This window comes from Triturus cristatus, chromosome 7 (genome assembly GCF_964204655.1).
Source record: "Triturus cristatus chromosome 7, aTriCri1.1, whole genome shotgun sequence".
Lineage (NCBI taxonomy): Eukaryota > Metazoa > Chordata > Amphibia > Caudata > Salamandridae > Triturus > Triturus cristatus.
The window spans coordinates 787519187-787641082 of NC_140590.1; the positions used below are offsets into that span (position 1 = coordinate 787519187).

Consider the following 121896-nt stretch of genomic DNA (forward strand, 5'->3'; position numbering starts at 1 on the left):
TGGAGTCACAACTGCAGCTCTCACCGTACATCACAGTGCCACATATCTCAATCTGCACTCGCAGTCACACTTCTCACCCTGCACTCACAGTCACATCTCTCCGAGCGCCCATGTGCGCACGCATACCTCCACAGACGCTCTTCGGCCAGGTGGAAAAAAGGGTTTGGATCGTTGGCGGAGGTTTGACTTTCCATGTGGAGCCTAGGCTCGGAGCAGCTGGGTTTGGTGGAAGGGAAGTATCCCTTAACAGGATTCATAGCCTGGGATTTCTTCGGGCAGCGCCGCCTTTGAGACAGCTGCTTCCCAGATGTAATGACTGCGGTCTAGTTGTTGTAACGACATCGAACACACACCCCTACATCCGCAGGCCAGGCGTGGCCTGCGGGGAGCCAATAAAGGGAGGCAGCCCGCTCGGGGGCAGGGCTTCCGACTACAGTACTGAGTGTGGGTGGTCATTGTGCTCTCCCCAGTCCCTGACCTCCCGTTACCCTGACTCTCCTATACCCACAGCCCGTGCTGCTAGGGAGAACAGGACACTGGCGACGAGGGTGGGATACGGTCCCACGCGCACCCACCCGACGACGACAAGCTGAAAGAAAGTCGGGGTGACACCGGGGACTCCCACAACCCTACAACACAATCGAGAGGTGAGCGGGCCCCAAGACCACGCGGCCCAACCCCGGTGAGCAGTGAAGGATCCAGGAGGGTGGGCGAGGCACGAGCATGCCGTGACGAAGCGGAAGGAGCGGAATCGCCGCGCGGAGCGCGGCCCACACAACAAGGAGCCCTGCGCGCATGCGCAGTGATAAATGGCCTACCGGTACACACGTGGGCGGCGCGAACAGGAGGCCCAGACGCACGTGGCGAGGAAGGCGCGAAGGAAAGGAGGGAGACACGCGCGACGTCGAAGACAGCCCCACAGCTGAAAAGGGGCAGCAAGAGACCAAGAAGGCCCGGAGGAAGGGAAAATAATAACGACGAACACTGGCAAACACAAACGGGTCACTAACAAACAGGGGCCAAAGCGAGTCGTCGCCATCACTCCTTGATCTTGCCAAGTCGACCCACGCCAGAAGGGCCGAGCCATGGCTGATGACGAACCGGCGACTCCTGCCCATGTCCTATACCAGCACGCCGCATCCGGAGTCCTGCCAACGTTCAGCGAGGTGGAGGATCCCTCCACCGCTTCCCCCAGATGGAAGCTATGGCTGGAGCGCCTAGAGAATTACTTCATGGCATCTAGGGAGACGGATGGAGCGATCAAAAGGTCGCTTTTACTCCACTATACAGGGGAGGAAATTTTCAAACTCTTCAAGCACTTACCTAACACGGGCACGGTGAACGACTATGATGCGGCTGTCCAGGCCATTAATGGCTACTTTGACCCTCAGTTGAATCTGGATTTTGAAGTATTTAAGCTGGGGCAGGCACGGCAGCGGGAAGGTGAATCTATGGACCGTTTCTACGCGCGAGTGAGGGAACTCGCAAGCACGTGCACCAATGAAGACCAACCCAGAGCTATACGAAGACAGATCATTCAAGGCTGCAGGGATAAGACGTTAAGGGGTTTAATCCTAAGAAAACCAGGCATCTCGCTTGAGGACATACTAATATTAGCCCGGTCGCACGACCTGTCAGCGGTAAGGGCAACGGCCATGGACCAAGCCCTGAACAAACAAGCGGGAAAGTGCGACAACATCAAGACGGAAAAGGTGGATGCAGTAAAGACGACAGCCAGGAATAAGAATCACAGGGGCACCCGGAAGGAAGGCTCACGAGCAAAATGTGGATACTGCGGATACGAACCACATGCAGCCAAAGAATGCCCCGCACAGGGAAAAACATGCACGAATTGTGGGGTCCCGAACCACTTCGCATCTGTCTGCCGACGGCGAAACCCCACCAAAGGACAGTGGAAACCCAAGTCATTACCGAAAGCGGTGCGGCAACTATCCCTAGACGACCCGATGCCCTTGGAAGGAGCCAGGGTTGCCCAAGAAAGATACCTGCCTACGGTGGACGACTACTCCGACTCAGAGGACGAAGAGGTGCACATCATATCCTTCGCACAGGAGCTGAAGCGCAGGAGGAGGCCACAACCGACGTGCACTGTTCAGTTGGGAGGGAATGAGATAAAGGCCATAATCGACACTGGGGCCACAGTGAATGTGATGGGACTGCAACAATTCAATCAACTACGACCTAGGCCACAGATAATACCATCCAGGACAAGGATTTTTGCGTATGGGGCCCATACCCCTCTCCCACTAAAAGGGAAGATGATTGTACCCATCAAGGCGGATGAAGTCGAAGTAACAGCAACAGTCCACATCATTGACAGGGAGGCAGAAACACTGCTGAGTAGCCACACGGCGGAGGATCTAAAGCTAATAGCCTTCGCACACCGAGTCCGAACACATCAGGTGGATGAGCTACTGGCTCAATTTCCAGAACTCTTCAAGGGCCTGGGATGCATCAAGTGTGACCCGATACGACTGCACATCGACAAAACGATCAAGCCGACGGCGTTGAGGCATCGCCGAATCCCGTTCCATTTGAGGCCGGTGGTGGAAAAGGAACTGGAGAACCTGGAAAACCTGGGAGTCATTGAAAAGGTCTCGGGGCCCACCCCGTGGGTGTCACCCATGGTGATCGTAGAGAAACCGCGACAGCCGGGAGCCATTAGGCTGTGCATAGACATGAGACTGCCCAATCGTGCCATCAAGAGGGAACGTCACCTGACCCCAACAATGGACGATATCGTTGCCGATGTAAACGGATCAAGGTGGTTTTCGAAGATTGACCTGAACGCCGGCTACCACCAGCTGCCCCTGGCTGAAGACAGCAGGTTCATAACTACGTTTAGCACTCACATAGGACTCTGGCGGTACAAAAGACTTAACTTCGGGATATCCTCGGCGGCCGAGGTATTTCAGAATACCATCCGGGAGCTGCTGTCGGGGTTGCCGGGAGTCATCAACGTCAGCGATGACATCCTCATCCACTCGGCGACGGCGGCCGAACATCACAAACACCTGCGAGACACCCTGGGGAGACTGAGTGCTCATGGTGCGACGTTACACAAAGACAAGTGCCAATTCTTTCAACCCAAGATCGAATTCTTCGGCTACGTGTTTAGTCAGGAAGGGATTCAGGTGGATCCTCGGAAGTCAAAAGCCATCAAGGACGCCCCAGCCCCAACGTCACCCACGGAAGTCAGGAGTTTCCTTGGCATGGCAACTTACTGCGGACGGTTCATCCCGGGATTGGCAACGTGGAGCGAACCGCTTCGCGCCTTGACGAGAACAGACACCCCGTGGAGGTGGGGACTGAAGGAAGAGGAAGCTTTCCAGGGGATCAAGACGGCACTCCTGGAAAAAGCCACGCTGGCCTACTTCGACCCCAAGAAGCGGACAGAAGTACTGGTTGATGCGAGCCCCGTAGGGCTAGGTGCGGTACTCACCCAAGAACAAGGGCCGGGCCAGTGGACGGCACTGAGTTTTGCCAGCAAAGCCCTCACCACAACCGAAGCGAGGTACGCCCAAATCGAATGTGAGGCACTTGCCATAAAATGGGCTTGCAACCACTTCCATCTGTACCTACGAGGGCACCCGTTTGTTATGGTCACCGACCACCAGCCGCTAGTGCCACTATTCAAAGGTACCTCACCCCATCCGCCCCCGCGGATAGAGAGATGGGCGGTCCAACTGCAACCGTACGAGATGGAAGTAGTGTATCGCCCCGGGGCCAAAAACCCGGCGGACTTTCTATCCCGTCACCCACCTGCCCCGGACCAGACGGGGACAGATGAAGCATGCGATGAATTTGCCCAGTGGGTTGCCCTCACAGCATGCCCCCAGAACATGACGCTGGACGACATCAAAGAGGGGGCTGAGCTGGATTCAGTATACCGGCAGACTTTGAAAGCAGTCCAGGAAGGGTCATGGACGGGATACCTACACCAAGCAAATGCATGGGCGCAAGAAGACAGAGAATCACTCACCCAGATGTGGCGCATCCGGCATGAACTTAGCGCTACAGAAGATGGCATACTGCTACGTGGGCCCCGGCTAATCATACCGTCGACCCTGAGGCAGCGGGCGATCCAACTTGCCCACGGGGGGCATCAAGGGACCACCAAAATGAAAGCCAGAATCCGAGAGAAAATGTGGTTCCCGGGGCTGGATCAGATGGTCGAAGAACATGTCCGGAGCTGCCTGGCCTGCCAGCTCACAGGCGAGCCGGACCGACCCCAACCAATCATCACGGAGGACGCCAGCCTAGTACCCTGGGAAAGTGTTAGTGTGGATTTTGGGAGTTTCCCCGGTGAGGGACACACTCTGGTGGTGGTAGATGCATACTCCAAATACCCCGTGGCAGAGAAGGTGAGTTCCACGGCGTTTGGACAGGTGGGGCCAGCCCTCGAAAAGATATTCTCCATGTTCGGCTATCCCAAAGAACTCCGCAGTGACAACGGGCCACCGTTTCAGGGAGCGGAATTTGCCACCTACCTCAGTCAAAGGGGGATCCGGCACAGGCGTATCACACCCCAATGGCCTCAAGCCAACGGAGAAGTGGAACGTTTTATGCGCACCCTAAACAAGACATTTCGCATAGCCATGGTGGAACAGGCTGACCCAGAACAACGACTTCATGAATTCCTGAGGGAATATAGGAGCACGCCCCATTGCACCACCCAAAGGAGCCCGTGGAGCCTCATGTTCCAAGGGGCCAGGAGGGACCTCCTCCCCAGTAGCCGGGAGTGGACGCCGGTGCCCGTCGACCAGGAGGGGACCCAGGAGAGACGCGAACAAAGCAATAGACGAGCCAATCACCGCCGGAGGGCCGCATCCAAGATACCCTCGCTGGGGACACAGGTGATCATTAAAAACAGGCGGCCCGGGGGCAAATTTCAAACCCGGTTCGAACCCGGCCTCTGGACTGTCGAGGCCGTAAAAGGGACCATGGTCACCGCCAGGAAAGGAGGCGAGACAGTGACAAGAAACGCTTCCTGGTTCAGAGCGATGCCACCGGCGGACGGAGGAAGGGGCACTGATGACGGGTTGCCCCTAGAGAACACCGTGCTGGAAGAGGAAGAGCAGGCCACCGTAGAACGTACACCAGCCATACCAGGGGGGACTGAGGCAGTTCCCCTACCCGTGGCAGCCACCGGTAGCCCTCGGGCCATGACGCCGAACGAGGGGCCCCGATCGGGGAGATATGGGTTGAGGCCAAACCCCCAGCCCAGCCAAAGACTGAGAGACTTTGCCTGCCGGCTGAGACCGAACACCCGACATCAGGGGAAACCGCAAGTATCACAACAAAAACGTGGAAAGTGACTATCATACACAGTTCAGAGCAATGTTGGGGGGGGGGGGTGAGAAAGAGGAGAAAAAGAGGAAAAGACCCCGGAGTTTGGTAGGGATGTAATGACTGCGGTCTAGTTGTTGTAACGACATCGAACACACACCCCTACATCCGCAGGCCAGGCGTGGCCTGCGGGGAGCCAATAAAGGGAGGCAGCCCGCTCGGGGGCAGGGCTTCCGACTACAGTACTGAGTGTGGGTGGTCATTGTGCTCTCCCCAGTCCCTGACCTCCCGTTACCCTGACTCTCCTATACCCACAGCCCGTGCTGCTAGGGAGAACAGGACACCAGATAGCTGCTCAGATGAAAGCATTCTTGGTACTGGCACTTTCATTCTCTATCACTCTCTGCACATTCAGCACATACGAAACAAAGGGCACGCCACGTCTGCAAAGAGGGTGAACAGTTTACTTGGGCGGTGACATTACAATGTTTAAGAAACACTGGAGCAAATTAGCGCTTGTGCAGGGAAAGTAGAAAACACCCAAGTGCTAGTCATGCAAACGAACCAAACTGACGCAGTTAATTGGTCACAGCTAAGCTTGCATTTACATTACTTCGACATAACAAGGGAGTCTACCTTATTAGAGGCACCATGCTCATGTTCTGCCATGAAATTGAATTTCTCATCTAAGTGACGAAGCAGGCGTGCAGAGGTAATCTTTAAACCAAGCCTTGTGAGGGCTGTCGAGTCCTGGTGGTAGGACAACTTTAAAATACTCAGGCCCCAGCCGCTGCCAGTGGCCTCACAAAACGTGAGAGGGCCCCCTGCAAGATGTGCCGAAGGGGGCCCTCACACTCACATCTGTAGGGGATGAGGAGGCCCCCTCTACTATGGGTAAGCCTGGGGGCTGCGGGGGCCTTTGTTACACCCCTGCAACTATGTATTAGGTGGGGTCCTGCAGGGCTACTAAAACCTGTCTCTCAAAATCAAGCTTTGGTGCATTGATCTAAGTTCACTCCTGTCACCTGTGGGTATGAAAACATAATTTGTAGAGCTGAACCACAGACTCAAGTTCATGCAATACTAGACAGTATGATGTAGTAAGTAACACACAGTACTCAAAGCACACAATATTAATCTGCACAATGCACTACATAGAACTCTTCACTATATGGTATCTAAAAGGTACAGGGCCCCAGAACGCACAGCCCACTATATAGAACACTATATTGTTGTGAAAAATTTCAGACTGTGGGGTACCTTCAGCATTGCTGAAACTGATAATTGAATTACACACTGGGTCTTGGACCAGAGCACAGAAAAGTGAAAATGGGTCTGTAACTAAGAGGATTGAGACACCAAACGGTCTTAGACAAGGCTGTGTTCTGGCCCTTCTGTGTTCTCTCTTTATGTCTTGGATGCACCTAAAGCTTTACAAGGACCACAGACGTTGCCTCCTCGATAAGATTCATCTGTAATCAAAAGCATATTTTATGCAGATTACTCAATCATTTTGGATCTCACGCCTATAGGCTTACAGCGGTTACTGGATACTTTCTCCATTGATTGCAAAGAAAATCATTTAAGAATAAACATAGCCAAACTAATATCATGGTATTGCAGAAAAAAAAATACTATGAAAACCAAACTCCTATGATTTGGAAAGAGTGACTACTTATGTTTACTTGGGAGTGACCTGTTCTTGAATGCTGATTGCAGAATAGTGTATGCTAATTCAATGGCACATGCCCTGGGAGACGTAGGAAGTTGTTTCACAAATAGACAATAGACTTATTAAAAGAATCACTCACGATGAAAGCTGTCAGCTTGCTATTGTCTGAGAGTGAAATACGGAATGCAAAGATGTCAAATGAGTTCAAGCTGCTGAGATGTCCATCTGGAAGAAATGAGATGATCTACCACATCGGTCCCCAAGATGTGTTAAACTGGACCTGGGGCTGGTTAGTATCACTCATAATAGCTACAACAAATGTGACACTACTGGTGGAGCTTTCAAACTGTAGAAATACATTCCTTCCAAGATTCACCAAAATGTTCTGTGGACAATTCAAGTGAGATACAATCATCTAAAAATATATTTAAATGAAACCTTTGTTTGGATGTTCTGCACATTCATCTGGTTGGTTATCTGCGGATTGGGAGGCCTTCTGTAAAGCTTGATTAGTCACCTTTCTATTACTTATTGCTATATTAGAATGTTAAACTGGAACGAATGAGGTGGACTAATGCCCGGACAGTAGTAACAAGTGTGGAAATGACAAAATAATTACGTAATACTATCATAAAATGTTCCTCGTTGCGCCGCATAAGTTGCCTTTACTTGCCACATAATTTAGCTCAACCCTGCCGGATAGTTCGGCCATTCCCTGCCGCATAACTCCAGTGTCCCTGGTTATCTGGCAAGCCTCCACCACTTCTGAAACACAGGGTTCATTTCTCAAGGGAGTATTATTGTATTATATTTCATTATCTCGCTGCTGTTTCGTAATTCATGAACATTGGCACCGTCAACATATAAACTATCAAAAATAGGAGGGTATGTATGGAGCTCTCATCTGAGCCACCCCAAAGGGACTACATGAAAGAAACAAAAACCAGGTAATTGTCATTAACGTGCTGCAGTTCGAGGAGCTGTCACGTGAGCGAGGTATGCGGCCACGCATTTTACTCAAAAACAACCAGTTTCCTGCTGTATAACTAAGTACAACGTGTTTTATTGAGGGTCATCATCATCACAACTATGACATATTGGGAACTACAACCGTAGGAAAGGACTTGCGCTGGAGTTTGGAGATGGAGTTTACTCACTGAATAAATACCCCTGTCATGTGGAGGCACACAGACAACCTCTCCCCAGGCCTTATCCACAGTTACATCACATATATGTCATTTGGGGGAAGGGGAAGGTCTAGCATGGCCGTCCTTTGACCTTCACGCTGTCAGTCTGCAGTACTCGGATGTATACTGGCCTTTCGTTTTGGCACACAACCTGGAGCTGCCTGGACACCCAGACACATACCTCATAAGATAGGCCCTGAAGTCCTTGCTCTTCATGTAGTCAATACCTTTGCAAGCCAGTACTCTCGGCAGCAGTTAGGTGTTCACAGCGGTAACAACCAAGGCCAACGCAATCAGCCGTAGAGGGACTAGCTAAGACACTGCGCCCGCCCCGCAGACTCAGCTCAACAAGTCATGCCCCCACCTCTGTGTCATCACTTTATGGCACCTTTGCAAAGGGCCCCTAGGGCTACGTCACCATTACTTGCAACACGGCAAAACATTAAATTATGCCTGGCGGCCACACGGTGGAAGGTGCCCCTTGGCGTTGCTGGGTCCTGGGATGCCTCTCACCTCACTGGTCACGCGCACTTTTAATTGCATTGCGCATGACAATGGCATTGGTCACCAGCCCCACCCTTTATGCCCCACCCTGAAGACTGCACGCACCCAACCCAACATTTAACTAAATGAAGGGCCCAGGGGCCCTGCCGGCCCGAGGCGGGGAGGCCCGGGCCGGCCGGTCGCCCGGCGCAACAATGATTAATTAAGAGGCCGGAGGCATGGCCCGGGCGTGTGCACCTTAATTAATGAGGAAGATGCCGTGGCGTGCGCGCACCATTTATGTAATGAGGAGGCAGCGTGCGCACCATCTACGCTTGCTTGCTCTGCTGAGGGTGAGGGGGCCCCTAGAGCGCGGTGCCCCCCCCCCACAACGCGGGGGCTGCGGGGGGTCTGTGTTTCCCCCCTGTAGATATATATATATATATATATATATATATACAACACCATACAACAGACAGGCTGGAGGCCTACCAGTCCTCCTCCTTCGGTTTCAAAACTCTTGAAAGGATACACGTTCTGCCATAAAAAGACCTTTAACTATGCATTGACAAGGACGGAAATATTTAAGGGGATATGCAAATTGAAACTTAAAGAATTCCACATGCTAAAGCAAACAACAAGTCGGGCAATACAAAGTAGTGTGGTAATAGAAGACTCACAAACTTCACCTCCTTTTAACCTGACAGCCTCAGATTTACCAGTATTAACAGATCTAGAGGCATTGGTAAAAGAAAATTCAGCGCCACATTCTACGCCAACAACATCGGCCGAAGAAACTGTTATCACGGAGGAAGTAGAGCCATTGACAAAGGCTAAATTTAAACCAAAATGGACATTTACCCCGATCATGACCAGAGATTCGATAGACATTTTTCATGAGCAAGTCATTGGTGGAATCAAACAGTTAAACTACAAAATAAGATCAGAGAAAAAAATCAAACATAACAAACAAAACGCTCTATACCATCAACTAATGGAAAAATTGAAGAAAGATCCACAGTTAATAATAAAAAATGACGATAAAGGAGGCAATTTAGTTATCTGGGGGAAAAAAAGAATATGTGGAAGAAGCAAACAGGCAACTGTCAGATCGCAAATGTTATCGCAGAACTGACACACTGTCCCTAAAAGCAACATACAATATGTTCCACAGCAAGCTTTTAGCATGGAAGAGTGCCGGTTTACTGACAATGGATGAATATAAATGTTTAAAAAATGAAACTCCGACAACCCCAGTAATTTATTTCATCCCTTAACTACACAAGAACCCCATCAAGTCAACAATGATGGCATAAGAGCAGTCCAACACTATTTAAGGAAGAGACCATCAATGCATGAACAACATAACAAAATGCTAATCAACATGATTGAATTCTGCTTAAATAACAATATATTTTTATTTCAGAGTGCATTGTTCCAACAACTTCGTGGAGTAGCTATGGGGGCCAGCTTCTCCCCCAGCTATGCCTGCCTCCACATGGGCTGGTGGGAGAAGCTGGTCTTGCAGAAAGAGCATGAATCAGTTTTGAAATGTAATGTCATAACATGGTTGAGGTTTATTGATGATTTGTTTTTAATCTGGCACGGGACTGTGTCGAATGCAGAGAATTTCATTAGTAGTTTAAACAACAATGACTTGAACTTGGAATTTACTGCAACTATTAGCCCCAGTACAGTGTTTTTTTTAGATGTAGAGACATACATACTGTTAGACCTGTCAGCCCTTTGGGTGGTCCCTCCTCATCATTATTTATTTTGTCCCACTTTTGCCTCAAACCCTGTTTGAATTTTTTCCTTTTTTTGGGAACCACCAGACTTTTTCGTGTTGCTGCAGATTCAGGGAGCCATTTTAGCTACCCCTGAAACTTCTGTCTGAGGGCCTGGAGCACAAGATGGTGGCCACCTGTGACATCACCAGCATCCACTGGAACCTACCAGCACCTTCCAGAACATTCCAGGAGATTCCAGAACTCTGTGACAGTTGGAGACCGTTTAGAATGTTGGGAGGATAAGAGAGGCAGTTGGCAGTTGGAGCTGGCAGTTGGCACCTGACTGGTGAAGAGAGAGGAGCACAACAGTGAAGGAGGAAGGAGTGAAGCAGCAGGGGTGGAAACTTGTGCCTGGAGTGGGGTCCATAAACCCACCCTTGATACTTGTCCCTACTGATGGATCCCAGCCTATAGCCCTGTGTGGGAAGAAGACAGAAGAAACTTATCCTAAGGACCTGGACAGCAGGAACAGGCCTTAGAACCAAGAAAACAGCAAGATTCTGACCTGAGAACTGGTTTCCCTGGAGTCCGGCGTCGAGTAGCCTGAAGACCTGGAGCCCGAGGTGGAGAAGCGGCGCTGACTGAAGTAGCAGACGTCGTACCCGGAGCCGCCTGAGGTCGTGAGAGGGCGCCGACGGAGGTCGTGAGGAATACCAGAGGTCGAGGAGGAAGTGAACCGAGGTCGAGCGAGCGGCGTCATCGGAGGAGTGAAGTCCGCCCTCCGGAGTCGTCGGAGACCGAGGTAGAGGAGCACCGGAGGTCGGGAGTGAGGATCGCACTCCGGAGTCGCCCGGAACCTGTGTGGAGGAGCACCGGAGGTCGGGGGTGAGGATCGCACCCCGGAGTCGCCGGAAGTCGACATCGAGGCCAGGCCGGCCGACGTCATCGGAGCCGAGAGCGCCATCGGACCGGAGCCGCCCGAAGTCGACATCGTGAAGAGACTGCCCGACGCCGTCGAATCGGAGGTCGAGATCGAACCGAGGCCACCGACATCGGACCGGAACCGCCTACCGGCGTCGTCAAAGAACTGACATTGTGCCGAGGCCGCCGAGACCGAACCGGAACCGCCTCACGGCGTCGACACGACTCCAGCGGCGTCGGAACATCAGAAAAAGGGCAGTAAGTGGAGTAGAGGGCGCCTAAGGCCCTGTGGAGACCTGAGAGACTACTCTAAGGGGCTAGGGAGGTGCTGAAACCAACCTGACTATGCCTGGGGTGAACTGGGACTAACCTAGAGAGGTTGTGTGGAGAGAGAAAGCCAGGGCACTGGTATTCCCCCCTTTGATCTACCTCAGTTTAGGCCTCAGCCTTGTCCCAGCCAGGGAGTAGCCCCCCTCAAGCCTTCCACAACCCTACAAGCTGTGCCTGGGCCAAATCAGCCCATAAGAATTGAAGTGTCATCTGATTATATGAGGGTTGCTGTATACTTTTAATTATTTATTGGGGATACTGTATTTATTGAGTTTTTACCTATTTATTGCTGCACTATATTTATAGGTCCACAGGACTTGTTGGTGTACAATATTTATTGGTACAGTATTTATTGCCTCAAAGTATTTAATTGTCTGTATATATTGCACTTGTATTTATGCCCTGTTATTTATGATCACCCCTATTTATTTCATCAAACAGCCAATATTTATTTGACCTGCACTAATTGAAACTTGTATATTGTGATTGACCTATTTATTTTTCCAATCAGCAACTAAGAGAAGAAGATAAAGAAAGAATATTTTCATAATTTTTACGGTGTAGAGTCGTTTTTGGAACGGATGCACGCATGGTTATTGTATGGGTATATTGTATGCTTAGCACTGCGCCTGTTTCCTGACCACTCGAGCCAAGCTACCACAGTGTGTCCGGAAGACCACCACCACCCTTTCAGAGTGGGAGTGTGGTTTTCCAACATAAATTGGTGTTCAGTGGTGGGATAGAGCTGTGCCTACATATACTCAACAATAACTGTGGGTAGTCCATAGGCCTACACCGGGAGTTTTCTCACAGCGGCCTTCCTAATTGTGGGTTTTTGTTTTTTCCAAATTTACTCTGGTGGTGGGAGGAGGTATTACTAAAGGTACCACCCTACATTGTTACTGCACAAAACCTGTCCTCTAACCTGAGTGGGCAAGATGGAGTTTGTACTGGAAGATTTAGAAACGTACACTGTGGCCCAACTCAGGGAGTTTTGCCAGCGGGAGGGGGTGTACTGTCCCCCAGGAGCAAAGAAGGGTGCACTCCAAACCAGCTTAAGGGCTTGGGGGGAGGCACGCCGAGAAAGCAAGGCTGAGGAGGAAGACAGGGATGGAGAGCCTGACCCCGAGGGGGCTGAGATGTACCAACCTGAGGTGGGGAACCTGTCAGCAGGGCCCAGGACACTTTCTAGGAAGGGCAGCACTGTCTCTAGTGGGGGCTTATCCGAAGTGGAGTTAGCAGATCGGAGGGAGAAAAGACAGCTCACATGGGACTTAGCAAAGCTGGAGAAGGAGAAGGAGGAACAGAGGATGGCTCATGAGACGGAGAAACAGAAGATGGCTCATGAGATAAGACTGAAAGAGATAGAGCTTCAGATCTTAAGAATTGGGGCACCAACTGTTCCTAATGGTGGCAGCAAAGACCAAGAAATCACCAGGGAATCCAAACCTTACCTGCCAAAGGACATAGTAGCTAGCTATGGGGCGGGTGACGACATCGCCAAGTGGCTAGCAGCCTATGAGGTCTCGTTGAGGGCCCATGGGGTTCCAGTGAAGTATTGGGGAGGAGGATTGTATAGGTACATGCCTCCAGCTGGTAGGGATGCTTTATTGGCCCTCGAAGAGGATGAGCAGACCCACTACCCCACCATGAAACTGGCGCTCATCAGAAAGTTTGGACTAACACCTGAAAAGTACAGACAGAAGTTCAGGGGTAGTCACAAACTGGGCACACAGAATTGGGTGGACTTCCTGGACTATGCAAAGAAGGCACTGGAAGGTTGGATTCAGGGCAGTGAAGTAAGGAACTACGAGGAGCTGTTTGACCTAGTACTGAAGGAACACCTCCTCGAGAAATGTTTCCCTGAACTGCGGCAACACCTGGTGGATAGCAAGCTGACCAGTCCCCGGAAGCTTGCTGAGGAGGCGGACATTTGGGCTAGTACCCGGGTGTCCACAAGGGGGACTGGAGGGGATACTCAAAAGGCCGGACAGGGCGCCCCCCAGAAGAAAGAGGGGGGGGAAAAGAAAAAGGAGTTCTCCAAAGGCCCCCAAAATAACTTCCAAGGGAAGGGAACAGGATTCACCTCTAAGGCTAACCCACCCAGAAACCCTAATCCTGGCCAGAGTCAGCAGCCAAGGGTTGTCCATTGCTACGAGTGCGGTGGCGTTGGACACTATAAAGGAGATCCGAAGTGTCAGAAACGATCACCCCCTCCCACTGGAGGAAAGCCCCCCGGAGTAGCTAGTGTAGTGCTCGGGGAGGAGATGCCCTTAACTAAGGGAAGGGAGTGGGCGGGTGTCACTCTAGTGTCCCTGGGAGAACGGGAGATGGTTCCTAAGATCCAGGTGCCCGCAAATACCGCAAAGTATGGGCAGTGGATCACCATCAACGGCCAAAGAGGGGAGGCTCTGAGAGACACAGGAGCCAGTATGACTATGGTGCGTAGCCAGCTGGTGTCTCCAGAGCAGGTAATTCCCGATGTACTCCACCCAGCCGCGATGGCTGACGGCAGAACAGGTCACTATCCCGTGGCCGAGGTTCCCTTTGAATGGGGGGGGGTTGCAGGTTCACTTCGAGTTGCCGTAAGCCCTGCCGTGCCAGTCGATTGTCTGCTGGGCAATGACATGGAGCACAACGCTTGGAAGGAGGTGGAATACCGGACTCACACCGAGATGCTGGGTACACCTGACTGGGCCTGTGTTAGCACAAGGTCCGCGACTACCCGAAGAGGGAGTTCATTCCGGCTGGAGCCTGGAACAAAGGCCCAGCCAGCTGCCAGTCAAGGGAAGAACCGAGGACAGGAGGAGCCTGCCTCGGCGTCTCCACCCCGTAGGACGGATAGGCCACCGGAGGTGGTGGACCAGGAGTCTGCGGAGGGGGACGTTACCAACCTGGAGGACCTACCCATCCCGGCCGAGTGGCACGTGGAGGGAGGCCCGTCCAGGGAGGAATTCTGCCAGGGCCAGAGGGAGTGCCCTACCCTTGAGGGGCTGAGGCGACAGGCCGAAGCCCAGGCAGCAGGGAACGTTGAAGGGAACTACAGTGTTTACTGGGAGGATGGCCTCCTCTACAGTGAACCCAAGGCACCCCTACATGGATCGTCACGAGCCTTGGTAGTTCCTCAACGTTATCGAGCCTTCCTTTTGGAGTTGGCTCACGAGATACCATTGGCAGGACACCTGGGGCAAGACAAGACCTTCGCCCGTCTTGTCCCACACTTTTATTGGCCTCAGATGAAAGTGACGTCCGATACCTACTGCCGGACATGTGTGTCTTGCCAAGCCAGTGGGAAAACAGGGGTGAAGCTGAAAGCTCCCCTGGAACCACTTCCTGTCGTTAGCACCCCCTTTGAAAGGGTGGGCATCGACATTGTGGGTCCATTAGATCCACCAACTACAGCTGGTCACAGGTTTATCCTGGTTCTGGTGGATCATGCCACACGGTACCCAGAGGCAATACCTCTGAGGACCATAACAGCACCTGTTGTGGCTAGGGCCCTGATGGGAATCTTTACCCGAGTGGGTTTTCCCAAGGAAGTTGTGTCCGACAGGGGGACCAACTTCATGTCAGCATATATGCGGGCAATGTGGAAGGAGTGTGGAGTGACCTACCGGTTCACGACTCCTTACCACCCCCAGACCAATGGTCTGGTGGAGAGGTTTAATAAAACCTTGAAAGGCATGATCAGAAGTCTGCCTGAAAGCCTGCGGAGGAAATGGGACGTCCTCTTACCCTGTTTACTTTTTTCCTACAGGGAAGTGCCACAGAAGGGAGTGGGCTTCAGCCCCTTCGAGCTTCTGTATGGGCACCCTGTACGCGGACCTCTTAACCTGGTGAGAGACGGCTGGGAAAGAACTCCCAGAAAGCTCCCCCAGGATGTGGTGAGCTACATGCTGGCCTTCCGGAGCCAAATGGCTAAGTTGTGGAAGCAAGCTTCTGACAACTTGGAAGCCAGCCAAGCAGTGATGAAGGCGTGGTATGACCACAACGCTCACCCGGTGGAGTTGGAGCCTGGCCAGAAGGTGTGGGTGATCGAACCAGGAGAGCTTAGTGCCCTCCAGGATCGCTGGTCAGGACCCTTTGAGGTGTTGGAGAAGAAGGGTAAGGCTACCTACTTGGTGGACCTGAAGACCCCTCGTCAGCCCCTGCGGGTGCTGCATGCCAACCGCCTCAAACCCCACCACGAGAGGCCCGAAGTCATCTTGATGATGGTGACTGACGGAGGAGAGGACGTGGAAAGCGAGCCTCTCCCTGATCTGTTTGCGTCTCAAGAGAAGGATGGGTCGGTGGAGGGAGTGATTCTCTCCCCATCTCTAACTCCTGAACAGCAGGAGGACTGTCGCCAGGTCCTGGGGCAGTACTCCTCGTTGTTCTCCCTTGTCCCGGGTAGGACTCACCTGTGCGTCCATGACGTGGACACAGGAGACAGCCCACCTGTGAAGTCCAAGATCTACCGGATGTCAGACAAGGTGAAGGCCAGCATTCATAGTGAGGTCACTAAGATGCTGGAGCTAGGAGTGATTGAACCTTCTAGCAGCCCCTGGTCCAGTCCGGTGGTGTTAGTACCAAAAGCTGCACCACCGGGTGCCCAACCAGAACTGAGGTTCTGTGTGGACTATCGGGGACTGAATTCAGTGACCAAAACTGATGCTCATCCGATCCCTAGGGCGGATGAATTGATTGACCGGCTGGGAGCTGCCCAATATTTAAGTACCTTTGACCTTACTTCAGGGTACTGGCAGATCTCTTTGACTGATGGAGCAAGGGAAAGGTCAGCCTTCTCCACGCCCAATGGCCACTACCAGTTCTGTGTGATGCCCTTTGGGCTCAAGAACGCACCTGCCACGTTTCAGCGCCTGGTAAACCAGATCCTCACCGGAATGGAGAGTTTCTCTGCTGCTTATCTGGATGACATAGCCGTCTTCAGTAACAGCTGGGAGGATCACTTGCGTCACCTGCAAGCTGTTCTCCAGGCCCTGAGACAAGCTGGATTGACGATCAAGGCCAGCAAGTGCCAGATCGGGCAGGGGTCGGTAGTGTACCTTGGACACTTGGTGGGTAGGGGAACGGTGCAACCCCTCCAGGCGAAGATCGAGGCCATCATGGCCTGGGAACCCCCCAAGACACAGACTGAGGTCCGAGCATTTTTGGGCCTCACGGGATACTATCGCCGCTTCGTGAAGGGGTACGGTACCATCGTAGCCCCTCTCACGGAGCTCACGTCCAAGAAACAACCTCGACGGGTAGTCTGGACGGAGGCTTGTCAGCAAGCCTTTGAGAAATTGAAGAAAGCCATGTGCGAGGCCCCGGTCTTAAGGGCCCCAGACTTTTCCAAGAAGTTCATTGTCCAGACAGATGCATCAGAACATGGCATTGGGGCAGTGTTATCGCAACTCAACGAAGAGGGTCTGGATCAACCCGTGGTCTTCCTATCCAGGAGACTACTTCCCAGGGAACAGAAGTGGAGTGCAATAGAGCGTGAAGCCTTTGCAGTGGTATGGGCTCTGAAGAAGTTGCGGCCATACCTGTTTGGCTCGCACTTCCTAGTTCAGACCGACCACCGACCCCTTCGTTGGCTGATGCAAATGAAGGGGGAGAATCCCAAGTTGTTGAGGTGGTCTATTTCCCTACAGGGGATGGACTTTCAGGTGGAACATCGGCCTGGAGTGGACCACGCCAATGCAGACGGTCTCTCAAGGTATTTCCGCCTTAGTGATGAGAACTCCCAAGGGGTTGGGTAGCTCTCCCCACTTTCAGCTGGGGGGGACGCGTGTTAGACCTGTCAGCCCTTTGGGTGGTCCCTCCTCATCATTATTTATTTTGTCCCACTTTTGCCTCAAACCCTGTTTGAATTTTTTCCTTTTTTTGGGAACCACCAGACTTTTTCGTGTTGCTGCAGATTCAGGGAGCCATTTTAGCTACCCCTGAAACTTCTGTCTGAGGGCCTGGAGCACAAGATGGTGGCCACCTGTGACATCACCAGCATCCACTGGAACCTACCAGCACCTTCCAGAACATTCCAGGAGATTCCAGAACTCTGTGACAGTTGGAGACCGTTTAGAATGTTGGGAGGATAAGAGAGGCAGTTGGCAGTTGGAGCTGGCAGTTGGCACCTGACTGGTGAAGAGAGAGGAGCACAACAGTGAAGGAGGAAGGAGTGAAGCAGCAGGGGTGGAAACTTGTGCCTGGAGTGGGGTCCATAAACCCACCCTTGATACTTGTCCCTACTGATGGATCCCAGCCTATAGCCCTGTGTGGGAAGAAGACAGAAGAAACTTATCCTAAGGACCTGGACAGCAGGAACAGGCCTTAGAACCAAGAAAACAGCAAGATTCTGACCTGAGAACTGGTTTCCCTGGAGTCCGGCGTCGAGTAGCCTGAAGACCTGGAGCCCGAGGTGGAGAAGCGTCGCTGACTGAAGTAGCAGACGTCGTACCCGGAGCCGCCTGAGGTCGTGAGAGGGCGCCGACGGAGGTCGTGAGGAATACCAGAGGTCGAGGAGGAAGTGAACCGAGGTCGAGCGAGCGGCGTCATCGGAGGAGTGAAGTCCGCCCTCCGGAGTCGTCGGAGACCGAGGTAGAGGAGCACCGGAGGTCGGGAGTGAGGATCGCACTCCGGAGTCGCCCGGAACCTGTGTGGAGGAGCACCGGAGGTCGGGGGTGAGGATCGCACCCCGGAGTCGCCGGAAGTCGACATCGAGGCCAGGCCGGCCGACGTCATCGGAGCCGAGAGCGCCATCGGACCGGAGCCGCCCGAAGTCGACATCGTGAAGAGACTGCCCGACGCCGTCGAATCGGAGGTCGAGATCGAACCGAGGCCACCGACATCGGACCGGAACCGCCTACCGGCGTCGTCAAAGAACTGACATTGTGCCGAGGCTGCCGAGACCGAACCGGAACCGCCTCACGGCGTCGACACGACTCCAGCGGCGTCGGAACATCAGAAAAAGGGCAGTAAGTGGAGTAGAGGGCGCCTAAGGCCCTGTGGAGACCTGAGAGACTACTCTAAGGGGCTAGGGAGGTGCTGAAACCAACCTGACTATGCCTGGGGTGAACTGGGACTAACCTAGAGAGGTTGTGTGGAGAGAGAAAGCCAGGGCACTGGTATTCCCCCCTTTGATCTACCTCAGTTTAGGCCTCAGCCTTGTCCCAGCCAGGGAGTAGCCCCCCTCAAGCCTTCCACAACCCTACAAGCTGTGCCTGGGCCAAATCAGCCCATAAGAATTGAAGTGTCATCTGATTATATGAGGGTTGCTGTATACTTTTAATTATTTATTGGGGATACTGTATTTATTGAGTTTTTACCTATTTATTGCTGCACTATATTTATAGGTCCACAGGACTTGTTGGTGTACAATATTTATTGGTACAGTATTTATTGCCTCAAAGTATTTAATTGTCTGTATATATTGCACTTGTATTTATGCCCTGTTATTTATGATCACCCCTATTTATTTCATCAAACAGCCAATATTTATTTGACCTGCACTAATTGAAACTTGTATATTGTGATTGACCTATTTATTTTTCCAATCAGCAACTAAGAGAAGAAGATAAAGAAAGAATATTTTCATAATTTTTACGGTGTAGAGTCGTTTTTGGAACGGATGCACGCATGGTTATTGTATGGGTATATTGTATGCTTAGCACTGCGCCTGTTTCCTGACCACTCGAGCCAAGCTACCACAGTGTGTCCGGAAGACCACCACCACCCTTTCAGAGTGGGAGTGTGGTTTTCCAACACATACAAAATGGACAGATTGAGACTAGAGCACATAGAAAACCCACGGCGGGCAATTCAGTTTTGCAGGCAACTAGTGCTCACCCTCAACATCTAATTCAGAATATCCCGTACGGGGAAATGATAAGACTGAAACGTATTTGCAGTAATCAAGAAGGTCTGATACTAGCACAACAGGCAAGCATAACTAGATTTTTGGAGAGGGGTATACAAGCAAGTGTATAGATGCAGCTATAGTCAAGAGCCACAAACTATCAAGGATAGATTTACTTAAATCTAAAGACACGCAGAAACCGTCGACAAAACAATTGACAAATACTGGTGAAATGGAAAGGGAGGATAAAGAGTTCAGACTAATAATGAGATTTAATGGACAACACAAGGAAATCTATCAAATCATACGTAGAATTTGGCCAATCGTACTTAATGATCCCATCATAGGCCATATGTTGTCCACCAGACCAGCTATTACATATAGCAAAGCCCCCTCCATGAAGGATGATTTAGTACAGAACAACCCTAATGATAAAACACCATTAACTTGGTTGGCTCAGAGAAAGGGATTTTGGAAATGCAAATCATGTAAGGCATGTCAACAGGGAATTTCAAAATCATCATACACAACCCCTTTCAGCAAAGAGGAGAAACCCATTACAAAAGCTCTAACATGTAAATCCAACCACGTTGTATATGTTCTCGAGTGCCCCTGTGGGTTAAGGTATGTGGGAAGTACCAAACTACAGGGGCACAAAAGAATATTGCAACATTTACGAGCCATAAAAAATAAAGGTCAAATGTATCCAGTGGCTCGACATTTCGGTGATAAACATGATTCCAACCCCAGCCACTTGAAGTACTTTCTAATGGATACAGTGCCCATCAATAAAAGGGGAGGCAATAGAGAAAAGGCTCTACGCAGATTAGAAACAACATACATTCTCGAGTTAGATTCCAAACACCCTGGGGGTCTAAATATGACTGAGGATCTATATACATGCTTATAAAAGATTTCAAAGAGACAACGTCAAAGTAAAGCAATAAGAAAATCTAAAGATATTGATATTAGAATTCTATTGAATAGTAAAGTGATAGGATCTAAAAGACGCATAAAATACATCTATTAAATATTTATAACATTTAGGTTCTTAATTGCACAAATGATAAATTTTATCCTTTTATAATTATTCTTTTAACACTTAGGTGATATTTTAGCACTTGCACTTTTTTAGAATATACACTTTATTTATACTAGTGGCTAATGTTTACATAGAGACAATAACAGAAAGAATTGTGGTAAAAGAAGTACCTTAATGTGAGATCAAATGAGAGGAAATTTGATAAAATTCTTTGCACTGTATTTTGCTCAATTTGCACAAATTGCATTTTGCACTTTATTAAGATTTCATGTGTTTTTTAACTGAATTTCAATATTTGCAATTTATAGAAATTATTTATTGTGAACAATATTAATTCAATGTTAATAATGGGTATTTAAACCAGTATTATAAAGATAAAGCGAATGAAGTAGCAAAATACCAATGGTACAATAATAAAACAAACATGTATGATGTGACAGGCAGTGTAAAATTACATTGTAACATTGCACTTGTCATTTTAAATTCACGAAGAAAATTGGAAAAAAATGGGATAAAATCACGTGCCAACTCACAAGCGCGTCATGTGATCAAGGCCCTCCGGGGCTGAAACGCGTAATGGCTGTTGTTGTTCAGTGGAACTAAATAAAATAATTAATTAGCGCAAATTCCGTGGTCCGTGCTCCATTCTTGCGTCCAGACGGCGGGAGGAGAAAGGAGAGTTGTTGGATGGATATATATATTCCATTAATGAAAATAAATTCAATCTCCAGTTCAGTAGTAGAATTGAAAAAGAAATGATTGAATTTCTCGATCTGAAAATAGTGGTGATAGGACAACGATTAGAAAGCTATTTATTTCGAAAAGAGACTGCTGGTAATAGCCTGCTACATGCAGAGAGCTGCCACTCTATGAACCTCATACGAAGTATCCCGCTAGGAGAACTATTACGGGCTAAGAGAAACTGTAGCAATGAGCAAGGATTTGAAAGTGAAAAGGAAACAATGATTGAACGTTTCCTCGAAAGGGGCTATTCTGTAAAAGACATGCTCAAAGCTTGTGAGAAAGTCAGTAAGAGAACGAGAAATGAACTCCTTCAAGCTAAATCATTAGACCCAGTTACCAATACATCTGAGAGTAAGATTAGATTTATTACCACATATTCTAATCAGGCACATGAGGTCAGAGAATGCCTTTTAAAATTCTGTAAAGTCCTTAAAACTGACAAAGATATTGCGCCAGCAATTGAACATTATCCTCAGGTGACATATCGTAAGGCTAAATCTCTAAAAGATACGCTATGTCAAAGTGTGGTGAGGTCCATCCCAAAAAACTTCAATCCGGTACAGGGATTTTATACCTGTCAAAAATGTACGGCATGTAAATATAGTAAAAATTGCAAAGTGGTCACCTTATCTGCAAATGCAAAACCCAACGTAATAACAAAACATGTTTCATGCAATACTGATCATGCTATTTATGCCTTGAAATGCCCATGCAATAAATACTACATAGGCAGTACAATCCATCCTGCCAAAAAGAGGGTCCTCGAACATCTGAGGGCCATGACAAAAGAAGACAAAAAATATCCAATAGCCAGACATTTTAAAGCAGAACACCATCAAAACACGAGTTTACTCTCATTTTGTGTCTTAGACACTGTGCCTTTGAGAGAGAGAGGTGGCAATAGAGTCCTTGAATTGAGACGATTGGAATCAAGGATGATAATAGAGTATCAGACAGTACAACCTCTGGGACATAATATTGACGAAGAACTCGCTGTACACTTGGTCTAACCCGTATTACTGATGATTCTTCGATTCTTCTCTAATTATAGGTGTCAATTCTATGATCTTTGGGTGGCATAGTTTTTCTCATCCGTTGTTTTTGTTTTTGTGGTTTTTAATATGTACTATCAGAGTCAATTTGGGACATTGTTTTTATTATGTGTATTCTTGCAGATTGTTTTCGTCTTTTGAATAATGACCAATAAGTCGGAAGAACCCAGACATGAGAAAAAAAAGGACCAGCATCGATGTTTGATTTTTTTTGGACACTAATGGTGATCTCTATCAATTATGTTTATTGACATGATTGTGTTGTAAATGACATTTTAAGGATTATCTGCCCACTGGGGCTAGATGTATAATATGATACCGACACCGTTTGTTGCACTTTAATTGGTATCTGCTCACTTGTGCAAAACAAGATTGATTCAGTATTAACTATTTCAGGCTGAGTTGGTACCAATAAATGGTTTTACATAACTGTTAAAATTGGTATGCAACAAAGTATACAGTTTAGGCATCGAGTCCTAAATGATTAGCGATTTATGTTATACATACACACTTGTGTTTATAAGCTGCATGAGTATCACCAATCTAGGCGATGTGAACAATAAAGTTTTCAGGTTCAACATCGCAAAAAAAGAAAAACGCAACAAACGAAAAATTCATACCTGTAGTAGATGTATATGTTTCTAACAATACAGTCTGTCTGACATGAGAGATAATAGTGTTGGTCAATATATTTGTGGTTAACGTATACTTAAATGTTTGATACGTTTAGTGAAGTCTGCTTTCACTGTTTGTTACACGGAAGTCACAGGTCACGTGACTGATATTTAATTGTATGTTTCACTAAGCCTCAGCACTCGTGAGCAAGAAAACAAGTTTTCCGAAACGCGTAGAGTTGAAGATTGCCTGAAATAAAACTCTGCATTAAAGCATTTGGGAGCCGTGAGACATTGTTTTTCCTGATATAAACTACAAGGAATGTTTGGATATATATATTCACTGAAAAAACCATAGGTTTCACACGTTATAGTTAGCTGGACATTTCACTCGTAAAAAACCATTGAAATTCCCCCGTTATAGTTAGTTCAGCTAAATATAACTCGCGCGACCGCAATCCACTGCTGATGACATCACATATTACATCACTGTATTCACTAAGATACTGTTAATAAGTCAGTTATACAATTAATTTTACAAAAAAAACATCCATTTAGACACTTATTTACCCATTTATTCTTCCATTAACCTTTAGATATACATATATAAAAAATATTTATTTTTCAGAAAGACACATATTCACTGGATGATGTCATCAGTGAAGTCATTAGTGATGTCATTTGAGATGTCATCAGTGATGTCATGAGTGATGTAATATGTAACGTCATCAGCAGTGGATTGCGTTCGCGCGAGTTATATTTAGCTGAACTAACTATAACGGGGGAATTTCAATGGGTTTTTACGAGTGAAATGTCCAGCTAACTATAACATGTGTAAAACCTATGGTTTTTTCAGTGAATTTGCAAGGTTTTTTAAATGCTAATTCCTAACTATAACGTGTGTGAAACCTAGGGTTTTTTAAGTGAATTTGCAAGTTTTTTTAAATGCTAATTTCTAACTATAACGTGTGTGAAACCTATGGTTTTTTTAGTGAATTTGTAAGGTTTTTTAAATGCTAATTTATGTATGTATTATTATATTTTTTATATATTTATTTTACAATAAACTACCTATGTATATAGTTATAGATTGACTGTATCCTGTAATATGGAATGGCTCGTTTAAAATGTGTTTTGTTTTTTTAAGGATTTTTCACCGTGCGCGCACAGTGTGCACACCGAACGCGCACCCCGCGATTTTTTGAAAAAAAATAAAATGTTTTTTTCACCCTTCGGGGTCCTTCAGGGACCCCCTGACAAAGGCTAGGGGGTCAGGAACTCTCTACCCTGCCCCCTTTTCACGTTCTCCACCTTTCTTTTTCACTGCCACACACAAAATGGCATCCGACACTTCCTGATTTCGACCGATTCGAATGTTGACTGACATCTAACCACCAATCAGAATTATGCTCGCGCACATTTGGTGCGCGCACGATGCGAGCACCGTGCGCGCACGGTGCGCACATATAGATATTTATGTACTTTTAACTGCAATTTTCTCAGGAACTACTGAACAGATTGACACCATATATGCACCACTGTGTAAACGCACCCTGTGGCCGTACTAAGTTGAGAGATTAAGTCCCCTTGAATCCTAAGGGTCCTTAGGGTCAAACTAGCCCACTAGGTACCTCCAGTAAGCGCCACAGAGCTGCGTTGCTTAGAGGTGTAAAAAGGGGCGTGGCCTCAGAACACCTGTCTGCAACGCAGCTCCCTGGCGCATACTGGAGATACCTGTTGGGCTATTTGGCCCTCAGGGACCCTCAGAATTGAAGGGGAATTAATTCCCCAACTTACAACTGGCCAGGGGGCGCATTTGCAAAGTGCTGCAAGGAGGGGGCGTGGCCTCCGGCGCGATGCCGGTCTTTTATTAATTTTATTTTTTTAAGAACGAGGGCTGTGTGGCCCCCCTTCTTTTTCTAATTTATTGGCCCTGGGGGCCCCATCCCCCAGGGCCTGCACCCTCATTTTTTTTGTTGAAAAAAATAAATTTGGAAGGGGGCCGCGTGGCCCTCCTCCCAAGGCCTTAATCGGCCCCGGGGACCCCAACCCCCAGGTCATGGCCTTTTTTATTTTTTTATTCTTTAGGATGGGGGCTGTGTTGCCCCCCTCCTCAGGCCACTTATGGCCCTGGTGACCCCATCCCCCGGGGCCGGCCTTTGTTTTTTATTATTTAAAAAATATATATATTTATAGAAACACCTAGGACATGCTGGCCAAACTGTATGTACCTATCACCATGACGATTTGCGTGATATTCATTTAAAGGCGACTATGCATACAATGAATCCACGTGGAATGTATTTACACCGCTTGTGAAGCTCTGACGTGTCTGACGCCCTACCGTGCCTAATCCCGGCGCCCCCACCGGTGGGTACTCTCCAAGTAGACACCCTTGTCGTTTATATATACAAACATGGGTAGCTATTGACGGGCACATTTAATACACACGCACACCAAGCCTTTCAAAGGGGATTCGACAACAATTCGACCAAACTATACAAGAAACCCCCCTCACGGTTAATAAAACACACATCCACCGCCGGATGTGTAATACTTTTTATTTTACTCTCTGAAAAGGAGACGAACCTCACTTGAGAGTCACAGCGTGCTCCTGGCTGAGCCCAATGCTGTGTTACACCCACCAGTGCCCGCCGAGTGCCACACACCTCTGTGTTGTATTCCACCAGCTAGAGCGTATGCTATGACACTCTCTAGCCCATGTGCACTGTAACACAACCCCGTGAATATGTCATGCCACACTTGCCTTCGCACGGGTTATATTGCCCCATCTAACGTGCCTTCCTCGGTGCCTATGTTATAACGCACAGCGCTATGCCATACATATTACAATCTGGGATTCATATCTTTGTCACAGTGCATATGCAACGTTACACTCCCCAGCACATATTTTATATTACAGCTTTAGAGACTAGTTAGGTTACACAACACTGCCCTGTGCAAATTACACTCCAAGGCGCATATCGCATAGCACGCGCTAATGCCTGTGCTCGCGCTCTCCAATTAATCTGTCATCGCACACAATGTATTGCATATTATATTTCACGCCCGGTTCACCCTATATCACACTTTTTGGTGCATAGTTTATACCATATACTATATTTAGTTTTCATTTTCAATCGTGCTCTCAGGACTATGTTCTATATAACACTGCGTCCACCTACCCTTTTCACAGGCATTACATTTTGCGATGGGGGGTGGAGGGTCAGGGGGTGTTTCTGCCAAGTGAGCCCGGAGTCACAGTCACAAACGTCCTCTTCTTCCTGAATAAAAGTGAGATTATGCTGCATACTTGTTCATATTTTAAGTAGTTCGCACAGACACACATTTTAAAAACAATAAAGTTCCTAATACCCACCTTCTCTGAACAGTTAGCTTGCTTCCCCATCCACCGCCTCCCTAGGCTCTGTTGTCTGAAACCATGGACTAGCCTCCTCCCGCCTGCCATGCATGGTCTGATGTGCTGCCACTGCCCTCCATTTAGCATGATGTACCAGTCCACTCCTCCTGCCCTCCATTGCCCAATTCCATGCCCCATCATTGACCCCCTGCTTAGCCTCTGTGCTTAGCTTGCTGCCCCTATTCTCCTTCCCCCTGCCCGCCAATGTCTTTGTGCATGCGCCTGCTCCATCCTTATTGCCCACCATGTTCCATGGACCTGCCACTCCTATATACTCTGAGTGTTCTGTTGAGCTGCCACTCCCCTCCCACCTACCTAGCATTGTCAGATGACTGTAACCTGTCCCTGCCACCTCCACCTTGCCTGTCCACATGCCATGCCCCTATCCCCTTCCTCCTGTCCTCCATGGTCCATTTTACTGCCACACCCTTCTGCCCTCCCTGGTCTGTTGTGCTGCCACTGCTCCTCCTGCCTGCTCGCACTGTCTGTTGTGAGGCATCTTCCCCTCAACTCTCTTGTCTGTGCCCAGGTCCTGACCCTCTCTTCTATCCTCCATGGTCCTTTGTGCATGCCCCTGCACCCTGCTTCTTGCCCATCATAGCCATTGTGCTGCCACTAACCCTCCCGCTTGCCATGCATGGCCTTCTGTGCTGCTACAGCTTCTCCCACTTTCCCTGTGTGGTCAGCTAGCTGCCCCTGACCCCCTCCCACCTTCCCTCCATGGTCTGTGTGTATGCCATCATAGTCTTACTGTTGCTCTCAATGGTGTGTCTTGCTTCTAGTGCCCATCCTGCCTGACCTCCATGGTCATCTTGCTGCTCCTACCCTGCCCCCTTGCCCCCAGCCCTCTGTTTCCATGTGCAGACCCCTATTCCCTCCCTCCTGGCTTGTCTGTTCCATTGTGATGCTCCTGATCCGTCCATCCTGCCCTTTATGGTCTGTTATGCTGCAGCTTTCTCTCCTGTCTGTCCATTATGGTCAGCTAGCTACCATTGCCTCTTTCCCCTCTGTTCTCTGTTGTCCATGTGCATGGTCCTGTCCCCTCCCTATTGCTTTCTATGGATTGTTGTGCTGCACTCCCGTCCCGCATGCCCTGTGTGGTGTATTGTGCTGCTGCAAACCCTGATGCCTATCCTGCAGGGTCAGTTTGGTGCACCTCTTCATGTCCCTCCTGTCTTCTGTTATCCAAGTCCATGTCCCTACCCCAATTCCTCCTGCCTTCCATGATCCAATGTACCATACTTGCGAACATTTTGAACTTGGTAAGAGGGAGATTTTGAAAAAAACCTGGGGTATTGATTTTCCCCTTTGAGTTACATTGAAAAAGAGGAGACTGTAAACAGGAGACACATCAAATAAAGCCCATTTGAGCTTAAAAACATTGGACGTTTCCTGGCTGAATCAGGTCTGTTGACATGTATGGTTGTACTACCACTGCCTCTTCCTTCTGCCCACAATGGTCTATTATATTGCCACAGCCTCTCTTGCCAGTCCTGTATTGTTGGTTTGTTGCCCTTGCCCCCCTTTCCACTGCCCTCCATAGTCTGTTGTGCTGCCACGGCCCTTCCTGCCTGCCCAGTGTGGTCAAATTGTTGCCTCTGCACCCTCCTACCTGCCTTCAATTTTCAGAGTCCGTGCCCCTAGCCTCTGCCTTTCAACAGTATCCTAATGAACAAATAGATTGCTAACATTTTATATATTTATTACAAAAGTGTGGAACGCCTGACGTCATCTTGATGTAATCAAAACTGTAATACCTAGAGCATTTTCTTTAGAAATTACATATATGAGAGGGTCTTATTTGCATCAAAATTATGGTTAGTGCTCTAAAAAACTAAAATGAGGACATATTTTCTGAGTTTTCAAATAGCGACAAAGCACTTTTAAATTATTTGTTATCTTTATGTTTTCTTATCCAGTTGACCACTTGATTAAATGATGCACTTAGGGGAGAGGATGTGGTGTTACTTCCAGAGTTGCAGACTTTGCAACTGGGGAACCAGGTTGGAGTTTCTGCTTCAGCTCGACATTCTGTGATTCTGGTCAAATCACTTAATCTCCCCATGTCTACAACCAAAATGAATTTGTTCTTGTGTGATGTAACCAATGCTCATGTAAAGCTTTCCAATACCTGACAAGTCTGCACTATATAAAACTGCAAAAACACAAAAAATAAGTGTTTTGCACACTTCTGTCATTGGGCTATACTCGGGCAACATCTGGGTGATATTTGGGCCACATTTGGGCTCTTTTGTCTCTGGTGGCCATCTTGGGAGATTTATTTGTTATGACGTTTCCTAATTTCTTCATTTACTGCAGTCTCCTCAGTAGGAAATGCTTTCAGTTTTTTACTTTGGTTCCATCAAGAAGGCATTCAGATGTGTCACACATTTGCCATAAATTCAGAATGTTAGCACTCTAGTTGCTCATTAGATCACTGTAGTAAAGCTACTGCTCACCAGGGAAGTTTGCTGCTGGTATTGAAAGTGCATGTTCCAGTCTGCATGTCAGAATTATTTAATGAAATAGAAGAGGATTTGAGAAGTCACTCAAAATGTGCACTCATTTTTCTTTCTGCAGCACTAATCATACTTTCTATGGCAAAGTGAACCCCTTCATTTTGTTCCTTTTTGAATTAAATGTTTTAAGAGTTACCACTTTATTCCAATCAAGATGGCTTCAGGTGTGCAATACGTTTGTCATAAGTAGGACTGTTAGCGCTCTAGTTGTTCTTTAGAACACTCTGGGAAGCTGCAGTAGAACACAAAGGAATCAACTGACAGTCTCTGCCCTTGTTGGATGTACATGTTTTACTGAGAATGTCAGACTTCATTCTCACATGACTGAGAAAGATAATGTGAATTTACAGAAAATATGCTCTCAGTTTAGCTTATAGATCACCTTCCAAACCTCTGTGAGAAAAGCATGAGAAAATAGTTTTCTCTCAAACATGATTCATGATATCACAGCAGAAGGCTTTTTCACATGGTAAAATCACCTTAGAACACACCACAATTCCTAACATGAGCATGGTACCATCAACAAATGATTTATAATGTAACTAAAGTCTTAAAACCTTCTAATAACTGCAATACTTTTTAATGAGGTGCGTTCATGTATATTGGTCCCAAGATGGCTGCCAACACTTCTTGGATGAAGTACTGACATCCAATCAGATCTCACGATGAGATGTGTGGTTAGGCTCCGCCCAGATATATCTATCTTTTTAACTCTAATTTTCTCAGGAACTACTGAACGGATTTACACCATTTAAGCAAAAGGCACGAGTCTGAACTGAGGACTACCTCTTTGCCAAATTTGGTGTAATACAGTTCAGCAGTTCGGGCTGTAGCTGCATCAACAGGTCCTAAGGGAAAATGCATGGGGAAAACGTGTTTTGGGACCCCCCTTTTTTCTCGGCCCCCGCTTGACGAATCACCGTGAAATTTTCAGGATAGGAGCGGACCGGAGCTGGCCAAAAGTTTGGAGAATTTCACGAAGATTCGTCAATCGGCACCAACGTTATTCCAAATAGAATGTTGCGGTTTTCCTATGGAAAATAGGTCCTAACTATAACTACCTACTGGCGACTGCCAGTAGGTAATATATATATATATATATATATATATATATATATATATATCACAAAGCACTCTTCTTTCCCGTGCTTCTTCACAGCCACGACAGAAAGAGCACGGACCACTGGATTCTTTTTAAAATACCCGTTAGTTTATTCAGGATGGCTATCACAGACAAACAGCAGCCATAACGCGTTTCATCCCTTCTTGTGGACTTGATCACATGACGCGATTCTACCAATGGTATTCCATTTTAAAGGTTACACTTTTTTTCTTACAATTTTGTATCATTAATTCTGATTGGACAATTCCCTATCACATGTTTATTGTGCAAATAGTGCTGAGTACTTGTTAAAATATAATATATTTCAACATCCATAAACTACAAATTTAGTAGCTCATTTCATCCTAGGACAATTCCAGCGGCAAATTAGGTACTCGTTACATTTACTAACTCTTAGTGAAAATTACGCTGTATAAATACATTGGGTTGTAGACTAGAAAGGGCAATGCTTTTCATCCAATTATTACTTCATAATTGACATACAATGTGGACATACAACGAATAAATAAATCGATATATAGATATGCTAAAATAAATGTATAAATATGGATATAAACACAGACATAAATAAACATCAGTAAATCCCATATAAATATATTTATAAAATCTCCATAAATATATAAAAATATAAATAAATAGATATTCAAATATATAGTGTTCTATTGGGAAAAATCACATTCAAAATATCTATGTGTACACATCAACATATCATAAAGTACAACACCTCACTGCTTTATTTGAAAATTATAGGAGCTCATTTCAGCCTAGGACAATTCCAGCAGCAAATTAGGTACTCATTACATTTACTAACTCTTAGTGCAAATTACGCTGTATAAATACATTGGGTTGCAGACTAGAAAGGGCAATGCTTTTCATCCAATTATTACTTCATAATTGACATACAATGTGGACATACAACAAAAAAATAAATAGATATATAGATATGCTAAAATAAATGTATAAATATGGATATAAACACAGACATAAATGAACATCAGTATAAATCTCATATAAATATATTCATAAAATCTCCATAAATATATAAAAATATAAATAAATAGATATTCAAATATATAGTGTTGTATTGGGCAAAATCACATTCAAAATATCTATGTGTACACATCAACATATCATAAAGTACAAGACCTCACTGCTTTATTTGAAAATTATAGGATGAATCCCTTTTATTCAATTTGCCATTAATTCTCAGCTGTTTGATCTTCTTGTTTGTACCACTGGGGTTTCTTAATTATCCCTGTTTTATCTTATTTATTGATTGATCATTAATTTGTATCAATTGCTCTTTTATCTCCAGTCCAACCAAATTCGTATCTATGTTGAAATAATTCCTGACCAACATTAGATAACCTCTCTATTGATGGATGTTTTTATGCAGAAAAATGCTAGTGTAAAACCTTAAAACCAACAAATGAAAAAATATATGTGCAAATTGTGCCAAGTTAAAAAATTGGTAGTTAAAAAAAGAGAGACTATAGGGGGAATCTATTATGTACAATACATGTGCTCTTGTGTATATTTCTTTATATTTTCAGGCGGCTCTTAGTTTATCATCATGTTTATATTTTTCTGACTAGTATCTAGCATGTTTTAGCTTTCAAGGAATTATCTAGATAAATCTAGTTGCCAATAGGGGGAGAAAACAGCTAACCTGCTTCAAACCCTAGCACACTCCATAATTTTTCGAGACTTGCATGTAGTTCCTCCGAACTATTCAGTCCATTGGGGTGCTTACTATCTAAATTTAGGATGTAATACATCTCTAATATTCTAAGGGATTTCTCCCGGTCACCTCCTCTTTTGTTTCTCGGAACCGAATCAATGAGGAAATATCTAAGGTCTTTATGGTTGCCTTCATGCTTCTCCTGAAAGTGGCGTGCTACCGGATATGATTGGTCATGATTTTTAATGGCACGTATGTGTTGGAGCACCCGTTTATGCCCCTGTAAAATGGTGCTCCCAATGTATCTTAATTTACACGGGCACTCCAACACATATACCACATGGTCTGTCTTACAGTTCAAGGCCTTGGTAATCTCATTGTTTGGTCCTCCAAAGGGTGTAGAATAATTGATAGTAGAGACCCCATATTGACAGGCTTTACATACCTTACATTTGAAAAATTCATGTCTTTGCGCCAACCAAGATCCCTTGTCTGGCATACCACATGGATCGTTGTCCACCAACATATCCTTCATGGATACTCCTCTCCTGTATGTTATAGCTGGGTGTTTGGGGACTGTTTTTCCTATTATGGGGTCCTGTTTGATGAGATACCAGTTTTTATTAATGATTTTTCTCACTGCTCCCTCCAGCCGATTATAATCACGAACAAATCTAAAATCATCTGAAGTTTTGTCAGGGGCAGTTTGTTTGGGTTTTTTGTCTATTAACATTCCCCTGTCAACCAGATTACATTTAGTTAACGCTTTTTCTAGACATTTGTAGCTGTAACCTCGTTCTTTAAACCTACTAATACATTCCTGCTGTGCTGACTTTAAGGTTTCGCTATTGCTGCAAATTCGTTTTATGTGCAGTAGCTCACCGTAAGGAATGCTTTGTATTAGGTGATTAGGATGGGCACTACTGGCATTTAAAATTGAATTCCCTGCCGTAGGTTTTCTATGTAGTTTAGTCCCCACCTTCCCCTGATCTATATACACCTCAACATCCAAAACCACTACATTGGTACTACTTATACTGGCAGTAAAATTAAGGTTCAAATCATTTTTGTTGAGTGCATCAATGAACTCACTTGCTTCCTTTTCCGTACCATGCCACACCAGAAATAGGTCATCAGTGAACCTCCACCAACATTTAACATTTTTTTCAAATGTTTCCGTGTATTTGGTCATGAGAACCAGCTCCTCCCACCAGCCCATGTGTAAACACGCGTAGCTGGGAGAGAAGCTGGCCCCCATCGCCACCCCACGCAGTTGTTGATACAATACATCTTGAAACATAAATACCCCTGGTTTTCCCACTTGGGTCAGTTTAAATATTCTGTTCATCAATTTATGGCCATATCAGATCGTGAATATGGCCCTTTGTGCACAGGCACCTCACGTTTGTATAGGAGACACTTGCGCGGTAATATGACATTTTACCGCGCATAGGCTGCGATTATTATATTCATTTGACACACTTGCTGAACATACCGCAATGTATATGAATTTTTCGCCCGGAATGAACAAAGATGTTATAAACAACAAATTACTATCAGTCTTATTTACTAAGAGATTCTGAGACATCGTGGATGCAATCTGTTTTCACTTTCTATGAATTTGAGTGTCACATGATTTGTATTTAACTTTATTGTTTACTTTTGCCCATTACCCGTGTACAAGAAGCGGACGCTTCAAAACGCGTTGGGTGATTTCTTTTTCGTGATAATAAACTCACGTTTGAAGCAGATATGGGCTAAGGCGTTGTCTCTGTGATGTGGTAAAGGCAATTTTCGTTTGGATTTATTAAGTGTTGGCGACCCTACCACGGCCCGCCGTTGCAAGTGGCACGGATCCTTCGCCGTTCTCGTGTTGGATATATAAATATATATATTATCTACTGGCGGTCGCCAGTAGATAGTTATTGTTAGGACCCTGTTTCCATAGGAAATCCGCAACATTCTATTTGGAATAACTTTGGCGCCGGTCGACGAATCCTCGTGAAATTTTCAAAATAGGTGGGGCGCTACGCTCCGCTCCTACCCTGAAAGTCTCGGGGGGATTCGTCAAGTGGGGGCTGAGAAAAAAGGGGGGTCCCAAAACGCGTTTTTCCCATGCATTTTTCCATAGGACCTTTAGACACAGCTACAGCCCGAACGGCTGAACAGAGTTACTTGAAATTTGGCTGAGAGGTAGTCCTCAGGTCAAGGAAGTGCCTTTTGTAGGTTTGGTGTAAATCTGTTCAGTAGATCCTGAGAAAATAGCATTTAAATCAATATATATATCTGAGCCAGCTTACGGTGCGCTTACCGTGCGCTTACGGTACGCGTACGGTGGCGTGCGCGAGCGCGATTCCGATTGGCTGTTAGATCTAAGTAAACATTCGAATCGGTCGAAACCAGGAAGCGGCGGCCGCCATTTTCTCTCTCCCACTCTGAGTGGGGCAACAAAAACAAAGGCAAAAAACATCTAAAGGGGCAGTGTATTCAGTTCCTAACCACCTAGCATTGATGTAGGTGTCCCCAAAGAACCACCAAGGCCAAAAATTCAATTTTATTTTTTTTCGAAAAATCGCCGATTACGCTTACCGTACGCGTACGGTAAAAATTAATTGAAAAAAAAAAAAACTATCCACACTATCCACACCCCATGTGCAAATGGTGCCCGAAGGACAGCAATTGTGCATGGCTTATCAGATACAGAAAATATGAAAGATTACCTTTCACAACTAAGCGCATAATATGTCCTCCATGTGCGCACGGTGCGCGAAGCGCATCGTGCGTACATGGCCCATCCTGCGTAACGTGGGCACGCGGTGCGTGCAGCGCACCGCGTGACCACCGTGCGTGCACGGCACTAACTGCGCGATGCACACCGTGCGCGCACGGAACGAACTGCGTTAACTGGGCGCGCACGCCACGAATGGCGTAAAGTAACTTAGCATTTAAAAAACCGTACAAATTCACTGAAAAAACCATAGGTTTCACACACGTTATAGTTAGGAATTAGCATTTAAAAAACCTTGCAAATTCACTGAAAAAACCATAGGTTTCACACATGTTATAGTTAGCTGGACATTTTACTGATAAAAAACCAATGAAATTCCCCCGTTATAGTTAGTGCAGGCAACTATAACTCACGCAACCGCAATCCTCTGCTGATGACATATGTGTCTTTATGAAAAAAAAATATTTGTAATATATGTATAGCTAAAATTTAATGGAAGAAGACATGGGCAAATAAGTGTCTAAATACAGTATTAGCATCAGCAGAGGATTGCGGTTGCGCATAGTGAAAAACCAGAAAATAAATAAATAAATAAATACATAACTTAGCATTTAAAAAACCGTACAAATTCACTGAAAAAACCATAGGTTTCACACACGTTATAGTTAGGAATTAGCATTTAAAAAACCTTGCAAATTCACTGAAAAAACCATAGGTTTCACACATGTTATAGTTAGCGGAAATTTTACTGATAAAAAACCAATGAAATTCCCCCGTTATAGTTAGTGCAGGCAACTATAACTCACGCGACCGCAATCTTCTGCTGATGACATATGTGTCTTTATGAAAAAAAAATATTTGTAATATATGTATAGCTAAAAATGTATGGAAGAAGACATGGGCAAATAAGTGTCTAAATACAGTATTAGCATCAGCAGAAGATTGCGGTCGCGTGAGTTATAGTTGCCTGCACTAACTATAAAGGGGGAATTTCATTGGTTTTTTATCAGTAAAATTTCCGCTAACTATAACATGTGTGAAACCTATGGTTTTTTCAGTGAATAAATATATATATATATATATATATATATATATATATATATATATATATATATATATATATATATATATTATCTACTGGCGGTTGCCAGTAGATAGTTATAGTTAGGATTGTGTTTCCATAGGAAATCCGCAACATTCTGTTTGGAATAACTTTGGCGCCGATTGACGAATCCTCGCAAAATTTTCAAAATAGGTGGGGCGCTCCGCTCCGCTCCTTCCCTGAAAGTCTCGGGGGGATTCGTCAAAAAAAAAAAATACATAACTTAGCATTTAAAAAACCGTACAAATTCACTGAAAAAACCATAGGTTTCACACACGTTATAGTTAGGAATTAGCATTTAAAAAACCTTGCAAATTCACTTAAAAAACCATAGGTTTCACACATGTTATAGTTAGCTGGACATTTCACTCGTGAAAAACCATTGAAATTCCCCCGTTATAGTTAGTACAGGCAACTATAACTCACGCGACCGCAATCCTCTGCTGATGACGTCAGATATTACATCACTGATGACATATGTGTCTTTCTGAAAAAAAAATATTTGTAATATATGTATAGCTAAAAATTAATGGAAGAAGACATGGGTAAATAAGTGTCTAAATACAGTGATGTAATATCTGACGTCATCAGCAGAGGATTGCGGTCGCGTGAGTTATAGTTGCCTGCACTAACTATAACGGGGGAATTTCAATGGTTTTTCACGAGTGAAATGTCCAGCTAACTATAACATGTGTGAAACCTATGTTTTTTTAAGTGAATATATATATATATATATATATATATATATATAGAAATTCACTGATAAATTCATAGGTGACAAGGACGTTATAGTTAAGAAATAGAATTTAAAAAACCTTAGAAATTCACTAACGATCTAAAGGTTACAGGGACATCAGAGTTAGGTTCAGATTTTACATATATAAAACCATGGAAATGCAGCATGTATAGTTATAGCTATCTCAAGTAACTATAACTCGTGCCTTAAGGTAATTATAACTAGCGCCCCGCCATGCACATTTTTCTCATCAATAAGTTTACAGCAAATGTTGCAGTGATACTATCAATGATGTCATAGAAGATGTCATGAGCAATTTGATTTGATTTATTTGTTTATATAGCGCATTGAATCACCCTCGGGAGGGAATCTCAGCGCTCTGGAGTTGCAGTGAAGCGTTGATCGGGGTTTCAGGCTAGAAACAGGGCCGTTTTCAGAGTTTTCCTGAACTTCCAGTGGTCAGGGCATTGTCTTAAGTGGGAGTTGATTCCAGATGCGAGGAGCCTGGCAATAGAAGCTTTTCCTCCTGTTTTTCCTTGTTTTATCTTGGGGACTTTTAGGAGCGATTTGGAGCTGGGGCGCAGAGTCTGGTGTGGAGTGTAGTGGTGGAGTCTCTCCGCCAGGTAGGAGGGGCCATTTCCCCAAATCGCTTTGTGAGTAAGGCAACATATCTTGAATTTCGCGCATTGTTGTATGGGCAGCCAATGTAGTTGATGAAGGAGAGGGAGAGAGGCTGATCTGTAGGGCGCATTTAGGATCAGGCGAGCGGCGGTGTTCTGTATCACCTGCAAGTGGTCTAGTGAGGACTCATTGGCTGCAATCAGAAGGGCATTGCAGTAATCTAGCTTACTCAGTTCTAGGGTCTGGGTCAGGGTCTTTCTAGTGGAGTCGGGAGATAGGGAAAAGCTTTCCTTAGAAGGCCCAGGATGTGGAAGCATGAGCCCACTGTGTGTAAGACGTGTTTTTTCATAGAGAGGGACTGTTCAAGGAACACCCCGAGGTTCTTGACTGTGGTCGCCGGGGTAGGGGGGGGTGCCAAGTTCTGGAGGCCACCACTGAGGGGTCCACAGGAGAGGGGCATCTCCAAAGAGCAAAACTTCCATTTTACCAGCATTCAGATGGAGGAAGTTGCTTTCCATCCAGCGAGATATGGCCAGCATAACGGAGGAGAATGTGGATTGAGCTGTCTGAGAGGTTTTGTTAAAGGAGAATGTGAGTTGTGTATCATCCGCGTAGGATATTGGGACAAATCCATAGTGTCTTAGTAGGGTGGCCAGGGGAGCTATGTATATGTTGAACATAGTCTGGCTTAAGCATGAACCCTGTGGCACCCCCTTGGTGAGGTCTTGAGGTTTAGACTGGAAAGGCCTGAGGTTGATAGTCTGGGAGCGATTGGAGAGGAAGCTGGTCATCCATTTCAGGGCCATCTCCCCGATTCCTGCCTCCCTAATTCTTGTGAGCAAAGTCTGGTGATCGACTGTATCGAACGCTGCCGAGAGGTCTAATAGCACAAGGAGGGTAGGCTGGTTCTGATCTAAGGTGCACCTGATGTTCTCGTTGATGGCCACAAGGGCAGATTCCGTGCTATATTTTGAACGAAAGCCCGATTGGGCCGGGTAAAGGTAGCCAGTTGCTTCGATATGGTTGGATAGGTGTTTATTCACATGTTTTTCCAAGACTTTGCTCAGGTAAGGGAGGAGGGAGATGGGGCGGAGGTTCGAGAGATTTTCTGTGGGGAGGTTAGTTTTTTTCCGGATGGGGATGATCTGAACAGCTTTCCAAGAGAGGGGTAAGTGCACTTCCTCCAGTGATTGGTTTTGTATGGATCAAATTGGTAGGGAAAGTTGTTTTGTTAGAGATGCCATGATCTTGGCAGGTATGATATCTAGAGGGGAGCCGGATTTAGTCATTATGGATTCGGTGTCCTCCTGTGTAAGCGGGGGGAAAATTTGTAGGGTAGTACGGTTGGGTGGACAGTAGCGGGGGGATGTCTGGTGCCTGAAGGGGGGGGGGTGCTTTGAGGCGATGATTTTGTTATAAATGGTGTCAATTTTCTGTATAAAGTGGTTACTTATTTTACCGCATAGTGTTTGGGAGGGAACTTCTGCTGTCTCGCAGGCTATGGGATGGGTGAAGGTTTTTAAAATTTGATACATAGCTTTGGGGTTTTTTTTAGCTGTGCTGAGCTGGAGGGCTATATGATATTTACGAGTACGTTTAATATTTTTGTGATAGAGGGAGAGGGAGGCTTTGTACTTCTCTTTGTTGGCTGCAATGTTGGTGAGGCACCATTTCCTTTCAAGGTTTGTACACCTGTTTTTTTCTTTATGGAGTTCAGGAGAGAACCACATTGCCTTAGTGGATCTGGGTTTGGAGGAGCCCTTTTTTATCGGGGCGATCAGGTCGATGGCAGCCAGGGTGTATTGGTTGAAATGCGCTAGGCTGTCTTCGGTATTGTTGTGAGGAGAATTTATTGGGATAATGAAGGCAGATGCAAAAATGTCAGGATTGATTTTATGCCATTGTCTGTATGGGGATAGTTTTTGCATGGTGGTTCGATGTGTTCCAGTGTGTCCCAGTAATTGAGAATCGATGATGGCATGATCAGACCAATTGACTGGTATCGGGGCGTTGCATGTGAGGAGGGAAGAATTAGAGAAGATAATGTCTAATGTGTGTCCTGCTGAGTGAGTTGGGCCATTGTTTATTTTATTTAGATTTAGTGTGGTGAGGTCATTGAGAAAGGATGCGGTTTCCGCTTTGTCTACATTTTCGCTGTGAATGTTCAAGTCTCCCATTAGCATGAACTTCTTGGAGGAGATCACGTGGGGGGCTATTAATTCCATTAGTGAAAGGGAGAAGTTGGCTAGGGAGTCCGGAGGGCGGTATACCAGTGCTCCTTTCCAGTTTACTTGGGGAGAGAGGTCGAGCCTAAATATCATGATCTCAATTAGGTCATTTGAGCGTTGTTCCAGGATGGAAACTTTTGCCCTGTTGTTGTGTATTATAGCAATCCCTCCTCCGGTTTTGCGATATAATATGTGGGCAATTAGCAGTGCATGGCGAGGGTGCTTTTTTATAATTTTGTCGTGGATATGCGAATCTTCTGTGAAATTGTGACAAAATTGTAAAAAAAATGTTTTGGTCCCCAGAGACGTCCCTGTGGGGTCCCACCACCAGTCCTAGGAGGTCATGGCATTCGTACCCTGTCCCCCTCTATTATTTTTTGTGTTTTTTAGGGACTCGGTCCGAGTCCTGAGTCCCAAGATGACTGCCAACACTTACTGGTTGAAGTGGTGGCAGCCAATCAGACCTCAGCATGAGATCTGACTTATTCACGGACCCTTCAAGTCCCTAAATATACATAATTATGTTTCTTTAACAACTCCAAAACTACTGAATTGATTTACACCAAATCTTTTTGGATCAAGATCTAGTTTTCTACCAAATTTGTAATTCTGTTCAGTGGTTTTGGGCTGTAGTCGTGTCTAAACTCCCTATGGGAAATTGCATGGGGAAAAGGCATTTTGTTGGGACCCCCCTTTCTCTTGGCCCCCGCTTGATGAATCACCCTGAAACTTTCCAGGCAGCAGCTTAAGTGAGTGGCAAACTAGTTTTGAAACTTTTGTGACCATTTATCTAACCGCACTAAAGTTACTAGCAAAACACAAAACACTTTGCCTATGGAATCTAGGTCCTCACTATAACTACCTACTAGAAACTGCCAGTAGGTTATAAATAAAATTAAAAAAATATATATAAATACATATATATATATATATATATATATATATATATATATATATATATATATATATATATATATATATATATATATATATATATATATATATTATCTACTGGCGGTCGCCAGTAGATAGTTATAGTTACAACCTAGTTTCCATAGGAAATCTCAAAATTCTATTTTGAATAACTTTGGCGCCGGTTGGCGAATCCTCGCGAAATTTTCAAAACTAATGGGGCGCTCCGTTCAGCTCCTACCCTGAAAGTCTCGGGGTGATTCGTCAAGCGGGGGCCGAGAAAAAAGGGGGGTCCCAAAACGCATTTTCCCCATACATTTTTCCATAGGACCTTTAGACACAGCTACAGCCAGAACGGCTGAACAGAATTACTTGAAATTTGGCAAAGAGGTAGTCCTCAGGTCAGGCATGTGCCTTTTGCATATATGGTGTAAATCCGTTCAGTAGTTCCTGAGAAAATCAAAAGTAAAATCATATACGCGGAGCCTAACCACACATCTCATTGTGAGATCTGATTGGCTGTCAGCACTTCATCCAAGAAGTGTTGGCAGCCATCTTGGGACCAATATACATGATAGCACCTCATTAAAAAGCATTGCAGTTAATAGAAGGTTTTAAGACTTTAGTTACATTATAAATCATTGGTTGGTGGTACCATACTCATTTGAGGAATTGTAGTATGTTCTAAGGTGATTTTACCATGTGAAAAAGCCTTCTGCTGGGATATCATGAATCATGTTTGAGAGAAATCTATTTTCACATGCTTTTCCCACAGAGGTTTGGAAGGTGATCTATAAGCTAAACTGAGAGCATATTTTCTGTAAATTCACATTATCTTTCTCAGTCATGTGAGAATGAAGTCTGACATTCTCAGTAAAACATGTACATCCAACAAGGACAGAGACTGTCAGTTGATTCCTTTGTGTTCTACTGCAGCTTCCCAGAGTGTTCCAAAGAACAACTAGAGCGCTAACAGTCTTACTTATGACAAAGGTATGGCACACCTGAAGCCATCTTGATTGGAATAAAGTGGTAACATTTAAAACATTTAATTTAAAATTAGAGGGTTCATTTTGCCATAGAATGTATAATTAGTGCTGCAGAAAGAAAAATTAGGGCACATTTTGAGTGACTTCTCAAATCCTCTTCTATTTCATTAAAGAATTCTGACATGCAGACTGAAACATGCACTTTCAATACCAGCAGCAGACTTCCCTGGTGAGCAGTAGCTTTACTACAGTGATCTAATGAGCAACTAGAGTGCTAACATTCTGAATTTATGGCAAATGTGTGACACATCTGAATGCCTTCTTCATTGAATCAAAGTAAAAAAACTGACAGTATGCCTACTGAGGAGACTGCAGTAAATGAGGAAATTAGGAAACTTCATAACAAGTCTCCCAAGATGGCCACCAGAGACAAAAGAGCCCAAATGTAGCACAAATATCACCGAGATGTAGCCCAAGTATAGCCCAATGACAGAAATCCCAGAGTGTTTTAAAGAACAACTAGAGCGCTAACAGTCTTACTTATGACAAAGGTATGGCACACCTGCAGCCATCTTGATTGGAATAAAGTGGTAACATTTAAAACATTTAATTTGCAAAGGAACAAAATGAGGGGGTTCATTTTGCCATAGAAATTATGACTAGTGCTGCAGAAAGAAAACTTAGGGCACATTTTGACTTCTCAAATCCTCTTCTATTTCATTAAAAAGTTCTGACATGCAGACTGAAACATGCAGTTTGAATACCAGCAGCAGACTTCCCTGGTGAGCAGTAGCTTTACTACAGTGATCTAATGAGGAACTAGAGTGCTACCATTCAGAATTTATGGCAAATGTGTCACATCTGAATGCCTTCTTGATGGAACCAAAGTAAACAAGCATTGAAAATGCAATAGGTCTCGCCCTCGTTTAAGTTAAAGCAATTCTGTTTGTAATTAGGTGGCTTTTTAGCTTTGCTTTTATTAGTGTTTTTCAAAATTTCATGTAAATAACATGCATATCTGTATATGTATGCATGCATTTATATTTGTATTTATATAGATATGCAGATTATATATATGTTTATATATGTATGTATATACATATATATACACATACATATATATAAATGCATATATGTGCATATGTGTGCGTGTAGAGAGAGGTAGAGATGTAGAGGTAAAGACGTAGAGGTAGAGAGGTAGAGGTAGAGAGGTAGAGGTAGAGAGGTTGAGGTAGAGAGGTAGAGGTGGAGAGGTAGAGAGTAGTAGAGAGAGGTAGAGAAAGGTAGAGAGGTAGAGAGTAGAAGATGAGTAATAGAGAGTAGAGAGTAGAGAGTAGTAGAGAGAGTAGTAGAGAGTAGTAGAGAGAGTAGCAGAGAGTGAGTAGGAGAGAGTAGTAGTGAGTAGTAGAGAGTGAGTAGTAGAGAGTAGTAGCGAGTGAGAAGTAGAGAGTAGTAGAGAGTAGTAGAGAGTGAGTAGTAGAGGGTGTAGTAGAGAGTAGTAGAGAGTGAGTAGTAGAGGGAGTAGTAGAGAGTGAGTATTAGAGAGTGAGTAGTAGAGAGTAGTAGAGAGTGAGTAGTGGAGACTGAGTAGCAGAGAGAGAGTAGTAGAGAATGAGTAGTAGAGAATGAGTAGTAGAGTGAGTAGTAGAGAGTAGTAGAGAGTGAGTAGTAGAGAGTAGTAGAGAGTGAGTAGTAGAGAGTAGTAGAGAGTGAGTAGTAGAGAATAGTAGAGAGTAGTGAAGAGAGAGTAGTAGAGAGTGAGTAGTAGAGAGTGAGTAGTAGAGAGTGAGTAGTAGAGAGAGAGTAGTAGAGAGAGTGAGTAGTAGAGAGTAGTAGAGAGAGTAGTACAGAGTAGTACAGAGTGAGTAGTAGAGAGTGATTAGTAGAGAGTAGTGGAGAAGTAGAGAGTGAGTAGTAGAGAGTAGTAGAGAGTGAGTAGTAGAGTGAGTAGTAGGGAGTAGTAGGGAGTGAGTAGTAGAGTGAGTAGTAGAGTGAGTAGTAGAGAGCAAGTAGTAGAGAGTGTGTAGTAGAGAGAGAGTAGTAGAGGGTGAGTAGTAGAGAGTGAGTAGTAGAGAGAGTAGTAGAGAGTAGTAGAGTAGTAGAGAGTGAGTAGTAGAGAGTGAGTAGTAGAGAGTAGTAGAAAGTGAGTAGCAGAGAGAGTAGTAGAGAGTAGTAGAGAGTAGTAGAGTGAGTAGTAGAGAGTGAGTGATAGAGAGAGAGAGTAGTAGAGAGTGAGTGGTAGAGAGTAGTAGAGTGAGTAGCAGAGTGAGTAGTAGAGTGAGTAGTTGAGAGTGAGTAGTAGAGAGTAGTAGAGAGAGTAGTAGAGAGTAGTAGAGAGTAGTAGAGAGTGAGTAGTAGAGAGTGAGTAGTAGAGAGAGTAGTAGAGAGGGAGTAGTAGAGAAAGAGAGTAGTAGAGAGAGAGTAGTAGAGAGTGAGTCGTAGAGTAGTAGAGAGTGAGTGGTAGAGAGTAGTAGAGAGTAGTAGAGAGTGAGTAGTAGAGAGTGAGTAGTAGAGAGTAGTAGAGTAGTAGAGAGTAGTAGAAAGTGAGTAGTAGAGAGTGAGTAGTAGAAAGTAGTAGCGAGTGAGTAGTAGAGAGTGAGTAGTTTAATTTAAAAGGAACACAATGAGGAGGTTCATTTTGCCATAGAAATTATGATTAGTGAGGAAAAAAGAAAAATTAGGGCACATTTTGAGTGACTTATCAAATCCTCTTCTATTTCATTAAAAAATTCTGACATGCAGACTGAAACATGCACTTTCAATACCAGCAGCAGACTTCCCTGGTGAGCAGTAGCTTTACTACAGTGATCTAATGAGCAACTAGAGTGCTACCATTCAGAATTTATGGAAAATGTGTGACACATCTGAATGCCTTCTTGATGGAATCAAAGTAAACAAGCAGTGAAAATGCAATAGGTCTAGCCCTCGTTTAAGTTAAAGCAATTCTGTTTGTAATTAGGTGGCTTTTTAGCTTTGCTTGTATTAGAGTTTTTCAAACTTTCATGTACATACCATGCATATGTATGCATATATGTATATGTTTGCATGAATTTATATTTATATAGATATGCAGATTATATTTATATGTTTATATATTCACTGAAAAAACCATAGGTTTCACACACGTTATAGTTACGAATTAGCATTTAAAAAACCTTGCAAATTCACTTAAAAAACCATAGGTTTCACACATGTTATAGTTAGCTGGACATTTCACTCGTAAAAAAACAATGAAATTCCCCCGTTATAGTTAGTGCAGGCAACTATAACTCACGCGACCGCAATCCTCTGCTGATGACGTCAGATATTACATCACTGTATTTAGACACTTATTTACCCATGTCTTCTTCCATTAATCTTTAGCTATACATATATTACAAATATTTATTTTTCATAAAGACACATATGTCATCATATCCGAGGGAAAACTGAAAGTCACGGATGGCGCTGCACCCAACACACTCCTTATTTGCATAATCAAATTGATTGCCCTCCGGTGGGAAATGACAGGTGAGTTCTGGGAGTTGAAGTTGCTGTGCAGTTCATTTTCCCCACAGTGGGTTCCGTGTCCTAACAGTCACTTATTTAATGGTTTTCAGCCCTCTGGTGGGCCTCAGAATGTCAGGCCAGTTTGCAATATTTCGTCCTTTGTGCTGAACAGGAATGAATGATTTCAACCTTGCAGACCCATTATTGAAGGAGGTGCAATCTTCCACGGCCGGACTGCCGCGTCGTGTTTGTTTCCAACTTTGTCCTGAGCTCGAAGACGCCACTCCACAAAAGACAGTTCAACTTGAACATTTTATTTCCAAGCCGGCAATGCATTCCAACAATTCGACATCCCTTACGCGTTTCGGAGCTGCTGCTCCTTCATCCGAGGGAAAACTGAAAGTCACGGATGGCGCTGCACCCAACACACTCCTTATTTGCATAATCAAATTGATTGCCCTCCGGTGGGAAATGACAGGTGAGTTCTGGGAGTTGAAGTTGCTGTGCATTTAATTTTCCCCACAGTGGGTTCCGTGTCCTAACAGTCACTTATTTAATGGTTTTCAGCCCTCTGGTGGGCCTCAGAATGTCAGGCCGGTTTGCAATATTTCGTCCTTTGTGCTGAACAGGAATGAATGATTTCAACCTTGCAGACCCATTATTGAAGGCGGTGCAATCTTCCACGGCCGGACTGCCGCGTCATGTTTGTTTCCAACTTTGTCCTGAGCTCGAAGACGCCACTCCACAAAAGACAGTTCAACTTGAACATTTTATTTCCAAACCGGCAATGCATTCCAACAATTCGACATCCCTTACGCGTTTCGGAGCTGCTGCTCCTTCATCCGAGGGAAAACTGAAAGTCACGGATGGCGCTGCACCCAACACACTCCTTATTTGCATAATCAAATTGATTGCCCTCCGGTGGGAAATGACAGGTGAGTTCTGGGAGTTGAAGTTGCTGTGCAGTTAATTTTCCCCACAGTGGGTTCCGTGTCCTAACAGTCACTTATTTAATGGTTTTCAGCCCTCTGGTGGGCCTCAGAATGTCAGGCCGGTTTGCAATATTTCGTCCTTTGTGCTGAACAGGAATGAATGATTTCAACCTTGCAGACCCATTATTGAAGGCGGTGCAATCTTCCACGGCCGGACTGCCGCGTCGTGTTTGTTTCCAACTTTGTCCTGAGCTCGAAGATGCCACTCCACAAAAGACAGTTCAACTTGAACATTTTATTTCCAAACCGGCAATGCATTCCAACAATTCGACATCCCTTACGCATTTCGGAGCTGCTGCTCCTTCATCCGAGGGAAAACTGAAAGTCACGGATGGCGCTGCACCCAACACACTCCTTATTTGCATAATCAAATTGATTGCCCTCCGGTGGGAAATGACAGATGAGTTCTGGGAGTTGAAGTTGCTGTGCAGTTAATTTTCCCCACAGTGGGTTCCGTGTCCTAACAGTCACTTATTTAATGGTTTTCAGCCCTCTGGTGGGCCTCAGAATGTCAGGCCGGTTTGCAATATTTCGTCCTTTGTGCTGAACAGGAATGAATGATTTCAACCTTGCAGACCGTTATTGAAGGCGGTGCAATCTTCCACGGCCGGACTGCCGCGTCGTGTTTGTTTCCAACTTTGTCCTGAGCTCGAAGACGCCACTCCACAAAAGACAGTTCAACTTGAACATTTTATTTCCAAACCGGCAATGCATTCCAACCAGAGGGCTGAAAACCATTAAATAAGTGACTGTTAGGACACGGAACCCACTGTGGGGAAAATTAACTGCACAGCAACTTCAACTCCCAGAACTCACCTGTCATTTCCCACCGGAGGGCAATCAATTTGATTATGCAAAATTGGAAATATATATATATATATATATATATATATATATATATATATATTATCTACTGGCGGTCGCCAGTAGATAGTTATAGTTAGGACCGTGTTTCCATAGGAAATCCGCAACATTCTATTTGGAATAACTTTGGCGACGGTCGACGAATCCTCGCGAAATTTTCAAAACTAATGGGGCGCTACGCTCCGCTCCTACCCTGAAAGTCTCGGCGGGATTCGTCACACGGGGGCTGAGAAAAAAGGGGGACCCAAAACGCGTTTTCCCCATGCATTTTTCCATAGGACCTTTAGACACAGCTACAGCCCGAACGGCTGAACAGAATTACTTGAAATTTGCCAGAGAGGTAGTCCTCAGGTCAAGGATGTGCCTTTTGTAGGTCTGGTGTAAATCTGTTCAGTAGGTCCTGAGAAAATAGCATTTAAATCAATATATATATCTGTAAGTGTGCTCCGTGCGCTTACCGTAAACTTACCGTACGCGTACGGTGCCGTGCGCGAGCTCAATTCTGATTGGTGGTTACATGACTGTAAACATTCGAATCGGTCAAAATCAGGAAGTGTCGGCCGCCATTTTCTGTCTCTCGCACTGAGAAACAAAGGTGGGGAACGTGAAAAGGGGGCAACGAAGAGAGTTGCAGACCCCCTAGTGTTTGTCAGGGGGTCCAAGAAGGACCCAAAAGTACGAAAAATAAATTTAAATTTTTTTTAAAAAAATCGCGGGGTACGCGTACGGTAAGCTTACCGTACGCGCACGGCAAAAAAAATAAAAAAAATAAAATAAAGAAGTAACAATCACATTTATTAAATAAAGTAAAGGACCCACAAGGGGGAAAAAAACAAATGTTACTGCGTAAAAAAAGGCGAGGCGCGCACGGCAGGGACTGCGCAACGTGGGTGCTCGGTGCGCGAAGCGCACCGAGCGCCCACTGCGGGAGCACGGTGCGCGAAGCGCACCGTGCGCGCAGGGTGTGCGCATAGTGAAAAACCAGAAAATAAATAAATAAATAAATACATAACTTAGCATTTAAAAAACCGTACAAATTCACTGAAAAAACCATAGGTTTCACACACGTTATAGTTAGGAATTATCATTTACAAAACCTTGCAAATTCACTTAAAAACCATAGGTTTCACACATGTTATAGTTAGCTGTACATTTCACTCGTAAAAAACCAATGAAATTCCACGTTATAGTTAGATCAGGTAACTATAACTTGCGCGACCGCAATCCACAATGTGTAATTTCAGATGTCATCATTGATGTCATGAGTGAAGTCACTGACCATGTCATGAGTGATGTACTATGTGACGTCATCAGCAGTTTATTGTGGGCGCGCAAGTTATAGTTACCTGATCTAACTATAACGTGGAATTTCATTGGTTTTTTACGAGTGAAATGTACAGCTAACTATAACGTGTGAAACCTATGGTTTTTTAAGTGTATATATATATATATATATATATATATATATATATAAAACTAATTTAAACTACACAAATTGGAATTGGAATCGCCACACTACATTAGCTAAAACTCATGCTTTCTCAATGTGCTGGTTATACCCTTGCATATTATATAACTTATAGCACATGAAATCATAGCAGTCGTAACAAGACTTATCACATCTGAAATGACATAATTTCTCAGAACACAGTGCATGGTAGAGTGGGGAGTCATAGTTAATGGAATATGGTGATTCATACATTAGAAATTTAAGTTAACTATAACTTATAATTTCTCTAGAGTGTGTAGTTTAAGTTGGGGTTGTATATAAAAAGTAAATAACATTTTCCGAACTATACTTTAGCTTTAACCTTTGTTTTTTCATTAAATTTAAATGTTTTTGTTTAATAAAATTGTGTTTCACATCGTAGTGTCGAATTTCATTTAGTGTTGTTAAGTGCACTGTTGTAGAGTATAGTAAAGAACAGTGTCGTAGATTGTAGTGTCATAGGGCAAGATGTACGACCACTTGAATTTGCGACTCGCAATTTGTGAAAAATTGCAAATCTCAAATTGCGAGTCGCAGAATTCAATGTACGTACCAAATTGCGAGTCGCAAACGACTCGTATCGCAATTTAGGCTTATTGCGAGTCGGTAAGCGCTCACAAATAGCGTTGGCTGCTGAAAAGCCTTTTTCGCGTTAACAAAAGGCTAACACGGCAGAAACTGCCATTTTGCGCACACAAATAGCAACGCTGTAAAAACAAATATGCAGAAACACTTCCTGGGAGAGCAGAAGGACCCCAACACAGGATGTGGTGTCCCTGGAGGATCCCGCTCAGAATTGATAGCACATAGTAAGGTGCAGCAGCACAGACCAACACTGCAGGCAGGCTCCAAAAGAAAACCCAACATGTCCAGCAAGCACAGTGAGAAGGCACGAAAGGAGCTTCTGCGCAAACATAAATTCTCAGACAAGGAAATGGACATACTAGTAGAAGAATGCTGCAACAACCATGAGGGGCTGTTTGGGAGGGCATCTCACACTGTCCCAGAGTCAGACAAAAGAAAAATCTGGAGAGAGATGCAACTGCACATAAATGCCCTGGGTGTGGCCGACAGGTCACTGCAAGATTTAAAGAAAAGGTGGTACGACCTGCGCTCTAGGGCCAAGGAGAGGGTGGCAACGAGGCTGCGTGAAGTCCAAGGAACAGGAGGAGGCTCATTCAATGTCTTGGAATCATCAACAGTAGAGGCTATGGTGGATAGTAGCTGGAGAGTAGTAGAGAGAGAGGCAGTGGTTGGATTCGGGACCCTCAACACATTTCGACCTCCACCACTCCCTGAGAAGTGTGAAATGTGGAAGAGGTGTGGCGCCGCGGCGAGGGCGACTGACTCTGGAATCTGGGGATCACGGCTCAATCCCCGGCGACGGGGGCAGATTAGCCTGGCACCATGTGACTCTGGGCAATAGCTTGCTTAATCTTCCCGATGGCCCCCAGCGCCTAGAGACCCTTACGGTTGATTGTTCGCACTTTACAAATGTGGATTATTAAATGCGTACCATATCAGCATTCCAGCCAAAAACCTGCTCTCCACATGCATGCCACCCACCCACACCCAAATACATCTAGATGTTCCATTTACATGAACCAAAAGTCACAGTTAGTGCATTTTGGGAAATGTAGCCAGTGACATAAACGGTGCAGTTAAGGTCTGACATGAGCTGAAAAACATACCACCACTGAGATAGTGTCTCACATATTATTTTTCTTTATTTTCCTACTTGCCACATAGATACACCTCTGGGAGGAGAGCAAGGGGCGGATGATGTAGACGCATTCCAGGAGCAGGGCCAGATGGAGGAAGGGCAGGAAGAGAGAACAGCTAGTCAGCCAAGTTGTTCAAATGTCCAAGCTACTGCTGCATCCAGGTCACCACAGGCTCCAGCGATAGATGTCCCAGCATCCCCAGCACAATTCCAATGCACTTCGGTCACCAGGGTCTGGCTGCTGCGTCCAACACAGCAGTCAGGAAGGCTGCTGCAAGCAAGGCTACACACTCCCTCCCATGCTGGAGCAGCCAATCAGGTGATGTTTGGTGGCCTGGAACAGGCCATGCTGAAGATTCAGCGCCTGCAGCAAAAACAGATTAGGCTTATTAACACCAAGCTGAGCAAGGGATTTGTAATATCACCCAATAGATGGCTGACAACCGAGCCTGCGTTGAGGGAAAATTTGATGCCCTGCAGGGGCTTTTGGGCAGCTGTGTACAGCGTTGTCTGAGGAGAGAGGGCAGCAAAGGTGCATGGAGCGTAGCCGGGCACACAGAACGGATGCAATGACCAGGACAATCGGGAGGCTGGCTCAGACAACTACACATTACACCAAGTGCACCCTGGATCTGCAGATAGAGATGGGCCACTACAGTGGTGATGTTGGGTGAGGGCTGCAACAAATAACAGCTGCAGTGGAGGCAATACAAACCAACATGTTTGCCAGTGGAGGAGCAACAGAGGCAGCAGACAGTGAGGTTTCCAGCTATAGTAGTGTCTCTGCTGCAGAAACACCAATGTATCGCAGAAGCAGCAGCAGCCAGCCTGTAATTCCACCTGCCAGATCCCCCCATGCCAGACGTAGAGGCAAGAAATGACTTGTTACCACAAATGTACCATACAGTGGGCCCAATTTATTTTTCTTTGGTGGTGAAGTAACCATATTACATTTATACCCTTTTTTCCGGTTATGCGGATGGAGATGGACAATTTGTCCAACAATTTTTTGACATGCCCTTAAAACAAAGGAAAAGTTTAATTGTGAAAATCACATTTTGTATTGTCATTTGTAGAGGATAGTGTGTCAAGGGGTAGGACATACCTTGCAAATTAATGTCTGGCTATGTGGTCCATGCGCCTTCTCCCCTCTGCTTCTGAGCTTCCTCCTCTTGGCTGTTGGGCAGGTGGGCCAGGGCCATCATCCTCCGGGTCAGATTCTCCATGAGCAAGCCACCCCTGCAGGCAATGCTGTGGAGTCTGGCATAGGTTGCCACTATTTTGCAGACTGTCTGAGGCGCATACTGCAAGGCTCCACCACTCTTGTGAAGGCACCAGAAGTACGATTTTAGGAGGCCAAATGTGCGCTCAATCAAGGACCTGGTGCGCCTATGTGCCATGTTGTACTGCCTTTCATGTGGGTTGTTGGGAGACAGGCATACACACTGTCACCTGGCAATAGATATATGATGGTGAGACAACATGCAAACAGAAATGAAAGTGGCAATACAGCTCACTGTGGACATTAAATTTTAGTACCTAGTAGTAAGCAGGACGGAGGCAGCCCGCTATATCATAGGAGAGAACCCTGACAGAGTCTAACGAATAGGCACACAGATCTATATCTTGGGATATTGTGTGTGAAATGCCCAGTGCTGAAGTACGACAAGAAACATAATGAAGTAACCACTGAGTATTCATATGGGAAGCTGCTCTCTTCTGCCTAAACAAATTTGCAAGCAATTAGACAAGCCAGTTAAGTCAACAATGAGAAAGAGGTGCCTGCAAGGGATTTCGTTTAGAAATGATTACTTTTAGTGTACTATACACATAATTACTTGGTGGTTCCGCCCAATTAAGTCCTGAGCCTTTGAACAATCAGAACATACGTCAAATTTAAGAAAATGTGAACACTCAATGAATAGAATAATAATATTTAAAAAACGGGAATATCTTATTTCAAAAAGTACTACATTTTATATAAATAAAATTCGAGAGAGTTCAGTCAAAGGAAATTAATCCAGCAAAACATCATGAAAGAGGATGTACAAATTAACCTGCAAATCATGAATGTATACATCTATTCCAAAATAATTAAAGAAGTAACATATCTAGAGATGCAAGGTACAGTTACTAATATACAATAAATATGCATGACGCTCGTCATGCATCTGTGGAAGTTGGTTCTCGTTGTGGAGAGGTCTTCTGAGAACAAGAGGATGAGCTAGGTGTCATCTGCATAGGATATGATGTTCAGTCAATGGGTTCTGTAGAGTAGAGTGTTGTACAGTGCAGTGTAGTGGCATACAGTGTAGTACGGTGTCATACAGTGGCATAGAGCGTAGTAGAGTGTTGTAGAGTGCAGTTTTATAGAGTACAATAGAGTGTTGTTGAGTGGTGCGTCGTACACTGGAGTGTAGTACAGGGCGTAGCGTGGGTTAAACTGTTGTACAGTGTAGCTAAGTGGTGTGGCATAGCATAGAGTGGACTAAAGTGTCATGTAAAGGAACGGTGTCTCGTATAGTACAGTGCCATGGAGTGTAGTATACTTCATTGGCATAGCATACAATGGAGTAAATTGATATAGAGTGGAGTGTTGTGGCGTCTAGTACAGTGGAGTGATATGCCATATTGTAGAGTGTGGGAAACTGTTGTACAGTGGAGGTCAGTGTAGTAGCATACAGTGGAGTACAGTGTTGTACAAAGGAGTAAGGTAGAGAACGCTGGAGGGTGGTACAGTGTGCTACAGTGGAGTAGCATACAATGTTGTACAGTGTAGTGGCATACAGGGCCAATGAGTGGAGTGGCGTACAATGGAGTGACATACAGTGGAATAGTGTAGAGTGGAGTGCCATCAATTCAATTCAATTTTTCATTAAGGTTTGGAACTCAAAATGAGGTCCACTTAAAAATCTCAGTAATAATCACAAGATAAGACAGAATTTCACATTGTACATATAAAACCTTTACCATAAAATGTTGTTCGTAAAAATGACAAAAGGCGAATCACTGAATTTTAGAGAGACAAAAATGTAGCAGCATATCATGAACATTTAATTTCGTACAGACAAGGTCACAGTCATGAGAACAACAGAGAATATAACTTGAAATAAGGAAACTAAAGAACATGTACGGTTAGAATAGGAACTGCATCAAATGGAATAGCATACAGTGGAGTAGCGTACAGTGTAGTGACATACACTGGAGTGGCCTAGAGTGGATAGTAGCGTACATTGGAGCTGCATATAGTGGAGTGTCCTAGACTGGATTGGAGTACAGTGGAGTGGGGTAGAGTGGAAAAGTAAACAGAGGAGTGGGGTACAGCGGACTAGTGTACAGTAGAGTGTCATAAAGTGCAATAGCACTTGGGGAGAGGAGTTGGCCTAACGGCTAGGGAGGTCAACCTCATATCTGGGGACCTGGTTTAAGTCTCGGCAGGGACGCGCAGCATCTGGTGATTCTGGGCAAATCACTTAATCCCCTGTGCCTAACAAAAATGAAAGTGTCCTTAAGACATGCAACTGGTGCTCGTGTAAAGTGCTCTGATACCCCATACCTTCGAGTCAAGTTTGCGCTCTATAAAACTCTGTAAACAAAAAAAAATTGTGTATAGTGGAGTGGTGAGGTGGAGTGGAATACCATACAGTGGAGTGTCGTAGAGTGGAGTAGCGAAGAGTTGAGAGCCATCCAGTGGAATAGCATAGCGTGGAAGGGCATGGAGTGGCATACACTGGAGTGACGTAGAGTGATGCAGGGTAGAGTGGAATAACAGAGTGGAATGGCGTGGAGTGGAGTTGCATACAGCAGAATGGTGTAGAGTTGATTGGCATACATTGTATCAGTGTACAGTGGTATGGCATTTAGTAAGGTAGTGTACCATAAAGTGACGTACAATGGAGTTTCGTACAGTGGAATAGCAAATAGTAGAGTGGTGTAGAATGGAATATTGTACAGTGCGTGGTGTAGAGTGGAGTGGCATACACAGGAATGGCATTCAGTAGAATAGCGTACAGTGGAGTGGTGTGGAGTGGAGTGGGGTAGAGTGGAATAGCATAAAGTAGAGTGGCATACAGTATAGTTGTGTACTGTGGAATAGAGTGGAGTATCGTATAGTGGAGTGGCTTAGAGTTGAGTAGCTCACTGTGAAATAGCAGAGTGGAGTGGCATACAGTAGAATGGCAAAGAGTGCAGTGGTGTAGAGTGGACTATCGTACAGTAGAGTGGTGTAGAGTGGAAAAGTAAACAGAGGAGTGGAGTGGAACAGTATACAGTGGAATAGCGAAGCGAGGCGTTAAGTGGAGTGGCGTACAGTGAAATAGCGTACAGTGGAGTAGTGTACAGTGAAGTGGCAGTGCACTAGCATATATGTGGAGTGGCTTAAACTGATGTGGCGGACAGTGGAAGGGGTAGAGTGGAATAGCATACAGCGGTGTTTCAAAGTGGAGTAGGGTACAGTGCAGTGGTATACACTGGAATAGTGTACATTTAAGTGATATAGAGTGGAATGGCATACAGCAGAGTGTCATAAAGTGGAGTAGGGTACAGTACAGTGGTATACACTGGATGGAATAGTGTACATTTAAGTGTTATAGAATGGACTGGCACACAGTAGAATAGTGTAGACTGTAGTGAGTGGCATATGCTGGAGTGGGATAGAGTGGAATACCACAGAGTAGAGACGCATAAAGTGGAGTTGCATACCGTGGAATAGCTTAGAGTGGATTGACATACAGTGTATCATTGTAAAATGGAGAGTGGTAGAGTGGAATAGCATACAGTGGAGTTGCGTACAGTGTAGTTGCATATAGTGGAATAGTGTAGGTGGTGCAGTATGGAGTTTCTTACAGTGAAGTGTTGTAGAGTGGAGTGGCATAGAATGCAGGGATGTACAGTGAAATAGCATAGAGTCCACTGGCAAACAGTGGAATAGCATAGAGTGGAGTGGCATAGAGTTTAGTAGCATATAGTGGGTTTTTGTAGAATGGAGTGGTGCAGTGGAATAGCGTAGGGTGCAGAGTGGCATAGACTCGAGCAGCATAGAGCAACGTACACAATGAAGTACCATACACCAGATTAGCATAGAGTAGAGTGGCATACAATGGAATAGCATAGCATAGAGTGGCACTAAATGGAGTGGAGTAGAGTGGAATAGTGTAAAGTGAAGTAGTATAAAGTTAAGTGGCAATCCACTGGCATATAGTGGAGTGATGTAGACTCAGGTGGCCTAAAGTGGAGTGAGGTAGAGTGGAATAGCATACAGTGGAGTAGCGTACAGTACAGTGGCATACACTACAAGAGCGTACAGTGAAGTGGGGTAAAGTGGATTGGCATACAATAGAATAGCATAGAGTGGAGTGGCGTACAGTGGAGTGGCATATACTGTACTGGTGTAAAGTGGAGTGAGGTAGAGCGGAATACCATAGTGTGGAGTGAAGTCCAGTGGAGTTGCATATAGTGGAATAGCGTAGAGTGGATTGACGTAGTGTATCAGTGTACAGTGGAGTGTGGTAGAGGGGAGTAGCATGCAGGAGAGTGGCGTACAGTGTAATTGCATAAAGTGGAACAGCCTTGAGTGGAGTGGCGTAGAGTAGAGTGTCAAAGAGTGGAATGGCGTAGAGTACAGTGGAATAGCATAGAGTTGAGTGGTGTAGAGTGTAGAGGTGTGCAGTGGAATAGTATAGAATAAAGTGGCATAGAGTGAAGTGGCATTGAGTGGAGTGCCATACAGTGGCATAGCATAAACTGCAGTGGGGTACAGTGTAGTGCAGTAGTCTGGAGTGGCGTACAGAGCAGTGGCGTAGTGTGGAATGGCATAGAGTGGAGTGACGTAGAGTGGAGTGGCATAGAGTGGAGTGGCATATGAATGTAGCTTAATTTTCAGGAATGTAGAAGATGTTGTGCAGATTACCACAAGACAGCGATTTCCACTGTCTTGCGTTTCTCCAGATTTACCAATCACTGCAGGGCCAAGCATAGTGGGGACCTGCATTGCTTTTTAAATAGGACTTAAGTATTGCGTAGACCATGAGTGACGCAAGTGTACCGCAATACAATATACATGTGTCCCTTAGTTATATATTGTACCACCGTATACCATGGTGACTTTGCAGTATACCGCAGGACATGCCGATGACAAGGCAGTATATAATTGTCTTATAGATGCCTGCACAAAATTAAAAGGCATGCATATTTTTGAATACACTTTACCTGTGTACTGGGTTAGGGCCTTCATTATAGTTAAGTATTAGGGTTTTATTATTAATCCCTACATATTACCACTAGTACCTAGGAAGTATCACATTTTTATCAAATGTACCTATTTTTTTGTTGTTGTTTTGAAGTTGCACTGTACTTTCTTCGAATTTCCGCAGTACTCCATCCACTTTTTTATAAAATCATTAAATATGGGGAAAAACACTGTTGTATACTATATTTGTAAAATATAGTGTATTCATTTTTTTTTAAAATGTGCATATATATATTTTGTAAACTTTTTTTTAAGTACAGTGGTACCTCCTTGGAATTACCGCGATACTCTGTGACATTTTTAATACATAGAAACTACATGTAATGTTTCCCTAAATATTACCACTTTAATTAAGAAGTAATAGACAGAAGAAAATTATCAAACCTAATACTTAACTATATTGAAGCTCCTAACCCATAACACACAGAAAGGAGGCTTACAAATATCATGGCTGCCTTTAATTTTTGTAAAGGCTTTAGGTTTTGATTAGCCAATCACAAAATAACTTATCATCGCTAGGTACCGATGTACTTTTGCCAAATACTGCAAAATGACTGCAACAACAGATGCCCCTAAGTTAAAATAATGTACAACTTAAAAAATACCCTGATTACTTTTAGTAACCTAAAGAATCATTTTAACACCATAATCTATATTCCATTGAAAACTGTCCAGCCGTTTTCGCGCTATGCATGAGTTCAATGTCTATGGGAAATGAATTGTTGTCCAAATGCGTTTTGGGACTACCTCTTTTTTCTTCACCACCATTGACGAATCTCTGCTAAACTTTGCAGACTCGGCCAATGTAGTAAAAGGAATTGGTTTGCAAAGCTTTGTAGAGATTCATCAAATGGGCGCAAAGTTATTAGCGACCAAAATTCCATGGAATTCCTATAACTCAGAATCCTAACTATAACTACAGAGTGGCTACATTGGAGGAGAATGGCAAGTTTTGGGGAAATTGGTCAAGGGGATGCAACGATAAAAGGGGATCCAAAAATATGTTTTCCCACCAATGCATTTTCCATTGACTTTTGTATCTCAGGTAGGACGAAAATGACTGAATGGATTATCATTACATTTTTGTTCAGATGATCTTTTTTGATACTAAGGGTACATAGAATAAGTATTTTTTAAGTTATAAGGCATTTTAACATATCTGTTGTTGCTGTACTTTTGTGAAATTTGCAGTATTTAGCAGAAGCAACGCGTTACATAACGATGACAAGTCAATATGTGATTGGCTAATGACTGCCTTTACAAAAGGTAAAGGCAGCCATGTTGTTTTTGGTACACTCTGGCTGTGTTCTGAAGTATGCCTTTAGATATAGGTAAGTATTAAGTTTAACATTTTTCCCTACCTTTTACCACTTTATTAAAATGGTAATAGGTAGGAAGAAATATTTATACGTTTCTATATATTTTTTTTTAAATGTACGAAGTACCGTGGTACTTCCTTGGAAGTACTGTGATACTTGAAACCAATTTGAAAAATAATTATATTCACATTTTAAAAATACACTGTAGTACACTATATCTTACAAATATAGTGTACTATAGTATATTTTCAACATATTTAAATCTTCACAAAAAAGTCTATGGAGTATGGATGTAATACTTATGAAGTACCACCCTACTTTTAAAAAATTTGCAGTTCTCCCTAAACTGCTGTAACAATATATAGGTAATTATAAATAAATGTCACTATTACCACTTTTTCAAAGTGGTAATAGGTAGGAAACAACAAATAAATCTACTACACACCTACATCTAAGACCCTAACCACGAATGCAGTGAAACCAACTGTGCAGAAAACAACATGGCTGCCTTTTACATTAGGTAAAAACAGTCATTAGTCAATCACATACTGCCTTCTCATGCACACATACCCGGGCATACCGTAAACTTATTGCTGTATATTGCATCACAATATATATATATATGTATATATATATTCCAAAAGTTGCAGAGCAATCCACGTGCGCTCTCAGGAGAAAAACCACAAACGAGAGTAGTGCAGGAAAGGGGTGTTTAATCCACAACGCGTTTCAGCTCGAAAGCCTTGTTCACGTGGATGATTGTGAAAACAAGGTAACTGATAAAGTTTAATGCATAGACATAAACAAAGGACAAAAGGAAAGCCAATGGTTAACATAATGGAAACTAGGGCAGACATCTTGGAACGTTATATGCTGAATAGCGTATGGCCAGATTGTATTAAGATCAAGTGATCTGTCAACCTCGAAATGGGTAATAGTTGATGCAAGTTGAATACATGGTGATGTGGTGATTCAGACCATGGTGAGATGCAATTGCACAGCGCGTCACAGGATGATGAATGCACCCGGGTGAGGACATGGAACATTGGATGCTAAATAGCACACAGTCATGTTATGTTGTAATCTTGTCACAAAATAATGTTGTCAACCTCGTAATAAGTAAATAATAAAGCAACGAAAATGCCGATGCAAAGGTGCAGACAATGGTAAAATACATATTTCACAACGCATCATACAGTTGTATAACATATTGCCTGACAAACAATGGATAGCAAGGAATTGGCATCAGGTACTAGCAAAATTGCTACAGGTATAATGGTAGAAAGTCTACTCAGGGACCAAGGCTGGGAGGCAAGAGACATGCTGGACTGACACTGAAAGATAAACGCATAGTGCAAGAAGCCAGTATATCATCATGTCATGAATGTGCAAATACACAACGGCGGTCTGAGTGGCTTGGAGGCAAAGGACATAATGGACTGGCTCAAAAAGGTAGATGCATAGTGCAAGATGTCCGTGCATCGTCTTAACGTGAATGAGAATAAAATATGTAACACTGTATAACAAGGCGGTCAGAGTGGTGGTGACCGAAGTGACCATGGTGGGTGTCTGAAGAGATGCAATGGGCAGTGTGGCATGAATGTGCATGCCAAAAATCTAAACAAATGCAGAATAGAAAGGGTTGGAGTTCAATTGTCCGAATGCAATAACAAAGAAACAGAGTTAATCAGTTACCGTGCTCAAAAGAGGTGAAGGAACGGAAGGAAGGGTAGGTGGCCCATGTGAGGTGAGTGCCAGTGAGCGGGCACCTTCCTTTCTTCCTGAAAGAGAAAAAAGACAACACAATGTTAAAATTGCTTGAACAAATACTTCTAAAAATAACAGTACACAATCGAATGAGGAAAAGGAGTACACACTGAAGTCAAAAAAGTCATTCACAGGGGGGAGAGAAACAAGATCACGTATAAATGTCAATAATGAAAAACACACAATTATTCCTTTAGGTGTACAGATAATTCCTCATCCTGGTTGAGGCCCCCCGGATGTTTGGTTTGGAATTCAACTATATACTTAGATTCACGCTGCCTCAGTTTGAGTACCCTGTTGCCTCCTCTAGGATTTTTAGTAGTCTGTTCCAAGATGAAAAAAGTAAGAAGTTCAGAGTTAGAGAAATGTTTGTCTTTGAAGTGACGAGCCACAGGGTATTTGTCATCTTGGTGAATTATGGCTCGATAATGTTCAAGGACACGTTTTTTAGCAAGGAGCGTAGTGCTGCCAATGTACCATAAATTGCAAGGACACTCTATTACATACACGACAAAAGTGGTGCTGCATGTTAAGAATTCCCTGATTACTTTGGTGATACCATTATAGTTGATTTGGTTGCGGTACTTGCTGTTCTTACAGGCTTTACAATGCCCGCAAGGATAAAATCCCTCAAGCCCATGTTGTTGTCTGGTTGGATATATGGTGACATCACTTCTCACTACCATATCTCTGATACTTCTGCCTTTACGGTAAGTAATGCTGGGTCTATTGGGGATGATCTCACCAATGATGTTGTCGCACTTGAGGATATCCCAATTTTTAGCTACAATTTTATGTATGTTGTTAGAATCTGAATTGAAGGTCATGATCATCCTGGTTGTGTCATTGTTGTCATCAACCGTTTCAACCAGTTTGTCAGAGATGGTAAGATCCCTAGGTATGGCATCTGCTCTTTCTTTTGCTCTGCGGAGAACCCAATTAGGGTAGCCCCTGAGTTTGAAACGTGACATCATCTCTCTGCTTATCTTTTTGTAGGCCACTTGGGTGCTGCAATTTCTCTTTGCCCTCAACAGCTCACCATAAGGAATACTCCATTTGAGTGTCTCAGGGTGACTGCTGAGGGCATGCAGGACACTGTTCCCTGCAGTTGTTTTTCTGAACAGGGTAGTCTGTATAGAATTATCAATAATGTCCACTCTGACATCAAGATATTCCACACTGTTCTTACTGATGTGATAAGTCAGAACAATGTTGTTGTTGGTGTTAAGTTTGTCAATGAAACTGATGGCTTGTTCTTCATTACCATTCCATATGATGAACAAGTCATCAATGTAGTGCATCCATGTGGTGACGTGGTCAAGATCTTGTTTGTAATCTCGGTTCGAAAATACTTGCTCCTCCCACAATCCCATAAAGAGATTGGCCAGACTTGGGGCAAAGCAAGAACCCATAGCGGTCCCGACCACCTGTCTGTATATTTCACCATTGAACAGGAAAATGTTGTTAGTGAGGCAGTAATGAATCATTTCAATAATCATTATACTATGATCTCTCAGGCGAAGAGGTCTGGTATTGAGATAGTGTTCACATGCCTCTATTCCTTGACGATGGTCAATAATGGTGTAAAGTGACTGAACATCGAGAGTGATGAGGCAAGAGTTTGTTTCCCACATGATGTTGCCTAGCTTTTTGAGGAAATCTTTGGTATCCCTGATGTAACTGGGTAGATTACTGACATAGTCTCTGAGAAAGTGATCGATGTATTTCGAAACATGTTCTGATACACTGCCTCTGGAGGACACAATGGGACGCCCAGGAGGATTAATGGGGTCCTTGTGAAGTTTAGGTAAAAGGTATAAGGCTGGAAGGATGGGATGGTCGTTCTTTAGGTAGGTGTATTCTTCCCATTCGAGTAGGCCCTTCTCCCTCCAAGTAATGAGTTTGTCCCACAGATGTGTGATGCTGGTATTGTAGTTGTCCACCTTTATGTGTTCGTAATATCTAGTGTCAGATAGTTGTCTCATGGCTTCTGTGATGTAACTATCCCTGTCTAAGATAACTACATTGCCACCTTTATCCGCAGGGCGGATGATGATATTGTTATCTTCAGTCAATGATTTCAGTGACTGCCTTTGTGTGTATGATAAATTACTGTTGTAATTTTTCTTCTTGCTGCGTCTTAGAGTACCCAGTGACTTAGTAACGCAGTCATGAAAAGTGTCAATGGGATCATAAGGAGATGTGGGAAAAAAAGTAGATTTTGGTTTGAAGCCTGAAGAAGCATGGTTGTCTGTAGTGAATCCTATTCTGTCTATGATTTGTGTTGTGCTGAACTGTTCTTCATTACTAGTGGTGTCAGTTCCAGAACTGCAATCTTGATCAAGATGTATCATGTCAGTCAATATGTCAATGTCACCTAATGTGATGTTATCGAGGTGATGGGGTGTATCAGAGATGTTTTTTCTGGAGTCACCTAGCCTCTTGAGTTTGTGCCATTTTTTTAATTTAAGTTTCCTCACAAACTTAAAAAGGTCAATTCTGGTGTCGGTAAAATTAAAAGGGGCAGATGGACAAAATGATAGGCCAAGGCATAAAGTCGTGAGGGAATCCATTAATATACTTTTCTTGGGCGAGTTCTTGTTCCCATGTTGCCCCTGGCTCTGCCTCTTCTGCCATCGTTGCTGAAGTCTCTTGTGCCTGTTTCTTCGTTTCCTCGGCCTCTGCCGCGACCTCTCCCCCTCTGTCCACGTGTTCTGGTCGCCGGAGTGTCTTGTTTCGTCCGTCTGCTCCGGCGCAGATGGCGATACTCCTCTAAAAAATTAACGGGTCTGCTGTTGATATCGGTGATTGCCGCTGCTTCAGCTGATACGTCCGACTCTGTATCACTGACTGTAGAGGTAGATGCTATTGAGGTGACTGTTTTTTCACTTGTGAGAACGGTATCAAAATATTTGTTAGTGTATAGATGGTCAAATTTCTTGCTGAAAGTGAGAATCCTCCCACTGTCATAATCGTTATAGTCTCTGTTCAGCTTGCGTTCTTTGCGCGCTTTGATCTCTTCTTCGTGTTTGCTTAGGCTCTCTTTCATGGCAGTGATGGAACTCTCTACAGTTGCAGTGTCCTCATCTGTAACAGTAACCCACTGGGGTAAGAGGAATTTTTAATGGGGATTATGGTGGCCGCATTTATCAAAGGAACTGTAAATTTATGAACTCATTATACCAGCATGCACCATGCAGAGATACGCCCATTATGGAACTGAGAATGCTGGGTATAAGAGAAGCGGTATGCTGCCTGTCCTCATAGCCAGCACCTGTGAACAAGGGCGCGAGGACGCCCGAAACGCGTAAGGAACTGTTGGCGAGATAAGTTCTGTACGCATGAAGATTGTTTAGCAGGGCTGCCTTACAGAATAAAGAATGACACTACGTATGCTGGCTCTCCAAGTTGGGTGCTTCCGTTGTTGTATTAATTGCGGCCTATCCCGGGTCGCGGAGAGCCCTCCCGCGGATGTGCGGGTCCGGGCTTAGTTATTTTGATGGCGCAACACGGAACGTGGTGTCTTCCGTCTAGGACATTACAGTCTTACAACAAACCTCATCTGTCACAGTAACCCACTGGGGTAAGAGGAATTTTTAATGGGGATTATGGTGGCCGCATTTATCAAAGGAATTGAAAATTTATGAACACATTATACCAGCATGCACCATGCAGAGATACGCCCATTATGGAACTGAGAATGCTGGGTATAAGAGAAGCGGTATGCTGCCTGTCCTCATAGCCAGCACCTGTGAACAAGGGCGCGAGGACGCCCGAAACGCGTAAGGAACTGTTGGCGAGTTAAATTCTGTACACATGAAGATTGTTTAGCAGGGCTGCCTTACAGAATAAAGAATGACACTACATATGCTGGCTCTCCAAGTCGGGTGCTTCTGTTGTTTTATATATATCTATCTATATATATCTATATATCTATATATATATTCACTGAAAAAACCATGGGTTTCACACACGTTATAGTTAGGAATTAGCATTTAAAAAACCTTAGAAATTCAGTGAAAAAACCATAGGTTTCACACATGTTATAGTTAGCTGGACATTTTACTCGTAAAAAACCAATGAAATTGCCCCGTTATAGTTAGTTCAGCTAACTATAACTCGCGCGCCCGCAATGCACTGCTGATGACGTCACATATTACATCACTCATGACATGGTCAGTGACATCACTCATGACATCACTGATGACATCTCAAATGACATCACTGATGACCTCACTGATGACATCATCCAGTGAATGTGTGTTTTTCTGAAAATTAAATATGTTTTATATATGTATATCTCAAGGTCAATGGAAGAATAAATGGGTATATAAGTGTCTAAATGGATGCTTTGTTTTTGAAAAATTTATTGTGTAACTGACTGATTAAGTGTATCATAGTGAATACATGGCTTACTGTGTAATGTTTAAATATGAAAATATCTGTATCAGTCTCTCACTTTGTGTATAAGTGGTTGCATGGGTTGGTGAGTAGCTACATGGGTGTCTATATAGGTTATTAGTTGTTTTTTTGAGTATCAGTCTGAGTGTCTGTATGGTTCGGTGGGGGTATTATGTAGTGCATAGGTGCATGAATGAATGATTCACTCTTTGTGTGTGTTGAACACAGCATGTGTGCAGGACTGTATGGGTGGATGAGTGTGTGTATGGGTGTGTTAGTGAGTGAATGACTGTCTCAATAGTGTCTTTATGAGTAACTACATATGTTTAAAACTAGTATATGTGACTATTGGTGTATATATGTGGGTATATGTGAGAGATTGAAAGAGTTCCTGTATGAATAAGTATGTGTTTCTATAAGTGATTGTTTAAAAGACTAAGTATGTGTAAGTTTCTGTAGAAGTAAGTGTGGTGGTGTGTGTATAACTGTATATGCTAGTAAATGTATGTTTGATTCTTTATTAGCATGAGTGACTATGTGTGTGAGTAACTCTGTGGATGAGTGGCATTGTGTAACAGGATGTATAGGTGTATGAGTACATGTGTTGAGTGAGTACATGTATGAGTGACTGTATTGGACTGTTGGTGAATGAGTGGATGTTTATGTGGATCTTAGAATTACTGAATAGGTTGTTGTAACTGGTATTGGTATGTCCATTGTTTTGAAAATTTTAGTCTCTATTTTTGAATGTGTGTATCAAAGGTTATATTAGGGTGAGAGGAGGTCTGCCACTCTATCACAAGGATGATGTCATCAGTGAGGTCATCAGTGATGTCATTTGAGATGTCATCAGTGATGTCATGAGTGATGTCACTGACCATGTCATGAGTGATGTAATATGTGACGTCATCAGCAGTGCATTGCGGGTGCGCGAGTTATAGTTAGCTGAACTAACTATAACGGGGCAATTTCATTGGTTTTTTACGAGTAAAATGTCCAGCTAACTATAACATGTGTGAAACCTATGGTTTTTTCACTGAATTTCTAAGGTTTTTTAAATGCTAATTCCTAACTATAACGTGTGTGAAACCCATGGTTTTTTCAGTGAATTTCTAAGGTTTTTTAAATGCTAATTCCTAACTATAACGTGTTTGAAACCCATGGTTTTTTCAGTGAATTTGCAAGGTTTTTTAAATGCTAATTTTTTTTTTATTCTTCAATTTTTTCTAACATATTTTTAATTTCATTTTCTTACCTTTTATAAAGACTATGCTTAAATTTTTAAAATTCTTTAATATGTTTTTTTTATATATTTTTTAAAATAAACGTAAAATTTATTTCCAGTTTTTTTTTATTTTTTTTAATTTTTTTTAGTACGCGTACCGTAAGCTCACGGTAAGCGTACGGTTTACGCAACGTCCGTAATCTTTCTACGCTGCTTGCGTATAGTTACGCACTTTGCGTAGCCGAGCGTACTGCGCGTGGGACGCGTGCGCGCTTACGCCACGCGCGCACGTTACGCGGAAGTGTCGGGGAGTGACTGTAATGCGCATGCGCGCAAGCGCGTGTCTTTTTTACGCGCATGCGCACTTTTGCCGTAAGCGTACCGTAAGCGTACCGTAAGCGTACGGTTGGTCATGTGATCATGAAACACAACTTTTGATTGGTTGAAACTACTTTCAGTTCTAGAACTCTCCTACACCACACCCATTCCCCTCATTTCTGCTTGTGATCCCTTAGGAGAAGGAGCTGGTTTGTCTTTGGGATACGATGGCAGAACAGCAGAGCCCTTCTGAGAGTGAGGCTAGCACCAGCAGCACTGTCTTGAGGCAGAGAGCGAGGAAACAAAAGCCTTCCTATGTTTGGGATTATTTTACTTTTCCTGAAGGCCAGCAAAAGGTGAATGCACCCTTAGTTACTTGCAGGCTGTGTCAGCGTGTACTTTCTAGAGGTAATCCTGACAGGAAGTATTCCTTTGGGAATCACACCATGAAGAGACACCTCCAGGATGTACACAGAAGGACACATGGTCATCTTTTTGGAGGTAACTCTTCAGAAAGACGAGCCAGTACATCCACAGCAGCTCAGCCTGGACCATCATCTGCAGGGCTGACTCATTCTTCTGCAGGTCAGGTGAGCCCTTCATCTGTGGGGGGAGAATCTCCTTTTGCTGGCCCTCTGGAAATTAACCCTCGGTTTGCGAGGGTTGAAGTACGGTGCGCCACTTGTCACGATCTAATTACTTATAGGGAGACCAGTGTTTCCCTGGTGAACAGTAAAATAGATCAGCACACTTGTCGTACCGTCTAATATTCCCAATCTTTCTTTCCTCTGTCCCTGCATGAACACAACGGTTCTTTTAAGAGCCAACCTTATCTTTCATCTTTTTTTTACATATGTTTTTAAAAACTTTTTTTTATTTTTTTTTACCGTACGCGTACGGTGCGCGTACTTTTTTTTTTTTTTTTTTTAAAAACACTAAAAATCATTTATGACATTACATTGACCTTGAGAGACTACAATTATTATTATTGACTTACCATACTCACTGAAAAAATATTTATTCATTTCTTTTTTTTAAAAATAGTTTAAAAAATGTTTGTAGTTTTCGTAAATTTTCTATATCTATCTGGAAAAAAAGTAAAAAGTATTAATATTTTTAAAACTTTTTATAATACAGTACACATATTTACATTTTTTACCAAAAAATATTTTTGCCTTATTTTTGCTGTTTTCAGAATATATTGCATTTCACTATAAATTGTGAAAGCAATTGCATTCATCATTTTACAGCGGGCAAAAAAAAATACCAATCACAAAGATTGTATTAAAAAAGCCCTGATTCTTTTTTTACTTAAACTTAACATTATAGAAATGCATAATATTGTAAAAAAATACCATCTAATACCAATACTTATTCCTTTAAAATACCGTCTGATATGTTTGTTTCAGAAGTATAATCACAATATTATATCTCAAATAACTCCAAAAAACATCTGATTTCATTTCCTTTAGGCCAAATAGTAATTTTAAATTTTTGTTTGGATTAAATTACCAACGGTAATCCAATAAAATTCTAAAGTTTAATTTGTCCAGATCTCACAGATTCTCTGTAACATTTTGGTTCACGAAAATTTTTTGATTAATTTATTTAGTCCACAATAGAATTGGTTACTTTTCCACATGGCCAAATAGTAATTTTTTAAATCATTTTTGAAAAAATTTCCAATGGCAGTCCAATAACATTCCAAAATATAAAATGTGCAGAAGTTACCGATAATCTCAAAATTATTGGTTTTTCAAAATTTCATTAAAAATTAAAAAAGTCCACATTACAATTGGTTATCTTTCCATTAGGCCAAATGATAATTTAAAAAAAAATTTTTTTACAAAATTGCAATGGTAATCCAGTAAAATGGTAAAATTGTTTTGTCCAGATCTTGCCAAGTCTCTCTAAAATTTAGGTTTCAGGAAGATTAGATATGAATTTGCTTAATCAAAAGGCAAACGTTGTTTGAAAATCAATTGAGAATCATTACACAGTGTCCAGCCTTTTTCACATTTAAGATAAACTGTGTAATGTCCAGAAGTAACAGTAGGTCCATCATGGAAAATTATTGCAACAGTTACAAAAGTTTTTCCTGAAATTGATAATTGCTGTCCTGTAAACTTCTTTATTAAAGTATCCAATTTTGAACCATCAGCTCTACATCGTTGCATCATTAAAATTACATACTGTCCGTATTCCTTTAAAATTAATGTTGAAAACATGTCAGAATTACACTCACCACATTTCATGCTATGATTAGCATCTTTAACTAATTTTGCAAAAGTGACTGTTTTACTCTCTGGCAATGTCAAATAAATAAACCTTTCATTATCAACAATAGAGCCACTTATATTATAACAATTATCACAACTATGTTCCCATTTATAAGAGAGACCAAAAAAAATGTCAATGGGAACTCCTTCTTCTTCCACTACCTGAAGAAAATACATCAAAAATTCATGTGCATCTTGCTGTTCATTTTGAGAAAACTGTGTTCGTCCTGAACATACATCTAAAAGTTTTCTAATGTCAGTAGCACTTTCTATTTGAGTTTTATCTTTACTCAGCTTTTGAAAAAGGAGACTCAGCTCTGAACAGAATCTTTTTCCCTGATTTACTATTATCTGCTCTTGCAAACTTTCCAGATAAAATGCAACATTCAGCACTACATTTGCGTAGCAGTTGACACCAGAGCTATTTTCAAAATGACATCCTACAACCTGTTCTTCATTTTCCTTTTTCTTTTTGCTTGCAATTACATCACTCCTCTTTTTTTTCCTCTTCTCTACATCTTCACTACAGATATTCTCATTTTTCCTTTTACGAGAAACTACACGTTTCTCCAACACAGGATACTGACCTAAATGAGGAGCATAGCTTCTTCTTAATCTATTATACTCCTTTACACAATTTGTATCAGCACTAACTTTTGATTCTTCAAAGTCTATCATGAATAAACCTGATAATGTTTTGACTCGTGACAAAGCAACATATGCCATACCTTCTTTGAACACAGTTGAACCAATGTTCACAAATGCACAATCTACAGTCAATCCTTGAGACTTGTGAATAGTTACAGCATATGCTAGAGAAAACGGAAACTGCTTCCTACGTACATATAAGTCTTTCACAAGCATAAAACGAACTGTACAACGACAAATATCTTTAACTTCATCTATCTGATCACATTTTATTTTTAAACATTCAATTCCTTCTTTTTTCTGATAATTAATAAAACCCACAACTCTTCCCATCGCTCCATTAACTAAACCTTTCTCAACATCCAAATTTCTCCTTAAAAACACTCTACAGTTCATGCAAACATATAGATTTTTTTCTAATCCAGCTGTTTTGGAGATGTTCTTCTCTAGTGAGTCCAATTTATTTTTCAGTTTGCCTGTTACTGTGACAGTAATTCTTCCATCCTCAATTTTGTCCACTGCTTCCAATTTCCTGATCTCTTCCTTTTCCAATTTCAAAAGCTCCTCATTGAATATTGAGCATTCACGTAGAGTTGGCATTAAGCAGATGACACTTTTGTTTTCTGCAATATTCTTGTATATTTTCTCTGCAACTATTTCTTCCTTTGGAAATAAATTATGTAGCAGCCGACTCTGTAATGCTTTTTTGCCAACTTCTGTGAGTAGTCCAATTCTGATATCTTTCAGAATACTTCCATATTCTTCATCGTTTGCTTGCCTCATATTAGTTGTAAGTTCCTTGTACTCAAAGAAGGACCAAATATTTGTATTTCCGATGCTTCCCAATGACTTCTTCGTGTCTTCATGTGTCACAGTATTAAACACTGGTTGTCCTTTAACTGGAGTAAGTTGCAAAAGATCTCCAAAAACTATGACGTGTTTTCCACCAAATAACACGTCATAGTCTGTCTTCAAAATTTGCTGCATTCTTAAATGCACAAAGGCAAGCATTAAGTTTGATACCATGCTCACCTCATCAATAATGAGAACTTGCATCTTCTTCAATACTCGTGAAACTTCCAAGGATGCTTCTCCAGTTAGCTTGTTGAATTGTATTTTGTTCTCATGCTCCACTGGTAACATTAGCAAACGATGTAAGGTGATTCCTTTTATGTTATATGCTGCTAACCCAGTTGGAGCAGTAACCACACAAGACAAAGTAGAATCCGTTTTTTGCTTTAGGTAGCTTCTGATGACTTTAATTAGGAAACTTTTTCCAGTGCCAGCTTGTCCGCTTACATACATCCTGATTGGATGAAATGATGTGCATGAGCACTCTTTTTTTACATGTAGAAATCCGTGATCAATTTTGTTTTTGATCTCTTCATAAATTTGTTGCTGCTCTTGATTCAGTTGTCTTTCCAAATTTTCTAAGTCTATAAATTCTTCTTGAGCTTGATTCATAGCCGTTTCCACTTCATTCATGGCTATTGATGCTTCATTTTCAACGATTGGTTGTCCTAGGGGATCTTGACTGTGTGTTCCTGAACTTTGGCTGTCCTGAGAACTGTCTCTAGCTATTTCTGCTGCAATTGTAGTTTCCTGTTCAATTTCTTCATTTAACATTTGCAGATAAGTTGTGAATGTATTGCATTGTATGCTGTCTTTGCAAGCATTAAATGAATCCTCATAGCTTTGAAATTCTCCCAGTAGTTCATCCTCTGTACGCCATGGTTTAAACAACTGTAAAAGAGCCAAGTAGTAAAATTCTTTCTTGTCGGTAGTGTCGCAACTCAGCTTCCGGTGATTTATCAAACTTCCTTTGGTTTGCTTCACCAAACATCCTTCTTCACCAACAACTTTATATTTTCCATTATTAATGTCTTCTGCAGCTTTCCGTGAATAAATGTAGTTCTGCAACACTTCATAGAGACACATGTTCTCCAGATGATGACTTCTCTTGGGATAATATGTGTCCAACATGTTTGTTTTCAATATATCTGTACTTTCTGGGTCATTCTCGGCCAAATATTCAATTTCTCCAACAGATTTCAGTACCCGATTTCTCATTGCTGCAAGGCCTAAACTTGCCCAAATTATTCTTCTTGACTTCGAGTAGAGACTTGCAGAAGATAACCTATCTGAACATTCGTAGGATCCAATTTCTCGATGCGATAACATCTTCAAACTGAAACTGTACAGCTTCTTACTGACAGTCTTCTCGTGAGAAATCTCTTCCCACATTTCTTTCAATTCTGTTTTTTCTGATTTCGTAATGTAAGACGTTACATATCGTGCAACAGCAATGGAATTGTCAGCTACATACTGTATATCCATGTTAGCGTTCCACATGGATAAAATGACTGGGTTGTAGTCATTTATATTTTTTGATTCTTCTTTTCTTTTAAGGTTGTAGGTATTCTTAGGTGATTTTCTTGTGATAGTATGTCTCACAGCTGACATAAAACTGTTTACTCTTCCATTTGAAAGAACAGGTCTAGGAAATCCAAATCGACATTTAGTGTAGTATTTTTCTTTGCTCTTGTATTTCCGTCGACAGTATTTTCCACACCGATGACTTTGGAAACGTAAAACTTGCTCCTTTAACTTGTTCTCTTCTGTGCTTTTTGGTATACCACATGTTGCATATTCTTCAATGTAAGATAACACTGCTTCATCAGTATCTGTTCCAAACTTTGGGGCATCCTTGATCCACAACAGCATATGAATATGAGGAGCACCTCTTGCCTGGTACTCTTTTCTCCAAAAGAAATCCACTACTTCTCCAAGAGGTGGATTTTTTTTATTGCAGATGAAGGACATCATAGCCTCAAATCTATGATTGAAATATCTGCAAACATTAACCGGATCCAATGAGCACAGTTCTCCTGCTGTCTTGTATTCGATGTTTTTAATGTTTGAATTGGCCTCTCGTAGAAAATCCAGTAAATCATCCCAAGCGTACTCGGCACAGCTTAGGGTAAGGAACCATGTTGGTGTTCCTAAATTGCGTAACATGCATTTTAGTTCACCATGGCGTCGGTACCAATATTCATTTGTCCCACGCTGACAAGCCATCAGATTGATCAGTTGTGTTTCCAAATGATCATCTCGGTGCTGCACTTTCTCCATAAAATCCTTAGCAGACACATTTTGTAAATGTACTCCACTTTTTAAAATGTGATTTACTGCATAAGACAGTGCAGACAAGTCGCTTTCAAATAAAAGATGGAACAAATAAGGAATACTTTGTCGAAATCTGGGATCTTCAGCATATAGTCTTGTAGTCCGATACTCTGAAGCTGGAATCTGTTCTGGACGTTCATCGTATCGTCCTCCTTTTCCCGTAGGAAACAGCTGGGGAAAACATCGAGCTTCCAAGCTCTCCTCCCATACACTCACGGGAGTTCCTTTTGCTTTCTTCATCTGAAAGAGATCAATATTGTCTCCCATAACTTCTTTCGAATGAAGAGGATGTATGCTAAAATGTTCATAAATTTCTTCTTCCTTTGTCTTGTCCACTTTTTCAATTTGTCCAGTTGGTGTTTCTGTGTCTTCTTGAAAATCTTCGTCTTCTTCTTCTTCTTCTATATAAATTGATTCATACCATTTGTTATTTTTTTTCAAATACAAATTTGCTCTTTGTACTTTCCGCACATCTACCAGCTCCTGCCAAATCTTCTTATTCTTTGTAGGTACACCATTAACCAGAATAATTAATGGTTCAGTTTCCAAAGTATCCGCATCAATAGTTTCCATATTTTTTTTCAAATCCAAGGGCAAATACACCACTCTACCTTTTAAACCTCTCAGTAAATCTGAAGGAGGTAATTTACCAGTTTTGGGCTCCATACGTACTATGGTCTGGAACGGATGAACACATTGAATGAGTATAGACTCATATGTATTTAATTCAGAAAGTTCAGCAGGAATAGCATCCAATTCTAAATTATTATGTACAGCTCTGGTCGGCATTCTATTTTCCTCTAACTTGTTGTAACAGTATTTACAAATACGCTGATCTTCACCCAATTCAAAACAATTTTCAAGAAATATATATGTGGCAAAATCCTTCCACTTATAATTATCTTCATTTTCACTCTTTCTGTAGAGATCAACATTCCTAGTTTGTTTTCTATAATGAGTTCTGCGGCAACAAATACAAGTAACATTTGGTCTTTCATTAGAGACTATTGCAAATTTTGTTATGTGATCATTAAATGTCTTACTTACAGAAGGTTCTACATTCTCTTCCACTTCTTCCTCATTTACTGTGTCCTTCTCTGCACTGTTTTGTTCAGGACCAAAGTAACAAAACTGAATTTCATCAACAACCTTCTCTACATCTGATACCGTTCCTCGGAACAGAGCCCTATTCAATTCATTTAACTTTATTGCTGGACTTTTGGCAAAATACAACCGTCTCACAAACTTTCTCATTTCAGTATGATGAACAGCCAGCATCCTAAAATGATGGAAAACACTATTGCACACTTTTCTAGATAGACAAGCCAGAGAATGACCCTGCAAACCAGTATTCTCTCTCACTCTGCATGGATCCAGACTTTGAAGCACCTTAATCCTCTGTTTTACACTTTTTTTACTATATTCTCTTAGAAACTCTCGAAATCTGTCAATAGATTCCTGACGCACAGTGCAAATACTACTACAATTCCAAGTGTACACTGGGGCTTTAGGACGTCTCCCCATTGCCTCATCTGCCATCACTTGTACCTCATCTCTTGGAACCATTATCTCCTTCTCCATTATGCAACCATTTTTTACTTCGTATGAACGACCTCTGGTGTCAACTGCATGCAGCAAACTATTACTTTGAAAATAGCTCTCTTCATTAAAAAAAGGTTCACTACTTGAACTATGCATCCACTTTCCTAAAAACACTTTACAAAAGTTTGTTCTGTTCACTACTCTTTTGCTTTTGCTTTGTGATTTCAGTACATTAACCATTTTATCTAATGTACGCATCCTATTCAAAATTAATATGAATAGTTTCCTTTTTAATTCTAATGCTTTTGCTGCAATGGCTTCAATTTCTTTTTTTCTCTTGTAATATTTTGCCTTTTGCTTATATTTCTTCACATCCTTTATCAAATTGGACATAACTCTTCTCTGAAACATTTTTCTACGTATCTCTTTAAACGCTGTTTTTCTGTTTATGTAAAACTTTTCAGTTGCAGAAGGTATATTTGCATTAACTAAATTCTCAATTTTTTGCTGTTCTCTTCGTTTTGTTACATTCTTTCCAGGACAGACATTTTGTACATTTTTCTTTGTTTTGAATATTTTTTTAAGAAATTGTTTTTTCTGCTTACCAGAAGATTTTTTCTTTTTCCCAACATGAGCATCTTCTACTAACTTTGGTCCTCCAGTTGTCTTCAAATATAGTTTTTTTTTAGCGTTTTTTGAACTCTAGATTTTGTAGGCATCTTAAATTTTGTTCACTGTTCTTCAGCAATACCTGAAAAAAACTAAAAAAAAATCCTTTATTGTATTTAAATATATTACTACATTTCTTTTCACAATAGTCACAAAACGAAATTTCTTTGCCAATTTGAATGCACACAAACTCCTCTTTTTTTTGGGCAAGTGAAAATCACTTTTACAAACTGTCACATTATGAAACCACTTTTCAGATTTTTTAAAAAGCCCATGTCCAGAGTGCTACACTCCAGCAAGGGCAACCAGCCTTAGTGAAGCTGAATGTATTTGCATTACAGACTGAAACCTGAAAACCCCACTCGCTTGTAAATACTGTGCATGACTATACATGGCAAGCACATGGGTGTGTGCTAAGACTCTGCTTCTTCCCCCAAAAATTCGCTCCCCCTTTCCATCTAATGCAACTGTGAAATCACCAGAGCAAGACGCAATAAATCTCTGCCTATAATTCCTCTATGCACACAGAGTCATGTTTTCACATTAGTCCCAAAACGAAATTTCTTTGCCATTTTGAAAGCACACTTACTGCTCTTTTTTTTTCCGGGCCAAGTGAAAATCACTTTTTACAATTGGAAATCACTTTTACAGACTGACACATTATGAAACCACTTTTTTTGATTTATTTAAATGCACATGTCCAAGCTGTTTTTTCAGACCACCACCATGTGTATTCTCGGTGACTGCCTACACTCCAGCAAGGGCAACCAGCCTTAGTGAAGCTGAATGTATTTGCATTACAGACTGAAACCTGAAAACCCCACTCGCTTGTAAATACTGTGCATGACTATACATGGCAAGCACATGGGTGTGTGCTAAGACTCTGCTTCTTCCCCCAAAAATTCGTTCCCACTTTCCATCTAATGCAACTGTGAAATCACCAGAGCAAGACGCAATAAATCTCTGCCTATAATTCCTCTATGCACACAGAGTCATGTTTTCACATTAGTCCCAAAACGAAATTTCTTTGCCATTTTGAAAGCACACTTACTGCTCTTTTTTTTTCCGGGCCAAGTGAAAATCACTTTTTACAATTGGAAATCACTTTTACAGACTGACACATTATGAAACCACTTTTTTTGATTTATTTAAATGCACATGTCCAAGCTGTTTTTTCAGACCACCACCATGTGTATTCTCGGTGACTGCCTACACTCCAGCAAGGGCAACCAGCCTTAGTGATGCTGAATGTATTTGCATTACAGACTTAAACCTGAAAACCCCACTCGCTTGTAAATACTGTGCATGACTATACATGGCAAGCACATGGGTGTGTGCTAAGACTCTGCTTCTTCCCCCAAAAATTCGCTCCCCCTTTCCATCTAATGCAACTGTGAAATCACCAGAGCAAGACGCAATAAATCTCTGCCTATAATTCCTCTATGCACACAGAGTCATGTTTTCACATTAGTCCCAAAACGAAATTTCTTTGCCATTTTGAAAGCACACTTACTGCTCTTTTTTTTTCCGGGCCAAGTGAAAATCACTTTTTACAATTGGAAATCACTTTTACAGACTGACACATTATGAAACCTTTTTTTTTTATTTATTTCAATGCACATGTCCAAGCTGTTTTTTCAGACCACCACCATGTGTATTCTCGGTGACTGCCTACACTCCAGCAAGGGCAACCAGCCTTAGTGATGCTGAATGTATTTGCATTACAGACTGAAACCTGAAAACCCCACTCGCTTGTAAATACTGTGCATGACTATACAGGGCAAGCACATGGGTGTGTGCTAAGACTCTGCTTCTTCCCCCAAAAATTCGCTCCCCCTTTCCATCTAATGCAACTGTGAAATCACCAGAGCAAGACGCAATAAATCTCTGCCTATAATTCCTCTATGCACACAGAGTCATGTTTTCACATTAGTCCCAAAACGAAATTTCTTTGCCATTTTGAAAGCACACTTACTGCTCTTTTTTTTTCCGGGCCAAGTGAAAATCACTTTTTACAATTGGAAATCACTTTTACAGACTGACACATTATGAAACCACTTTTTTTGATTTATTTAAATGCACATGTCCAAGCTGTTTTTTCAGACCACCACCATGTGTATTCTCGGTGACTGCCTACACTCCAGCAAGGGCAAAAAGCCTTAGTGAAGCTGAATGTATTTGCATTACAGACTGAAACCTGAAAACCCCACTCGCTTGTAAATACTGTGCATGACTATACATGGCAAGCACATGGGTGTGTGCTAAGACTCTGCTTCTTCCCCCAAAAATTCGCTCCCCCTTTCCATCTAATGCAACTGTGAAATCACCAGAGCAAGACGCAATAAATCTCTGCCTATAATTCCTCTATGCACACAGAGTCATGTTTTCACATTAGTCACAAAACGAAATTTCTTTGCCAATTTGAAAGCACACTTACTGCTCTTTTTTTTCCGGGCCAAGTGAAAATCACTTTTACAGACTGACACATTATGAAACCTTTTTTTTTAATTTATTTAAATGCACATGTCCAAACTGTTTTTTCAGACCACCACCATGTGTATTCTCGGTGACTGCCTACACTCCAGCAAGGGCAACCAGCCTTAGTGATGCTGAATGTATTTGCATTACAGACTGAAACCTGAAAACCCCACTCGCTTGTAAATACTGTGCATGACTATACATGGCAAGCACATGGGTGTGTGCTAAGACTCTGCTTCTTCCCCCAAAAATTCGCTCCCCCTTTCCATCTAATGCAACTGTGAAATCACCAGAGCAAGACGCAATAAATCTCTGCCTATAATTCCTCTATGCACACAGAGTCATGTTTTCACATTAGTCACAAAACGAAATTTCTTTGCCAATTTGAAAGCACACTTACTGCTCTTTTTTTTTCGGCGCAAGTGAAAATCACTTTTTACAATTGGAAATCACTTTTACAGACTGACACATTATGAAACCACTTTTTTTGATTTATTTAAATGCACATGTCCAAGCTGTTTTTTCAGACCACCACCATGTGTATTCTCGGTGACTGCCTACACTCCAGCAAGGGCAACCAGCCTTATTGATGCTGAATGTATTTGCATTACAGACTGAAACCTGAAAACCCCACTCGCTTGTAAATACTGTGCATGACTATACATGGCAAGCACATGGGTGTGTGCTAAGACTCTGCTTCTTCCCCCAAAAATTCGCTCCCCCTTTCCATCTAATGCAACTGTGAAATCACCAGAGCAAGACGCAATAAATCTCTGCCTATAATTCCTCTCTGCACACAGAGTCATGTTTTCACATTAGTCCCAAAACGAAATTTCTTTGCCAATTTGAAAGCACACTTACTGCTCTTTTTTTTTTCGGCGCAAGTGAAAATCACTTTTTACAATTGGAAATCACTTTTACAGACTGACACATTATGAAACCACTTTTTTTGATTTATTGAAATGCACATGTCCAAGCTGTTTTTTCAGACCACCACCATGTGTATTCTCGGTGACTGCCTACACTCCAGCAAGGGCAACCAGCCTTAGTGATGCTGAATGTATTTGCATTACAGACTGAAACCTGAAAACCCCACTCGCTTGTAAATACTGTGCATGACTATACATGGCAAGCACATGGGTGTGTGGTAAGACTCTGCTTCTTCCCCCAAAAATTCGCTCCCCCTTTCCATCTAATGCAACTGTGAAATCACCAGAGCAAGACGCAATAAATCTCTGCCTATAATTCCTCTATGCACACAGAGTCATGTTTTCACATTAGTCCCAAAACGAAATTTCTTTGCCAATTTGAAAGCACACTTACTGCTCTTTTATTTTTCGGGGCAAGTGTAAATCACTTTTACAGACTGACACATTATGAAACCACCATGTGTAACTACAACAAAAACAATTCCCATTTCTATTATTCATTTCTTAAGTTACCACATACATCCCCTCTCAAACTGTAAACTCACCTTTAAAATTAGTTAGTTGTGAAAGAAATGTGACACTCAAACAGCAGATTATCAGAGCCAGGATCTCTGTTGTGTTCACCTCTCTCCTCTCAGCAGAACCAGATAATGGCAAACTTTCCCTCTTTTTTTCCACACATATACTTGTAAGTTTCAAATCTCAGTGCTTCCCCCTTTTTTTCAAATGTAATCACACATTTCTATTGGTTGAAAACCAACCCTTTTCCAAAAGTACCCTTCCCCCAACTTGACTTCTGCCTAGTAACCTTCCCCCAACTTGACTTCTGCCTGCTACCATAGCAACAGCTCATGGAACACTGCTGTGTGGAGTTAGGTCAGAAGTTCGCCACACAATGTTTCAATTCCACAGAGCAAGAGTGCTTGACTTTTCAAACCTTACAGCAAATCCATAGTACTGTTCTTTGGTTACACATTTTTTTGTACCAATACAAAACATGCTTCTATTAATTTACACATACAGCCTAGTTTTTATTCTAGAATGGTATGAAACAGCCAATCAGTTCTTTTTGTTTTGAAAAAAATATGTATGCCTCCATTTCCAAACTGTCTTTCTTTTCATATTGCCATTCTACTGAAAGACACCTCCTGAGTGCATCCAGTTCTCCTTTGAAGATGTTCACAGTGTGGATTGTAGGGCACAGCTATGTCTTCTGGAGTGAAAAGTTTGCAGAGAAAACAGGTATGGTGAGAGACCTTGCTTTGCCAAATGTAGACATTAAATGGATTGGTCAGAGAGGGTTAAAGTGGCACCAATTGATGCCATTGGTGAAATCCTTCATGCAAATCCAACACCCTGACCTCATAATAGTGCACTGTGGTGGCAATGACCTAGGCACTTTGACTGGGGTAGGTCTGGAAATGCTTATGAAGGACACCTTTGCACAACTGTTTTCTCTTTTCCCTAAAACTGCCTTTGTGTTTTCCAACATATGCCAAAGGCAAAAATGGAACTGGTCCAATCATTTCTGTCCGCAGATTGACAAAGCAAGAAAGCACGTCAACAAATCTGTTTCTGCTTTCCTCCGTGACTATGGTATGGGTGCCATTTACCACAACAACTTGCGTTATGACATGCAAGACATTTATAGAGGAGATGGTGTGCACTTCAATGATGAAGGGAACAGAGTCTTCCTTTTGACTTCATAAACACAACAGCTCTTTTTAGAGCTCCCTAATATCTAAACTCTTAAATCTGCTTTTCATTTATTTATTTTTATTTTTTTTACCGTACGCTTACCGTAAGCTTACCGTACGCGTACCCCGTGATTTTTTTAAAAATCAATAAATGTTTTTTTTGTACTTTTCTGTCCTTCTTTGACCCCCTTACAAATGTTAGGGGGTCTGTAACTCTCCTCATTGCCCCCTTTTCTTGTTTTCACTCTTTTTTTTAGGGGTGAAATACACAAAATGGCGGCCGCCGCTTCCTGGTTTCGGCCGATTCGAATGTTTACTAAGATCTAAGAGCCAATCAGAATCGCGCTCGCGCACGCCACCGTACGCTTACGGTAAGCGTACGGTAAGCGTACCGTAAGCGGGCTCAGATATATATATTGATTTAAAGGCTATTTTCTCAGAATCTACTGAACAGATTTACACCAAACCTACAAAAGGCACTTCCTTGACCTAGGGACTACCTCTCTGCCAAATTTCGAGTAATTCTGTTCAGCCGTTCGGGCTGTAGCTCGTTCTAAAGGTCCTATGGAAAAATGCATAAGAAAAACGCGTTTTGGGACCCCCCTTTTATCTCAGCCCCCGCTTGACGAATCCCCCCGAGACTTTCAGGGTAGGAGCGGAGCGTAGCGCCCCACCTATTTTGAGAAATTCGCGAGGATTCATCGACCGGCGCCAAAGTTATTCAAAATAGAATGTTGCGGATTTCCTATGGAAAAGGGGCCCTAACTATAACTACCTACTGGCGACCGCCAGTAGGTAATATATATATCTATATATCTATATCTATATCTATATCTATATCTATATCTATATCTATATATATATATATATATATATATATATATATATATATATATATATATATATATATATATATATATATATATATGACTTCTTTCCAGCAGGATTCCAGGTGCACAGGAAGCCAATGATGGACACAGACCCAGAGTAGGTGCTTATGATATTTTTTATTATTTTCCCATTGTCGTCGATACGCGTTTCGGCTCGGGCGAGCCTTGTTCACTCAACATGGATACATTATGTGCGTGAATTTAAAGTGACCGTGCATAAAAAACTGTTACCCCACGTGATCTGTGACCAAATGGACATAGATAAAATACTAGCGCATTGTACATTGATACATGTGCATTTCTATAGTACAACCTAAGAGTTATAATATACATTAATATCATCCGAATTTAATGGAATTATGCATCTCATATTGTTGTAATCATTTGCTATCCCGTAAATGATATGCCTAATAAAACCAAATGTCGTTAAAAAAGTTGTTCAAGGTCACCCTGGGGTAAATTATCGATATGTGCAAATAACAGTAGTGAATACATAATGGTTTAAAAGTATGATTGTGATCTACTTATTTTTCTTAGTGAAAAAAAACAAGAACAAAAACAACGTGGAAACAGCAAGCACAGTTTGAAATAAATAATACAGTTGAGAATTCAGTTCTCCTCAAGTAAGTCAGTGCAGTAAATGTCAGCTTAAAAGTGAAGGTAAAATACGGTTTAGAAAACTTTGATATTCCAACACCTCAGAATGTAACACGTCGGGAATCTAAAACGATATAGATGACACTTTTTGGGGTTAGGTTTTTCATACGACAACTGGTATACATCCTACCTAAACCGTACAGTGATAGAACGGTAGGCAAGATGACACACCTTTACCATTCCTAAACCAAATGGAGTAATGTGAACAGATAAACAGGCAATGTCCTACCCAAAAGGAAAGGCTGAGAACTCAAATTGGTAATCAACCTAGTGGGTATATTGGTGTAGATATATTGTTGTATACATAACCATTGTTGGAACATATTATATAACCACCTGAATGTTGATTGACAAATAAGAGAAAGTGCAAATAAATAGATAAATAGATGTATAAATATATAAATATATAAATATATTAAAAATACAAATATAAATATAAAATATAGACATAATAAGTTATATGTATTGTATTCTCTAAAATCTTAAGATAAGAGATGTGTGTCAACAGCATTTAGTAATAAAGGATAAAATACCCTGTTTGATTATATATTGGACTTCCTGTGACTAATGCGTAAAAGATATTACTACATCTGTCGAACATGGTTGCATAGATGATATTTATAAGCATGTGTACAGATCTTCCATCACATTGAGGCCGTTAGGGTGCTTAGTGTCTAGTTGTAATATATATCTTGTTTCATGTTTTCTAAGTTTATATTCACGGTCTCCACCTCTTCTGCTAGGGGGTGCAGTATCTATAACATAATATTTGAGATCTTTGTTGTTAGATTGATGGAATTTTTTTAAATGTCTCGCGGCGGGATATGTGTTATCTTCATTAGAAATTGCATGAAGGTGTTGTAGAATGCGCTTATGGACCTGGAGTTTAGTACTCCCAATGTATTTTAGTCCACAAGGGCACATCAATACATATATGGCAAATTCAGTTTTGCATGTTAATAGCTTGGTTATTTTGTATTTAACATGACAGAAAAGGGTAGTGTAGGTCACCGTATTGATTCCATGAATACATGCTTTGCATGTTTTGCATTTGAAAAAACCTTTGTGTGTTTGTAGCCACAAGGTTTTTTCCATGATTTCAGGGTTGGTCGATACCAGACAGTCCCTCATTGAAGGTGCCTTGCTATAGGTAATCGACACCCTCTGCGGTAGCAGGGGTCCTATTACCGGATCACACAAAACTAAAGGCCTGCATGATTGGATAATTTTGTGGACTGCCTTATGTTGTTTACTGAAACCCATAATAAGGCGAAATTTTTCCTTAAGCTTGGTTTTGTTAGTGACATAGTTACTCTCAGAATTTTTGACTGTTTGTTTGTCTTGCAATAGAGTATTTCTGTCCACAGCCGCAGTTTTGGAGATAGCTAGTTCAATGATTTTAAGTGAATACCCCCTTTCTAAGAATCTATTCTTAATGGATTCTTGGGCTACTGAAAGATCAGTGGGATTGCTGCATACCCGCTTCAAACGCAGCATTTCTCCATATGGGATGCTATTTACTAGATGTTGGGGGTGAGAGCTATCAGCATGGAGGATAGAGTTACCAGCTGTTTCTTTTCTGTATATGCGCGTTTCTAGTTTATTGTTATGCACATATATCTGTGTGTCCAAGAAATTAACTGTAGTGTCACTGACGGTAGCTGTGAAGTGAAGATTGAGTAGATTACAGTTAAGATTATCAACAAATTGTTGCGCAATATGCATTATATAAGTTATAACTTTAAAACTACTTACACATACTGCCAGAAATGTACATTTACAACGCATAATGTATATTCCTGCCACAATACATTTAAATCTGGTCACCCACTTTCACACTACTTGTTTCAATGTCCACATTCCAATCATTGCCACTCACTCTATGCCACCCCAGTCAATGCTATTACACTCTATACCACTCCTCTCTGTGTCACTCCACTATATGCCACTCCACTATACGCCACTTCACTCTATGCCACTCCACTGTATTCTATTAAATTCTACGCCACTCTATTCTATGACATTTCAGTCTGCACCCCTCAACTGAACGCTGCCCACCTCTACTGTACACTATTCCACTGTACGTAACCCTATTCTACGACACTACACTTTACGCTATTCCACTCCATGCTACGTCACCGTATGCCACTTAAGTGTACACCACTGCTCTGTAAACTATTTCACTGTGTGCCACTCCACTCTATGCCACTCCACTATATGTAACACCACTCTACAACAATCCACTGTATTCTATTGCACTGTACACCGCTCCATTCTACACCACTCCATGCTATGTCACTCCACTCTACAGTACTACATTCTACGCTATTCCACTGTACGACACTTCCCTCGACACCACGCTACTGTACGCTATTCCACTATATTTCACTCCACTCCACGTCACTAAACTGTACGATATTCCACTCTACACCACTCCACTGTATGCTATTAACTGTATGCCACTCTACTCTATGACACTCCACTCTAGTATACAAAACTCTACGCTATCCCACTGCACGCCACTCCACTCTACGCCACTCCACAGTTCGCTATTACACTGCATGCCACTCCAGTCTACTCCACAATACGCTACCCTGCTCCACTTTACAACACTCCACTGTACGCCACTCCAGTCTACGCTATTCTACGTTATGTCACTACATTGTACCTCACTCCACTCTACGGTTCTCCACTGTATGCTGCTTGTAGGAAGGTGGATATCTGACTATGGTTACCCCCAACTTTTTTGCCTAGTGTCTAGCTGGTTTTTCGACTTAGTGGGCCTGAGATCCTGCCATTCAGGATCTCAGCCTGTCTGCTCTCTCTTTAAAATGGACTCCATGTACCCTAGGTACATACACAATTGGTAAGGATCACCTTATTGGACCCTGTACAGTGTACCCTAGGTACCCAGGGCATAGGTGTACCCTAGGCCTCCCAGGGGCTGCAGCATGTATTATGCCACCCCTGGTCTGGCCTTCCAATTTGACACAACTGGCTGATCACTCAGCTGGGGTAAGTTGGTGTACCCACCTCTTACTTAGGTGTAGTATGCCTATACCTAACCTTAAAGGGAACACATGGTAACCTATAAGTCACTCCTATGGCAGGCCTTAACAATCCTGAAGGCAGAGTGCTTGGTTTCATGTGAGATGGTGCTCTGGCATGAGCTGAGCCTGTCTGCAGTGGTCGGAACAACTTCCTTCTACCGTTTCCAGATATCGCCATACCATATACTCTTAAGTGCATTATGAACCTCGCGGTTAAATGCTATCTTTGGTTTGGCTTTATCAAAACATGTCGAGTAAGGTGTCATACGAATTGGAATACTAACCCCTCGCCAATTCTGGCGACGGGGTTAGCATTCCACCCTTCTAGAGGGACACGACATGTACAGAACCTGAAACCCGGGTAAAATCAGACATAGCCTCAGCTCCACATAATGGACGCTGCCACCACAGACACAAGTCTGCCCTCCTGCTGCTGGGAGTCCTTCCAGCTTGGGAGACGTGGACAAAGGGTTTCCTGCCAGGGGAGGTGCGAGCACCACCCCAGACAGGATTTTGTGTATTGGTCAGGTAGGGCTTGAATAGAATCAGACATGCCTCAGGCTCACAAGGAGCCTCTGTGCATATGCCAGTTCAAACCGGTCCTGGGGCACCCCAGCCCCGGACCTGGGGCGAGCTGGACAAAGGATTGGGGGTGTAACCACCCCCCTTCCTGGTCACACCCTTAGGGAGGGACCTAGCAGGTAGTCCGGCCCCTAGAATCCGCTTAAAGGTAGGAGCTGTGTCCTAAGACTTCAGACATCCTGGAATCAACTTGAAACTAAGAAGAAGACGGGAACTTCGATGTTCTGCTGCACAGAAGACTGAAGGAAATCTCCCCTATGGTCAGGGAGTGACCATCTTGCTAACGCAAGCACCAACCCGCGAATCGACGTCTGCTTTGCCGCCGCCTCCCGCCGGAGCCCGAGCCCAGAGACCGACAAGAACTGGACCTCCAGACCTCTGACAGCCCGATCCACAGTCCCTGCAAAGAAGGAACCCGTGGAGGCACCGAGACACGTGGAGCCAGCCATCTTGGAAGACACTCGACAAGCTGCAAGCGCGACAACAGAGGCTCCCTCCGAGTTGTGCTTTGGGTCCTGAGAAGCCCAACATCCGAGCAGCATTTCCACCAAAGGTGAGCCCTCCAGCATCTCCACGATCTGCGTGGGGCCCCTCTGCACTTTGCGACTCGATGCGCCTAACCGGTCCCTGGCCCGTTGGCTAGTGGCCATCTTGGCGACCATCTTGAAAAACTACAATGCTGGTCTGGTTGCTCCAGACTGGCCCCTGCTTCCCTCCAAAGGAGCAGCCCCTCTGACCTTGCTGGTCAGAGTAAACAGCTTTCTTCAATTCCTACGACTCCTGCTTTTGCCAAGGCTTGTTTGCTTCTTTTGAGTCGCCGACACCGCCGAAAGCGAGAGCCTACGTGGGACAGCTCGTGAACCGACTCCTGAATGTCGTCGACCTTCAGGGACCACGTGGCTGCAGAGACAAGCTACACCTCTTCACCTGTTTGCACCCGACATCGCCTGGTACCTACCTGGTGCCACGCCGGTCACTGGCTAGTGACTGTGAACACTGTCCCCTCTGCTTACAGGTCTTCTACAACTCCGATCCATCGTTGGATCCACCGCATCTCTTCTGGACCGACCGCCTGCAGCATCTTTGTCGTCAGGCTCCATTGAACAGATAGACGAAACCCGACGCACTTCGAGACCTATGCACCCGCTTCCTGTGGGTGAGGTAAAGCTGGCACTCCGGTGCACAAGTGTAGAGTAACATCTCTAATGTCTAGGTTTGAAGTCTGGATTTCGTAGTTCAACCAGAAGACCCTTCTAGCAGTAACTTTTGAACTTTTACGCACCCATTGAAAACCTATAGGAGCCTGCGTGTAACTTTCCTCACTGCACACGCGACCTGTGGACCTCCTGGTCACTAACTGAAGTTAGCTCCTTGTAGGCCCAGCGATTCTAGAGGCCCTAGGCCTTTTCCCTTTCCTGTTCGTGGTACTTATACCACTATTTTAGTATATGGTTTGAGCGGCCACCAGGGCCTATCCATATAAAGTGCAACTTCTGTATATTGTGATACTTTCTTGTTTAACGATTTGTGCTCCTGTGCTCATAAAGAGTCTAGGGGATACTTTGAGTAATAAATACATATATATTTTGAATATATATCTGTGTGGTGTCCTTTCATTGGTATAAAGGGGGGTTACATATGGTAAAACAGCTTGCTTAACATGCTTAAACGAGTTTAGCCTCAAAGACTGCTTAGCCTACGCTATCACTAGGGCAGCTGGTCCGAAAAGGTTGACTTACAACCACACCATAAGGGTTGCTTGGCATGGTACAAGGTGGTCACTTTAATTAGTGAACATCATATACCAGGCCAACTTCTCACATTGGTGAGCAGCGGTTGGATTTGAGCTTGCTGTGTTTTACCTCTGTAATCTCTTTGTTACCAATTGAAAGATCATACAGGTACCTTTAGGTACATATAAAACAAGATAGTTATATACTTAAGTTCTACTGAACTTAGTTGTTGTAGAGCAAAGGGAATAGCACACCCTGACTACAACTACTAGATAGGTTTAGTAGGAAAACCCAAGTGTAGGTAGTTGCAACACATCCACCCACACTTAAGAGCAATGGCTGGGGCAGAGGGGTCCAATGTACCCATCTCTGTCGAGAGTGACCCCCAGAGGGCACCATCCATCTTTGCTACCCTAAATCAGAATGAGCTCAGGCAGTTGGCTAATTCTAGGGGCCTTAAACAGCCCAAGAACCCTACCTCTGCTGAACTCAGAGAACTCTTGCAAACTGATGAAGATCAGCGAGCTCTCAAGAAAGCCTCCCAGTTAGGTCCCTTAGGGACTGGAACAGGAGGCCCTCCTTCTGAAGATGCTACTGAAGCACCCCTTCCTAACAGTCACCCCTTAGATGAGAATTAGAATACAGATCATGAGGATCAGCATAGGGACGAGAATGGCAAAGGGGATGAGTCTGATAGTAGTAGTGATTCTGATGGGAGACATAGCCCAGTGCCAGGTGTTATACTTGGCACAGCTAACTTAAGACTATTGGGGAATGACAATGGGTTCCCCCCATTGAATTTCTCCAGTGGACTTAACCAGGGGTTTGGGAGACAGAGGAATCACTCAGGTGACTCTAATGCCTCTCATGCCTCTAGAGGCTCTCAGGGTCATTCCAGAAGAAGGATGACCAGCCCTCAGAGGAGGGAGCATGAGGCCAGAATGCAGGAAGCCCAGCTGAGGATCAGGAAACAGGAGCTAGAAGTAGCCCTGATGGAAGAGAAACTGAGAAAGGCTAGGCAACCTAGAGAGAGTGGGTCTATACCCACTGGTGGCAGCATTGTCCCTAGGGACAAAGATAGGGTCTTTGATAATAGGAACCTGTCCAAGGTTGTGCCCCCCTAAAAAGTGGGGATGATATCCACAAGTGGATGACTGCTCTGGAGAGAGCCTGCAAAGTGCAGCAGGTTCCTGAGGACCAGTGGGCAGCAATCTTATGGCTCTCCTTTGAAGGTAGAGGCAGAGATAGACTCCTCACTGTTAGAGAGGAGGATGTCAGAAACTACAGAGCCCTGAAGAGTGTCCTGGTTGATGGGTTAGGCTTAACCACTGAACAGTACAGGTTAATGTTCAGAGATACCCAGAAGACACAGACTCAGGACTGGTCTGAATACATTGAATGTGCCACTAAGGCTTTGGAGGGTTGGTTGCTGGGAAGTAAGGTTTCAGATTATACAGGATTGTACAATTTGATGATGAGAGAACAGATTTTAAGTAACTGTCCAAACCAGCTCCCCCATCAACACCTGGTAGACTCAGAGTTGACCTCTCCCCAAGAATTGGGAAAGAGGGCAGATAAATGGGTCAGGACCAGGATCAGGCCTAAAAATCAGGGTGGTGACCAAAAGAAAGATACCACCAAACCTCAAGAGAAGGGTGGGGATAAAACAAAAGAGAAATCTTCCTCAGGGCCCCAAAACTCCACACAGGGTGGTGGGTCCCAAGCTCCCTCCTCTACCACAGGTAAAAAGCCTTACTGCCATGAATGTAAAATTCCTGGGCATTGGAAAACTGAAAGCAGTTGCCCAAAGGCTAAAAACAAAACTGTTCCTCCAATTACTCCTGTCACACCACCTATTACTGTCAGCAGTAATCCCCCAGGTGGTGGGAGTGCCCCCAGAAATTTGGGTGGGTTTACTTGGGGAACCCAGGGGGACCCTGGCTTAGCCAATTCCCCTACAGCAACTACTCTTGTCTGTGATGGTGGCATGGGGTTTGCCAACTTCACTGCCAGTCCCAACACTTTGGATAGGTACAGACAGGAGCCCCACATCAATGGTAGAAAAGCTGAGGCCTACAGAGACACTGGAGCTAGCATCACTATGGTGGCCCATTGGCTAGTTCCCTCTGAGCAGCTTTTGCCTGGTTTCTCCTACCAGGTAACTAACATTGATGGCCAACAGAACAGTTATCCCATGGCAGAGGTATGTCTCAGCTGGGGAGGTGTCACTAGCCCTAAAAGGGTGGCAGTGTCCCCAACCTTGCCTGTAGACTGCTTACTGGGGAATGACTTAGAACTCTCAGCTTGGGTTGGAGTCGAACAAAACACCCATTCTAAAATGGTAGGCCTTTCACAAAAGGGTAGGGGGGTTGTGCCAGCCACAACCCCTGTCCAAGTAGATTTCCTCCCTGAAAAGGTTGGAAGGGCAGTTGTAGCCACAGCCCAGGCAAAGACAGACTTCCCTGTAGAGACTGGCAGAGCTGTGACAGTCACAGCTCAAACCCAAACTGAGTGCCCCCTTGAAAAGGCTGGCAGGACTGTAATGGTCTCAGTCCATACTCAGACTGACATAGGTGTAGTGAAGCCGGAAACTATGGATCACTCCACACAAACAGAGAGTAGTGGGGAGGAAGAAAAGTCTCCCTCTCCCCAGACATTAGGAAAAGGTCAGCCTCCTCAGGGATCTGACCTCCCCCCTGGTGAAAGAACTGCCCCAGAGGTAGCCAGGCCTAGCCTGGCAGAGCCTCTGATGTCAGTGGACCTTTCCAAGGTGGGACCCAGTCTGGTGCAGGTAGCCTGCCTCTCTCTACCCTGCCTCAGTCAGCCCAGGGCTGCAGAGGTCAGGGAGGCCAGTGGCCCCCAAGAGGGCCCCTGTCCACAAGAACCCCCCCCCATCAAAAGAATGAGGATTGCCTGGCTAGTAGCCATAGCCAGGTGATGGTTAAACACATTCCTGAGGGATCCCCTGTACAGGTAGTTAGGGACCTCCCCCAGAGGGATTCTGTTGGGCACAGGCAAACATGGGACCTTAGGGCCCCAAACCTGACCTGTCCCTCCAGTAAGCCCACAAAAGGGACCCAGCCTCCAGCTTTAGGTAGCCAGAGGCTGACCCTGAGAGCACACTGCAACTCAGTTAAAGAAAGAAAGGCATCCATGGTGGAGGATGATTGGAGGAAGCTGAGGCCTCACTTGGAGGACACTCACTTCAGTACTCCATCTCAACACCAGCCTTTTACTTTGTAAAGACACACCAAAGGTAGAGATTCCCTATGGCGGAGACCCTATGATACCTTTAGGGTGAGGGATTGCTTAGTGGACCATGAGACAGGGGGTAACCATGCAGTGCTGGTTCTTCCTTATATGGCCACTTGGGCAATATAGGCTTACCTGGTCAAGGACAGCCTTATCTCCCTTCGTTTGGGGGGGGGGGGGTTGTGTAGGAAGGTGGATATCTGACTATGGTTACCCCCAACTTTTTTGCCTAGTGTCTAGCTGGTTTTTCGACTTAGTGGGCCTGAGATCCTGCCATTCAGGATCTCAGCCTGTCTGCCCTCTCTTTAAAATGGACTCCATGTACCCTAGGTACATACACAATTGGTAAGGATCACCTTATTGGACCCTGTACAGTGTACCCTAGGTACCCAGGGCATAGGTGTACCCTAGGCCTCCCAGGGGCTGCAGCATGTATTATGCCACCCCTGCTCTGGCCTTCCAATTTGACACAACTGGCTGATCACTCAGCTGGGGTAAGTTGGTGTACCCACCTCTTACTTAGGTGTAGTATGCCTATACCTAACCTTAAAGGGAACACATGGTAACCTATAAGTCACTCCTATGGCAGGCCTTAACAATCCTGAAGGCAGAGTGCTTGGTTTCATGTGAGATGGTGCACTGGCATGAGCTGAGCCTGTCTGCAGTGGTCAGAACAACTTCCTCCTACCGTTTCCAGATATCGCCATACCATATACTCTTAAGTGCATTATGAACCTCGCGGTTAAATGCTATCTTTGGTTTGGCTTTATCAAAACATGTCGAGTAAGGTGTCATACGAATTGGAATACTAACCCCTCGCCAATTCTGGCGACGGGGTTAGCATTCCACCCTTCTAGAGGGACACGACATGTACAGAACCTGAAACCCGGGTAAAATCAGACATAGCCTCAGCTCCACAAAATGGACACTGCCACCACAGACACAAGTCTGCCCTCCTGCTGCTGGGAGTCCTTCCAGCTTGGGAGACGTGGACAAAAGGTTTCCTGCCAGGGGAGGTGCGAGCACCACCCCAGACAGGATTTTGTGTATTGGTCAGGTAGGGCTTGAATAGAATCAGACATGCCTCAGGCTCATAAGGAGCCTCGGTGCATATGCCAGTTCAAACCGGTCCTGGGGCACCCCAGCCCCGGGGCGAGCTGGACAAAGGATTGGGGGTGTAACCACCCCCCTTCCTGGTCCCACCCTTAGGGAGGGACCTAGCAGGTAGTCCGGCCCCTAGAATCCGCTTAAAGGTAGGAGCTGTGTCCTAAGACTTCAGACATCCTGGAATCAACTTGAAACTAAGAAGAAGACGGGAACTTCGACGTTCTGCTGCACAGAAGACTGAAGGAAATCTCCCCTATGGTCAGGGAGTGACCATCTTGCTAACGCAAGCACCAACCAGCGAATCGACGTCTGCTTTGCCGCCGCCTCCCGCCGGAGCCCGAGCCCAGAGACCGACAAGAACTGGACCTCCAGACCTCTCACAGCCCGATCCACAGTCCCTGCAAAGAAGGAACCCGTGGAGGCACCGAGACACGTGGAGCCAGCCATCTTGGAAGACACTCGACAAGCTGCAAGCGCGACAACAGAGGCTCCCTCCGAGTTGTGCTTTGGGTCCTGCGAAGCCCAACATCCGAGCAGCATTTGCACCAAAGGTGAGCCCTCCAGCATCTCCACGATCTACGTGGGGCCCCTCTGCACTTTGCGACTCGACGCGCCTAACCGGTCCCTGGCCCATTGGCTAGTGGCCATCTTGGCGACCATCTTGAAAAACTACGACGCTGGTCTGATTGCTCCAGACTGGCCCCTGCTTCCCTCCAAAGGAGCAGCCCCTCTGACCTTGCTGGTCAGAGTAAACAGCTTTCTTCAATTCCTACTACTCCTGCTTTTGCCAAGGCTTGTTTGCTTCTTTTGAGTCGCCGACACCGCCGACAGCGAGAGCCTGCGTGGGACAGCTCGTGAACCGACTCCTGGACGTCGTCGACCTTCAGGGACCACGTGGCTGCAGAGACAAGCTACACCTCTTCACCTGTTTGCACCTGACATCGCCTGGTACTTACCTGGTGCCACGCCGGTCACTGGCTAGTGACTGTGAACACTGTCCCCTCTGCTTACAGGTCTTCTACAACTCCGATCCATCCTTGGATCCACCGCATCTCTTCTGGACCGACCGCCTGCAGCATCTTTGTCGTCAGGCTCCATTGAACAGATAGACGAAACCCGACGCACTTCGAGACCTATGCACCCGCTTCCTGTGGGTGAGGTAAAGCTGGCACTCCGGTGCACAAGTGTAGAGTAACATCTCTAATGTCTAGGTTTGAAGTCTTGATTTCGTAGTTCAACCAGAAGACCCTTCTAGCAGTAACTTTTGAACTTTTACGCACCCATTGAAAACCTATGGGAGCCCGTGTGTAACTTTCCTCACTGCACACGCGACCCGTGGACCTCCTGGTCACTAACTGAAGTTAGCTCCTTGTAGGCCCAGCGATTCTAGAGGCCCTAGGCCTTTTCCCTTTCCTGTTCGTGGTACTTATACCACTATTTTAGTATATGGTTTGAGCGGCCACCAGGGCCTATCCCTATAAAGTGCAACTTCTGTATATTGTGATACTTTCTTGTTTAACGATTTGTGCTCCTGTGCTCATAAAGAGTCTAGGGGATACTTTGAGTAATAAATACATATATATTTTGAATATATATCTGTGTGGTGTCCTTTCATTGGTATAAAGGGGGGTTACATATGGTAAAACACCTTGCTTAACACGCTTAAACGAGTTTAGCCTCAAAGACTGCTTAGCCTACGCTATCACTAGGGCAGCTGGTCCGAAAAGGTTGACTTACAACCACACCATAAGGGTTGCTTGGCATGGTACAAGGTGGTCACTTTAATTAGTGAACATCATATACCTGGCCAACTTCTCACACTGCTCCACTGTACACCACTCCACTTTATGCTATTCCACTCTACGCCGCTTCTTCTACGCCATTCTACCCCACTCCAGAGTACGCTATTCCACTGTATGCCACTCCATTCAACACTACTCCATTCTACGGTATTCCACTGTACGCTGCTACACTGTATCTCACTCCACTCTATGCCAGTCCACTCTACACCACTCCACTCTACGCCACTGCGCGGTATGCCACTAAACTGTGCACCAATCCACTATACACTATTCCACTGTACACAACTCCACTGTACACAAATCCACTCTATTGTATTCCACTGTATGCCACTCCACTGTACGCCACTCTACTGTATGCTATTCCACTGTACCCCACTCCAGTGTACACCACTCAACTCTATCCCACTCCACTGTATGCTACTCCACTCTATGCTATTCCATTGTATGCAACTCCATGCCTGCCACTCCACTCTATGCTATTCCACTCTATGCCACTCCACTAACGACACCCCACTGCATGCCACTCCACTATATGCTATTCAACTCAATGCCACTCCATTCTGCACCTTCAGTCTACAACACTCCACTGTACAATGCTCCACTGTAAGCCACTCTACTGTAAGCCACTCCACTCTATGCCACTCTACTTTACGCCTCAATACTTTATGCCACTCCACTCTACGCTATTCCCCTGTATGCCACCACACTGTACCTCATTCCACTGTACGTCACACGACTCTATGCCAACGCAATCTATGCTACTGGACTGTATGCTATTACACTCTACCACACTCCACTCTATACCTTGCCACTGTACGCTATCCTACTGTACGCCACTCCACTCTACAACATTCAACTGTATGCTATTCTGCTCTACGCTACTCCACTGTACGCCAGTCTACTCCACTACACTGTACTACTCTACACCACTCAACTCTAAGCTATTCCACTATATGCCACTCCACTCTACCCTACCCTACTCCACTGTACGCCACCCTGCTGTATGCTATTTGAATGTACACTACTCCGCTGTACCCAACTCCACGCCACTTCACTGTATGCCACACCAATGAACACTATTCCAATCTACACCACTCTACTTTATGCCACTCCAGTGTACGCCACTTCACCATACACCAATCCACTCTACTCGACTGTAAGCTATTTTGGTTTATGCAACTTTATTGTATGCTATTCCACTATATGGCACTCAACCTTACACCACTCCACTGTATGCTATGCCACTGTATCCAACTTCACTCTATGCCACTTCACTCTACACCAGTCCCTGTATGCCACTCTACTCTAGGTTATTACACTATACGTAACTCCACTCTACCCTAATTCACTCTATGCTACTCCACACCACTCCACTGTACTCTATTGCACTGTACGTCCCTCCACTTTAAGCCACTCCACTATATGCTACTCCATTCTCCGGCACTCTACTCTGCCCAACTCCACTCCACTGTGCTCTGCTCAGTAACACTATACTCCACTCAACAACAGTTTATGCCCCTCCACTGTGCCACACTATACTCCACTGTATAGCAGTACACTGCAAAATGTACTTCTGTCAATACTAGTGTACAGCCCTCTACTTTACTCTATAGCACTTTACAAAACACAACTCCACTCTTCGCAACTCCCTCTATGCTGCTACACTCCAGTTAATATACTCTAAACTAGCAAAACCTTACTCCACTACTGCACTCCACTCCACTATATACTATTCTATGCCACTCAAATATACAACAGTCTATCCCACTGCAATCTCCCATACTTTACCGCATTCTACTCCATGCCACTCCATTGTACAACACATTAATCAACTCAGTGATACTCTAATCCAAAAAATTGATAATTATATCTTGACTGTCATGAATGCGCTTAAAAGCGGCACCTCTTTGCCGAAGCGCTTTCCTTCCAATTATTCTTATCACTTCCATGATCATAATGTTCCTTTTGTGACTATTACTGATGTTGGAGATCGTCTGATTCTCAATGCAGACTGCATACATGATCTAATTGTGGCCGCACATGGATGCGTAGCTTCTGCTCATGCTGGAGTGGCATCCACTATTTCGCTCTTACAGCAATGCTATTGGTGGCAAGGCTTGTACCCACAAACCAGAAAATATGTTTAACTTGTGACCTTTGTCAGCAAATCAAAAGTTCTACTGTGCCTCCTCCACCACAAACACATATTTTATTTCCAGCCAGCCTTTTGGTTCCATTTACTTAGATCATTGTGGTCCACTGATTTCAGATACTGCGTTCAAATATATTTTGGCTACAGTTCATTCTTTCTCTAGCTTTCTCTGGGGTTGGCCACAGTGCTAGGCTGGCGCTCAAACTGTTATTAAAGACTTGCAAGTATTTATTGGGACATATGCCTGTTGCACATTGCACTCGGACCAAGGTCCGGCTTTCGGTTCTAACGCGTACTGTGACTCGATGAAGTCCATGGGTGTGCTAGTGCATTTCTCTTCTCCTTAAAGACCTGGGGGTAATTCTGTTGTGGAGAGAATGAACTGTGACTTAAAGCAGTCTTTAACGGCTAGAGTATCAGGTGCAGGACATGGTTGGTTAAACCATCTTTATGGGGTTCAACGAGCATTAAATATCCTCCCTATAAGATCTCTTGGTGGCCAACCTTGTACAAAATGCTTTTTGGCATCAAGATGTTTGTTCCAGACCTTGATGGTCCAGATGTAGGTAACCATTGTGCTCTCTTACAGGACTTACAAAAGTTTTGTGAAACTCAATCTCGCAAACACTTGCCTGAGTCTCACTCTTCCAGTGCTGTGGATCCAATTCCGGTTTCCGGCTGGCTTGCAAAGATTGAAGATCTGGTTCGTGAAAAGGTGCCAATCAAGAAGAAATTCGGCCCAACGTACTGTGCGCCTGTTCCATGTTCTTGGCGTTCAAGGAACACAAACTGTGATTTTGCCACCACTTCCAGGATATAAGGACAAACGCTTTGTCTCTATTGAACATGTCATGTGGCGATTCTCCATAGTATGACATGGAGCAGTCGTTCTTTTATATAAGACTTCAACTTGCAGCCTTTAAGCGCCACCAATGCTGATACTCCCTGGCTGAAGGGGGAGGCTGACAACTCCGTCGACAATTTACATGACACACTGGCTGCTTCTGCTATCCTGTCTTCTACAATGGATGTCATTTATAATGTTCCAACATTGGCAGATCATTCTGAGTTGGATTTTGCAAGCCCTCCTACTGAGTCATAGCCTCCTCTTTTCCAGTTGAGCACCTCTGGGCAAAAAGCTTTTTCTTCAAACATTTTTTCTATTTTGTACAAGCCTCCAGCACAGATTTGTGTTTTTATTTCTTGGTTAAAATGCCCTTATCTATTTCCTTCTTGGATATATGTCTAGATCATACTTTTCTTGGTATTTCTATTCCTGTGGATTGGGTTAATCACTGGTGTTTTCCTTCTAAATAATGGCCATAACCCCTCGGAGCGTTCTGCTACAGAACTGGTCGACGGGGTGTTTGTCCCCCATTCTTCATCACATAAACTGAAACAAGACTTGCCACTTGTCAACATTTCAGCCATTCCATTGACTAATGGAACTGTTGGGGAGACAGTTTAATTCGATAAATTTGGTCCTATGGAGATCTTGCAGATACCATATGTGTTAAAAGTTTCTATGGGTGAAGTAATAGTACCAGGGTTACATTTGGATGATTAAGATGTTGATACTGTAAATGTTATGCTTTCTGAATAAGAGTATTGTACTGTTTTTTAATCAAAAAGCCTATATCTTAACTCTGCTAATGACGCTAAGATATACTGCTACCATCATCATGAACATCATTTTCTGCACAGAACAAGTGGACAGCGTCCCCATTTTAATTATACACAGTGGAAACATTGTCCAACTCCCCCACAAGGGAGTTCCAGAAAGCAAAAAGAAAATATACATATTTCACAGGAAAGGACACTTCAGACCCCACATCATATTACTTCAAATTGGCTCTGACTCCACCCAAAGAATATATGGTTACTCGAACTAAGCTTATGTATACAACTATGTTTGTCAATTAATTAGCACTTAAAGGTTATGATTATTGGAAGGGCACCATCGATTTTAAATCCATACGGGGAACAAAATCCTGGCAAGTTCAAGGAACAAAGACCTTATTCCAAACATGTTTGATTCCCACACAGTATTTTTGAATGATACAATCCAACAGACTACCTGTCTGAGATTAGCAAAAATTAAAGAAATGAATGCCTCGACTATTCCTTTGGTGGCCGCTTTGATAACTGACAGAGTTTAACAAATTACACGGAAAAACAATTAAATAGCATGGTGCAGAATGGTAGATTTACTCCTCATTTTCGAGTCCTGGCGGGTGGGTATTGTGGCCAGTGGATACGAATGGGTGTCCTACTCGTTTTCCTCACTCCACACTCAGGTTTAAATCAAGTAGACCTTATCCCCGATATCCACAATAAACACATTCTGGTATTATTACCACCTATTCAGTGGGAACATTGTGTCAACAATGGCTGGAACATTTCACACTGTCTGCAGTGAAACAACATCTATTTCTCCTTTCTGAAGACATGAATTTATAAGATTTTCTTTTAAGGCCAAAATCCTCACATTCTGAAAGATTTATTTATGCTACTTATAATAAAATTTGGATACTATCACAAATGGAAGCTGTAGCACGTTTAAGACAATTGACTGAGATAATTTGGTAAAAGTGCTAGCTGTTGTTGATAATAGTATTAATACGTTATCATTTCGTATTTACAATTTGAACAAAATTGTGTCACCTGTTATTGATATTGTGCCGAGTGACATGTCAACATTATATCATGGGCACAGTCAGCTCAGATCTATTATGCAGTTTAGCTGGACGCTTCAAACACTTAAAAATGGGCATGCTCCTTGGCATTACTTGAATTGTACTGAGTTGTTTTCATCTTTTAATTTGACACGTAAACAACAACTGATGGCTATAAAAGACGCAACATACACAATGACTCATTTAGGAAAATTAGAACTCCCATTCACTATAGATGAAATGTCTTCGGCGGTGTGGTTAATACACTGTGTTATTTCACTGCCCATCTCGACATTTCAATTCACAGCTTGCATGACATATATCCCTATAGTTTTTTAAAAACCCCTTGGGAGCAGCTATATACATGAATTATGGTCACTCCCGTTACTTATTGTTGTGTATGTATGAATAAGGAACTTTTTATAACTGGAGAGGAATGTAACTGCACCGTCGGATTTTCACTTGTTTGTTAACAAGTTAAGAACCATGGTGCTTGTAATATTTCAGCACCTAATTTAGCTTGTTATTTAAAAGGAATCCCATTTACCGTAATTCTCCCTTTCATAAAAGTACTCTCGAATGGGAGTTATCTCATGCCAAGCAATCAAGACTGTTGTGGTATGTGGGCTGGAGTCCCGTATATTTTGTCAGTTTCCCAGTTAGTCACGTGTTGTAACAACGTCTTGTTTCCCCCTCTGCATGGAATAGTAGATAGCTCATTGTGAGCTTCGATTCCAATTTTGAAGGCAGATTTCAACAAGCTGAGCAGACTCAAAGCAATACTGTTCCAACAAGAAGTAGCTCTCACATCTGCCCGCGAGACCTTCGAATTGCAGGTGGCCAGAACGTTTAGTGAAATACAATCATTGTTAAACACCGATCTTCCTCTGCATTTCTGAGAATTGGTGCAGCCAATCTTTAATGCCTCTAATACGGCCAGCCTCGCTCACTTTTTTAAGGTTGTAGGTTCCAGCCACGTTACTTCATTTCAGACCATCTTAGGAGTAACTCCGGCTTTTATCCACTTCATTTTTAGGTCTCGCCTGACCCAGCGCATGCGCTGGTCTGGCGAGACTTATTGAGAGGGCTCCAAAAAGTGCTACCAGGCCAGCCTAGAGGTACAGTGCATGTGCGCGGGCGCGCGCGCCGTGCTTTACCGCGTTTAGTTTCACTTTCACGGCAGCACGGCCGCTTTGATGTTTGATCGCGATCACTTTCACTTTCGCGGCCGCACGGCCGCTTTGCATAGCCAATAGGTCTCGCTTTTGGACCTTATAAGTATTTAGTTATGCAACTGTTGCATGGCTAAACACTTATATGGTCCCAAAGGCGAGACTTATTGGCTATGCCAATGCTTGTTTCTAGTGGTTCGGAGGATTCCCGTTGCTGTTATTCCTCATTTGTTGCATTCTCATTCTAGTCCTGCTTCTCTGCAATGGATGCTCCCTTTGCAGGCTCTCCGGAACTGGCACCACTCCAACACTACTTTGAGCGTATGTTTCAGATATTTGGAATGTTACTATTACAAGAGCTGGATCCAGATTCATCTATAACATTTCAAACTGCCTGATTTACCTGTATGCAACCTGTGTTCCACTGTATCTGGTGCCTCTTCGAATGGGCACTAGACATTTGACTGGCTTCGCAGATTCCTACTGCCTTGGATTTTGGGCTGTTGATGAGTCCCTTAGCGACCCTTTTTAAGAACGGTTCCCTGGGTTTGCAACTTCTTTACAATGTGAGGGTTGAGCCATTGGCCTACGGAGAAACATGTGCATCGGCAAACGGACCACAGTATGTAGGCTTCACTAACACGAAGGCAGGTTGCCCAGCAAATATCTTGGCATCGCCTGAGACCGGAGATCATGTTTGTTCTTTGGAGCTTGCGGCTTGGGCAGTAGACCAATCATCGCACACGCAGTCGGACTCCTTTATGGAGTCCTTGGCCTTCGAATTAGTGAGTAGCACAATGGATTCCTCCAAAACACCATCATTTCACTGCTTTTCCAAACTGACACTTTCTTCTATTTGTTTCCGGTGAATGCCATTTTTATAATTATGCTTTGAGTATGTTTACCTTCAAACTACATATATTCCATTTGGTATTCCCTTTTGTGCTATTATCCTGACCAAGGGTGTTTTGTATTTCATGCATGGCCCATTGTAGTTTTCCCTATGTTAGCCTAATTGTGTAGCTGTAGGCTGCATTTTCCTTTGCACGCATTACTGTATAACACACTTGCCTTTGTGCCACATTGTATTTTCACACAGAACCTGCATATGTTTTCGTGTTCTGTTCTTTTCCTGGGATTTAGTCTGCACACCACAGACAAGCTCAAACAATGCCTTGTTATTTTCTCTGGTTAGGCACTAGCACCTAGACATAACACGAGAATGCAGCTGTTGTTTATGAGCACACATGTCTTGTTAGATAGATGAGCACAGAGTTCCCAAAAAAAAAAGCATGGAGCGAGAATTCAGAGACAAGAGCACTGCATCAATTGAGATGTAGAGCGTCTGTATGCTAAGGTACGGGCCCCACCACTAATCCCAGAGATCTTTGATATATAATCATTTAGCCTTAGTAGAAGGGGAGGGAGGTTTAGACAACTCTGTATTATAACATGACAGGGCTTTTCATGGTATATTGGCCATGCTAACAGTATTTTTAGTAAGCATTTGTTTTCTAATTGAAGCATAAATACTCCATTTTACAGCACGATAGTTTAAATAAATATTCTAAACTTTCTTTGTGTCTTTTATTTATTTTATGGAGGACAAGTACGAGTGAGGGAGCGAAAGGTTGTGCCCTGTAACTGCGATCCCTGAGAGGGTTGAGAGGGTTATGTTCTGGGGTGCAAATTCACTTGTCTCTCTGGTAAGGTTAGGAAGGAAAGTGAAGCACTATATAGCTAGCCAGAATCTGGCTCATAGATATCGCAGCGGTATGGTAACTCAGTCCCTACATGCCAAGGTTCTATGGCCCCAAGCATAGTTCTGTTACTGAGCAGAATCCCTGCAACAGCCTCTTGGTTCACTAGTGGCACTGTCACCAATGTGAGGTTGGGGGCAGGATTGACTCTAAGCTCATGTATAAAAACTATCACTTTTAATAAGTACTTCTCAGGGCAGCTCTATATTGTGACCTATTAATGTCAAAGCTTCCATATGTTGAAGAAATACACTTTTTGAATTTTGAAGCGACTGTATCATATTTTATGTGATGTTTATTGTATGTTTTACATACCAAACATTTTCAGAGCTTGACTCGTGCGTGGGCTCTAAGAGGCAAGCCAGGGCCTTAACTCGGCTCTGCTGCTTTTCTGGTTCATTTGTGGCTTTCCCACCTCTATCCCCAAAACACACCGCCCAATTTTAGTTTTAAAAACAGTGAAAAAACATTACAACGTTCCGACATTGAGATGAAGGAAGCATTTAACAGGTGCCTTCTCCATGGCCTCTTCTGCAGTGACTCGGTGAGCCACAGGTCATGTTAAGGAGGGCCTAGCCCACCCTTCACCCCTGCTAGACCGGGGCTGCTCCCCAACATCAATTTAGCATAGTAATAATCATAAGTAACTGGGACTACTAGATAATTCACTTCTAGATCACAGAAACTTTGAAGGTTTTTATTACAAAAATCTCAAAATTCAAGCCATACCGAATAAATGCCATGAAGGCTCAAATACAGAAAGATATAGGCTACGCAAGAATGAGAAATAATCTAACTCCTAAATGAGCAGGAAATCGTAAAGAAATCGAGCAGCATCCCTAGCAGAAAATGTGTCTCACCCCCAAAGCCAAGGGGTTTTATACACAAATCCTGCATTACAAATTAGCAAAAGTTCAGATTCATCGTAGCATTATCACAAGTAACAACTCTTTTGGGAAATATGAATTTTATACGCCACTCTCTACGTTCACAAATACTATCCCATTTATAAACAAAATCCAGCATTTTCCATTTTACTGCCATCCAGAGATGTTCTAACTAATATGAAACATTACAACAATGCTTCACACAAATGAATACGACTAGACCCAGCAACTGAACTACAGCGGGAGGGCCATGAAAACTGCTAGTTAGGAACACGAGGAAGTTCATTCCAAGCACACGCACTTAGTGAAAACCCATGACATCAGCTTGTGTTCGTTTCTGCAAAGTTTGTAGGGACAGACGATGTGCAGGGGGGCGAGATGGGAGGGGTTGAATACAGAAGGTCATAGCAAAAGCAGCATCAGAATAGCATCCATATTATCCAATATATTCCATATAAATGTGACACAACTAGATCACTCTTCTGTTCATCATATTATACTCATTTCAACTGTAATCATGTTAATTCGGTATATGCGTGTTGGACCCAAAATTAAAATTATTATTCATCATTATCATTTTCTCCCGGAAATATAAACCCATTAAAAAGGCTACTAGAACTTCTTGACCTGATTTCACATTTATTGACACCGCACTGTATTGTTTCTGCAGTAGACTGCGCCTCTTATTTTCAATAATACCCAAACCAAATACCCAAACCAGGACTTTGCTCCCCATCTCATGCACTAAACAGAACGTCAGTAGCACCCTCCCTGGCGACCAATACTTGTATTGATTCATTGCACAGCTATTATCTAACACTTTCACCCAGAGTTAGAACAACTCGTTGAGTCCTCCGTATAGCTATCAGTAATGTCTTTCATCATATCTTCAATCCGAATACCTTCTAATTTTGCTTAATAGAGTAACTGCAAAAAGATTTTCACTTTTTCGCTATTTTATTTTAAAAAATGACTGTAATTACTAAATACAAAAAAAATCTTTGCCAATAATAAAATTTAAATGGTTTATAAGGGACTTTAAACCAGTAGCGTAACAAACATGCCCCCCGCCCCCCCAAAGTGCATGGAGGGGCCCCCAGGGTCCAGGCCGGGGCAGGAGCGCTCAGGCCAAGTGCCCCCCGCCTGCGCATAGTGCCGATGGGATCCCTGTAACACCAGTGCTTTAAACTCGTAATCCAGGCGATCGGCTGCATTTGTTTGAACCGTGACAGAAACGCGCTGCCTGCCTAACATTAAACCTTAAAATGCTTCTTTTGACTAGTAACAAGCAGGACCAGGGCATACGCTTTAGATAGTTTCAACCAATCGAGTAAAATGTAACACATATTCTATTACAGTACTGGTGAAAATATGCGACGATATTTAATTGGTCGCGAAATTCCTTGTCATGCTATTGGTTGGAAAACTCCAGCCAATCGTTTATTGCTTGTCAAGGGTTCAAAGGCTGTATTGCAGTGTAGGATTGGCTGAAGTAAGGTTAGGGTTTTTATTGGTTGCACACTCCAGCGAGCGATCACGCCTCTGATGTCGATTTTAGCTGCTGCACTGAATTGTTATGCTCTGTCTGTGAGCGGGTGTTAAACACTTTTGCCCTAGGACGCTGGCTCTTTAATTAAATGACTGCCTCTATTTATCCTTCTCAGGTAGCGGGGATCACATGTGACAGCTGAAAGATCGGCGCTGCGGGAAGAGACTCGATATTTGGCTTTATTAGCTTGGATTCCATCTGCGCTTTGTATTCTTTTTTCGCCGGAAGCCATCCGGCCCACTTCTCTCGTCATGCGCTTGTCTTGAGGCACCGCCCTCCGTCCGCTAGCACCGGTGGTTTAGTGCTAGACGAGAGACACCTTTACTACCGTTGCCTGAAGTTCACTTTGAATGAGCAAGGGTGAGGCCGCCGTCCGACGGTTCATCTTCCCCTTCAAAGAACACCCTCTTCGCGAGCTTACGGGGCCGTGCCAGTGAGGTGAGTTCGACTTTAGTTTTTCGAGGGGACTGCTCGGGGATTGGTTTGATGGTACCATCTGCTTCCCGGGTGTGTCTATCGGCTTCCCGCCTCAGTGGGGGCAGATCTCGTTTGGGCCATCATGGTCTCACCGCTCAATAGCAGTGATTGTCTGACTTTTGCCACGTTGCTCCCCTTTGAGTAAATATAATGCACGGGGCATTTCTCTCCCCCAACTCTCTAAAATACTTTTGGTGAACGTTGAATACTGTTCGTTGTAAGTCAAAACGCGTGCTTTATCACCTATACACAGGAAGTGTTCCTTTACAAAAACAATTAACACACATTTCCGAGTACGTACATTTAATTTCATACAGCTCGCTACAATGTTCTTAAAATGTAACTGTAATGTACACCCCAGGAACACATGTCAGCAAGATGACAGTGGGTTTATGTAGTGTTGCTAAGATCAGATAAAAAGTAATGTGGATTATATACTTGCAGTGAATGTTGATGTTTTAACTGCACTATATACTCATGGTTTGCCATATGTGTAAAAACCTTACGAGGGAGAATTTGTCTTCTAACGCTTCATCCTGGGACAAAACGAAGTTCAGGATTGCTGTTAAAAAGAGGGCTGACTGGGCATCTCTGTTCTTTCACTAACCATGGCACACCTTGAAATAGCCTCTGTGGTAGAGGAATTCTTCATGGAACACTGTATGAATTTGAATCAGTAGATCTCGGCATCCCTTATACCCTTCCCCCCATCTGGGGGCTCTTTCACAGCTCAAAAGGCCACTGGTCTAGGTTGACTACATATTCTAAACCGAAAACTGGGAAAGGACACGGACACAGACATAGAAGCAAGGAAATGTTGATTAGATGGTTGCAGAGGGGCTACAGTGAAAGCCACAATCGCAGAAGGACTATACGGGCAAATTAGTTTAGTTTTTTTTTTTCTTCAAATAAATTGCACACTTTATTCTGTTTCAGTTCATTTTGACTAAGCATGGAAAAGGAACTCTTATGCTAATGAGGACAGGTCTTCAACATACCTTCCAACTTGAAGAACAATCTCACTGTACCAAGAAGTAACTACAAGGCCCTTTTAAACCCCAAGCCCCCTCCTCCCAAAAAAAAGCTTGCTGATGCTGGTTTTCACACCCCTTAATGGGCGTCGGTAGATCAAAGCCTTGAAAACCACTATTTACAATGGTTTTCAGCTCGTTTTCCCTGCTACCGTTTGATATCGACTCCTCACTGGGAGACCGTGTGATGTGAGCCGATTTCATGTGTCACACGGTGGCACCTTGTGAGTTGGCAGGTATGCTTCAAGGTGTGTCAGCGACATATACATACATTCCTCACCAACATCATTGGGTCATGATATTAGAAGGGAGTTGTGTGCTCGTGCCTCACTCCAGATACACTCTAGCCTTTTGTCTGTGTTCCTTTGATCGGATCCATGAACACTTTTGACAAGTGAATTGGACCCCTGAAGCTGCTACAGCAACAGGCTTAATGAAGATTGCTTCCCACTGTGGTGCTGGTGTCCTGGCCATTGTTCATCCCTTGGCAGGTGCGTGAGCCTGGCACCAGCACTCTTAACTCACTTTTCCCGGTATTTGCGGGGAGAGGATTATGAGGTGCTGGAAGATATATCCTCGAAGCGAACTGACAAGCAGTGTGACCCCAGGCTGTGACCATACCCATCCCCTGCACTCGCATCGCTCTCAAAACCGCCTGGATCAGAAGGAGTTGGCTGCATTTGCTACCACGGTCTTCTGCACCACCACAATTGCAGTTTGAACCCCAAAGTTTTTTGCAGATTGGAGGCAGAAAAGGATCTGCTTCCTAGGCACCTTAGCACACCGATTTCCCAAACCGGTTAATAGTCCCATCAAGCTAGAAGCTTGCCAACACAACGTCATCCAGCAGTGGCCACAGTCTTCACACGCAATACACGAAGCACCATAGACCGATTACTGCAACACTGTCAACAAGCGGTCAGTTGGTAAAACCACCTCAAAAGTTGCCATCATTTTGTCTGTTGGCAGCGCACCTTCGACCTCAGCACCTTGGGTGCCTTGCTATCGATTATCTTGCTGGCATTCAATAAAGAATGTATCGAGACATTTAGGTCATAATGGTCACTCAACAGTTTTAAAGCATCTACCGCTAACAAGTCACTGTACAATATGCACTTCGAGGAGCTCAAGGATTACCTTGCAAGATGCCCATCGACCCTTGGTATCACTGTAATGTAATATATCAGCAGCAAACAGTTGCCCAGGTAACCATTCTAAAGTAACATGTTCACAAGGACCTTTTTCTTCAATGGCAATATTCACAACTGCATCAATGTATAAGTATTTGGCACAGCAACATTCTGAAGTAATTGATGAATTATCAAGCATCCGCGGGTTCACCCAACAAGCATTCAGAGAAGATGTTCTGCACTCTCTTACCATTATTCACTTGCTTGAAAAAGTGCCACTTTACCCTCCATAACGGCCCAGCAGTGGCTCAATGGTGATCTCAACCGCAGCTTCTTAGTGCCACTAAAACTGGTAATTTTAATTTAGAGAGGGATTCTGTGGTGTGGAATGTATGGACACACCAAAGTGACCTATACGAGGCTAACACCCACATTTTCCACGTCCCCTTTGCACAGTCTTATCAATTACAAAATTACCGATAAACAACGGGGGTCAAAGGGATAATTTAAAGACCACCACGGACAAAATCCCCTCGTATCTAAGTCTGCAAATAACAACAAATCCGTGGGTCTACGAAGGTCTAACTAATTGTCCAAAGCCACAAATCCAAATGCTACAAACATGCAAAAAAAAGTCCTCATAAAGAGGACTGAGTCCCATCACCCACCGAAGTGGCATGCTTCATCATCTGGGGCTTCCTTTTAACCACAACCTGGTGTGGTTAAAGAGCTACAACTCCAAGGTGGCTAAAGAAGGAGGAGCTCACGGATGTTTTCTGGGTCTTAATCACCTAGTGAGGCCTTATGCAACAGAGACTAAAGCTACTCTGGGTGTGGTGATCACTCCACCAGTTATGATACCTCGTTATATACTAGGTTGTTTTTTATTTTTGTTTTTACAGAGCGCTGCCTCACGCCCCGAGTTGTCACCAGGAGCGTTGATGTTCAGTCCCGATCTATGACGGGTAAGCTGAGCAGTGGGAAACCTGCTGGTACCTACTGCCGAAAGTCACTTATTGTTCTACCCCCTATCCCCTTGCTATATTAATTGTTGCCTCTCTTGTGTTTCTCTCTTGTGTTTTGCACAGGTACTTCATAAAGAACCCCTGCAGCCCCACTTACCATCTATTGAGTGGTTTTATCTGCTGGAGGTATCATCTAGATCCTATTCAGGTGCATTTTGTTTTCACCTGTTATTGGTTAATGTTGCAGTAGTAGCATTTGGTCCTGATGAAAGCCATGATCACCAGTTTTTGATCATTCATGGCTGAAACATGTTGATCACTCCTTTTTAGGTCTCGCTGAGCCAAAGGCTCGAAGAGACATTTTATATGTGGGATATTCAAAGTGCTACCCACAGTTTTGGCTGGCCTAAACCTTGAGTGCACGATCACGTGCACAGCTGCTCCCACTCCCCCCTCCCTTCTCTATAGCTTTCTTTCACTTTAGCCGCTTTGACCCTTGCATTCCCCCCCTCCCTTCTCACCCAGCCCTTTGATGCTCTGCTCGATTACTTTCGCCGCTACAAACTTTTCAAGCCTTTTACCGCCTTTGATTTTCTTTTATTTTGCTGAGCCTTGATTCATACGTGCTTGTTCCGATTTCAAGGGAAGTCTTACCCATCTTCAACTAACAGCATGCAGCCAAGCGTGAAGGATTATCGCTTGTACTTTCATTTCATATCATCTACAGTGTCCTCTAACGCATGTAAATAAATGTAAAGGCACGATCAGACAAACTGTAAGGATAATCGCTTGTGCTTCCATTCAACTTTGTCTTCAGCACGTGTGTTTGTCAGCGCGCAGCAGATTTTCATGTTTCCTCGCTCATGACTATACATCGACGCTTGGATCATGTTTCTCCATCTCTCCCTTCCTCCTATGTTGTCCTTAGTTAACTTTACATCACTCTCTGCTCCTTTGCCACACACTCATTTGTCCTCAGTGTATCGCCTTCACGCTTTGCTTCCACTGATCTCGCTATTCCCTCTTGTTCTCTCACTCATCCCGCAGACAGCCTTTCTCACTGCCTCCCGTTCAAGCACATTGCTTTCAATTCTATCTCCTCGCTCTCGCCCACTGCCAGTTTGTGTCGCATTCACCCTTCCAGTTCCTCTGACTCTGCTTTCCTCTGATTCTCTCCTTGCGCCGGCTCCCTCTTTATCGCGCCTCTTTTTCTTTATCTCTCTGCCCTCTCCTGCTTCACCCCATCCTGCTCTCTCACAGCTGTTCTTTCCTCATTCTCCCCGCCCTGTAGCCCCGCTCCCCCCCCCCCCCCCCACCCCCGAATGCAGCGTTTTTAGACGTCCTCGCCTTTCACTTTCCGACTTGGCTGTTCTTATTTCCCTTCCGTCCCCACTCTCTGCCTTGCACCCCTCTCCCTCCCTTGCAATCCGTCGGCACCGAGGCCCTTTTCCCTCGTGCTCCTCCTTCCTGTTTCTCTCTGCTGCTCTCCTCTGGCTCGCGCCCCTGCCTTATTTATCAGCCTTCCACTCTTCCTCTGCCGCACTTCCCTTTTCTTCCGTGCTTCTAGGTCATTGTTTGTCCTGTTCGTGTCTCTTACTCCCTTCTCCTGTAGTTTCCCTATTCCCTTTCCTCATTGCTGGTCTCCCTCCAGCACCTCTATTTAACAGCTCTAAAACAAGAACACATCATGGGGGATGATCACAGGACTCGTGATGTGCGGAAGATGCATTCATTTTTTATCTCCGATTTCAGAACATTTCACAGACTTGTTTTAAAGTGTTACCAATTTGGATTATTTTGTTATTTCAAAAGAATAAAAAAACACCTCGAATGACACACAGATTCAGTGTAGTTAAACACCTTCCTAAAGTCTAAATGCTCACGTATTTCCTACACGCACGAACATCTCTAGCAGATGATGCTCTGTAATAAATAAACTAATACCTTGAATTTGGAGATCGTGATTCCGCCGCAGCAGGATAACCCGCTGTGCTGCTCAGATACTGGGAGCCAAATAATTACCAGAGGCATTACAAACAAGAGAGAAGCAGCACTCGTCTCAGACTGCACAAGTGCCCGGACCTACAAGATCACCACCAAGACCTTCACCCCCCTCCCCCCAATACCCGACGAGTATCCGGCCGACGAGCGGCATACCGCTAATAGCGCCTGCATTAATAAATGCCAACCTGAATATAATTTTTATTGGAGTTTCCTGGCCAGATAATGTGATAGCTGCCTATCGATATGCTCGCGAACAGTTTGTGCTAATTTTGACCAGTCTCTTGTGAAATTCACGATGCGCGATGCACTGTGGTATCAGATGCGCAAATGTATTCTACTTCGCACGCACTTCGCCCTCCCAGCTCTGAGTCATGCGGAAAAATGCCTGCACTTGTGTGGTCTGAGTACAGATTCATTTTTGTAATCCTACGCAATGCGCGGTTCGTCTAAAATTAACCATGCACTAGTCTCTGGGGGTGACGCGCAGCAGAATTCTATAGCGCTTAACAGTTTTTCCCAGTTTTTATTTAGCGCGAATTCGAACCGAGGGTATTGGAGCGCGTTACATGAGCATCAGTTCTATTACACAAGGAGACATTCATTTTTTTTGTAGGCACAGGGAGAGGAAGTGATTTGCCCAGAATCACAAGATTCTATCCGACGCCGAGATTCGAACCGAATTTCCCAGTTCCGAAGTCAGCACCGCTGGAGTATCCAAACGAATCCTAGTTAGATGTGGCAGAGATTTTTTTTTTTCCAGTGTTGTTGTCTTTTCGAGGGGTTGCGAAAATGTGTGTGCACATTTAAGCCCTTCTAATGTGCAGTTCTTTATTTTTTGCAAATGGGTGACAATTTTGGCAATCATAAAGTCGTTTGCAAACATTTCATTGTATTATTTCTCAAGTGTACACAACTCTGCTCTGAAAACAACTCACATGATTACGTTCACGCAGATAGCCCAACCAGAGAAGATGAGCACATTTACAAAGATAACCCAACGCTGGAAGCCGGGGCTCCGTGAGGAAGAGCCCTCCCTGGTTTGTGATTGGTGAAACAGAGTGAAGGTGTGAAAGGTGCGCGCAGTACAGCTCGGCGTCACCTTCAGGATGACCCACGACACTTATTTCGTGATTGGCCGGCAAACACCTGTTAGTTCTGGGAGTTTTTTAGGCTCCCTTCATTGTTTGTCACTTGTGAGAGCGGCGTGGTTGATTGTGGCTTGGCAGCCTGCGTGATCATTTCACGGCCGCTTTGATGTTCTCAGTGAGCCGCGCGGCCACTGAGACCATCCAAGCGGCCGCGAAAGTGCTCACCATTTGCCAGCCTGAATGTCCCCACCCCACCCCCCCCCTATGTCTCTTCACGAGCTGGAAAGGTCTGGCTTAAAGACTGCCTTTTTTAAAGCACCGTTCCTGAATGGAGGTACATAATATATTCTGCATATTATAGCGCTGCATAGTACAGCACAGAATAGCAGCACCTCACCACTATATTATTTTCTTTGGTACGGCGTAAGAATTACTCAGATGTGGAGCTGCAAATGGATTGCCCCTTCAACAAGCATTTGCAATGCAATAGGTCTCGGAATAGGTCTCGCATTTACACGAGTTTAAGCAATTGCCAATGTAAATGGCAATGCCTTTTATTTATGTTCAAAAAAAAAAAAAAAAAAGGCATTGTCATTTGAAATGTCAATAGCTCAAACTCGCGTAAATGTGAGACCTATTGCATTGCAAATGCTTGTTATTCTTTGACATCTAATGGTACTCAATAAACATATTTCTTATTAGATAGTCAATTTTAACTGATTTAGCACACACACTGCACGCTTCACGTTATCTCACCACACCCAGAGTAGCTTTAGTCTCTGTTGCATAAGGCCTCACTAGGTGATTAAGACCCAGAAAACATCCGTGAGCTCCTCCTTCTTTAGCCACCTTGGAGTTGTTGCTCTTTAACCACACCAGGTTGTGGTTAAAAGGAGACCCCAGATGATGAAGCATGCCACTTCGTTGGGTGATGGGACTCCGTCCTCTTTATGAGGACTTTTTTTGCATGTCTGTAGCATTTCGATTTGTGGCTTTGGACAATTAGTTAGACCTTCGTAGACCCACGGATTTGTTGTTGTTTGCAGTCTTATCATTTGCCAGCCTAGAAGACGATGAGCAAAATGAAACCCACTAACTAAAACAGCAGGTTTTCTATTTGATGACTACTGACCTGAAAACGTTTGGCAGCATTATATTTTGTTAGTATTGCATTGTTAGTACTGTACTTTGTTGATCTGGACGACATGGCTCTTCGATTACTACCTCACAATTATTTTCTGTGTTTTATACACACCTTAATCACCTTGATAACTTTAATGATATGTTGGCGAGCAGAGCTCCAGGGCAGAATCACCAGAGTGTTTGTCTTGGGAAAAAAAAGTCCTGTTGCCCTGCATTTAGTCGGTAAAAGCTTCATTTTCTTCCACCCCGTCCTCCTTCTGTTGAGATGGACACTGTTATGCTATGAGCTACATTTCCTGTTTTTACAGGGGCTATGCTTCATGTTCATTTGTTTTGCGGAGGAAGTTCTAGTTCCAGGTCCGCTTGTCTCCAAAAACTGTTCCTCTCTGAAGACTCTCACTATCTTGATGTATGTCTTGCTTCTTGTTTAGCACCACTGAAGACTTCCGCATGTCGCCCATCACTCAGTGGGATTTGGCTGCTTTCTGGGTTCCACAGTTACCACTGCTCGAGAATGGATTTAACTGCTCATAATTGCTCGCTACTCGGGAGGCAGGACAGAAGTAACAATTAGACTCTTGTAACAGCCCATAAAAATATTGAAAGTGTAGGGACGCATACACATTCATGAGAAGAACTGCATGTTTAACCTTTTCACAGATTTAAATGTTCTTGGGCCCAAAATCAACCTTGGAAAAAAATGCTTTCAATGGGGGTTTAAAAAAAAAAAATATTCGATTTTGTATGGTCATCTATAAATCTGGTCTTTTCTGAGTATATGTCCTTTAGAGCTAAAATGTTCATGCGGAAAATGAACCGGATCATCAAGAAATCTGAAACCAGATTCCGCCTCCCTTCTCAGTAAACGTCAGTAAAGCCTTCCATGACAGTGCCATTAAATAGAGTAAATTTGTATTCGGTGTCGTACTAGCTTCAGTACATTTCAGTAAATATACTGCTTAAGTATACCTTATTAAATACAAGAAGAACCCTACACAAAGAGGGAAAGTGTGGGTAGGGAGGGTCCAAGGGATATGTTTAGAGACCAACTACAGTATGAGTCCCCAATCAACAAACATCATACAAAGAAATACTGTGGGTCTGAGAGTTCTGTGTGAATACCTGATATATTCAATAGAGTGAAACCATCTGGGGTATACCCAAAAAGGTTGAGTTCCCATCACCCACAAAGGTGGCTATTCATCATCTGGGAACCCTGAACTGAACCAAACAACCAACCACTAGGTAATTATGGCGGTTATATGGTAGTCCCAGTCGTGGGTGACCAAGGGTAGGGTGATGGTTTGCAGTGCCAAGAATATAAAAGGAAAAAGTGCTATTAAAAATGGCTATCAAAACACAAACAATTTTATTCTGGTGCTGTCTTGATGCCACTTTAAAAACAGTGCGTGGACAGTGTAACAAATAACTGTCAGGGTGGTGGTCTACATGTTTCGGCTATCGGACTATGGAGTCCAAGCTCTCATCAGGACCTTATGCGCTACTGCAAAAACGTGAAAAAGGAAACTTATGTAAATTAGTAGTTGGGATGAATTCCCAATACGACCTGTTTATGTTAGTCCGTTTCCCTGGAGTTTTGGGGGGGGAAACAAGAACCTAGTTACAATAGAAAAAAGAAAATTCATTCATTTCTGAGCAGTATCAGTATCCAACACATAACACGGCTAGATATAGTATGCTAGCGATCAATTGTACAATACTGGTAGATGTATTGTTTACACAAAATGGTATGCTTATCAAAAGATTGCTTATGTACTTACCCGTCAATTTCCGGGTATGTACCTCGCCTCGCCTGGCATCCGCTCAGGACAGGAGGCACCGCTCTATAAAGAAGAGAGTATCAATGCGTAAAGTAAATGACCCCTGGGTAATGTATCCTATTTAGTTACAGTGGGGGGAGGGAGAAAAACTTCCACAAACTGTCGTTTGAAAATGCAACTATGAAGGAATGGCAGAATCACATAGTCTAGTCAAGTCTAATCAGACGGTAAAAACACAGATGTGTGTGTGTGCTAGTACATTTAGAAGTGCAAAAATGCAAAACGAGGCTTTTAAGTTCACATTAAGTCCCTTGTTTGTCTAACCATAGCGCTCGGTAACTGAAGCGGTGAAAGCTCGGGCTTAATCTAAAGACATGAGCCATAGTTGAGGCGTGAGTTTTTAAATGTGACACTGCACGCCTGCACGTCTTTTTAGATTAAGCCCGAGCTTTCACCGCTTCAGTTACCGAGCGCTATGGTTAGACAAACAAGGGACTTAATGTGAACTTAAAAGCCTCGTTTTGCATTTTTTACCCGCTTCCAATCGGGTGCCATCACTACAGTGCACTTCTAAATGTACTAGCACACACACACATCTGTGTTTTTACCGTCTGATTAGACTTGACTAGACTATGTGATTCTGCCATTCCTTCATAGTTGCATTTTCAAACGACAGTTTGTGGAAGTTTTTCTCCCTCCCCCCACTGTAACTAAATAGGATACATTACCCAGGGGTCATTTACTTTACGCATTGATACTCTCTTCTTTATAGAGCGGTGCCTCCTGTCCTGAGCGGATGCCAGGCGAGGCGAGGTACATACCCGAAAATTGACGGGTAAGTACATAAGCAATCTTTTGATAAGCATACCATTTTGTGTAAACAATACATCTACCAGTATTGTACAATTGATCGCTAGCATACTATATCTAGCCGTGTTCTGTGTTGGATACTGATACTGCTCAGAAATGAATGAATTTTCTTTTTTCTATTGTAACTAGGTTCTTGTTTCCCCCCCCCAAAACTCCAGGGAAACGGACTAACATAAACAGGTCGTATTGGGAATTCATCCCAACTACTAATTTACATAAGTTTCCTTTTTCACGTTTTTGCAGTAGCGCATAAGGTCCTGATGAGAGCTTGGACTCCATAGTCCGATAGCCGAAACATGTAGACCACCACCCTGACAGTTATTTGTTACACTGTCCACGCACTGTTTTTAAAGTGGCATCAAGACAGCACCAGAATAAAATTGTTTGTGTTTTGATAGCCATTTTTAATAGCACTTTTTCCTTTTATATTCTTGGCACTGCAAACCATCACCCTACCCTTGGTCACCCACGACTGGGACTACCATATAACCGCCATAATTACCTAGTGGTTGGTTGTTTGGTTCAGTTCAGGGTTCCCAGATGATGAATAGCCACCTTTGTGGGTGATGGGAACTCAACCTTTTTGGGTATACCCCAGATGGTTTCACTCTATTGAATATATCAGGTATTCACACAGAACTCTCAGACCCACAGTATTTCTAAGTATACCTTATGCCAACAGTGACTAATTTGTAGAAGCATTTTTGAATATTAAAATATTTGTATTTGGGTATGTTTTTTACTGCCCCCATTGAAGTATAACCTATTGAACTGTTTTTCAGGTACGTTCTCTTCTCCCATCATGGGGGAACCGCAGCAGGTAAGCGCCCTGCCACTGCCCCCTATGCAGTACATAAAGGAATACACTGATGAGAATGTGCGCAGAGGCCTTGCCCCGAAGCCTCCTCTGCCAGTCAAGGACAGCTATATGATGTTTGGCAACCAGTTCCAATGTGATGACTTGATCATTCGTCCTTTGGAGAGTCAAGGCATTGAACGGCTCTGCCCCCTGCAGTTTGACCACAAGAAGGAGCTGAGGAAACTCAATATGTCCATCTTAGTCAACTTTTTAGACTTGCTGGACATTTTGATCAGAAGTCCTGGGACCATCCGGCGCGAGGAGAAGCTGGAGGACCTAAAGCTGCTCTTTGTGCACATGCATCATCTCATCAATGAATACCGGCCCCATCAGGCCAGAGAGACCCTCCGTGTAATGATGGAGGTGCAGAAGCGCAACCGCCTAGAGACTGCAGAACGCTTTCAGAAGCATCTGGAACAAGTAGTTGAGATGATTCAGAACTGTCTAGCCTCCTTGCCGGATGACCTTGCCCTTCCAGAGGGAGAGCTACACCTAAAGTCTGAGCCCATGGACGTGCAAGAGGCCAGCAGTTGTGCTGGGCAGAGTGAGCCTGCCAAAGACAGCATGGTTTGCAAGAAGGAAAGCTCTGCGGACAAGGATGCTTTGATGTGTGTGATTATTGATGAGATGACATAGACTTCCCTCACTGTGTAGGATAAGAATTGTACAAATTTAGTTTTTTCCAGTGTTTGAATAAAACAACCATTTTTTTGTATAGCGGTAAATCCCATCTTATACGTTTATAATAATTCATATATTGGATATAAGTAAATGTTGGCACTTCAAATAAACTGCGATCTTTTTGGTGAAGCAATATATATTTGTAATTTCTATGTCAGAATGTCTGCTAAACACAAGTGTTTAGGGGGGCTGGAATACTGATGCGGAGTTGTTACCCTTTCCTATTATCTGTGGTTGCATTGATGGCTCTAAATCGTATTATTGCAGAACATTGTAAACCACTCCTGGGAACAGAGGCATTCTCGTATAAGTGTGTAAGATTTTAGATGTTTCCATGTTTCTACTCGCAAGCTTATGCGAAAAATGCCACCTCGTGTAGTTCGAGATTCTTAAAGGAGCTGTACAGAAGCACCAGCACTTTATTGTTGGTGACCGTCAAGTCTAGCACTATCTCTCTTCTGTTAGTGTAGGCCATTCCTGAAACGCTAATCTGCAATTACCTCCTCGTCCGTCTTCCTCGCCACAGTAATCCCCAATGAGCCTTCGGCTCCCACAGAAACTCCAAGTATAATTTTACAGTCTAGTCTCCCTCTCCCTCCAATATGGCCCCCGACTACACAGCCAATCCCATAAAGGGACACATAATGCACCAGAACGACCTGTTTTTTTTCGTTTCTGCACTGCTCAGAGTGCTGTGATTCCTGCTAGTCAGGTAAGTGTGGGGCGGCGGTCCTGCTTTAGCGGACTCGGGGGGGGGGGGGGGGGGGGGGCATGTTCGATGTTCGTTTGGGGGGGGGCATGTAATGGTTTGTTTTCTTCGTCCTTGTGTCCCCCTCTACAACAAGCCTCTCCGGTTTCGTCTTTCAGAGACACCGGCGTGGCGGAGGTCGGGTCGATTGGTGTCCCGCCTCGTTTCTTTACGTGCGCATCTGTGTCCTGCTTTAGCGAACTTGCGAGGCACGTTTTGTTTTTCTGCCGGCCGCGCGTCCTGCCTTAGCGGACTTCTGCGGTCGGCGCTCTCTTCTACGCGCTTCATCCACGCGCTTTTGCACTGGTGGCCATTTTATGGTACTGTGAGTTGTGGCATTTCATCGGCAGTTTCTCTGGGTGCTGTGTTGGCGTCCGGAACGGTCTTCAGGTGGCGATTTGATCCGTTGGGGGCGCGGGCTTCCGGCTCTCTTTCTTTGCATGCTGGGGGCGTGTCCTGCTGAATACTTGTACCTGATGGCCATTTAAGGGGCTGTTTCTTGTTGTTGTTGCTGATGGGTGTTTTTCCCTTTGCTGCATTTCGTTTGGTGTGTGATGGAGGTTGCTGAGGAGACTGTTGCTCCTGACCTTGGGGCTGTCGCTTCTGGGTCTCGAGAGGCTTTGCCTTCATTATCTGTACTCCAACAGATGATTGATTCCGCTGTGTCTTCTGCCTTGCGTGGCAAGTTGGCTGCGCCTCCTTCTAAGAAGCTCAGGTCGGATCCTGCCTCCCAAGTTGGTTCTGACGCTGAGGAGGATGTGGAGGTTCGTGGTCGCTTTGTGAAGGGTACTGATCTTAAGGACGTACTGGGGCACATTCGCGCCAACTTGATGTTTCCTGATTCGGTTGCTCCAATGGAGGATGATTTTTTTGCGCAGTATCAGCGTCCGGATCCTGATACTCTTCCGATGCATTCTTCTGTGGTGAAGGTGTTGGAAAATGAGTGGAAGGATGTTGATAAAGGGGCTTTCCCGCGCTACTTGGCGAAACGTTATCCTTTGCAGGACTTTTCTTCCAAGTATCCTTAATCTGTGAAGGTTGATTCATTGATGGCGGCGATGTCCTCTCAAGGGTCTGTGGTCTCCGAGGATTCCTCCCCGGCGGATCCTGTGGTTCGGAAGGTGGATGGGGCGGTGAAGCGCACTTTTTCTGCTGCCAATTTTTCCATCAGGGCTGCCACTTATTCCACTTATACCATTCAGTCCTTGCTGAAGGATTTTCAGTCCTTGGCTGAACTGTTGGACCAGGGCGAGGATGTCTCCTCTACGTTGGCCATGATGGAGCAACAGGTTCGTCTCCTTTCGGACGTCTCCTATGATGCCTTGGGTGCGGCTGGTTCTTCTGTGGCGGCTAGGCGCCAGTTGTGGTTGCGCTCGTGGAAGGCTGATGCTGCCCAGAAATCTTTACTTATGAAGATTCCTTTTACTGGTGTCAAGCTTTTTGGTCCTCCTTTGGAGGATATGGTCAAGAAGACTGCGGAGGATAGGAAACTGCTGGCTCCGGATCGGGCTGGTCGTTTCCGTTCTTTTGGTGCTACCCGTGCCTTTGGGCCTTCGCGTAGGGGCCGTGTTCACCAGCCCTTTCATGGTAGGGGGCGTGGCCGGGGTGCCCCTTCCACTGATGAGTCCCGGTTCTCCAATGTTCAATTCTCCGCTTCTGCTCCCTCGAAGTCATGACTGTGTCCCTGGGGAAGGGTCCGGTTGGGAGACGGCTGCGTTTCTTCCTGGAGTCCTGGAGAATGACTGTGTCAGATCGGTGGGTCCTTCAGGTGGTTTCCGAGGGTTTTCGCCTTTGGTTCAGCCAGCTTCCTCCAGACTATTTCAGGTCCTCTCCCTGCCCCAGGTTGGCTCACAAGAAGGTGGCGCTTTTGGCCGGTATAGAGGCTCCTCTGGCAAAAGGTGCTGTGGTTCCGGTTCCGGGGGCTCAGCTGGGGTTAGGGGTGTCCTCCATCCTGCTCCTTGTGTCCAAGCGCACGGGGGATCTGCGGCCTGTCCTGGACCTCAAATGGCTGAATGGGTTCGTTCCTCCTCAGACTTTCAAAATGGTGTCTCAGAAGTTGATCCTCCCTCTGATTTCTCGGGGGGACTTTCTCGCGTCTATCGATCTCCAGGACGCCTATCTCCATGTGCCGGTGCACCCCGCCAGTCAGCGTTTCCTGCGGTTCTGTGTCCTGGGTCGTCACTTCCAATTTCAGGTATTGCCTTTTGGTCTCTGCTCTGCTCCCAGGGTGTTTACGAAGGTTTTGGCCCCTGTCGTTGGTCATTTGCATGGGGAAGGAATTCAGGTGTTTCCCTACCTGGACGATTTATTGATTTCTGCTTCTTTTTCTAAGGCGGTGGTCCATGTCCAGAGGGTTTGCCAGGTCCTGAAACAGCACGGCTTCCTGGTGAATGTGGGGAAGTCATCCCTGGTTCCTGTTCAGCATCTGACTTTCATAGGGGCTCGTTTCAAGACTCTGTTGGGCTCTGTGTTCCTGCCTCCTGCTCGGATGGAATCCGTTCTGTGTGTTGTTCAATCCCTGCTGTCACGTCCTTCCCAGCCTGCGAGACTTTGGTTGTGGGTTCAGGGTCTCCTGTCCGCTTCCCTATCTGTGGTTCTTTGGGCTCGCCTTCACATGTACCCAGTGGTTTCCCACATTTTGCGGCATTGGGACCGCTGTTCTCAGGATCTCGATCTCCTGATTCCTGTGTCGGTGGGGGTTCGGGTGGCCCTGGAGTGGTGGTTGGACGTGGTGCATCTCTCCCGGGGTTGTCCTTTCCTTGTGATTCCTTCTCTGGTCCTCACTACAGATGCTAGCCTTTTGGGTTGGGGGCTACTCTGGGGGACTCTTCGGCTCAGGGTCTTTGGGATCCGATTGTGAGGTCTTGTTCGTCCAATTACAGAGAGCTGAAGGCTGTCCAGTAAGTTCTGTTGGCCTTTTCGGACCTTCTCTTGGGTCATCCTGTTCAGGTCCGGACGGACGATCAGGTGGTCATGGCATATCTCAACCATCAAGGGGGCTGCCGGGTTCCTTTCCTCAGTTACCTCAGTTTCCTGATTTGTTCTTGGGGGGAGTTGCACCTGGCCTCACTGTCGGCTGTTTATCTTCCGGGTCAGAAAAACGTGGTTGCGGACTGCCTGAGCAGGGTCTTTCCGTCCATGGGTTCCTTGTCCCTGACGCCCCAGATGTTCAGGGTTTTGCGGAGGAGGTTTGGGTCTCCGATTGTGGACCTGTAGCTTCCAAATTCAATGCGAAGATCTGTTGCTTTTGCACAATTATGCCGTGTCCGGAAGCATGGAGGGTGGATGCTCTATCCTTCCTGTGGCCGAGGGGCCTATTGTATGCGTTTCCCTCCTGTTCCCCTGATACCAGTTGTGTTGCAGAAAATCAAGAGGGAGGGGTCCCTTGTTCTTCTGATTGTGCCAGGTTGGCGTCGCCGCCCATGGTTTCCTCTCTTGTTGGAGTTGGCGGTGGGCTCGGGGTGGCTGTTACCCTTCGATCCCTTTCCTCTGACGGGGCCTCCTCTTCCGGTGTTCCGGTCCTTGGGTCTGCGGGCCTGGCTCTTGAGAGGGACTCCCTGATTCGGGGTGGGTGTTCGGCGGTGGTTGCTGATGTTATTCAGCGATCCCGGCATCCGTCTACTTTGCGTTCATACGCTAAACACTGGGACAACTTTGCTGCCTGGTGTGTTCGACGCGATCTGTCTCTGTCTGATTTGGATCCTGCCCGCGTTCTTGATTTTTTTGCATGAGGGTTTCGATTTGGGGTTAGCCATCTCTACTCTTCGTGCCCAGTGGGCCGCTATTCGGGCGTTTCATGCTCTTCCTTTGCTTTCTGTGGCACCGTTGGTGTCCAGGCTGTTGAAATCTCTGGCCTTTCAGCGTCCCCGTCCTGTTCTGTCTTCTCCGCCTTGGGATCTTCCCCTGGTTCTGCGTGCGCTGCAGTTGGTTCCTTTTGAGCCTTTGGAGTCGGTTGACCTCAAGTTCTTGACTCTTAAGGTAGTCTTTCTTGTGGCTATTGCTTCTGCAAAGAGAATTGGGGAGTTGGGGGCTTTCCTGCGGTCTGCTCCTTTTTTCTGTGTTCTGGAGGATCGTGTTGTGTTGCGTCCTCACCCCACTTTTGTTCCTAAGGTGAATTAGTTTTTTCATCGTTCTGCGGAGGTGATTCTTCCGGTTCTTTGTCCTGATCCTTCGTCTGAGGATGAGTCGTTGCTACATCTTCTGGATGTTCGGCGCGCCTTGTTGATTTACCTGGATAGGACTTCTTTTTTTTTTTTGCAAGGTGGACAATTTATTTGTGAATTTTGGTTTGTCCCGTAGGGGTTTGCGTCCTTCCCTGTCCACTCTGTCGTTGGAATAAGGATGTTATTTTGTTGGCTTACGGTTCTTCTTCCTTGGCTCCTTCTCTTCCTGTTCAGGGGCGTTCCACTCGTTCGGTTGCTGTCTCCTGGGCCGCTTTCAAGGGGGTGTCCATGGAGGATAATTGCCGTGCTGCCACTTGGTCTTCCCCTCATACCTTCATGTCGCACTACCGTCTTCAGATTGGGGGGCGGGGGCGTCGGTTGCCTTTGCCTCTTCTGTGCTGGGTTCCGGGGTCCCATAGGTTGGAAGTTCCATGTGTGTCTTTCCTGTTTTTTGTAATAAAGCTTTGTGTTGCTGCTGACTTTTGATGGTCGACTCTGTTCTTACATGAAGCTGATATGCTTTGGTATCGGCTCATTGGTGATTACTGTGGCGAGGAAGACGGACGAGGAGGTAATGCCCCGGTTACTTACCGGTAATCTTCATTACTCCGAGTCCTTGTCTTCCTCGCCACAGTAAAGTTTCCCTTTCCCTCCCGGCCCTCTTCTTGGCTTCGTGTCTGCGGCTTGGTTCTCAGGTCGTTCTGGTGCATTATGTGTCCCTTTATGGGATTGGCTGTGTAGTCGGGGGCCATATTGGAAGGAGAGGGAGACTAGACTTTAAAATTATACTTGGAGTTTCTGTGGGAGCCGAAGGCTCATTGGTGATTACTGTGGTGAGGAAGACAAGGACTCGGAGTAATGAAGATTACCGGTAAGTAACCGGGGCATTACTCTTTGTAATCTTGTTGAACCTATGAGGTTGTCGTCCTTCAAAGCTGAAAGTCGGAAAGTTGGCATTCTCAACATCGTGGCGGGGAAGCAGATGTGAGGGTTGCAGGTTCAAGCGGAGAAAATATTTAAGACGGAGGAAGTAGATGTGCTTAAATACTGTATTGTTTATGTTAAGGCTGTACTAACTTATCGACTTAAAAAAAAGTATAGGTGTCTCATGTTCTGTGAAACCTCGTTAATTTGGGATGAAGAAACAGATGGTGAAAAATTTGTGTTTTTTAGAGATGTTTTGTTCGGAATTATTTCACCAAATTTGTTTGGAATGGCAATTTTGCCTGCAGATGGATTTTTGCAAAGGTTAGGCCTTCTACAACTTTGAAGTTGCAACATTTTTCACTTCTGCAACAAGTTGTAGATTATACATTTTCACACTTTTTTTCTGTTTGACGGGGTGGGAGGTTGACTAATGGTTAAAGAAGCCTTTGCTTTTCCTCTTACTTGGGAATTCCTCTGAATGAGTTGTCCTCCAGGTTTGTGAACAATCGGATTCTTGTGCTATGTGTGTTTACGTCTTGTAATTGTTTCATGTTTACTTTCACCTCACTTACCTTTATGAGCTCAGTGTTCTGAGGACTGGCCCTTCCATATTCCCCAGTCTATGGTGATGTTCTGCTTCTAGCAGTTGCTGCATTTTTCTTGCCCTGGCTGGTCCTGTCTTCCGGTCTTGGGCTCTTACATATGATGATACGCTTTAATACAACGACCCCCTGCATTTTGTTGGTACTACAGTTCTATAACGGATTGCATTTTTATAAAAAAACGTTGCCAATGTATTTTTAAGCCCTGTTAGTTGACTATTTCTCATTAAATGACTCACTGAATCCATTTTACTAGAGATGCCCTCATATATGCGTATGTTTAGCAGTTTTGTGACAACTCGGTGGACATACACAGTTAATCACGAAGAAAGGGCTAGATTCATGCCGTGATATCCTTACAAAGAAAACAAGGACACAATCTAAATGGAACTCCTCTGCTTAGTGGTTATCCTCACAATTTTGTATGAATTTATTAGTTGAGCCTACATTGGACTGCTCTACTCGTGTGTGATATTGGTAAGGTACCACACATGTCTGCCAGCTGATGACGAGTTTCAGCAAACCAGTCTGTGTTCAGGGCAACACCAGGGGCGTAACAAACACCCCCGCAGCCCCCGCGGTGCGGGGGGACCCCACTCTTCAGTAAATGAAGGGGGCCCCCTCAGCTCTTTGGTAGAGAGCTGTGAGAGAGAGGCTTGCTCTAAATCAAGCCTCTCTCTCTAACTAAAGCAGCCTGCACGGAGCTGAACCAGGACTGAAGAGAAACAAAGTAACACATTACATTGTTTCTCTTCAGTCAGAGCCACCAGCCAGTCCCGGAACAAGGATGGGGGTGGGGGCCCCAGAGAGAGCAGGAGGCAGCACAGCATTCCCCACAGGGCACTGCCTCTGAGAAGGGAGAGGACAAGGATGTGGGTGGGGGACCCAGAGACAGCAGGCAGGAGGCGGCACAGAGGAGAGCTGACAGGGGAATGGATGGGGGTGGGGGCCCCAGAGAGAGCATTCACCACAGGGCACTGCTCCTCTGAGGCAGCACAGAGCTGACTTCAGCCAGCAAGTTTGCAGCTCCAGAAACAGGATCTGCTGGGACACATCAGAAGGTGAGAGAGCTATTGATGTTGTAATGGACAATGTATTTTACCTATGCGTTTTCTGTTTGGAGTGGAGGGAATGTATGTGGTGTCAATTGGACATATATGGTTTGGATTGGAATTGTTGGTTGTGGAATTGTGTTGCGTGGATTGGATCTGTGTAGTGAAATAATGTGGCATGGTGTGCAGTGCAATTATGTGGTATTGAGTGGAGTGGGATTGTGTGTCTTGGAGTGCGATTATCTGGAATGGTATTTTGTGTTGTGGAGTGGTATGTTGTGGAGTTTCCTTATGTGGTGTGCTGTTAAATATTATAGCATGATGTGGAATTTGTGGTGTAGATTGGATGTATGTGTTGTGCATTTGTAGTGTTAGTCTGAATTATGTAGTTTGTTGTGAATTATGTGGTGTGGAATGGAAACATGTAGAGTTGAATTGTGTGACGTGGAAGTTGCGGTGTTGAGTGAAATTATGTTGAGTGGTATTATGAGGCATGGTGTGAAGTGTAGCTATGTGGATTGTTGCTATGTGGCATAGACTGGATTTATGTGGAGTGTATGTATGCAGTATGGAGTAGAGCATAATTATGTGGAGGTTAATTATGTGGAGCTGAGTGGTATTATGTGGAGTGTTATTATGCTGTGTGATAAATTGTGTGGGGATGAATTGTGTGACGTGTGGAATTATGTGGCATGGTGTGGTGTATAATTATGCGCAGTGGACCTATGCAACATGTTGCAGAGTTGTATTTTGTGGAGGGTAATTATGTGTTTTAGAGTTGAGTGTAAATATGTTGTGTAGAGTGTAATTATGTGGTTGGGAGTGGTATTAAGTTGTGTGGAATGTGATTCTGTGATGTGGAA

General features: G+C 44.0%; 1 protein-coding gene and 1 long non-coding RNA gene across 3 annotated transcripts; one reads left to right on the forward strand and one right to left on the reverse strand.

Moving 5' to 3' along the window:
- Positions 1 to 49525: 49525 nt before the first annotated feature.
- LOC146810570 (uncharacterized) lies at positions 49526 to 101284 on the reverse strand. Its single transcript, XR_014966612.1, has 4 exons — positions 101223 to 101284; positions 58801 to 58886; positions 50645 to 50991; positions 49526 to 49903 (listed from the first exon to the last, which is right to left on the reverse strand). It is a non-coding gene; the product is annotated as an uncharacterized LOC146810570 (long non-coding RNA).
- Positions 101285 to 101457: 173 nt separating this feature from the next.
- Positions 101458 to 113674, forward strand: MED7 (mediator complex subunit 7). Of its 2 annotated transcripts, XM_085617613.1 has the most exons (4): positions 101458 to 101950; positions 105053 to 105115; positions 105239 to 105323; positions 112784 to 113674. In XM_085617613.1, the coding sequence occupies exon 4, from the start codon at positions 112804 to 112806 to the stop codon at positions 113494 to 113496; it is 693 nt and encodes a 230-aa protein (XP_085473739.1). In that variant the 5' UTR covers positions 101458 to 101950; positions 105053 to 105115; positions 105239 to 105323; positions 112784 to 112803; the 3' UTR covers positions 113497 to 113674. The 2 variants fall into 2 exon arrangements, with proteins under 2 accessions (XP_085473739.1, XP_085473737.1); XM_085617611.1 differs by lacking the exons at positions 105053 to 105115; positions 105239 to 105323 and having other exon boundaries at positions 101476 to 101950.
- Positions 113675 to 121896: the final 8222 nt, after the last annotated feature.

Coding starts and splice junctions, on each gene's coding strand:
- MED7 (XM_085617613.1), top strand. CDS start 112,804: ATGGGGGAACCGCAGCAGGTAAGCGCCCTGCCACTGCCCCCTATGCAG.